The sequence below is a fragment of the Rhipicephalus microplus genome, chromosome 8 (genome assembly GCF_043290135.1).
Source record: "Rhipicephalus microplus isolate Deutch F79 chromosome 8, USDA_Rmic, whole genome shotgun sequence".
Taxonomy (NCBI): Eukaryota; Metazoa; Arthropoda; class Arachnida; order Ixodida; family Ixodidae; genus Rhipicephalus; species Rhipicephalus microplus.
The window spans coordinates 3713124-3817056 of record NC_134707.1 but is presented as its reverse complement, the minus strand read 5'-3'; the positions used below and the strand labels follow the sequence as shown (position 1 = coordinate 3817056).

The 103933-nt window shown below is 43.5% G+C and overlaps 3 protein-coding genes across 7 annotated transcripts; 2 read left to right on the top strand and 1 right to left on the bottom strand.

Annotated features, from left to right (window-relative positions):
* Window positions 1-2765: 2765 nt before the first annotated feature.
* On the top strand, window positions 2766-3393 carry pen-2 (presenilin enhancer, gamma-secretase subunit). Its single transcript, XM_037416047.2, has one exon. It carries the CDS (start codon window positions 2922-2924, stop codon window positions 3225-3227), a length of 306 nt encoding a protein of 101 aa, XP_037271944.1. The 5' UTR covers window positions 2766-2921; the 3' UTR covers window positions 3228-3393.
* Window positions 3394-5135: 1742 nt separating this feature from the next.
* On the bottom strand, window positions 5136-16673 carry Fibp (acidic fibroblast growth factor intracellular-binding protein). Of its 2 annotated transcripts, none has more exons than XM_037416045.2 (9): window positions 16480-16673; window positions 15025-15223; window positions 13192-13318; window positions 12238-12338; window positions 9517-9650; window positions 8340-8515; window positions 5950-6036; window positions 5387-5484; window positions 5136-5306 (listed from the first exon to the last, which is right to left on the bottom strand). In XM_037416045.2, the coding sequence occupies exons 1-9, from the start codon at window positions 16562-16564 to the stop codon at window positions 5228-5230; spliced, it is 1086 nt and encodes a 361-aa protein (XP_037271942.2). In that variant the 5' UTR covers window positions 16565-16673; the 3' UTR covers window positions 5136-5227. The 2 variants fall into 2 exon arrangements, with proteins under 2 accessions (XP_037271942.2, XP_075726904.1); XM_075870789.1 differs by having other exon boundaries at window positions 14985-15223; window positions 16480-16620.
* A 354-nt stretch (window positions 16674-17027) lies between these two features.
* On the top strand, window positions 17028-99199 carry LOC119163955 (uncharacterized). Of its 4 annotated transcripts, none has more exons than XM_075870788.1 (15): window positions 17028-17530; window positions 23360-23607; window positions 32500-32571; window positions 36811-36882; window positions 42661-42732; window positions 48306-50372; window positions 53727-53898; window positions 59556-59699; window positions 61725-61821; window positions 64187-64305; window positions 67242-67899; window positions 85763-86203; window positions 88721-91689; window positions 94006-94081; window positions 98822-99199. In XM_075870788.1, the coding sequence occupies exons 1-15, from the start codon at window positions 17177-17179 to the stop codon at window positions 98923-98925; spliced, it is 7665 nt and encodes a 2554-aa protein (XP_075726903.1). In that variant the 5' UTR covers window positions 17028-17176; the 3' UTR covers window positions 98926-99199. The 4 variants fall into 4 exon arrangements, with proteins under 4 accessions (XP_075726903.1, XP_037271941.2, XP_075726901.1 ...); XM_037416044.2 differs by having other exon boundaries at window positions 88619-91689; XM_075870786.1 differs by lacking the exon at window positions 32500-32571 and having other exon boundaries at window positions 88619-91689.
* Window positions 99200-103933: the final 4734 nt, after the last annotated feature.

Sequence of the window (103933 nt, the reverse complement as noted above, 5' to 3'; positions counted from 1 at the left end):
TTTTCACCAAATAAGAACCACATGATCATGTGGAGATGCTGTCGCAGCTATTAACACGAGAACTCCAAGATGGCACCACCACCTGCCCTGCTTCATCTTTTTGCTAATTTTCTCACTTGTCGGACATCATCTCTTGGCAAAAGGGGCTATTTTGGTATTGTGAAAGGGCTATTCACTAACACGAGAAAATTCTGTTTTCTCTTTACTGTCCCTTTAAGTACTTTCATTTTCTGTACCTGGCTTGTATTATAGTGAAAATTTGTTGAGAAGTTGGGCTTGCCACTGCTTTTCTTTTGCTTAAACATATTTGGCAAGATAGTAGTTTGTGGTCTTGATCTTTGCATTTCTACATAACCGCAGACTGGTTTTTAAAGTATTTAAGGCCTCCCTTATTCCCTTATTATTATTTATTAATAATAATGATAATTATTATTCTCTTATTATTATTTAAGGACATCTTTTATTTAACCACGATTTTACCACTTCAAGTACCTCTTTTCCTTAAACATTCGTTATCTTTTGATCGGCACAGCTTTCGCATCGCATGTTCATAGAAATCTGCAATTGCAACATTTTGAGACTTGCCTGAGAGAGCTGACAAGTGGTCATATGGCAGCATTAGTGAGGTTTTGTTGCATATTCAAGCGTGCTTTTTTAGCTGTCACTCAGTGCAAGGGAGCATTGCTTAGAGAGAAAATTGTAGGTTCAAACGACTCATCTGTTTGCAGATTAGGCCAATAAAATATGCAGTGCAATGTCTGTAGCCCTGGGCTTTTTCTTTCTCTTGAATATTGTATCGTGCAAATTTGGGCATTTGTCGTAAAAGAGGCGTGCTTTTGTGTGTGCAATTCTATGTGCTTCCGAGCAGTGATTCATAAGCGTGCTTTACAAGTAGCATGCTGAAGAATCTGTTTTAGAGCTGTGGGCTTGACAGCATTTTTTGTGTTAATGCAAATATATTAGCACTTTGACTGCGCCAACCGGCTGGTGTGTGGAGACTGCATTTATGGAAGAGTTGCAGTTGAAACGGCTTGTACACAACAAATAAAGACATTGCCAAGCAAAGAGAAGGGGATAATGCTGTTGCATTTCACCATGCAGTAGTTGGGCATGAAAATTTCAGTCTCTTCATGGCCTATAGTATGCATTTTACTACACACATGCACATTAGAAATGTATGAAGGTGATTTTTCTTAAATTTATATAGAAACCTATGATATAAATTTTTTGCCTGACAAGAAATTTATTTCATCATCATCATTTATTTTACCCTTAAGGGCCTCTCTCGGGGCATTACATAAGGGGGGGGAACAATCCAAGTACAAATTTCAATGAAAATGCAGTTCATGGTTACAGTTTTTGAATTACTAAAACATACAGGTAGCAACAAAAAACAAAAAGAAAACAGAGCATGTCAAACGAAATATTCAACAGTCAATTCGCGGTCCAAAATATACAGGCGGCAGAGAACAAACAACAAAGAAAGACAAACAGCGATTAAGAGTCAAGGGTAGCTAGTAATAAATCTCTAAATTTAAAAGCAACTTTTTCGCTGACAATAGCATCCGTCAAACCTTTCCACTCATCGATAGCCGTAGCAAGAAATGATTTATTAAAAGCGTTAGTAGAACCAAACAGACGTTGGATACTCAGGGAATTAAATAGGCGACGAGATGTTCGGACAGGCGGAAGTAAAAGTGAGCCATGTAGGTGAGGAAAGCTGTAGTAAAGTTTGTGAAAGAGACAGAGACGTGAAATTTTGCGTCGAGCTGACAAAACAGGGAGACCGAGGGATGATTTGATTTGACTGATGCTTGCTCGTTTGTCGTAATTTGCGGAGATGAATCTGGCGGCACGATTTTGGACGGATTCAAGAATGTTAATTAGGTATATCTGATGTGATAGTGCAAAAGAAACCTTTCAGGTATTCTCTGCATCATGTGCGTCTGTGTTGTTTTATACGAGAAGTAAGAACTGTAGCCTAAAAAGACAACACAAGACAGTTTAGAAGAGGAGTTATTGCATTAATGGTGCAACTGGCTTACACATGAATGGCTGAGTTGCCAATCTAGAGTGCAGCATTTATTGCTGTTCCTATGCTCTTGCAGCATTGTTCTGTTAGGGGGTCTTCTATTCAAACCAGCCCTAACTAATGCATTTCTGCTTACTCAGTGTAGTTACAACTGAATCGTGCAATTAAGATGACTGTGTAATTTGTGAGCATTGTGATAAAACCCTTACGTTGCCTTACAAATAGTTTGTTTAACTGTGTTAGCATCAACGGTCTGGCAGCAACATAAGTGGCAACAAGGGCAGTAGTTCTGTGGTACCTGGTGTTAGTTTTTAATTCTAAACTGTGCACAATCTCGATGAGCTGCACTAGTCAAGTACATTAAATAGTTCAGTTGAGTTGCGTGGCTAGCTTCTTACAGCAGAAAGTCCTAAAGTGTTGGGGAAACTGTCGCAGCACTCCAATGATTACCTGAAAAGAGTTTTTGAGAAAATGCAGTGCGAGTATGTGGCAATGTGAAAAATGATGAATAAGCTTGATTGTTAATAAAATCAATATGCAACCTGATAGCCTTACTGAGAATTTAGAAAAAAAAATGACGTGAAAATAAAAAAATGACTTGCAGGAGAATAATAATAAAGCGTTGTAGGAGTTCTGAAATAGAAACGAAACTGCACGCTTCTACGTTGTCGACATAGCTATGGACATCATTACGAACCAATTTCTGCTGTACCAGCCAGTACGAGCCGCAGAATCGGCCCCCACTATCCAGCGGGAGTTCTCTGGTACGCCGTCGTACGCGATCAAATAATCATTGTTCGACTTAACTGCACAATCTGCCGAATTTCAAAGGCCCCCAGCGTGCGCGTGAGGAACGCTTCCTGACGCTTCCGCGTCGTCCACAAAAGCCATGGATCTGCGCAAAGTGAAGGACGACGAAAAGCTGCGACTGTGTCGGTGGTACTACCGGGGCGGCTTCTTCGCGCTGCCCTTCCTGTGGCTGGTGAATGCGGTGTGGTTCTTTCGAGAGGCCTTCATCCGGCAGCCGTTCGAGGAGCAGAAGATGATCAAGGCGTACGTGATCAGGTCGGCTATCGGCGCCTCGCTGTGGACCGTCGTGCTGGTCGCCTGGGTGACGTACTTCCAGCTCAACCGCGTCCAGTGGGGAGCATTCGGCGATGCCATATCGTTCATCACTCCCACCGGAATACCCTGATGTCCGCCGACAAGACTGCGCGTCGTTCCCTCCAGAAAAGATCGCAGGAGTCGCGCTCGCAGTTTATTTTCCTTTCCTTTTGCGACGTTGCGTTCTGTGCGGACAAAATAACATCGCCGTGAACGTAGGCACTGTAGGCGGTTCCATTAAAAAAGTTGCTCATGGCCGTGCTATTCTTTGAACACTGTTAGATTGGAATCTACTTTCTAGTGCACTCTAGTTGCGTGCACGACGATGTTGGATAAGCATCGCTACTTTGTAAATGTCACTCGATGGTCAGTAACAAACGCGGTGCCGCTTAGAGGTTCTTTCTATTCTGCCAGCAACAATATCCGTAGTGACGTGCCGCAATATGGCTCTACTAATGACGTTATACAGAATGTTTCTACTGCCCCGCCGTGTCATCGAATCCCAGCTGCGGCGGCTGCATTTTCGATGGAGGTGAAAATGCTGTAGGCCCGTAGGCTCAGATTTGGGTGCACGTTGAAGAACCCCCGGTGGTCGAAATTTCCGGAGCTCTCCACTACGGCGTCTCTCATATTCATGTGGTAGTTTTGGGACGTTAAACCCCACAAATCAATCATGATGTTTTTATTCACGTCACATAATGCCAATCTGTTCCGTAACGGCGAGGAGATAGGGTTGCTTGAATGCGAAACTTTATAGGGACCCTGCATAAATTACTACGCCTCTCCCCCTCCTAAGTCGAATGGTCTATCCCTGGCACAGGCAAAGTAGTGATGCTTTTGCAACCTAGCTAAATGTCAGGCATACAACCCCTTCTTGTTTCGGTGCACTCCGTAATAGATTAAACATTGCTACCTAAATTACCAAATTTCTTAAATTGACCAACATTAAGTGCACCAACCTGTGTTGGTGCACTCCTAGAGCCTTGTTATTCTTTGAATTACCAAAGACAGTAAATGGGCCTAGTTTGGAGGGGTGTTTACATTGATGAAAAAAAATCTATCTACATATTTAATGTTTTTGCTTTGTTTGTGGCTGCTTTTATGCACTTCACAGGTGTAGCGGTGGTCGTGGGTACAACACCCACTGATTTTAGAACAGGGTGCATGAATGATACCCATTAATTCTTAAAAATAAACCGTATAATGTAATGCAATGCTTGTACATTCAATTCTAAAACTTCTTTGATTCTTTTCAAATATAAACTCCTTAACTAGCTATCTTTTTCATTTCATGTAATAAATATTTATACTGATAATGCTTGTACAGGCTTTGTCTTGCATAGAGGCTTTCTTTTAGTGGCATACGCTGCACCACTCCCCACAAGGACCCTAACACCTCCAAATTTTCATTGCCTTGAAAAAGTTTTATATACATGTGTAGTGTTCTTCTGACCCTAACCACTACATTTATTCGTACTTTATGCCGTTATGAAAAAACAAGGAGTCTGCCTACAGAAGCAGCACTGTATCTGTGTACATACATAATAAAATAAGGACAAGAAGTTTACTCTAGTCGTATAAAGCTTAAACGGCAAAGCTGGTTGATCTTAGGGGCTTGACGTGGCTTTCTTGGCTGATGCTTTCCTAGGCGCAGGCAGAGTAGAGTCAAACCACAGCCTTCCACAGACCATGCAAAAATGTTCACACTCCAGCGCGGGTAACTAAAGTGCAAAGCTAGCCGTGGCACCCTCAGTAGACACGCAGGCGTTTTGTCACTCGTACTCGGCTAGCACCACGCTGCGAAACCCAGCGTGGCGGCTGCATGTGCCATCTCCGTCAGTGAGTGTGGGAGATAAGCAACCATATGGATGGTATTTTAGGACACCTGACGTTTAACCTAGAGCTTGGAAGAGCTTGATTCTTAATAGTTATTTAATCTGCTGATTTTTACTGTGCATTGTAGTCAAAGAAATCAAAGTGTAGAACACACAGCCGTGAATTAGCTTGTGACAAATTTATTACATAGTTTCAAAGTCGCTCGATGCCTCGTAGTGAATGCCGTGCTGATGTAACACGCATATTCAGCAGCGTCTACGCTGAGTACAGCTTGTACACGCACTTGGCCATCGTCTCCGCGTAGCGGACCCAGACTTCGTGGAGATGGATGTCACTGCAAAAAACAAGCAACGTTCATGTGAAATTCATTCAAGGAGGCAAACAATCGGAGACAAGAAGGAAATGTTTCCCTACTGTGCAAAAGTTACACTTTGGGGGCTCTTCACAAACGCATCCATGACTAATTGCAACTCATCCACCGTCCAGTGGGCAGCCCTACAGGGTTCTATAATCTGCAAAAGAAGAGGTTCAGAATGCTAGAATGCTTATAGATTAAGAGCTTGTTATATAAATGGTTACAAGAAAGCGATAAGTCTTAGTTTACCGGCACATAGGCCTGCTCTAAGTCTTTACCAGCAGATATGATCTTTATAACTACGCAGGTGATTAACTAGATACTGAGCGAGTGTGTTGTAACTATTCACACCTGAATCCTGGCACAGACACGCTGCCTGGTAGAGTGGTATATATTGGTGCAGCTAAAAATGGAAGGAGTTGATTTCATACATTTACATCACTACCCTGCTACCAATCATGCTAGTGCCCATGATAGTTAATTGTGGCTGTTTATTACAATGGGGTTCTGTGAAAAAAAGCACAAGTAATATAATTACTGACATGTTTGCTTGCAGTAATTGCAATTTTAGCATATGTCAAGCTTTGAGTAAGAAAGTTCTGCTTAATTTGCATGTACATACCTTCTCGACAATGTCGATGAAGAAATCTCTCAAATCTTTACTGTGGTTCAATCCATACGCAATATTGACAAGTGTTCGTGTGAGAGACTGAAAAGTCAGTTTAAAAAAACATGAATTAACAGACAAGTTGCAGCAGTAACATCTCAGCCACTAAGTAAACATAGGACAACATGCCTCTAATGCTAAGGCACGTTGCCGGGCTAGTTGGTTGGGATTCATCATTTTCACTGGTATAGCGCACCACGACAAGGACACACACAAAGGAGAGATTCACACACACACAGCGCTATGTGTGTAGCGCTGTGTGTGTGTGAATCTATCCTTTGTGTGTGTCCTTGTCGTGGTGCGCTATACCAGTGAAAATGATGAATGCCTCTAATATTTTATGAAAGGTTTTCATGAAAATTCTACAAGCTTATACTACACAACAAAAACACATGATTATGTGTGTGCTTAATCCATTCTATGCCATAACTATTGGTTGGATTTCATTGAAAGTTTGCACATTTATCAAAATACAGTAGACAACAACAGCTGCTCATTTTCACAGAGCTACATTTATTTCTTCAAAAGGGAAAAGGAAGGACGACAACCACCTGCTTGTAGCAAGAAGCCACAAGGAAATCCGTACGGATTTCTCTGAAAAAAAGCTTCTCAGATGCCGAAAAATTCATCCTGGTCCGGGGTTTGAATTCGGGACTAACGCCTTTCCGGGGAAGTCGCGGTCGCTCTACCAACTAAGCTAACCGAAATGCTAGCAATTGGCAGGGAGAGGGCTAATTTATTGACAACTCGAAGCACATGGACACAAGTAATGCGAATGAGTAGATGACGATCTGTTCCATCAATACAGTGGCTCAACCATTGTTCAGTTTGTGGTCATAGCAACTATGCTATTGTCATTGCCTTTTACGAAAAGATGTTCATTTCTTGGAGAGAAGCAGTATATGCGAGTTTATCGTTCCACCTTGTTTATCACTGGCAGAGGGCATCTACTATTATGCTGTCGTCATCCCCCTCCTTCTAATTAGTTTCTAAGTTGGGGTCAGGAGTCACAATGACAATGCAAATGGGCTCTCATATATTCACACCGACATCTGTTGCAGCCTCGAGAGCCTCAGACAACTGTCCAAAACGACATTTTTTTGAAGAAAATACCCGGGCCGATCTCTGAGGCAGTCTGCAACCTAAGGCTCGTGTAAGCACTCACAAAGGTCCAGTGTTCTGTGAAAAGTACACCAACATTTGGTTGCCCTTCAGAGCGAAACTGTGTGATTCTTGCACTTTGCAGCGATAATTTTGTCCTTTCTGAAGCACAATCACTTAGTTTTTTCAATATATAAACTGCAGAACTTCAAATTAGTTTATAAAATGCAGTGCGCATCACATGCATTCAATGTGCACTCTATTTATGAAAAGTTTGATGACTTGTAGCACAGGAAATATGGACCCTAGTTAGTATGTGTATCTTACTGAAACCTCTCGCTTCAAAAATTCTCATCAGCAAAATCAGAAAGTTGAATGGTGCATTTGATATTCGTGAAAAGTGAAGTGTAATTTGTAAATATATAGTTGGTTGCTATTGAGTCGAGATATTCAATAGTAAACAGCACGTTCATTGTGAGCTATAAGCAGTAGAATATGTAACATCTTAAAATTGAGTACACATACTTAGTGCACTTAAGCTTGTAGAACAAGCCTTTAAACTTCATTTTTGATTTCTTGTTTACAGCTGCACGTAGCTACTTATTCCCTACCAAACATAAGGGCTACATTTCATTCCTGAGATTTACTGCTGAAGTGAAACATGTACAGTTAAGCTTATAAAGCTTGATCAAAACAATAACAAACTTATTTTATGTGCCTGCTTCAATACAAAGGTAGCTCTGCTTATCTTCCAAGCCCGTAATTTTTCTTGTCTTCATCAAAGCAGACCCTACCTAGATAAATACAAGTCCATTTATCAAAACACTGGCTTAAGTGAACCTCTTCAACCACCTTTCACCTCTGCCCCGCCGCGGTGGTTTAATGGCTAAGGTACTCGGCTGCAGACCCGCAAGTCACGGGATTGAATTCTGGCCACAGTGGCTGCATTTTTGATGGAGGCGAAAATGCTGTAGGCCCGTGCGCTTAGATTTGAGTGCACGTTAAAGAACCACAGATGGTCAAAATTACTGGAGCCCTCCAATACGGCATCTCTCATAATCATATGGTGATTTTGGGATGTTAAACCCTACATATCATCATCTTTCATCTCTACTATGCCTAGTAAGAAAAATCGGATGACATCTGATTACAGAGACAAATGTGTACCCTATCTGTGTATCAAAATTACCATGTCAAATTAAAGTGCAACATATTTCAACACAAGCCAATCAAGCGAAACATACCTTAAAATTGGATTCAACGTCCTGCAAGGTGTGCTTGGAGATTTGACTGCGCAGTGAGAATAGAACAGAATCCCTGAGCCGGTCTATGTGGTCCTTGTCCAGAAGCAACTTCATCTCGCGCAGATGCTGAAGAAACTCGCGATCCATCTCCATGCCTGATTCTTCATACTTGCAGTCTGCAATACATGTTGTCAAGTGAACGATCATCTATGATACAGTCATGAGGCTTTGATAGGTGAACCTGTGACGGCTCAGAAACTGAGCCTGATGTGTGTGGTTAAACGTTCGTTAAACTGGTTAGAAATTATTAGTACCATAGGCACTATTAAAACAACTTCGCCATTATTTCACTGTCACTCATTTTATGAAGCATAGTGTATAGAAATAGGCATATAGTAAATTTGAGGTCTGAAGTCAAATTAAAGCTAGTAGTGAAATAATTTCGAATCAAGCAGTTCGAATAGTTTATATCGCATTTTATAAAGAGCAGTGAGCATTTTTGTCAACTTGCACAATATTTTTAAGAATAGGAACTAGGTATGTGTGAATGTCAATCAATTTTCGTTTGTAGCAAAGTTTAAATATTAGCAGGATTTGAACAGCAGTAGAGTGTGAGCTATAACCAGTAGAATACGTAACATTTTAAAATTAAGTACATATACTTAGTGCACTTAAGCTCGTAGAACAAGCTTTTAAACTTAGGCAACTTGTAGAATGTGTGGCTTTGTGGCAGGCATATTGCCCCTGCATAGGTGGTTTTACGAAACGAAAGTTGCACAATGCAGTGAAGCCACCTTTAGGAAAAAGTTACATGAGGTGAAGTACACGTTAATTCATTTTGGGACATTAAACCCCAATAATTATTCTACATCCCTTCAGTTCATATACTTTTAAATTTCAATAAATATAAATTCTTGTCAAAGCGAATTGGAATACTGTGATATAAATTCAAATATTCGCCCATATGGTGTGGCTTTTTGCAGTGACAAGGAACATTTTCATACACAAATTTCGTGTTGCGGCACGGCTCCACCACAAGACAAATGTTTCCCTTTAGATTCAGCTTTTTTGCATTTTTTCCTGCTGGTAACAAGAGTGAAATATGACGTTTGCTTGATGAAACCATTAAAATTTCTTGCAAGCTTAGATGTGGTAAAAAGAAAGAAGCACAAATTACTTGGGTTTCTGCAGCTCCATGATTGGATCATGTGGTCAGCGCAGAAGATGAAGTCCTCCAGATGCAGGTAACCCAGCTTCTTTTTGCCAGTTTCGAATCGGTTGTGCGTTATGTACACAATGGCTGCATACTTTCTGCAAAAAGGAATACCAAAAAAAGGTACATGATTTTTGTCGGACGCTGTCGAATCGCATCTCAAGGAATGCCAAGTCATTCATCGCACCACCACCGCGTATCATCCTCAAACTAATGGCATTACAGAACGATTCAACCATACATTAGGAGATATGCTGTCAATGTACGTCGCAACCGATCACACCAATTGGGACAGTATTCTCCCTTTTGTCACATACGCGCATAATATTGCTGTCCAGACAACCACTGGTTTCTCTCCATACTTCCTCCTTTATGGTCGCGAGCCCTCTTGCATGCTAGACATCGTCCTTCCTTACCACCCGGATGTTGCTGAGTCGACGACGATGTCACAAGCTGCTAAATACGCGGAAGAGTGTCGTCAGCTTACCCGCTCCTTCACAAGTGCTGAACAGCAACGCCAGAAACACCACCGCGATAGCCCGACGCCTCCGGCTTCTTAAGCATCAGATGACCTTGTCTGGCTTCGCATCCCTTCAACCAGCCCTAGTCTCTCAACGAAACTGACGTACAAGTATGACGGCCCTTACCCTGTGGTTAAGCAAACTTCACCCGTCAATTACATCGTCGAGCCACTAGAGCAGCCCCATGATCAACGACGCCGTGGACGTGAGACCGTCCACATAGACCGCCTAAAACCGTATTACGATCCCTCTATTGTCTCCTGCCTATGAGTTGCCAGGATGGCTCTTTTCCGGAGGGGAGGAAAATGTAGTGAAGAAGTTGAGTGCTACTCAGAAAGGCAGGGGGTATGACTCAGTCGGTGAAGAAGACGACGTTTTGGTTGGCTGGATACTCAGGCTAGTTCCGCCATTACCGCTTGACGTGTCATGACCGCTCTCCTGTTTTATAAAAGAGTGCCACTCTAAAACGCTCCATTATAATTCATTAAACTTGTGCATTGCACTAGAAATACACATATGCAACAACACACCACAAAAGAAAATAAGTGACGCTGGTCAGATGATTCATGACCATGTCCAGCTACTTCTGTCTTGTAAATCTGCACATCTCAATGCCTGCAGCATGACGAAGAAAGGTATCTTACCCTGTTAGAATAGTTGTTTAACAGTTAATAAAATCAATCATTGCTATACTGGAATCGCATCAAGCCTGGAAATGCCATCGTATAGCAATATTTGTTGTAAATGAATATCTGTTACTTGCTGATATATGTGAGAAAAACATTAGATTTGCTTTGTTACAATGAAGTTCAACTGGATATGTTGCCATTTTATTTGTAAGAAAGAATAATATCTTTGCACTGATTGCTCTTCTGTCATCATGTTTGTTGTGTTTTCTGGCATGTCAGTGCAATATGAGGTGAAAAAGACATCTGTATTTTCATCATTCTTCTACTGACACACATATTTATGCATTTCATTAACAACAGGCTCAACTGTCATACTATAAAACATTGCTCGTAAGCATGCCTAAGAGACCACTCACTAGGCCTCATTGCGAATTTCAGCCACACGCTGAAAGTTGTAAGGTGCATTTTGGTGAAACGATTCTTTGAAATTGCTTTGTTGTCAGAGAAAGAGAACTGACAGAGTTTCATTGGGAACTCATGCTGAATTACAAAGAATGCACTAGAAATCTGACTTCCCACGTATATACATATAGAAATTAGTATTACATGAATATATTTGAGCTTTGAATTCAAATCAAATAAATCCAAGCTCTATTTGACTTTCAGACTGTTATTATTCAGAATTTCAAATGATTCGACAGCATAAATATTTGTAATGTGACACAGGCCAATTTTGAAACTTGGTGAGGGTGAGTTGTCTGAAACTAACGGTAACGACGTTACAGTAGGCCTTCGCCAATATTCTGGTTCAAAAGCAAGCGAATGTTTATTTTGAAGGAGATTATGTCACTTATGCACATCATGGCTCCAGCAAAGAAGGCCAGGAAATAGTCTGGGAGACTGTCATAAGATAACCAGTACACTGAGCTTGCACCTATTAGTTGAGAGGCTCAAAAATAGTTCAGTGAGTCCCTGGTCTGAAAAAAGGATATTGTTTTGACACATCGAAAAAAATTATGGAACCGAATTTCGTCCAGGCATCACCAAAAAGGCTTAGTGATCCCCACTACTGAGGTGTCCAGTGAGTGCATGCTTTCAAATGCAGGAAACATCCCAGCATCTTGGTGAGTGGGCATGAAGCCATACCATGTGCTCATTAGGAGAGCTCAGCAAGTTGGTTGTAAGTATTCATTCTAAGAGACAGGCCGTGCAAAAACAAAAGAGCAGTCGAGACACCTCAAGTGCCGACTAACAACTCAGCATCTTTCAGAATAATGAACAGCTTACGTTTCCACATAACAATCTGCAGTCTTTCAGTATCAGTCACTCACAGCATTATGTGCTTGAGGACACGAACAGATTTCACTTCTTTGTTCTTCGATTTGCCATGAAAATTTTTTTCTATTCGATATTTCTAGCCACCATTCGGTGCTACTGGGTTCGAATTAGAGATGAAATTTCACTATTCGAGCACCCCTAATAGAAAGGATACTTGGTACAATGTGAGGAGGGTTTTCAAATGCGCAAGCAGTCACCTTGCCAGTTCCTCAGGAAGGAGAAAATGGGTCTGTATGTTCTTGGAGAGGGGCCCCGGTAGTTCTTCAACTGCCTTATAGACGCGCTTGATGTTGTCAAACTGAAAGCACAGCAAGCACACCATAGCTCAGGCGTGGCGTCAGGATTTTGTGTGAGCGTGTACAGTATCAGTGACTCACATTTATGCAACAGGGCAAATTATGCTACAAACGTATAAGCAGAGAGCATGTGCTCACACTTTAGCGGAACTGAAAGGAGTACTGTCAAGCTATATTGAACTTTCGATTAAGTACTTTGCACTTTGCAAACAATACTGGAAAACACCGGGGTGCCCTGTGTGATAGGTTACAATTATGCTTGCTTTTACAAACCAGCTTCAGTTTAGTAGCCAGCACATAGATAACCCTTGCATGCGGATAATATAATAATTGTTGAGGTTTAATGTCCCAAAACTATTCGCACGTAGATGGCTGAGTGCAAAGTGTTAGCAGTGTTTTCCAACAAAGACCTCTTCTTATTTTCTTTTCAATGGTTGTGGTTTTTTTTTTTCAAGCGTGACAGCATTTAAGCGAAGTAAACTGGTGCTGTGTAACTTTCTTAACTGGTTGCACAACTACCATGAGTAAGTGGTGCGAATGCCTGTGTGATAACCTAGCATTCAAAGTCACCCGGCAGGTACCTTGGCACGTATAGTTACATTAAAACTCCAGGTGGTCAAAGTTTATCTGGAGTCCTCCACTACACCTAGCCTCATAAAACCCCAGAATTTATTATTATTATTATTATTATTATTAGCTTTATAAGAATAAGGCTTCACGATTCATTCACAACTAACTTTAGTGACTTGACAACAATGTAGAAAAATGCATTTCCTGTTAAGATTACTTGCACTCTTGTTTTCTCTAATATTCCTTTTTGCATCTTTAATCACACGATTCCAACACATCACAGACCTGACGTCTGCAGCTTTTTATATCAACGCCAGTCTTTTCGCTGACTTCGTCCAGGTCCTTACGATTTCGTGAGGATAGTTTCTTTCCTAGGAACTCTCTCACAACATTTTGGTCGAAGTCATAGTACCTGCAATGTAACTCTGCATCAGTGGTACCCCAACATTCACTAAATGCACAAGAAATGCACCTAAAAAAACTCTGATGACATACACATGTGACATATTGTGCTACAATGATCGGTCAAGAAGAATATGTGGTGCAATAACGAGAACCGCATAAATTGAAAATTTGATCCATACATCTAAATTCTCAAAAACAAGCAATATATCGAGTATTCTATCGAAACAACCAGAGTCGCAATGTAAAAGAGGTAGACAATGCTAGATTCTCTGGCAACTTATAACATCTTAATCCTAGAAGCAAACATATGGTATGTCTGTTAATACTAAGCCCAGGATGGCTGGTGCTTACGTCAGTGAAACTACCACATTTGATCACAGTTGAACCTTCTTATAATGAACACTGATATAGTGAATTATTGGTAATAGCAAGCAAATATAAAATCTGTTTGAACTCCAACATGTTTGCCATCATGTTGGTGAAGTGGTACTAAGTTTAATAAGTTGCATCTACAAAGTCAAGTGCAATCTTTCATATTGATAACTTGCATCTGACATCATCCAAGCTCCTTCTTAAAATACTGGTTTGTAACATACTTATAAAAGCTGGTTCACCAGCCAAAGCGTCAAGTAAAATATTTGCTGATGTACTTAGTTATCCTTTGTTAATGCTATGCCAATTTATGAAACTTCTTTTTTTCCAAATTACTATATAAATATACACAAAGGACAGCCCATAACTCATGGCCTTTTCATCACTTCAAGATTCAATCGTCCCTGAAATTTAACCTTGTACAGATACATGCGTTTTGCTGTCGTTTAACCTGGAAAGTTTGTTGAATATATTGCTACTTTTTATTTAACTGGTTGCACTCCCATTTACAGTAAAAGCCTAGCTGATTCGTACTCGAAGAGGACCATGAAATTATTTGAAATAAATGGAGTTGAAATTAGCGAGCGGTCACTAGAATGAATGGACATCATGTCTCATTGCGCATGCAAAACCAAAGAAGCCACCTCTGGACTCATTATCACAATCTAGGCACTACTACACATTTGGGGCAGGTGATTTTGTAAACTAAGTTCATGGAGTTCTAACAGCAAACAGAATTGATTGATCTGTCATCGTTATGCCTGACACAAGCACCGGCATGCCTTCATATCAATGAGCATTAATACGAAATATATTGTGCTAGTTATGCTCCAAAGCATGTTTTACGTGGCAGAGTTAATGAACTCATTATTAAAAGTCATCAGTATTTCATATTCGATTGCGTTTCTTCTGTCACGACTCGGTTAGCATCATTTGCAGCTTGCCTAACAGCTCCAGTGCAGTGTCTAAATTCTCGTCAAATGAGAAATGCTGCTGTGTCGTTGTTACACATTAGTAGTAAATTTGGTTTGGTTTGTTTTTGCAACACACTTTGTTTACTTTGGGCCAGATTCTGTGAGGAGCAATGAAAACAATGGGCTCCCAGTTTAGTAACCGTTGTGGATACTGATGCGTTCGAATTATTGGGAGTTTTTTCCATAGAAATAGACAGGGCTGTTCTGGGACCTGGGCGTCAGTTTGAATTACCTGTAAAAAGTTTGAATTGATGTGATCTTACTGTATTAGTCTCTCTTTTTGTTAAGCAACAAATTTATGCTAGCCTCCAGCAAAAAAAAAATTACGTCATTCTGTTGAATGGCCAGTTCGTGCCAGGTGATGTACCTGGCAATGAGCATTCTCTGCGTCTGTGGCGCCAGTTGAAATGTCCACTGCTCAGCGAGGTGAACAGGACTGTGCAGGAGTCGTTCAAGCATTTGAAGTGTCCGGTAGTGGTCCAAGACATCGCTCTTGAGCAGATCCAAAGGTATGTCAGTTTCCTTCATGCGTTCATTATGGTGCAGTGTGACTGCCGCGTCTTGAGCTGAAACCACAAGGTGCAATCACTCAGTGAATCACTGCTACACTTTTTATGTGAAAGCATTAAATATCTCATGTATTGGTGTGACACTATGCACTACAATTGCGGCACAGCCCTATGCTGACCATAGTGCTCAACAACGAAATGGCTCCTTGCTGCAGCTTGCATAAATGCTCCAAACACAACCTAGAAATTCCATCCGAATCAGGCCTAATGGTGATAAAAAGTGACTGCTTGATACCGGTTACAGTCAAACTTTTTGTTGGGCAAATTGATTTTTGACTGTTGAAAAAAAGAAAAAAGTGCAAAAGGAACAAGAGCAACCTATCCTGTGTTGTCGTTGTTCCTCATAATGCATACAGGACAATTGTTGAATCTTTGCACATGTGCATCATTGTTGTTCATTGCTTTTACATGTTATTCTGTCCATATATAAGATGGTCATTTACCCACGATAAGCAGTTGGAATTAATTGCTGTGTGTGGTGTGTGTTTCTTGAGTGGAAAAGTGTGTGAATGTGGGAGTGTTTCAATGGAGTACCAAGTTGTGCTAAGTGCTTACAATATGATGAGTTACCAGCTAGTCTAGCCATAAGTTTTAATAATGTTCTTTTTCCTTTTGCAATACAGTCTTGCTTCAAAAGTTCAGTGTCTTGTTGAGCCGCCTGTTCGGTGAAGTATGGCAAGCGAATGAAGGGGGACAAATTATCAAGTGACCTTCGTCATGATGCAACACTCCCTAGTTTCCTAAGCCCTTTAAAGCCAATGGTTGCGTAACGTCACCCCATGTGTCCGCGCGGGCGCTGCGTTCCGGTGTTTGCATCTTCGCTTGGTCAAAGGTGCGCAGACCCTGAGGTAACATGTCACGATGTGAAGGGTATCAGGGAGTACGAACAATGAATTCGACTAAAACCTCGAGGCAATGGGACGCATGTCTTTCACATTGCTGCTTGTTAGTCTTGCAAGGAGTCTGGTCGCAGAAAATTTCTTCAGATGCTACGTAGTGCGTAACATGCCACGGATACTTTTTTTTTTTTTCACTTGCAGCTTTTAACTAGAAAAAACAAGAGAGACCTGTAAACACGTTGTGTGATTTTAGAGAATCTTAGGCGTAATTTATCGGCGTTCCAGAAGTTCTACAGCACATTTTGAATAGTTTTTTTGGTGAAAATAAGTTCTGCGCAAGTGCCCGGTAATAATGCTATAACTGAGAGGTTACGAATGGCACAAAGGCATTGATTATAACAAGTGGGATCTCACCTGAATATCCTTGCAACCATAGTTGGAATACTTCCGGATCGATCAGCGTGTTGTTCCCCACAAAGACGTCGACCTCGGCCAACATGTATTAGCTGTGGTGAACTGTAATTCTAATTCAACGTCGTATTGATGCAGACAAACACACGACCAGACGCAAAACCGACAACCACACGCTTAAGCGAAAGCGAAACCAAAATACGCCAATGTTGCTGTGCTTGCTTTTATGTCGTCTGCCTAATCTGGCGCGCTTTTCGCAGAAAAAAATCTAATCACAATATTCATTTTCTTTTCTTTAGTGCATTGCTTTTCTAATTCACGTTTTTATGGACACTTTTACATTTATTGTGTATGTGTAGTTCAGGGTGCCGTTGCATTGCAATGGTTTAAGTGTTTTCTATGTTGACTTTCAGTGCGAGAGCTCACGCTGCAGCTGCGGTACACCCATTGCTTTCTCCTCTTAAGCCGCAAACATTGTGCCTTGATGCGGACGCCATTGTTGATGTGCGTGGTGCGATATTTTCTGTCGGATTACAGCAACGCTTTGAGAAGAAAGAACTGTGGTGTGCAATGCGCCTGATGCAGCGGTTCCCTATGTAGCTCGTATCCGAGCTCACGCCGGACTCGACGCGGTCCTTACGGACCCCGTCACAGAACTGTCTGAAAGGAAAAAGAACAGAGGGCTCCCCGCGATAGACGGATGTCTGGGCGCCCATTTCGTGGTGGCCGGCGCGGCGGCGGATTCTATCCCAGAGCACCGTACCGGGGCCGTGGCCGGGGTTTTCGGGGAGGTGGATCGTACGAGGGACGGGGTCGGGGTCGTGGTAGAGGTGGCTATGGGTACAACAAACGCTACGACGACGATCGAGACCGGGACAGGTATAGCCGGGACCGCTACTACTCCAGGTCGCGCTCCCGTTCTCGATCACGCTCTCGTTCTCGCTCGAGGTCCTACTCCAGGTCGCGGTCCCGCTCCCGGTCTCGCTCCAGGACTCCGCAGACCCAGAGGGAGTCCAGGGCGCGAAAAGTTCCGACTAGGGAGCAGCTGCAAGAAGTGAGTGACCCGTCCATGTTTTTCTTTTTTTTGCATCCTCTTTGCTTTATTGTCATGCTTATCTGTTGCTAAGAGCAACACTTGCTTTTGATTGATTGCTCGCGCGCTGGAAATGCCATTTAGGTGAATGTGTTTCCGTCGCTACAGACGTCTCGTGCGGCAGTCCACTGCGTACGATGCAAGCACGGAGCTCTAGTCTAAATGGTCATTGTAACTGCGAAATTTGCTACGTGTACGGATTACTGCGATGTGATCCGCTTCGTTTGCTGCATGGCACAATTAACTACGTAAACAGGCATTTGTGCTACAAGTGGGTTGTAAAGCACTCGTTTAAGTGCCGCTATTATAACTGCTTCCTAAAAACATTCATTGGTGAGAGATTGCTAGCAGGTGTTACGTCGTTTTGTTACAAAGGCGAGGTTCTAGGTTATTGTGGCAACGAGTAATGTCAAGTTTTGTCCCCACCAGTAACATTCAATGCAGTTGTCTTACATATGAAACTATATAATTCAGTTATGAAACTCTATAACTGAACTCCTACATCGTGCCAATGAGCCTTCAGTTACCGAAAGAAATCGTTTAATACGACTATAATTTCTTTACCAAATAATTAAAGGGCATTATAAGCTTGATGTTTCCAACATCATTTCCTTTTTTTCTGGGTACGCCACCCGCCAAAGGCATCAACTTACAATAACCCCTTTCCGGTCCCGAAATAACTGCTTCAAATATTCCTTTTTTCCTCGTACAGTAACTCAGTGGAATGGATTAACTAATAACCAAGTGATGGAGCCGTCCTTAGAGTTGTTTGCAGCAAATTTGACCTGATTGTTTACATCATGCTGTTCTATTTTTTTTGTTTGTTTGTTTGGTTTATGCAATCTTGAGTGCCAACATTGTGAAAATTATATCTGTAACCACCCTGCTAAAATCTCTGTAATAGGGATTGCAGTATGAATAAATAAATAAATAATATTTTTGCAACCTGCCGAAGCATAGAGGCTTCCGTAAATCTGATGCGCAATGAAAGGGGCCATCTCTCTTGACCAGCTGCAAACCTGCGTCGTGCGAACGCGAAAAAACACGCAGTTCTTGCCTTCGTGTTGTTACGTAGTTGGGGTGCATTTCAGCTTCTGCGAATGTCTTTCTACCCGTAGAAAGTGTGTGTATATGACGCAGTTCGCATTTAGCGAACTCTGCTTTTGTGATGAGGCTACGCATTAGTCTCCCCGACTGGAAGCCCAGACGTTTTCAAGGCGGCAGATTTTGAGGAAAGTGCTGAGCGACACGTTCACAAATGCTAAGGTGTTTCTTGTGATATTATTGACTTGTAATTAAGCATGTGGCAAGGTTCTTTAACTTATTCCGTGTTTTACTAGTCGTTCGAGAGCAATACCGTGTGACTTGACACGATTGTTAGCTTTTTTTATAGAAGTACGGTTGTTGTGCAGAAGTTGGTTCATTTGGTACACAACCCTTAGAAGCTTTGTAGGAGTGCTCTGAGAGAGCCTTTGAAATTCACGAATAATGCTGATTGTCGAGACTTGCAACCGTTCCTGTATTGTGCTGCCTAAAGTTCTGAAAATGTTCATGTATGATAGATTACAGGATGTGAAGTCTCAAAGGGTAAAGTGCAGATCACTTCAAAAAGATAGTTTTTTTTTGTATCCTCTGTACTGTAGGCCAGTTGGCTAAAGTTTACAATCGGTATTTCGAGCGTCCCCTCAAGGAGCACAAGGAGCATTACAGTAAGGGTCATTCCGCGCCAAACGTCCCAGCCATTTTGGCGACCATCTCAAATCAATTCGAAAAGGTCATGCTCATTTACTGCATTGAAAATAGTGAACTGTTAGAATATTTTAGAGAGAAAAATATTTTTGGTCACGTGGCTGCCTTCTGAACTTCCCGGAATGTCGGTTGGGTGTTGTTTGTGGAAAAATTAATTTTAAAAGTACCGCTGCTTCTTTCTTTACCAAATTTATTCTACATGGTAAATAAAGGAGCTTGTGTAAGGTGTTTGTAGCTCATAATTATTAGTGCAATTTTTGTGGCACATACACCTCTACAAATTTATCCAAAATGTGTTATGTTTACATTTTTTGTATTGCAATACTGCACTTTGTATGAATATCTGAGTAGCGAATACTTACCTCACAGAAAGTATATTTTGAGGGGGAAAAAAAAAAGATTTTAGACCTCCCAAGCTGCTTAACTTAACGGGAAAAAATTACAAATTTAGCAAAATCAATATTTTTGTCCCTATTGAGATACAATTTGCACCATATGATGGTCCAATTAAAAGTTGCCTTTTTGCCTAAATCAAAAGCAAATAAACACTTTTTGTTATGTCACAAATCTTATCATTACATTTTTTTTTTTTTGTTTTAAGGAAGAAAATAATTTTTGAACTTTCCCATTGGTGTCTATCTTCCCAATAGTATTCATAAATAAAATAAACGATTTTGGTCATACAGCAGCTGCCGCCTTGAAATTTCCCATTGCCGTCAATGGGAAAGCTTAAAAATGATTTTCCTTAAAACAAAAAATGTAATGATGAAATTTTCACTAAATTTCCAATATGAAAAGAGCCATTTATTTGTTTTCAATTTAAGTATAAAAGTGATTTTTAATTTTACCACCACATGGTGAAAATTGCATCTCAATATAGACAAAACTGACGACTTCGGGAAAGTAGTTAAATTTTTCTCAGAAAGTTAAGCAGCTTGAGAGGTGTAAAAATATTTTTCTTCAAAATATATCTTCTGTGGAGCATTTACTACTCACATATTCATACAAAGTGCAGTATTGCAATAAAAAAATGCAAACATAACACATTTTGGCTAAATTTGTGGAGGCATATGTGCCAGAAAAATTTCACTAATATTACTGAGCTTCAAACACTTTACACAGGAATTTTTACTTAACACATAGACCAACTTTGGCATAGAAGGAATGATCGATACTTTTAAAATAAAATTTTCTACAAACACCCAACCGACATTCCAGGAAGTTCATAAGGCAGCCACGTGACCAAAAAGTTTTTTTCTCTCGGTAATATTCTACCGTTTCACTGTTTTCAGTGCATTAATTGAGCACGATTTTTTCAAAATGCATTTGAGATGGTCGCTAAAACGGCTGGGACGTTTGGCATGGAGTTAGTGAATTTTCTCAGTCCGTTTTTCGGGATGGTTGAATCTTATTAATGTTTAAATCTTACCAGCAGTTTTTTTTTAATTAATTAATGAATGTTACTAATTGCGACTACTTGAAGATACAATTTCTGACACTATTGTAATGGCTATTTCTGCTGTGCCCCAATCACTGGTACAACAGTTTAGTGGTGCCCCGCCGCTGTGGTCTAGTGGCTAAGGCACTCGGCTGCTGACCCGCATAGCCTGGGTTCGAATCCCGGCTGCGGCGGCTGCATTTCCGATGGAGGCGGAAATGTTGTAGGCCCGTGTGCTCAGATTTGGGTGCATGTTAAAGAACCGCAGGTGGTCTAAATTTCCGGAGCCCTCCACTACGGCGTCTCTCATAATCATGAAGTGGTTTTGGGACGTTAAACCCCACATATCAATCAATCAACAGTTTAGTGGTGTCTGGGGCAAACGAGCTGTTTTCTGTGTCATGCATAGGTGCAAAGACACTTTATGAAGTGATTTAATTGCTGCATTTGTTTTGTACAGAATTATTTTTTGTACACTGGGTAACTTTATTAAACCATGCATTATTTCACCAATATAACTTTTAACAGCTTTGCATTAGAGAAATCAGAGTTATCAGAGAAAAAAAAAAACAGCGCAAAATTTATACAGACACAAGGTGAAAAAAGCGCAACACGAGTGCTGACTTATAAGCATGAACTCATAAGCATGAACCCACTTGCCCTAGCTCCAACCCTAGCATAGTTATCAGTTCTGCTTACAATAAGTGGATTTAGGTCTATTTTCTGACTGATTTGCTTGTAAAGTTTTCTAGTCACGTTTTTGGGGCTTTTTGAATTTTTTCAGCAAATATAGTTATTTCAGTAATCATCACTGGCATTTCTAGTGCATTTGTCAATGACTTTTCGTAGTGATGTGCATTCATCCTATTAGAAACTATACTAGAGACAATCTTAAAGAGTAGATTTAGCTACCAGGTCACAAACTGCACTTTCGTTCAAGTTGCGTTTATATTCACTGCCCAAAATAATTAGTAAACTTTCCAACTCTACTTCTTATTTGAGTGACATTTTTAGTGTAGTTAGAAATATTTTTGAGAAAGAAAATTCATTAAATTCAGGCTTTTCTTCGTCTTCTGTGAAAGTCACGCTTTTATTTTTTTGGGGTGCTGCATTCATGATGATTATGTGCTTGTTAGCTCGGTAGTGTCTGAGAACTCTGAAGCAGGTGCACTCAAAGATGCTTTACAATATTTCGATTGGTAAAGCCAAGTAAACCATTACAATCTGCAAACTATGCTATCATGTATAGCACAGTTTCATGCATGGTGGTGAGCTTACAGTCCGGCAAAAATGGCTGCTCACTTATCGCTGTGGCTTTTTAAACCCTGTGGCTTTTGAGAGTATGCAAGTGTGCAAACTCTCAAATGAGTACTGACGCAGGATTGGAGACAGCACACAAAGGGCGTATCACGTTTTTTTGGTACAAAGTGTGATGCTCTCTTGACGCCAGAGTTGTGCAACGCGTATAAAATATTCTACTTTGATTTTGAAGTTTTATCACTGAGCATTGGCAAGCTAGCCCCTCTGCAGTGGTCATATCCGATGAGTCAAGAAGGTTCTTCTGAATTCGGCACGCTGCATACAGTGAAAATTGGGAAAATCACTGTTGGAGTCAGTGAAGGACAATTGCGCACCAGAAGCGGATGACAGATCTGCCATTAGTACGTGGCAAGTCACATAAGTCAACCACCAATAAATAAATGTGGGCGTGCAAGCGTATCGCTATACTAGCAAGTGTTTATCAAGAAAACATCTGACCCACAGGTCGCGGGATCGAATCCCGGCTGCGGCGGCTGCATTTTCGATGGAGGCAAAAATTCTGTAGGCCCAAGTGTGCTCAGATTTGGGTGAACATTAAAGAACCCCAGGTGGTCTAAATTTCCGGAGCCCTCCACTACGGCATCTCTCATAATTCTATGGTGCTTTTGTAACGTTACTCCCCACATACTAAGAAAACATATTCATAACTTGAATTTTGTTGAAGCTAACCGAAAAGCAGATAGACAGAAGAGACTAACAATAAGAGCGGTTAAACGAAATTCCAATTATGAACATAATTCAACTGGCCCATATTGCCATCTTGCTGGAAGAAAACATCTCTCCTGAATAGTCAAATCTGAGTGACACCGCACTGGTGAACTTCTCTAGATATATTAAGCTTCCATGATTTTTCTCTCCTCTCTCTTTTTTTTTATTTTCGAAAGTTCAAAAATCTAGTGTTCCTGAACTTGGTTGTGCACATTCAATTTATTCATTTAAAAGCTAGGTGACTGCCATATTCATTTTTAGAGCGCAGCTCTTAGGCTCCGATTCCTGCATTGAGTGGCATTGACGTTTCCATCGTTGTTGGTGGCATAACTGATAGACTTGAAAAAATTAAAAGTTGTTGCCCACTTCCTCCCATTTTCGATGTATTCATGCAGGAAACAAGAACTGTGAATAATTACAAACACACATGTAAGGACATGATCTCATAAGAGAGAAGGTTATTTACTGTGGCTTGCAGATTTTTATGATTTTGTTGAGCTGTTGCCTAACATGGCGATGGTTGTGGCACGGTTTGCTTATGTCTGTGTTTGGCTGTGGTTCTTTCATGCTTGCAGATTGCTGCAGCTGTGACGAAGTCGATAGTGCAAGAAAAAGAACAGCGGCTAAGGGCAAAGACGCCCGTCCGGACCCGATCTGGCTTTGCGGATTCGCCACCGGCATTGGCCAGCACTCGCCGCAGCTTGAGCCCCGTCCGTGGAGATGGCGGGAGCAGCCCGTTCTCCTCTTCAAGGGACTACCCTGTGTCTAGACCCAAGACCCCATCGCTCAAGCAGAAGGACTTATCAGGGGATGGAGGCTTCAGGTTGGTATAGGTGTCTGGCTGTTTAAAGCTTCTAAATGATAAGGAAAGTGTAGGGTAAAATATAAGTCGCTTTAAAGGGAGATACCGCTTTTTAAAACTTGTTTTTAAAGTGTTACTGACACAAGCTTTAAAAATTTTCAGGTTGTCACTCCAAGTAGAAGCATGAGTGTCGATAACTAAATATAGTGTCGTAGGGCTTGGGAATGCATAGAATATATTTTAAGATTTTCTACCTGAAAACAGCAATTTTGGTTTTCGGTGTCGGACATCAACGAAAGTCTGACATCATGGGAAGACTGCAACAAGACATACCAGCAACACCCGTCAGTTTGCTGTCATTTGCACGTGGTTTACGTAAACGACAAGGGAAGTTCGAGACTCTTGGCTGCCTGGAGAATGCACCTTTGACAAAGCCAGTGAACTGTGTGCTTCACGTGATAATGTCCATTGCAGTGGGGCCGGCTTGCAGATGCTAGGCTATAAAAACATTAGAATCTAGTGTTGTTTGGCTCTGGTATGTGGAGAGCATTGATAGTGCTTTTCATGGAAATGAAAAGCATTTTTTTTTTTGATGTGCCGCAACATTGTCATTACTCCTTTAATGCTTCAGAAAACCAAGGAAAGTATAAGGCAACTATTTATCACTTAGGGGTACTGACAGGAATTTTTTCACTTATTGTTCTTTTTTTGTGCCAAATGATGGGCCAAGTACCTGAGAACGTAGAAAACGCACTGGTAAGCTTGAGTACGCCCTGAAAAATTAATTACAGCATGTTAGCTTCTGTTCATACTGTACACTGTAGTGACACGTATCGCGAAGGAGTACGGCTACTAGCGTGGGTGTGGTCTTAGCGAGCCGCAGGGCACGTGTTAACCGTCGCCGTGGCGAGAACACGATACTGCTCTAAGTCGCAACACTTTATTGTGGCAACACTCAACGCAGTACAGCCCGTTGCAAAAGGCGCGGCGGGAAAGCAAATAGGCTTATCCACACCACGGGCACAAAGTACTACACAGGGTACCACGAGCTCGTCTCCGTGGTAAAAGTGATTCACGGAGACACTGGGGCCTAGGTCCTGTTGCTCGAGCGAGGGCAAAGGCACTCGCGTTGGCTTCAGAAAGAGATGGGTCGGCGTAACTTGGCCACGCACTAGGACACCGTACTGCCCTTCAGCCGAGCGTACGCAAAGGGGCAACAAAAGGTGAGCGTTCGCCTCGGGCGCGAGGCGCCGTCACCGAAGTCCGACGAGCCCCAAACAACAGGAGTTGACGAACAGAAAAGGGAATGCGTGCTCACCGTAAGCTGTCCCAAGGAATCCCTGACTCACTCCCCAAGCACGCGCGCAAAAGCTCTCGGGAGACCGCGCGCGGCGCCACAGTTGACATCTGTACCGGGTGAGAGGGGTTAAACGTTACTCCTATCTCTCCCAGCACGGCAGACAGCGGAGAAAGGGATTCATGTCGGGACATGGGAAGGGCGCGGCAAAGCTCGTGCAAAGGCAGCGGGCTAGCCTCAATTCCTACAACCCTGACGTCACGGCATGGTATGAGCAGTGCCATCCAGCAGTAGTATGTGCACGCACAAGTTTTCGTGAGGTATCTTCATCAGCACGTCGCTTCTTCGATCGTATGCTTCGTATGCTGCACGCCGCACGCGTGGCAGCTGTCGCAGCAGGGAGGCTTTGCCGTGGTATTTTCGGATATCGCCATTGCCTGTAGCATGAAAAACATTAGATAAACTGTTTATGATGCGAAATAACTTATTGTTGAATAAAGTTGTAATGATATACAGTTGCACTAGGCTGGGGTGTCAGCCATCTTCTTTATATTTAACACCTTCTTCACACCTTCCTCTTCGTCTCCCTCCAACCCTACCTAACGTCCACGTACAAAAGTGATTCTTGAAGTGTGCTATTTCTGCAAGGCAACGTCCATTTCCGAACCCCCAACGAGGTATCAAGCCGTGATGGCAGGACAATTCGCAGGTAAACAAACAGTGGCACCGACCGTCTTGGCGAACTGGCCCGTCTCGTTCCCACCTTTGCTCTTTGCATCGAGGCGGTCGAGAAAATCAGTTGCACATGTAAAATAGTCGTATAAGTGTACAAGCTTTTATCATGTTGGCAAAAAGAAGTGCTCAATAATGAGCTCACGTTGGAAAGCGACCGGAGCTACCGAGAACGTTGGCCTTGCTAGGCCTATGCTCGGAGTCTGGAATGAATATGGCCTGTTGGGATGTGTAGCTTTCTTGGCAATGTTATAAGACGACAAAGAATGGATGTGTGAGTTTGTTTATTTTGTGCTTAATAAAGAGGATATGATGTCTTCTGACCGTGCAAGCGGAGGTGTCATATGTGGGCGGAGACCAAGTGCTCATGGCTTGTTCTGCCCATGTGTCGTGAATCGACGTACGCTGCTTGCGCCGTCGCACGCTGAGTTGGATGCCAAATCGCACCATGTTTCCAGCGCTTTTTAAGGCGCAGGTTCTGTCGACAATCCGAATTTGGCCAGAAACTGCACAATGCGCGCCTGAACAGAGTAAACTCTGCTTGGTTGGGGTCCAGTCTCTGCCACGGCGCACGAGGTAGACCCACGCTTGCCTCAGCGCTGGATAGGACTGGAATCGGTGCAACTTGCACATATTGTCCTCCGTTTCACCAGTGCAAGCCAATTCGCAGGGCTAAGTATTGAAGCCATGATGACAAATTCAAAATCAAATGATTCCTTTGCCTTCTGATAAGCGTATATATTGTGTTCGAGTGCATGTACACTATATTCCATACTTTGCCAGCTTGCTTCACAGGTCTGGCAGCTTGCCAGACTGCTGTGTAAAGTCACCAGGATTAGTACTGTAGCTTGACGTCAAGTTAGTGTCGATGTCGGTGGGTGTGCCGCGAGAAATTTGACTTTAATATCAAAATAAGATATCTTATCGGCATTTGCTCAGCGTCATACTTGTTTGGAGCCATCTCTGCGTACGTACAAAAGATTTGTATGGCAGAGTAAATTCGCCTCAGCAAAAAGGCATCAGTACACCTTTCGGGGAAGGGGGGAGGTGTTTTTCAAGATTTTTCTGGTCTTACCACTGGCACTTGTCTTGTGGTTGTGATGCTTGACTGCTGACTAATCCGCAGGTCGTGGGCTTTAACCCTAGCCACAGCCTCTGCGTTTTGATGGAAGTCAAATGCTAGAGTCTCATGCGATTAGGTTTAGGTGTACATCAAAGAACTACAGGTGGTCGAAATTTTCAAAGAACTCCATTACGTTGTCTTGTGTAATCATGCAGTGGTTTTGCAGTTGTTTCAATTCTTCTCAATATTATTATTATATCTATTTATAATCTTGATATTTATGCAGTCATTTTTGATATGCAATATTATTATTATATCTATATAGAATATTGTTATTTGTGCAGTCCTTTCTGATATGCAATTACTTTTGTTGTATGGCGTGTGGTTTTAAAATGTCAAGCACTTCGTATGCCTCGTTGAAAGTTTACCTACATTGAGAGAATCGCAAAGTAAATGAACGTATCGTGATAATGTGGGATGAGAAATGTATCCAATAAAACAAGAATGGATGTTGTAAGCCTATTTGAACCAACATTGTTGGAGGCTGAACATTCACAAGTGCCATATTTACTCGTATATATTGCACACTTTCTTTCTCAATTACGGAACTTCAGGAAGGGGTTGCGTAAACTACGTGGATATTTGGCAAATGCATGCTGTGCAAAAGTCCTAATGCGCATCATATATGCGTTAAAAAAAAGAAAGGAAATAAATAATGGGAGCACTACAAAGTATGCTTGTTTATTTAAAAGAATTAGCCTGTACTTTAAGCAGCCAGATCTGGTCACACACAGTCTAGTCGTAATCACTGGCCGAGAGACCCGTTTGTGAATTGTCATGGCCGTCGCCGCTGCCCCAACTGCCTTCCCTAATGTCCCACTCACATTCGGTGGCAATATCGGCGTGAAAGCCGTTTCGGCTGCAGTGAGATTCGCCAAAACAGCCCTTTCAACACTGATACTGATTTTTGCGACAAGTGCCACTGAATCCCCTCAACGCACAGCAATAAGGGCGGGAGTAAAAAATTCGGAGAACATTGGTGCACTTATCACAGTCGCCGAAAACTGGACCAACAGTGAAGCCCTCCTTAAGCACTTCTTTATTTTCGACAAATGCCAAGGGGCTGTTCTCATGAGTAGCAATGAATTTCGACCTACCCATTCCCGTATATGTCATGTTAGGACCTAGTTGAATTGATAACATTATTGCGGCACGGCCAAGCTTCTCGTATTTTGCAAACCAGGACCAGCCAACCACCGCGTCCTGCCTCCTTTCTTCTGTGGTGAATTCCAGTTTTCCCATAATTGAAAAGGTCTTCTTCAACGCCAGGAAACTTGTATTAGCACTCTTTCATTTTCTCCTGTACCAAACATCACACATTGGGAAACTCAAGTCCTGAAGGGCTTGGTGACGGCTTGCTTCCCATTTTCTTATGCAAGCTTTATAACCATGTACTTGAATTTCGCCATAGATAAAACGGATTTAACCCATTGTAAAGCCCATTTAACGTTAGCCCATCGCAAATTTCAGTGCGTATGGCCTGCTGAAGTGTCGAAGGCAGGCTTGTGGTGGGCGCGTCGCTATGCCGCAGCAGGGAGAGCTGTCGGGCAACTTCCTCTCTGATGAAGTCTTTGATCTGGTTGGACAGACTTTCTTGGCGAACGTTGGCATTTGCGAGTGCGACGGCCGAGATCGAATCTGGTGGTGGGACACTCTGTCGGGCTATAGAACGCTGACGGCGCAATTCATCGAAGCTCTGGCACAGGCTTACGAGGATTGCCACCGTGGTCAGACTTTTTGCTAGCAACATCTGGAATGCGCCATCCTCGATGCCCTTGAGAATCTGCCGAATTTTCTCTTTTTCAGGCACAGATGGGTTAACACGCCTGCAGAGGTCGAGCACATCCTCAATGTAACTAGTAAACGTCTCGCCAGGCTCTGGGCTCGGTGGCGTTGACGCTGGTCAGCGTGGAGCTTGCAAACGGCCGAACGCTTCAGTCACGAGGGTCTTGAAGGAGGACCTGTTGGCGATGGCGGTTTCGCAGTTGGTAAACCAAAGCTTAGCTACGTCTGCCAAGTAAAAGATAACGTGGGCGAGCTTAGAATCGTCGTCCCACTTGTTGCTGGCACTTACGCGTTCGTACAAGGAAAGCCAGTCTTCGAAATCTTGTTCACCACTGCCCCTGAAGATTGGCGGGTAGCACCGGGGCAGGTAGACGGGGCAGCCGATGGTGCTGGCTGGGCAGGGATGGGCTGGTTGGCGACTGCGTCAGTCATGTTTTGAGGTGGTCTCTCGGCCAACTTGCGAGAGCGGAGCTCCAGGTCTGCTTGGGGATCTCAGCAGCCTCCACCAAATGTGACGATGTTTATTCAAGCAGAGAAGTCGCATTGAGGTTGCAACAAAAAATGGCCAAACGACAAGTCTGGCAAAGGCGGCACAGGCTCTTGCACAATCAGAGCGCGGGGCTTTTTCGTTATCTTTTGAAGGCGCATATGCGTTGGTGCGTATGCTCCACTACATAGTAAAAATGCAACGGACGGGTGGGAAAACCTAAACTTCCCTAATTTACCAAACGTGTGTTGCAGCGCAGACACAGAAAACGAAAGGAACAGTTGTCACAGCAGGCCGTCACTCACTTCCGATGCAGAAATTTGTCTGTGCTGTGTCATGCACATGCGTTTCGATGGAAAAGATAGGGAGATAAAGAGGCAAATGCTCAAGCAGTTCTGACGAGCTTTCAACAAGTTTAGGTGTCCAGGTATGGTATTCTAAATGACCGTAGTTAGGGGGAATGTCCCCGGAAGACGAGACTTAGTACTTGCAGCCCAATTTATATATGGCTGCACTCGCCTGCTTGGCAAGGGGCGTACCCGTCCAAAGTATCTAAAGGTGATCTCTTGGTGCGTACGCCCGTGAGCTGGTGTGAGCGGATTCGGAAGAGCAGAATATGTGAGAATTTTTTTTTTCAGTTGAGCAGGCTGAATATTAGGGGCGTGCAAATTATTTGAGTAAATATGGCAGGTTCATGTCAAGCTAGGATTTTTTTCAGTCAGAAATGTTCAAAATATTCTAACTTTTGCTCAAATTAATCTAGAACATTCATTTTTGTCTCCTTGGATGCAGTTATGCAGAGGTGCAACAGCTGCACCAAGGAGAGATGCCAAGGAGGGATGCTCATTTCGCGCAATCTATTCGCAATAAGAACGTGGGACGTAGAAGTGTGTATGATAAATGTCCAAATGCACTCCCCAAGCCAATAGACATGCATCATTATTGCTTTATCTGGTTGAACGCTCATTGCAAGTGAGCGAAAAAGTTGTGTGCTCTAACCCCACCGTGAAAAAAAAGGGGGGGGGGGGGGAGTGGCATAGGAAAGGGAATTTGAAAATTCTTGTCTTTGTCTATCAATACTCCGTGTTATCGTGATATGCTGATCTATTTCATAAAAGTTTGTTGGACAGAGGAAAACGCTGTTTTATACAGATTTTTTTCCTCTGTTCCAGCCACTTGCTGTACAACTGTACGTGGTAAAATAAACTAAACTCAAACTCATATACCTTGCCTGGCAAGAGGCGCATGAAATGTTGATATTTAAAAAATTAAATTTTGTTCTGCATAAGTCATTGCATATTTGTGACCAATACAAATAAAGTCAGCAAGTTTCAACAGTACTGATCAAGAACAAAAATTAAATAACAGCTTTCTTTCCTTGAAAGGCTACATGAAGAGAACACAAAAACAAGTCAAATAAAATATTTAAGTGCATATTTCTAGCTTTAAGGGAGACGTGAGTTGTGAGAATACATTTCTCTATTTTGTTTCGAATACAGATTAACTTGTCTAGTGTATTCATGGTGCTTGAACATGTGCAATAATTTTTCTTGGGGATCAAGTAGTTCATGAGATACACAAAACTGCCTATATATTGTTACCGCAAGTGATAGAAAAGGCAATTAAGCACAAAGTGAATATTGTCTGAGAGCAAATTACTATTTCGTGCAATGAGTACAATGCTCTTAACATTTCCCAAATCAGATCGTAAATAGTGATTCGGTTGTGGATCGAAATTGAGTGTTTGCATAGGAACTATCATAAAGAAAACGAAAAAATTAAAATTAAAAAAACATATGGACCATTTCTCTGAACGGAAGCCTGATGGGATGCGAAGCAGCAGTGGTGCACACGGCATTGACCCGGTTGAAACGGGGGTCGACGTGGGCACTGGAAGAACGGTTTGAAGCAAAACTTGGTGTAGGCTTTACTCAAGTAAACGTTTGTTTGAAACACAGACAGGGGACGCCGGATGCATTGAAGATGCTTGCGCTCGGCTTCTTTGGCTCGCGTCTCATCGGTGTTACCCGTGCGCCGTCTGTATTCTCGAACGCGATCGGTGTTCTTGACTCGCACCTCGTTGGTGTCCTAAGTCTTCCACTGCTGACGCTTGCGTTCAGCTTCTTTAGCTCGCGCCTCGTTGGTGTTGATGTCGCCATTCGCGAACGCGATCGACTTCGCTAACCCTTGCAACGCCGGCGACAGCCGGTAAAGGTACGCGCACACTGCAATGGCGTCCCGCCCGACGGTGTGATCACGCGGCAAGCAGCAGCGCACTGTTCACATTTTCGGCGCCGCAAGCTTCCTGAGGTGCGCGCGTCAGGTCACGGGTTTTTCTCGCTGACAGATGAAGAGAGGTGGCGCGGGTGAGATGATGCCCACGTGAGTAGTGGGCTCGGGCGTTGCGGCAGTGGAGAGGGTGACGCGAGAGAGGGCAGACACGCGGCGAGCACGTGGCAGGCAAGGGAGAGAGATGTCACCGTGCACTGCGAGGAGGGCGCGAGCTACTTGGCACCGCTCCAACACCTGCAACGAGTGGAGCGGTGCAGATGGAGGGACAGTTTTACACAGGCTAGTCAAAAAGCAGCTTCCCATCTATAATTTCTGTGCAGAACATTATGACCCTGTTATTAATCCTTTGTGACGCATGGTTTGGGCATTTAATTAAAAAATAATTATAGCTCTAGTTTTTATAGATATCGAGATACTTTGACATGGGGAGCAACTCTTGCCGTGTCCAATCCTTGTTCATGTCCGATTCGTCGGAACAACTTCAGTTACGCAAAGAGAAAACAAAAACAAAAATGATGAGTCGTGACGTCATGGTGCGCTTGACCGCGTCGCTGCACCGAACCCACCATCATATTCCCAGTGTAAAAAGAAAATAAGTAGGTGAAGTGTAGAGTAACAGGACTCGTAAACAAACTTGACAAGTCTGCACGTGGGTATGAGGGTGTTAAGTTGTTTGAAGAGTGCTGCACGGAATGCATACCGGCCTTTCAAGGGCGTCAGGCAGGCGGTCGCGTTAAACTAATTCAAGGGCTAACATGATTACTGTCTATGCACGACCTCAGTGATGTGCATTTAAAAGATCCCGGCTGGCAGCATTAGTTAAGGCACAACGCAAATAGTCTTTCTCATTTGTGTCGAGAGTTGTGAAAGCTGCGTGGGGTCAAAATGACATTGCGGGAGAAAGACCAGAAACATGCAGTTCCAGCCAATCAGCGGAGGCTGAATTGGACATGTCCATGGATTGGACACCGCGAGAATAGCTCCCATAATTAAGACATAATTAAGACCCAGCTTGTACTCATCGTAATGATCTAAACTACAGCTGAGATGTAGATGTTATAAGAATTTAATCAGGACTTACACGTAATTTCAATTACAATAAAGATTTCAGTAACATAATAACAAGACTTTTTTATAATGTTTGTTTTATATTACCCTGATCTGTAGAAATCAAAAAGCTCTCTTCTCTTCTTCAAGGGACTACCCGGTGACCAGGCCAAAGACTCCATCACTTAAACAAAAGGATTCTTCAGGGGATGGAGGGTTCAGGTTGGTGCTGGTGCCCCTTTCTTTAAAAGCATTGAAGCAGTGTGTAGTTTTGATTCATGTGTAGAAATTACAACCCAAATGGAAATGAATATGAACAAACAACTTGTTGCTGATTTGTGCTCAGCCCACAACTTCCAAGTTATTTGTGTGTTCAGGGCAGGGGCTACTTGCCTATCCACCTTCCTTGGTTTGTATTGTCGACATCAAATGAAGCACTGATAGCGGAACATGTGGCCCAAGTATTAGCAATAGTATAGTGCACTCCGTCCTGTCATCACCACTGACAGGTGCGCACATCCGGTTGAGTAGCACTGCACGATGTTTCTGAAATGCAATATTTTTGCTTGATAGTTCTGATGCAATAGGAACCAGAGTGGCCATGCCAGGCAGTTTTGGTGTTTTTACTTCTAATTTTTTTTATTTTTGCCACCTTTATTTCGAATAACAGAATTGAAACAGGCGAAAATATCGGACTTCAGGGCAATCGCGCAGTGGTGCCAGACGAGATGTGCAGAGCGGACCTGTCTAGCAGCACTGGAGGATGCACATTATCGTTTTTGTAATGCTTGCAGCACACGCTTCGCTGTTCGTGTTTCATTTGACAGTAATTGTAAATGGTGTGTGCGGAATATTTCACCCTGAAAGCATTTGCCAGCGTCCCTGGCAGCACATTTAGAACATCTTACTTGATACTCTTCAGCCTAATGACATTTTCTGTGCCATCGTGACAAAGATGCACAATTTCCCTCCTAAGTGAGCCAAACTGTTGTCTCCAAAATGGAGTGCACAGCCTGATCTTGAAAGTTGTGGCAACAATTGGCGACAATGGAAAACATGCGTGGCAGTAGTATTTTCCAGACATGTGTAATGTGCCTAACAAGGAGGCCTAATAGTTGTACTCGCCAATATCAATATGTATTTGTGAGCTACTTTAGACATTTTAAAACAGCACGGCCTGTGTGCCTGTTTGCTCCACTGTGCTGTGGGTGCAGCATGCCATGAAAAAAAAAAAAAAGAAAACTATGTACCATCTCCGTGAAGGGAACCCTCATGTGTTGCGAAACAGCAGCGGTGCGCATGGCGTTGACCCGGTTGTAACGGGCGTTGACGCGGGTGCTGTAAAAACGGCTTGAAGCGAAACTCCGTGTATTATTTATTATTTAGAAAATACAGCAGGCTAGGAATAGCCCACGCAGGAGTGGGGGTGGTACAGTATGAGGATATGACCAAAAAAAAAAAAAGGATTAATACAGAAGGTACAAACAAAGAGGTAAATATACAACACATTATGGTACAAGATCTAAGTTACTTCAAAAAAGTTTTCAGTACACCTTAACACGCTTCCAGATTCAAAAATGTGATGTGGTAGTTCGTTCGATTCTGTTAATGTGCGAGGAAAGAAAGAGTATTTGAAATTGTTAGTTCGAGCAAAGATAAGACGAAAAGATAGGTAGAGTTTACCCGAGTAAAGGTCTGTTTGAAACGCAAAGACACAGGAGGCTGGACGGATTGAAGACACTTGTGTACGACTTCCTTGGCTCGTGTCTCATCGGTGTTACCCGCGCGCTGTCTGTATTCTCGAACGCGATCGGCGTTCTTGACTCGCACCTCATCAGTGTTCTAGGTCTTCCACTGCCGACGCTTGCGTTCAGCTTTTCTGGCTCGCTCCTAATTGGTGTTGACGTCGCCATTCGTGAAGTGATTGCCTTCGCTAACCCTTCCAACGCCGGGGACAGCCGAGAAAGGTACTCGCACACTGCCAGGAAGCATGCCGCGACAGTGTCTCGCGCGATGGCGCGATCATGGCAAACAGCAGCTCACTGTCCACATTTTCGGCGCCACAAGGTTCTTGAGGTGCACGCGCCAGCTCGCAGGTTTTTCTCGTTGACAAATGTAGAGAGGTGGCGCGGGTGAGATGATGCCCACGTGAGGAGTGGGCTCGTGCGTTGCCGCAGTGGAGAGGGTGAAGTAACAGAAAGCTGGCACGCAGCGAGCACGCCGCAGGCGAGGGAGAGAGATGTCACGGCGCTTTGCTAAAAGGGCGTGAGCTACTTGGCACCGCTCCAACACCTGCGACGAGTGGAGCGATGCGGTTGGAGGGACAGCGTTACACAAGCTAGTCAAAGAGCTGCTTCCCATACAAAATTTTTGTGTAGAACATTATGACCCTTTTATTAATTCTTTGTGATGCACAGTTTGGGCATTTTGGTCAAAAATAATTAGAGCTCTAGTTTTTATAGAAATCGAGATACTTCAACATGGGGAGCTATTCTCGTGGTGTCCAATCCGTGTATATGTCCGATTTGTTGGAACGCATTCATTTACACGAAAAAACAACAACAAAGAACAAGAACGGTGAGTGGTGACCTCATAGTGTGTTTGACGATGTCGGTGCACCGAACCCGCATCACATTCCCAGCGTAAAGAGAAAATAAGTAGATAAAATGTAGAGTAACAGGACTCTTAAACAAACTTGACAAGTCTGCTGTCACAGGTACCGTTAATTAGGGAGGCGATCGCCGGGCCAATTCCAAGGACTGAAATATCGGCCCCCCGAACTGCACGACGAAAGCGTGGACAATTTAGAAGTGGTCCTATTTGGCGCGCCAGCGGACGCCGGCTGTGGCCCGAAGAACAAGTCAGAGCCGAGAGTTGATAAACAAAACAAAATTATATTCTCAATTATGGCAGATCAAATCGATACGTAGATATGCATACTCGACCATAGTTGAATACGTTATGTCACTAATCAAACAACGTACTACACAGTACAATCAGCCACACTCGAAACAACGGACACGAACAACAATACGCACTACAATGCAGTCGCACGCATTGAACAACCAAGACACCTAAAGACTAAAGAGTTCGAAAACTTACTTAGTCCAAAGTCCTTGGAACAAAAGTCTGAATGATACTCTTCCGAGAATCACTCACTCAAAGTCCAGCGCTGTTGTCGGTCCGCTGCCCCCGAAGTTTGTCTTCCAGGAAACCTTGCGTCTTCAATTGGCCGCTCTCCAAGCACCAAACTTCTTCGCCGGTAACACGTCGGCTTCCCACACGCAGCTGTTGCCACGCATCTTCGCTCGCTGGCGGTAGACACACACTCCTGCCTGTAGCACGAGTCTTCACCCCTCAGGTGGAAATCCTCTTCTTCTCCTCCTTTGTCACTGAGGACAAAAGGCTTCGCCCACACGGCGGACGCACACTAGTGCAACATTCCTTTTCCTCTGTCACTGAGGACAAAAGGCTTCGCCGACGAGGCGGAACACCCTACGCACACTGGCGTAAAATTCCTTCTTCTCCTGATCTCCCATCTCTGCTGCTTGGTTAAATACCTTCCGTGCTAGATTCCAGAAAATTCTCGTTTCGTCGGCGAAGGCTGGGGAAATCGCGAGACGGTTCGAGGGCCATCCGCGACAGATGACGCAACTCTGCATCACCACGCCCCTTTTCCTCGAGAACCTTCCAGAACTTGCTCGGCCGCCGATGTGAGGAGGTTAGTCGGCGAGACTACGCTTCCTAGGGGGAGAGGGACGGCACACCCGGGGAGCCTTTGGATGATTATTTTCTTCTTTATCGTTGACTTTGAGGTGCCTCTCTGCGCTTATATCGTTACTGTCGCTATAATTCGGTGGCACACGCTTTTTCGGAGCTCTCGTTTGTGACATCTGCACGTGGGTATGAGGGTGTTGAGGTATTTGAAGAGTGCTGCAGGGAATGCATACCGACCTTTCAGGTGCATCAGGCGGGCGCCCGTGTTAAACCTAATTTAAGAGCTAACATGATTACTGTCTATGCATGGCCTCAGTGATGTGCATTTAAAAGAAGATTCCTTGGGGCAGCATTCGTCAAGGCAAAACGCATCTTGTCTTTCTCATTTGCGTCGAGAGTTGTGAAAGCTGTGTGGGGTCAAAATGACATTGTGGGAGAAAGACCAGAAACGTGCAGCTCCAGCCAATCAGCGGAGGCTGAATTGGACGTGTTCATGGATTGGACACTGCGAGAATAGCTCTCATGCTTTATAGTGACCCTGACATAATTAAGACCCAGCTTGTACTCATCGTAATGATCTAAACTACAGCTGAGATGTAGATGTTATAAGAATTTAATCAGGACTTACACGTAATTTCAATTACAATAACGATTTCAGTAACGTAATAACAAGAATTATTTATGATGTTTGGTTTATATTACCCTGGTCTTTAGAAATCAAAAAGCTCTCTTCTCTTCTTCAAGGGACTACCCGGTGACCAGGCCAAAGACTCCATCACTTAAACAAAAGGATTCTTCAGGGGATGGAGGGTTCAGGTTGGTGCTGGTGCCCCTCTCTTTAAAAGCATTGAAGCTGTGTGTAGTTTTGATTCATGTGTAGAAATTACAACCCAAATGGAAATGAATATGAACAAACAGCTTGTCGCTGATTTGTGCTCAGCCCACAACTTCAAAGTTATTTGTGTGTTCAGGGCAGGGGCTACTTGCCTATCCACCTTCCTTGGTTTGTATTGTCGACATCAAATAAAGCACTAATAGCTGAACATGTGGCCCAAGCATTAGCAATGGTATAGTGCACTCCCTCCTGTCATCACCACTGACAGGTGCACACATCCGGTTGGGCAGCACTGCACGATGTTTCTGCAATGCAATATTTTTGCTTGATAGTTCTGATGCAATGGGAACCAGAGTGGCCATGCCGGGCAGTTTTGGTGTTTTGACTTCTAATTTCTTTTATTTTTGCCACCTTTATTTCCAATACCAGAATTGAAACAGAGGCCAAAATATCGGACTTCAGGGCAACCGTGCAGTGGTGCCAGACTAGATGTGCAGAGCGGACCTGTCTAGCAGCACTGGAGGATGCACATAACCGTTTTTGTAATGCTTGCAGCACACGCTTCGCTGTTCGTGTTTCATTTGACAGTAATTGTAAATGGTGTGTGCGGAATATTTCACCCTGAAAGCATTAGCCAGCGTCCCTGGCAGCACATTTAGAACATCTTACTTGATACTCTTCAGCCTAATGACATTTTCTGTGCCATCGTGACAAAGATGCACAATTTCCCTCCTAAGTGAGCCAAAATGTTGTCTCCAAAATGGAGTGCACAGCCTGATCTTGAAAGTTGTGGCAACAATTGGCGACAATGGAAAACATGCGTGGCAGTAGTATTTTCCAGACATGTGTAATGTGCCTAACAAGGAGGCCTAATAGTTGTACTCGACAATATCAATATGTATTTGTGAGCTACTTTAGACATTTTAAAACAGCACGGCCTGTGTGCCTGTTTGCTCCACTGTGCTGTGGGTGCAGCATGCCATGAAAAAAAACTATGGGAGATAATTTGAACTCCAACCAAAAGTTGTGAATAAATAGACGTTTCGAAACCGACTTGGTTCCTTCCTCAGGGGTGACTGCGGAGACTACCTAGCAGCGGCATCTTCAAAGCACTCACGGCGCGGATAATGACCCCCCCCTCTCTCTCGTTTTGCCGTGGAGTGCAGTCTATGTGTATACACTGGAAGAAGGGTTCCAAGAGAGTGGTTGATGTTATGGGCTGTCCTCTGTATGTGCCACGACTCAAGTAATAACCTTCCCTTCCAGTTCGGCTCGCTTTCATGGATGGCCGTCGCTTCGAAATTTATCTGGTGATTCAACGTCTCAGAATGTTCAACGACTGCGCTGAGCTCTTTGTAGAACTTCCGCACATCGTTGGCCTGTTGCTTCAGTCGTTCCGTTAGGTTTTTCGCCTCGCCGATATACGAAAAGGGGCACTCGGCGCACGGAATTTTGTAAAGGACACCAGGGGTCCTGTCTATTGTTGGCCGGTCTTTCGGGCGAGGGAGGAGGCGGCCCAGCCTACACGAAGGCACGTGCGCGATGCGAACCTCTTCCTTCTTGAAGATACGCGCCAACATCTCGCTGGTTCTTTGAACGTATGGAGTCGGTACACATTTGAGCGGGGCTGCTAATTAAGGTTGATTGGGGTTTTCATATCCTCTGTTGCTCTGCGCAGTGGGTGGCAGCTGAAATGAAGTTTTTTGTGTATCCGTTTTTTCCGGGGTCCGCAATTATGCTGGCCTCTTCTTTCTTCCACTCTGTGTCATTGAAGCATAAGTTCTTAGCTCTCTTGAGTAGCGTGGTCGCAACTGAAGCCTTGTGGCAGGCGGAGGGGGGAAGAATCGAAAAGCGCCGGAGCACTCAGGATGAGAAACTCTCCTACCTGCTGGATTGGAGTTCCACTCAAAGCATCCAAACTTCTAGGTTTGTCACCATTCTTTCATCTCGTCCACTCACTGATCGGGAAACTTCTGTTCTGGCAAAGGGACATGGCTATAATATCTCAACGACGCCTCGTCTGCCCAAACTTGTCACGGCTGTAGAGGAAGCCGTCCAGAGCGTGAGGCCGGGCGCCAGAGAAGAAATTAGGCTGAAATCAATTGGGATCTTTTCGAAATTATCATCACAAAGGAAAAAGAACTTCTCCACAGAGGAGAACCAGGCACTTCGGGAACTCCGACGGGATCGGAGCATTGTCATCTTGCCCGCTGAGTAGGGCAATTCGACAGCGGTGTTGGACGGCAGGGACTACGATCGGAAGGTTTCAGCTCTTTTAGAAGGGAACGCATACACGCAGCTAGTAAAGGACCCAATGAAGCAAACCCAGACACAGCTAAACAAGCCGCTTACGGAAATTTTCAAGCATTACCCGGATCTCAAAACACTTTACCTGCAACTAATCTGCCGCAACGGATGCGAACCGATTTTCTATGGACTACCAAAAATTCACAAGCCTGACGTCCCCTTCCGACCGATTGTAGACTTCACTTCCTCCCCATGCCGAGCCCTTTCAAATTTTCTACACCGAATCTTCGCCCCACTAACCCGGAAGACACCAACTCATGTCCGTGACTCCAGCCACTTCGTGCAGCTAGCGTCAGATGTGAGCATCGACGATGACGAGAGCCTTGTCTTATTTGACATAGTTTCATTGTTCACCAACGTGCCAGTTTCCTTAGCTGTCTCCTCTGCCCGTTCTGTGCTTGAGGGGGACGCAAGCCTGAGTGAAAGGACTCCTTTTGCTGTTGACGAGCTCTGCCGTCTACTGGAGTTCTGCCTGTTCAGTACGTGCTTCTCCTACAACAAAACTATTTTCAGGCAGAGCAGTGGAATCGCGATGGGAGCTTCTATCTCCGTCACAATGGCAAACCTGACCGTGGAGTACATAGAAGAGAAAGCACTCAGCTCCTTCTCGCCGCGACCCAAGCTTTTTCTGCATTATATGGACGATTGCTTTTGTGTCATGAAGGCGTCTGAAGTTGAAAACTTCAGACAACACCTAAATTCTTTGCACTCAGCCATACAATTCACGACCGAGTGTGAAGGCAACTACTGCCTGCCCTTTGTCGACGTCCAGGTGTCAAGAAAGCGCAACAGCCTGGAGCGTGCATAGGAAGCCAACGCGCACTGGTCGCTACCTTCGATTTGATTCTCCCCACCCGGCCTGCCACAAGGACTCGGTTGTGACCACGCTACTCGAGAGAGCTAAGAACTTATGCTCTAATGACACAGAGCGGAAAAAAGAAGAGGCCAGTGGAATTGCAGACCTCAGAAAAAAACCGATACCTAAAAAACTACATTCGAGCCGCCACCCGCCACGCAGAGCAACAGAGTATACGAAAACCCCAATCAACCTTAATTGACAGCCCCCCGAAACGCGTACCGGTTCCATACATTCAGGGAACCAGCGAGATGTTGGCACGGATCTTCAATAAGGAAGAGGTTCGTATCGCGCACATGCTTTCGTGTACGCTGGGCCGCCTCCTCCCCTGCCCGAAAGACCGGCCATCACTGGACAGGACCCCTGGTGTTGTTTACAAAATTCCGTGCGCTGAATGCCCCTCTTCGTATATCGGCGAGACGAAAAACCTAACGGAACGACTGAAGCAACAGGCCAACGATGTGCGGAAGTTCTACAAAGAGCTCAGCGCAGTCGTTGAACATGCTGAGACGTTGGATCACCAGATAAATTTCGAAGCGACGGCCATCCATGAAAGCGAGACGAACTGGAAGAGAAGGTTATTACTCGAGTCGTGACACATGCAGAGGATAGCCCATATCATCAACCGCTCTCTCGGAACCCTTCCCCCAGTGTATACACATAGACTGCGTTTCACGACAAAACTAGAGAGAGAGAGGGGTCATTATCCGCCCCACGAGTGCTTTGAAGACGCCGCTGCTACGTAGTCTCCGCAGTCAGCCCTGAGGAAGGAACCAAGTCGGTTTCAAAACGTTGAGTTTCTTCAAAACTTTTGGTTGGAGTCTAAATCATGTCCCAGTTTCATTCCCAACCAGACAGACTTCTTTCGAATGTTTATATTCAAGAAAACTATGGACCATCTCTGTGAAGGGAACGCTCATGTGCTGTGAAGCAGCAGCAGTGCACACGGCGTTCACCCAGTTGAAAAGGGCGTCGACGCGGGTGCTGTAAAAAGGGCTTCAAGCCAAACTCGGTGTAGAGTTTACCCGAGTAAAGGTCTGTTTGAAACGCAAAGACACGGGAGGCTGGACGCGTTGAAGACACTTGCACACGACTTCCTTGGCTCGCGTCTTATCGGTGTTCCCTGCGTCCCGTCTGTATTCTCGAACGTGATCGGTGTTGTTGACTCGCACCTCATCAGTATCCTAGGTCTTCCACTGCCGACGCTTGCATTCAGCTTCTCTGGCTCGCGCCTCATTGGTGTTGACGTCGCCATTCGCGAAGCGATTGCCTTCGCTAACCCTTCCAACGCCGGGGACAGCCGAGAAAGGTACTCGCGCACTGCCAGGAAGCATGGCGCGACAGTGTCCCGCCCGATGGTGCGATCGCGCGATCGTGGCAAGCAGCAGCGCACTGTCCCCATTTTCGGCGCCACAATATTCTTAGGTGCGCGCGCCAGCTCGCAGGTTTTTCTCGTTGACAAATGTAGAGAGGTGGCACGGGTGAGATGATGCCCACGTGAGGAGTGGGCTCGTGCGTTGCAGCAGTGGAGAGGGTGAAGTAACAGAGCTGGCACGCAGCGAGCACGCTGCGGGAGAGAGAGAGGTCACCGCGCACTGCTAGGAGGGCGTGAGCTACTTGGCACTGCTCCAACGCTTGCGCCGAGTGGAGTGGTGCGGTTGGAGGGACAGCATTACACAGGCTAGTCAAAGAGCTGCTTCCCATCTAAAATTTTTGTGCAGAACATTATGACCCAGTTATTAATTCTTTGTGATGCACAGTTTGGGCGTTTTGTTCAAAAATTATTGCAGCTCTAGTTTTTATAGATATCGAGATACTTTGTCATGGGAAGCTATTCTCCCGGTGTCCAATTCTTGTACATGTTTGATTAGCGAGGACACGTTCAGTTGGGCAAAAAAGGGTGAGTCGTGACGTCATGGCATGCTTGGCCATGTCAGCGCACCGAACTTGCCATCACATTTCCAGCGTAAAAAGAAACTAAGTAGATGAAATGTAGAGTAACAGGACCTTCGGACAAACTTGACAAGTCCGCACGTGCGTGTGAGCGTGTTGAAGTGTTTGAAGAGCGATGCAGGGAATGCGTATTGAACTATCAGAGGCGTCGGGCAGCCGTGTTAAACCTAATTCAAGAGCTAACATGATTACAGTCTATGCACGGCCTCTGTGATGTGCGTTTAAAAGCGGATTCCTGGGGGCAGCATTCGTTAAGGCAAAACGCATTCTGTCTTTCTCATTTGTGTCGAGAGTTGTGAAAGCTGCGTGGGGTCAAAATGACATTGTGGGAGAAAGACCAGAAACAGGCAGCACACTGCAATGAATCAGGGGATGTTGAATTGGACATGTTCATGGATTGGGCTTTGCGAGAATAGCTCTCATAATTAATAGTGACCCTGACATAATTAAGACTCAGCTCGTACTCATCGTAATGATCTAAACTACAGCTGAGATGTAGATGTTATAAGAATTTAATCAGGACTTACACGTAATTTCAATTACAATAACGATTTCAGTGACGTAGTAACAAGAATTTTTTATGATGTTTGGTTTATATTACCCTGATCTTTAGAAATCAAAGAGCTCTCTTCTCTTCTTCAAGGGACTATCCGGTGACCAGGCCAAAGACTCCATCACTTAAACAAAAGGATTCTTCAGGGGATGGAGGCTTCAGGTTAGTGCTAGTGCCTCTTTTTTTAAAGGGTTGCAACTATGTGTAGTTTTTATTCGTCTGTAGAAATTACAACTGAAATTGAAATGAAAATGAAAGAACAACTTGTCCCTGATGTGTGCTCAGCCCACAACTTCCAAGTTATTTGCATGTTGATTACCACCTTTAATAAGAGCAGTGGCTGCTTGCCCATCCACCTTGCTAGGTATGTACTATCGTGATCAAATGAAACACGAACAGTGGAACGCGTGGCCCAAGCATTAGCAACAGTATTGTACACTACGTCCAGTCATCACCACTGACGCCCGGCTGACCGCAAGAGAACATCTTTTGCCCAAATGCAGGTACTCACTCAGCTAGCTGCTTGTTACACCACAGCCTGTAAGTTTGCCACTGTTGCCTGACTCTCAAGCCGCTCGTGCTGTGTTAAAAATATTCTATTGCTTAATGAAATGTGCGAAAATTTCACCAGCTTACTGTGAACGCACAAGGATTTACCCACGTAACACAGTATATGATGAAATTTGGGCATCATGCCCCTTTAAGAGAATTTAAAGAGAGTCTCTGGCCCAACCTTTTTGAATTTATTGGAAGCAAAAAAAAAGGCCGCGTATGGGCATGCTTTGCAGCAAATGTCGTCAAAAGGCGATCCTTTGTTGCCCGTACTACATGAGTGCTGGTCTCATCCGCGGCCACCCATGATTCTGTTCTCGTACGATTTCTGTCTTGCCAGGTACAGCACCATATTATCGGCAGAGGGCTTTTTCATGCATAGCGACGTATTTTTAGTTCAGTGTGAGATAGAGTCTTTAGAATTACATATCTATGTATTTTCTACTAAATGAACACACCACCTAATACTTGCGTATTTATTTTCCATCTAAGATATGTGTAATATTTGCTTTTTGATCGACAATGTTCACAAGTATGGACGCAGCCACCTGTTTAAGATGGCTGGGAGGTTGAATCATGCGACAGACAAAGATATACAGACCAAAATTTCTGTGTTCAAGTATCTCGAGAAATACTATCATCTGTGAAAACAAGATACGAACAGCCACAGCAGGTCTTTTCTCTACATTTTCTATGGAGTAAGTGCACATCAAGCACTTGTAGGTGGTGCCAGTTGCCACAGAGACTGAGAGATTTGTCGAGTTCACTTTTTTCACTGATTCGAAGCACAGATGCGATCGTTCAGGTAGATTGCAAGTATGTGGCACCTTTTTTGTGGTTGCAGCTTGCGAAGGGGCGGTTGTTTTTTAATAAGATTTATTTATTTATTCAAATACCTACGGCACCCAAGGGGCATTATTGTATGGTGGAAAAAAAAAATAATACATTACAGGTGGTGCACAACATCAAGAGCTAACATGACAAGATCAGCAATGTGTTAAGATTACGGATTACTTGGTACATGTACGTTCTAAACAAATCACTCGAAAAATATACGGCGTCAAGCCTAGAACAGTACATTACCACAAAACTGCAAAAAAGTAAAAAAGGACAAAAAAACACACAGACAAACTTATTCATTGCCTTACAGAGGTGACGTGATACCTAGTGGAGCAAAACTTCAGCGTGGGCACTGTCGAAGGAACTAATTGGCTACGAGATAACCTCCTTCAGTAGGCTCGAATGTTCTTGGAAAAAAAGGAATGCTTAGATATGCTAATGCGACAGCTATATTCTCTCACCTTCAGAGAATGATAACACCGGGCTGAACTATATGTAGGATTGAAATCACATGTTTCCTTCCTAATTCCTGTAGCTCCAATGTAAATTTTTTGAAAGCGCTTTAGGCGTATGTATTTTCGTCTATTTTGCAAAGTCGGCCGTCCAAGATCAGCTCCTATATCAGTGGAGCTTATTAAAAAGCCGTAGTTTGAGAAAACAAACTGTGCTGCACGCTTCTGAGTGTGTTCTCATTCGGCAATGCAAGTCTTTGTACCTGGGTCCCTTGAGGAACATCCGTATTCTACAGTAGTGCGCACGCTTGAAACGTAAAGAGTTTCTCTCAACTTAGGAGGAGCATTCTCGAAGTTTCGCTTTAAGAAGTTGACAATTCGGCCAGCCTTGGCTGCTACATAGTTAATGTGGTCCTTCTATAAAAAATCATACTTATACGAAACACCTAAATATTTGTCATTTGAATCATCGACAGGTTTTCACCGTCAAGACAATACATACTATAAAAAATGTGACGTTTGTTAGTAAACTGGACAGCTTTGCACTTAGCAAAATTCAGCCTCATATTCCATCAAAGTCACTTTGTTACTGGACACTGTCACTCGGGAAAATAATTTCGCGGTAAAGACAAAAGTTGTCGGCATACAACCGGAGATGACTTGACACCTGTTCACCTATATCATTAATAAATATTAGAAAAAGAAGCAATGCCAGAACGGATCCTTGGGGGACACCTGATAAGACTGTTCTATAGGATGAACTCATCCAGTGAAGAACAGTACACTGTTTTCGGTCAGCAAGATAAGCCTCAATCCAATGCAAAAGAACCATAGGAATATTTAGTGCAGACAGTTTTGTCAGCAACAGATTATGTGTTACAGAGTCAAAAACCTTTTGAAAATCTAAAAGGATACAGTCAACCTGTTTACCGTTATTAAATGATAAGGCTATAGCATGAGAAAACTCAACCAATTGCTTGTCAGAAGATAGTCCCCTCCTGAAACCATGCTGTGCTGAAAAAATTTTCTTCAAGATGAGCCATCAAGTTGGAATCATGTGCTCTAATGTCTCACACGACACAATAGTAAGTGAAATGGGTCTGTAGTTTCTGGTTTTTGTGTTATCACCGCTTTTGAAAACAGGAATACATTTTCAATATGCTACATTTGCAATTGTGTTTGATTTTACAGTTTTTGTATATGCCAGCTGTGAAGAGAACTTTCAGTATGCTCTTGGGTGCGTCTGTTCTTTCAATGGGATTCGATAGCAACTCTGTCTGGTGCAATGGGTATGTGGTGTATGTAAATGACAATGAGCAAATGGTCATCCAGCGACTCTTGACAGCTGTTTAGACAATTAGGGCTTTGTGCAGGATGCAAGAGCTTGTAAATCCAGCAAACTCTTTTTACTCATCATTATAGTGCTTATTGCAAGGAGGCTGTTTTGCAGATGATAGGTGATGGGTCTGAAAAACCTGACTCTAATACCTTTATATGTTTCCTGGCTTCAGTATAAGAAGAGCTTAAACACTTTATGCCAAAGGAATAAAAAATGGCAGATCCCACATGCAGTGGAAATCGATTATATGCGAAGTACGAATGAGGAAGGTTTATACCGGACTCATTGTATAATTGGCACACTTTTTCTCGCGATTCAAGGGCCCAGAGAAGGGGGTGTGCAAATTACGCAGGGATTTTGCTAGTGCTTATACGAAATATTGTGTCACAGTCCTAATGCGCGCAGTATATACATAAAAAAAAGTAAACTGGAGCACAAACGAAGCATACTTGTTAATTTAAAAGAATTAGCTGGTACTTTAACCAGTCAAATCTGACCACGCGGGACTTTGTGTGAATCGCTGATTGCGAAGTTCGATTGGAAATTAATCATCGTTGCGGCTGCTGTCACCGCGCTCCCAAAGCGCATTGTCCTCGGTTCCGTCGAGTGCATTCAAATGCCCATTTTCTTGAAGCTCTTCTCAACAATGCTGGGAGAAACTAGGTCCCATGACATGGTGAACTGGAAGACCTAAGCATCAGAACACGATTGAACAGGCCTTGTTCAATGGCAGAAAACTTGCATTAGCAAGCGCGCACATTTTCTGCTTTCTCACGTACCGATCACGCCGATCGTCACACGTTGAAGTACTTCACCTTCAAGTGCTTGACTTCGCCATGATTGCCGCTTCCTTCGACATAGCAGGGGAGCCATAAAAACGCGTCAGCCGGATGGTGAAACCTAAACTTCCGATATCAACCAAGCGTGCGGTGTAGCTCGGAAGCAGAGAACGACGGGGGACAGTCAGCTCGGCAGGCCCTCGCACACCCCTGATGCTGAAATTTGTCCGTGCCGTGGCAAGAGCGTAAATTCTCGTGGTGAAAGAATGGGCAGAAGCAAGCGCTCGAGCAGTTACGGCGACCCCTTTTTGTACGGCATTCTAGGGACTTTGGTTCGGGGAAAGTCCTCGGAAGGGACTTCGCACACGCAGCCCGTTTGATTGTGCTTGATTGCTCGGAGAGGCGCACGCCCGTCCGAGGCGTCAAAAGATCCTAATTGTCTTCGCGTGCGCGCCGGTCAGCTGGCATGGGCGAGTTGGGGAGCGCAAAATATGCGGCTAAATATTTATTTTTAACAAAGCTGGCTAAATATTAGGGGTGTGCAAGTTATGCGAGGGCGCAAATTATGCAAGTAAATGTGGTATCTTACTTTAAAATGAGAATAACATTACGAGGGGGACGTAAATTATGCTGTACATGACTTCGATGTCATGATTATCATGTTTGCACCTGGTGTTTTTGTTCGTCGTCCATTCACGTCGCGTAATACCAAATGCGGTATATATGAAGCTAGCTAAATGGCTGGGAGCGGGCTATGAGAGTAGCTTGCAGTCATGTTTTGCATGACATGCATATCATGATTATTTTGTTTGGACGTTTCATTTACCTTCTTCGTCCATTCACGCCATGTAATACCAAATTTGGTGTATAAGAACCTAGCGAAACGGCCACAAGCGCACTATGAGCATAGCATGTGGTCTTGTTTTACATGACGTGCATGTCATGATTATTATGTTTGGACATTAATCATATGGTGGTTTTGGGACATTAAACCCAACATATCAATTGTCATGTTTGGAGGTGTCATATACCTTCATTGTTCGTTCGCGTCACGTAATACCACATTTGTTTATCTGAAGCTAGTGAAACGGCTGTGAGTGCATCATAAGCGTGGTATGTAATTTTGTTCTTACCTGACACGCATGTCATGATTATCACGTTTGCACCAGTCATATATCCTCATCATCCATTCACGTGACGTAATACCGAATTTGGTGTATGTGAAGCTAGCGAAACGACCACGAATGCATCATAAGCGTGGCATGTAGTCATGTTCTTACATGACATGCATGTCATGATTTCGACGTAAGGGCCTGTCACTTGTGTTTGCCATGCAGTCATGTCATACCATAGGTACCAGTTTTGCGATATGTCATGTGTACGAAACCATCGCACGAGCAGCAAGGTCATGACATACATGTCATAATTTTCATATTATGTCTAGTCCCTTGTGCTAGTCGTACAGTCATGTTATGCCATACCAATTTTGATATATATCCCACTTTCGAAACGGCCAAGAGAGCTAAAAGTCGTAGGCGGCTAGATAGATAGATATGTTCAAAGTCGCCAAAGTTCGCTAAGAGATGCTTTGCATTCAAAAAGTTGCTCTTTGGCAATGGCTGAAAATTGTGTTTGTATGTCTTTTATAGTTTATTCGTATTCAGTGAAATAAGGTATTGGATCTTGGGCAATTTTCACTTGAGGTGCCAATGAGCAGAGACAAAATAGTGTAAACCATGAGTTTAACATTTATTTGTTCTGTGACTGTTACAGGGCTCAGTTGCTGGAGCTGGCATTGAAGGAGAAACAGAAGCTAGGCCTTGATAAGTTGGATTCACCCCGAAGCTCTAGTTCTGCACTGAAGGCGATTCAAGGATACTCGGGGACACGGTCACCAGAGGAGTCTGACCATGAAGAGGAGCCAATTGCACTCGACCTGTACGATGACTTGCCAAAGCCATTGTTTCCTATATCCACCAAAGGCAGCGCGGAATCTATGTGGGAGAATGCAGGAAGCAAGCAAGGATCCTCCTTGAATGCACGGAAGAAGCCCATCGACGACATCTTTGACGATGTTGATGAATATCACCCACGCCATGATGACTGGGATGACCGTAAGGACGACCGCAGAGATGACCGCAGGGACAATCGCAGGGATGGGAAAGGTGGGGGCCAACATTTTGATAACCGCCCCGATTCACATCCAAACATGCATCGCTCTGACTCACGCATCGACTTATATGAAGACTTGCTGTCGGAGGGCCGCCCTAGTTCACGGACCGAATCGAGGCGTCACCCGGAAGACAGCAAAAGCAAACGGCAGTCATCCTCATTCATTCCAGGTCTGGGTATCGATGAGAACATTGACGATGAAGATGCATTTCTTTACGGTGACGAGGCCCTGACCTCTGGACGTACACCATCTAGGCCAGAGAAGCGTCCTACACAGGAGAAGCAGCCTTTCGTGGAGGAGAGAAAGAAATCTGCTTCGCAGGATTCATGGATGCAAGCACCACAGCGATTTGGGGGAGGCCTTCCTTCACCGGAGGATTCGGACCTGACCATCGATTTAAAACTTCCATTCGACCGCCGCAAGACTGTCGAGTCACTACGACCCGGAAAGGAATTTCCAGACAGTAGGGCGCAACACCAGGAGCAACCTGCTCCTCAACGAGGTGGCCGACGGGGTGTGGATCGTGTTGCAGACGAACCATCGCCAATGGACTCGTGGAAGGCGTCGCAGCGGCACAGGACTCCATCACCCGAACAGAGCTCGCCACCGGTGTCGAGAACAACAAAGCAGTCAACGAAAGAGCCGATGCTGGGATACAGTTCCATTGAGTCCATGAAGCAGGAGCTTCGCGAGCTTAAGATGATGCTGAGTAGAGAGAAGGAAGCCAAGGAGGAAAGTTACGAGCGCAAGAGGCCGAGGACGCCGTCCGACGCGGGCTCTTACAGTCGCGGAGGGCGCAGTCCGAGTCCAATCAAGCGCCGCCGAGAGAGCTACTCCCCGGTCCATCGGCGACGTGGGCGGAGTCCCATTGACAGCTACCGACGGCCGTCGCCCCCTTCGTACCGCCGAGAACGGCGCGAGAGCCCCTATTATCGTGGTGCCGCGACGCCATCTGCCCGCCGATACTCTCCATCTCCGGGCCGCAGTCTCTCGCCGTCTTCGGACAGGTCCATGGGGAAGCGCTGGTCGCCGAGCCCACCACCTCGCACACCACGGCACCGAAGGCCAGAGGCGCGAACTCCGGGTCGTCGGTGGAGTCCCGAGAGCCCACCACCTCGACCACGGAGGAGCAGCATGGAGCGAACACCCAAGCATTCGTCGTCGCAGGCAGCCTACTACCAGGGCTCTTCGCAGTCTGGCCAGCAGCCCTCGTATTACGACAGCAGCCAGCCTTCGGGGCCACCATTAGTGCCACCACCAAACTTGTCCGTACCTCCGCCTAACTATCCCATGAATGCAGCTCCTCCGCAGGCTCCATACTTCGCAGGTTATCCTCCCCCTGCGCAAGCTCCACCAGACTTCTCTTACCCACCTCCATCAGCGCAGCAACAACAGACGGGACACCGCTCCAACCTTCGTGTCGTGCCACTTCAGAGCGTAGACAATGCTGTCAAAGAAGAAAGATCCTTTTCGCCGGTAAACATCAAGCAGGAGGAGAAAGTCATTCCGAAGAAGCTGCAGCCGGTGGCCCAAGAGGAGATTGACAACTACCTGAGTCTAGTGGAGGCAAAGGACAGCCACCGAGAAAAGCTGAGCCTTCTGAAGCAGGAACTGGTCCGCATCAGCAAGATCCAGAATGAGTTGATGCGACGGCGGCAGCACAAACGGTGAGTCCGGCTTTTGCCTCTTTGAATGTGAGATGTACTTGCAGAGCTGCCGCTTCTGAGCAGCTTGAGCTGTGTTAGCAGAATGGCTACACTGTAATGTGCTTGGTATGATTTTATAAGTATTGTTAAGGCTGTCTGGTTAGTACCAATTGGCGCATTGACGGCTGAAAGCCAGACGACAAGACACACATGTCAGTCCTCTTCATGCCTCATCTGTTTTGACCTTGCTGAACAATTCTGTCACACAAACGCAAGGGTAATGAGCTTCAAAATAAGCTTTTGGTTAGGCTGATCATGCATTTTCCTTGTGTCTATTTTGGTGAGCCTTGATGTGCTGCTGTTATCAACTGCAGTAAAACCTCTTCAATTCGAACTCAGTTATCTCGAAACCCCACTTCATTCGAAATATTTCTATTTCGCAATGTAAGTCAGAACGAATAGTTTGAAGCGGCGGTCAGCACCAGTCTGTTTAAATGTGAAAACTTTGGGTGTCATGTGCTAATTCCTGATCCCGATTTCGCCACAAATTTGCGTAAACGACGACCCTTAGAGGTCACAAGGCCGCACAACGCAGTGATGCTAGTGAGTGGCAGCTTAAGCACCCCACCCTTGCCACTTCCAGCTCAAAAAAAGAAGAAAATTATAAAAAAAAAAACAGTGTCATAGTCAACTGAAATATGCGCCTCATGAGCTCAAACAAGGTTAGCACACGTGAAATAAGGTTTGGGTTTGCAGTCGGGAGAACATATAGCCTTGACAACTATGCCTGCCAAGCTTGCAAGTCCTCCTGCTGGTGTCAAACACATTCATCGCAAAGTGTTTACATTTGCGGAACAGCGTAATCATTGATAGTGGAATAGAGATTGCACATGCGATACTTGAACTTTGCGACAACGTAAGTATTTTTTAGACAAAAAGCCGAACAGAGGTATCGTGCACTTGACATTGGACGCGGGTGCCTGTTTGGTGAAGATCGCACGCATAGAACATGTGGCAGGCGGTCAGAGAAAAAGCTTGTTGGTGCCTGAACAACCCTTCGTCGTGCCGTGGGCCTGCCACACCACGACGCTTCTTCCCCCCGCTTTCCTCTCCGCATCCCCTCATTCTTCGTTATGTTTTCGTTGCTGTCCCTCCACAGCCTGCATATTATCATTGAGAGGCACAGTCTGAGCCACGTAACAACTGGTCTTTTATCTTGGGGGTCAGGGGGGTGGGGCTGGGCTGGGTGCTGCACAATAACCAATGTGCTGCGTATGCATTGAGTTTCATGGCAGGATAAGCAGTTGTAAGAAGGGACTGCTTCGTACCCAGTTGTGCTCCATAAGTGGCTACGCATAGGTAGTCCAAGCTTTACGTTCCTAAAATTTTGAAGAATGCTGCTTTGCTCCACTTTATTCAACTCTTAAAAGAACTGTATGAAGTCACAAGTTCAATATTCCTATTTGGTAATGAGCCTTGGAGTGTTTTGGCCGCTCCAAGAACCTGCTTTAAAATTGGTTCAGCCAATCACGTCACTGAATGCGTTATGCGAGCATTGAGGTGCACCATGCGAGATTTTCTTTTGGCTTTGCGCTATAAGATGGTATAAAACGATTTAATACTCTCAATTTTATTTCAACAACCAGTATGTGTGGTCTAATAGTTTGCACAGGCACAGAACGGTGGGTTATCACAATGTTGTGGCAACTGCACTTTAGTGGGGGCAAATGCATGAACACGTGCACAGATTAAGGTGTACAGTAATTAATACTAGATGGTCAGAATTATCCTTAGTGACGGAGATTACTTAGAGTATAGTTGTTTCATCTGAGACACTGGAATTTATTATATAAAGTGTGTGTTTTCTATGATCAGTTGCACGGGTGCAAATTATCCTTTTAGTGGCATGACAACGCACCACTCACTAATGTGTTTTCCAACGTCACTTGCCATGGCCTATATAATTTTGCATTTAGCCAGGCCTACTCGCACTTTGAGCATTAACAGGCGGCAAGATATTGCCGAATTTTTGGCGCATAATTTGCCCAATTAGAACTGACGAAGCCTGCCAGCGAACAAGGCATTGTTTAATTGAAAACAGGGGCAATTACACGAGTGGGCCTATGCTCTAATCTGAACTGCCCACTTCTTGCTTGCTTTTATTTTTTTATCCAGGAAATTTTTATAATTTGGGGAAGTTTACAATTAACTTTCTTGAGAGTGCAGAAAATATAAAATTAATTTGAGTAACCTGAAGGAAACTAGTATTTCAGCACAATATCCAGTACAGACCCATTGTAAGAGTTGTTCGCACAATTTATTATTTGTTTAAAACAAATTTTCAACGAAATGACACCCACTGGACAAATTTGTTTGCCAGTCGCTTCGGCTCACTTGGGTTCCCTTGGCACGTGTTGTGCAGTTCATGGAAAAGTTACTGTGAAGAGATTTCATATAACATGGACTTAAAATGCTAGGGATGGAATAAATTATGGCATGGCCTGTGAATGTGTTTCTAAACTGAGAGCGTAAACATTGGATCAGGGAGAGCATAGACTAATAGCAAAGCATAATGAATGAGTAGAGTATTAGAAGAAGGATAAAATTTGCTTTTGTTGGGGTGGGTAAGCATGGATTATTATGATGTATTTTGCAGTTGTAGTTAGAAAACTAGTATTATTGTGAGATTAAAACAGCCTACTTCTTTGGTTAGGTTTTTGCTATGAAGGGTTGCTGCACTGTAGGAATTCCCTTTCTCTTTTATGTCGCACGCATCAGTTGTCACTGTAGTAACATGGGCTAGACATGTACCTTCAATAACATAGTGTAGAAATACTGCTACAGCCTTGGTGGCCACTGCGGCAGTTTCGCAGAGATCAATGTCTGGCGTAAGACTTTGTCAGATCAATGTCTGGCATAAGACTTTGTCACCTCCATTGCAGCAAACACATCACTTGATGTGAAGACATGTGACGCTGTAAAAAGGCACCTATGTCGAATAAAGCTCAGTTGGTAGCTCAGCAGTTCAGCACTGGTCTTGTTGTTTTTTTTTTGTCTGTCCTGTTTTTTTTTTGTTTTTTTTTGTGCTGGTGAACGTGGCAAACATCACTTGCTCGTTAACGGAGTGTACGCTGCAGTAGAATGATCTGATTATTATAATTAGCAGTTTTCGGCCTGTTCATACAGTGTTTGACTGTACTTAGAGTCACTCAGAAATGACGCCTTTACACGAGTCTGTGCTATTTGGGTGTTTCGGCAGTTGGTTTAGCACCCATGCTTCACCAAAGTTCACCCTGATATGTCAAAGCTGGTGGCAGGGTTCGTAGCCTCGCTACAATTTTCGGGGTGTGGTGGTTTGTTGGTGCTCTGTTGAAGGGATGGCCACAGGGATCCTGCGCTGCTGGAGAGCAGCAGCATGTACGAAGACGTAAAGAAGCAGGTGATAGAGGTCAATGGCCAAATGGAAGAGGTGGCACGAAAGATCTTCAAGGTTTCACAGCGTGTCAAGATGGAAGCCATTGCCTACAAGAAACAGCAGGAGGAAGAGGTGAGCTCATTGTGCCAGTGTTCTTTCACTTTCAAAACTTTTCTCGTATCTCAGGCAAAGGGTAACTAATGTGAAACAAGGAATTGGTTTTCATTGATACCCTGAGAACTCTGTCATTAACTAAAGAAACAAAACGCTTTTTCATGTACGAGTTAAGTACAATTTTGCAATCTCGAAAACACCACTTTTACCGGGACATGACACTTGGCAAGTGAAAAAACGTGCGAAAATGTGCTAGTGGCAACGCCACCTTGAAATTCTCGCACCAAGCACCGGGACTTTGGAAATTTTAAAGGCATCTACTGGGGTCCTACGTAGCTTCCAATCGATAAAAATGATGTACATTATAATCTGTGGGTGCCACAGACACAAATTTCAGAATATTTCATCGAGCCAATGCCACAAAGATACCAAACAATTCTATTGAAATTTAAAAATGAAACTTCAAATTTTACTTTTTTTTAATAATAAACTTATGACAGTGAAACATGTGGCATTGCAGCTCTCACAGTACAGTTTGTAAATTTAAATCAAGTCATTGTTTTTCTTTAGTGTCCCTTTAAACAAAATTTTCAGACCCCTTTTATGACAAACTGTCGATAGTTGCGTCAAGTTGTTCCATCATTACTTTGAGCACATGCATGGGCACGGGGAAGGTTGGAGGGGGGGTCAAATCTCATTCAACCATTGACCAATAGGGGAGAAAAAAGGCTGGAATGACCCTCTTCCCCCGTCTCCTTCCCGAAGGGGATCCTTGCACGCACTTCAAGGTACTCCATATTCTATTGTAATAAAAGTAATGTTGTAATACACTCAGTTATATATATCATTATAATTATTCCCAATTAAACTATATATAAATATATGTATTCTAAAGTCATTCGTGCGTTTTATTCATAATTAGAAGCAATGGAGCTAGAAATATAGTGCAAATCTTTTTTTCTTTTTTTTTCTTTTTTAGTAATTTTGACCAAAGAAAAATTATACTTTTCACGGGGCTTTCGGGAAGGGTACTTCAAAGGCCTCATTGAACTTGGTATTGCCTTCATGAAAGTGATCGTATATAACAGTGCACTGAAAAATGAAGCTATACGAGGACGCATTTATTACACAGGAGGTTCAATTAACCTAAGCGTCAATGTGTCTGACTCTCTCTTGCCCACTAGTCAATACAACTAACATAAGGAAGTAGTGTGCACAATTGTGTACATAGCATCTTGAAAAGTTAATGTAACTGTCATAGCTTTATAATAGAGGAGAAAATTGAGGTTAATGTTTCATTTTTGAATTTCGCATCGAGGTATCGGTACAGGGCGTGGCGATTTCAAAAGTTTTTTTTCATTTTGGCAACATACTGGCTGAAATGAAATTTTCCAAAACTTTATATGTCGTTTTTTTTGGCCCCTCAGATAATGTATTTCATTATGTGCACAAAACACCTCTTAAAGGGGAATGACTATTGCTGTAGCTTAGTTAGTAGAGCATTTGACGGTCCAGTTTTGGTCCATAGCAGCAAGTAAATCCACTTCGCTTTCTTCCCATTTACTACAAATAACATCCTCTACTATAATATCCTCTACGTAACATCCTCTGCGCGATATAGCCACCAGCGGCAACAGTGAATAGCCCCGCTGCGGTGGTCTATTGGCTAAGCTATACTTGGCTGCTGACCCACAGGCCACGAGATCGAATCCCGGCTGCGGCAGCTATATTTCTGATCGAGGCGGAAATGTTCTAAGCCCGTGTGCTCAGATTTGGGTGCATGTTAAGGAACCCCAGGCGGTCAAAATTTCCGGAGCCCTCCACTACGGTGTCTCTCGTAATCATATGGTGGTTTTGGGGCGTTAAACCTCACATATCAATTAATCAATCTACTTTTTCCTTGGCTTTCTTGTCTGTTAGCTCTAATTAGTGCTGTGTCTAAATAGATAAAGGAAGCATAGAAGACGTGAACACAAAAAGTTTTAGCATTACCAACGTGCCCCTCTGGAATCTGCATACGTCAAAGCCGCCATCAGATCTTCGTTTTTCACCCGTTGCTCATATAATCATGACATCAAATGTCTTTCACCTACTTCCTGTTATTTGGTACTATGTCCACAGTGTCGGTAGTTAAACTTGACCGTACTTATGCATTGCTAGGCCAGAATCAGAAGTGAGGGGACAACGGGTGAAAAGTTATCTCCAACAACAGTAGCCATGGTTACAAAGAAACATTGTCCCAAAGCATCTTTGTGCCTTTTGACTAAGCTGAGGGTTACAAGTAGCTATGCTTTAGATGAGTTATAATGGGGAACCTGTTTGCGCTATTGTTACTGTCACATTGTGGTCATGTTCTGGCACAAAGAAATGTAGGAACAATGAAGTAAGACATATTTTTGAGCTAGTTGGTTCATAGATTTAGCAAAATTCTAAACTTCATTGGAAGACAGGGCGAAGGCAGGAACACAAATACTCCTTACGTACACGCGTGTGCTTCATTTGTGCGCCTGTGTGCCTATTTTGTCATACATTTTTTGTCTAGTTTAGAATTTTGCTCACGTCAGGAACATAATTTTCTAAAATGGAAAGGCTTGTGCTAAACTGTGTAGTGGCTGAAAGTGGGCTCATTAGGTGCAAGGCAACACACCAGCTTTTGTTTTCTTGGACTCTTTTGCAATGTGCGCAAGAGATTTTTTTTTTTGCACTTGTCTTGTTTGTATCTAACTAGAATTTCATATATTCTTTATTTCACCAAGCATACTTTACACTGGCATGGCAACTTGTGGGTTGGTAACATTTACAAAACGGAAGAGCTGACAGTGATATAGCTTGCTGTCGAAGGGCTAAGATTTGCAAAGCTTTTGCAACGACAACCGAAGTCGCATGTACAGCCAAACCTGCATATATTAAACCCCCATATATTGAATTGTTGTGCATATTGAACACTTTTAAAATCCTCTTGAAATAATTTTCTTACATAAATTAGTTTGTATATTGAATTATTTTTATATACAGGGTGTTTTTTATAGACAATACAGTTTTTTTTTTAATAAAGATTTTATAGCAGTAAGGCTCCTGTAATTTTTGCTCACAAACTCCCGTTGTGGCAAAAATACTTCACTGCAGTTATAATGATGCTGCTGTACCTAATTAATCACAGCACATTAACCTTTTAATCATTAACTTGAGGGCAGGTCTCTACATTGCATAGTTTCTGCTTGCCAATTAATAGCATACACATTTTTTTTAAACATAAGTCGCACGTCCTTTGAGATATTCGTCATTGAATTTTTAAGGCGACAATGAAACTGATCACGCTTGACAGGCACGAAGCAGGACCATTTTGTTACGTCATATGAGAAATACCCGGGACAAGGGAGTGACATAATTTGAATGAAGGCATTCTCATGAATGTCCTTTTGAAAAGCTGCAATTATCTCACTTGTGCCGGCACATCATCTACTTTTGTACGTAGTGTTTGGTGCTTATCCGTTTCTTTCAAACTGATCACAAGAAAACCGCAAAATCAACCTTTTCGTTATCTAGGATGTGTAAAACTGGGCGACCACCACTACACCATTTCTTGCAGACATGCAGAGTAGCTTTCGCCATGGCTTGCAAGACTAAGTTGTTTACTTGTATTGAACCCTTATATGCCTGAATTGTGAGACTGCCAAACAAAATTAAAAAAATATTTTCATTTTGCAGCTCTAAACACCAACCCTTTAATGATTTCGCAGTTAAATTATCTAAAAAAAGTCACAGCTTTGCTACAAAGGCGAAGCTATGAACGCGATAGCAACCAATTGGAAGGTCACACGCAGAACGGCAAGCAGATCGAAGCGTGCCCTGGGTTTCTCACGCACAAATGACGCACGGAACGTACTCACAGGTGCAAATGAACGCGAATAAGGATCTCAGCTGTTACTTCGCTTTGTCTGAAAAGCGTGCCTTTTTTGCAAAGGGAGGCTGTGCGACGATTGCATTGACCTTTTTTGCGCCCCGTAACCACAACAGAATCGTTCCAGTCAAGCACAACGCCATCCAAAGCGTAAGATTCTCCCCACCAGGAGATAAGGCCAAAGTACACGAGAGAGATAAGAGGTGCCTGGCGGTCATTGCGACATCTTGCTGATAATGATGAAAACAGGATAGTTCCCCCCCTCCCTTAGATGCCCGCAAACAGCGGTAAGTGGTAGATATAAATATCTTGCCGTTTGAACCTTAAAGGAGGTGCCCCTCGGTGGCTCAGTGGTTAACGCCTCGCATTTACGACGCTGAGGTCCCACGTTCGATTCCGTGCGCTGGAGTCTTTCTCTAGATTTTTTCTTTGTTGCATTTTCATATATTAGATACATATACATGTACGGTGAGTGACGGCTGCAAAATCCAGCTGAGTGTGTCCATATAATTGCTATCACAATAAAATGCACCTTTAATGCATACTTTATTGTATGTCATAAATTCTCCACGTGCCACAGAAGCGACCACTTTGCTACAAAAAACGTTCTTCAATACTATGTAACATGTCTCATTCCTCCTCTTGGGTGCGTGCACATCAAATGAACAAAATTATTGAAGATAAAGCTTACGTAACCCAGGTGAGAAAAAACAAAAAAATAAAAGCTGTTGCATGCGCTTCGCACTCTTTGCCACTAGCTACAAAATTGGTTTTAGCGTAAAATACCTTAGATGAGATGCTAGCTTTTTCATGCTGAAAGCTACATTTCTTATTAGTGCTTGACAGCTGGCACTAAAGGCATTTCCTGACTTGCTCGAAGTTTTTTCGGTATGTCAGGAATTTGTGACACTCGGCAGTAAAGGGTTAAGAATGCTTGCAGATATTTCGAACTAGCTTCTGCTTCAGTGGCTTCATTCAAATTTGATCACTTCTCTGTCATCGGTTGTTCCAGTGTTCCGCTGCACTTTGTGCGCACTAGGTATGATCAGTTTTGACTGATTATGCCCTTGAAATTCTATGATGAATATCTCGGAAGTACATGCTACTTCTGTGATTTCTGAAAAATAGGTATGCCATGAATTATCATGCACTACGACTTTCTAACATAGATAACTGAAGTCAACATAATAATTGAAAAGGTTATTAATGAGCACTTGTTAATTAGTTTTGTCAATGTTCTTTTAACTGTGAGAAAGTATTTCTGCCTCGACATAGACTTAATGTGTGAAAACAATAGGAGCCCTACTATGACAGATTTGTAAAAAATCTGTGTTGTCTGGAGGAAAAAAAAGCGCCCTGTGTAACTTATTTGTCATCCCCTACAGTTTTGATATGTCCAGGTTCAACTGTATTAAATTGTGAATAAATGTTTTTAAAGGTCGATGCAACAATCATGCTCCTTACCAAAATTAGTTATACTGAGTAGTACTTGTAATATTAAAAATATCCTGGGGAAAACTACAGAGGTGGCAAGCATCTTTCTTTATCTCCTTTTGTCAACACCGACATGCTCGTGTTGATAAAAGAAGGGAGAAAGTGCATTGAAAGTGTTGCTGCAACAGGAGGTTCTATAGGCAGTAAAGGCCAGTACTAAGGTCATTCTGTGTTGACCTAACAAGGTGTTGTTGGGCCCCCTTTTAATTGACTCCAAAGAATCTGTTGCATATATTGTAATACTTACGTTGGCGACCATCATCGAATGGATCTCTCACAGGCGCTGGCTGCTGAGAGCCCCGACACAGCTGGCATCAAGTTTGTGTATGAGGACCCACGAGACCATTGGTGCCAACAGTGTAACGTGGTGATGCCAACAATGAATGAAATGTTTCGTCATCTGCACTCACCCAAGCACAAAGAGGTAAGGAGGCATTGAAGAATCTCTATGAGTTATTGCAGAAAACTTTTCAGCACGAAGTCACTGGTGTACAAGGTGGTTCAGTGCAAACCGAATTGTTCATATTGTTGATATTTGAACAGACTCTTTGTTATACCCCCAAACAAGGTCGCCAATTCGTACAGTAGACTGCAGCGATCACATTTTTCAAATATTACAGTGCTGCGTGCCGCACAGACTCTCCATTTTGAAAAACAGTCACGTGTTGGGTTCTTTCACCTCACCAATCTTCCTCGTATGCACACGGTGACAAAAGCTTGCCTAGTGGGCAACTTTACATGGCAGTGAGCTCATCAATCAGTCCTTTGCCTTACAAACTGGCGTATTGGCCCTGCGCTGATGCAGTTTCGGTCGCACAGTCCGTACTTTTATTTTCCTGTGCTGCCTTCTGCAGTTTTGTAGAGCCGCGACGCTACCAGAAAAAGAGGTATTACCAGAACGAAAGCCTTCGAGACAAAGAGCCATCTCGCTACTTTACTGCTAAGGAAGGGGTGGTCCTTGAACTGCATTTTTTCACCGCACAGCTGTGACACGTGCTCATGTCAGAGATGCAGTGCTCGGTCATTGGCTGCTCGCCGATGATATATCGCTAATGCTGTGCGATGTTGCCGAAGAGGGCATAGTCAAGACGATGGGCTACAGCAGAGAAAGGTGGCGAGGTCGCGCAAAACTTTGAAACCCACCGACACGATTGTGCTAACCCCTGTAACTTCCTTACTATGGCATGCATTCGCAAAATTTTTGCTGCAGCATGTCAAGAGCAAGTCAAGAGCAATTGGCCAATATCCAACTTGAATTAGGTGCGGTGTTTGGATAACATACGCTTTTTTGCCACGAGATGCCACCATGTGCTGGCACTGCACTCTATAGTCTGCAAACATAACACAATGAGCCATACTCATGTACAAAAATGACAATGTGAGAAAGTGCTCACGTTTATTCACACTTGCTCTCTCCCAGAATCACAGGCACGTCATGCTCCAGTAAAGTCGCTTGTTCTTGACAAGTTCAGTAACTTAAGGCAGCAATTGATTCGTGAGGCAATTAACTTCAATACAAAGGTCATTCGATTATCTTTGGAAATGTTGTTCATAAACACCTTTTGCAGGAAATGCCATTTCGTCAGTTTTGTTTAAAAGGTTGTGAGAGTGGTGTTAAAAGGTTATGGGATTGAGCGTGTTGGTATGGCTTTCGGACTGCAAAACAGTGCAAAAAATATACAGAAGGAACAGACAGGACTAAGTGCTCACTACTAATAACACATTTATCAAGAGCAAAGTTCTTGGAGCTCGAAGTAATACATCAGGTGTCTGCAAGAAACCCGCTGTACTGTTGCTTATCATGCATCGCTGCTTATGAGCCATGCCCACCGACCGAGACGGTCTGCACAGTCACTGCACCGAGTTTCCCAGTGTGGCACGAGCCTATTATGAGTGACAAAAAGCCCACGGTTCCACCAAGGCTGCCACAGCCAGCTGTACTTGTGGCGCTGGAGTTTCAACATTCTTGCGGGGTTTGTGAGAGGCTGTGGTTCGACTCGTCTAGGCGATGGAAAAACCTATAGCATTAACCAAAAAGGCTACACTGAGCCCCCAAAATCAACCAGCTTTCCTATGGCTAGTGTAAACTTCTTTTTTTGTGTGAACATAAATACATACGCTTTCCACATGAGAGGAAAGGAGGGGGTTTTTGAAGGCATGCATGCCTCCTATTCTATCTGGAACATGAGCTTTGTGGCGTGGATGCGCTAACCGACAAAGAGATAGACCAAAGCAGAGCGTTGCTAGTTGGGGGTGGTTGACGCTTTCTTGTTGCACTGCGGATGACGAGACGAGGGCGATAGAGGGATTATAGTACTGGTGGTGAGCACCGCCTGTTTTGTTACAAGAAATCATTGGCCATGTGCACATATTCTAAATACATTGCATTTTTAAATTCTTTTTTGATGTGAGAAGTGTTGACAGAAGTTGTTGTGACACTGTACTTCAGGCTACACCATCTCATGAACGTCCATGGGCTGACCTAGAGAAGCCGGCACCTCCTGCAAACCAAAAATTCCACCGTACAATTGTCTCGAACGTCAAGGGTGAGCTCCCTCACGTTTGTGTCTACACACACAGTGCCATGGAATCTTCATTTCATTTTTTGTTTAGAATTATGTGGTTATGTTCAATTGTGTAATGCAATTGGAAGAGCAAGGCAGTAAGCACCAGCATTGCAAGGCCATTGACAAAGCAGTCATTGGCTTTGCTTGCAATGTACTGGCCTATTGGTAAACAAGGTCGCAGTTTCCATGCTTGGAAGAGTTGATTTGGCAGTCTGAAGCAATGCTATAGCACCACTTGTAACGTAGCTGGTTATAGTGCAGAATCAGCTATGATGCGATCTGTTGTATTGTTTTAAAATACAAGCCACTCCAGGCACTAAATGTGAAGTTATAAACCATGCTGTTGAACACTGCAAAAAAGAGTACCATTGAAAGTGGACTGATATTGTTCTTGGTCATATTATCTGTCAACAGGAAGCTGTTATTGGAAATTATTGTCACAGGAAATTGTTCGCTATATGAGAGCCACAGAATGTTTTTACAGAAATAAACCTTTTTCTTTTTTTTAAGGAAGTAACTTCGTGTTTGTTCACATGAAAATTCGACCAGCAAAGCAAACATATGTTAAAACATGTTTTCTGGTGGGAAAAGCTGCAAGTGCTAATGAGTGTAAAAGGCTGGGTTGCTGGGCTTTTTGTTCTTGAGGCAAAGGATCACAGTGACACATTTTACAATGATTTCTATTATTTTTTAATAGTTCATAACTCATTTCGTGCATGCTTTGTCAAAACTAGTGGTGCTTATATTCTGTGATTTTCGAAAATAAACAATTGAGAGATACATGCTCATGTGTGCCCTCAACGCTCTCCTGGTCTTTTGTGCGTTCTGAAATTTTGTAATGAAAGTGTGTCTACAGGGCACCGTGTAAACTTTACCACCAGAACTACACGGTACCCTGTAGTATTTTTGCTAGTTGTGAATAAGTTATTTTCCTTTTGTAGTAGTCGTGTGCATAAATGGTATGTGCTGCTATTCGCATGCAGTTACTAGTGACAACGCGTAGCAGTGCGTATAGTTCGTGAGTGGAATTTTCAAAGCACTGTACCTAGTAGCAGTGGTTCTACGAAATTTTCTTAAATTTTTTATGTTAACACTTTAGGTTCTTTTAGAACAAAATCAGAGTCATTTTTAGCAGCACCTAGCACACACTATGAATATATACGTCAGTCACGGCGAGATGGTAGAGGAATCTCTGGGTGGCATCGCCACTTGGTATCTTTTGCATGTTTGCTCGCTTTCCAAGCATCTCCTTGTGGAAACGGTGGTTCTTTGTGTTCCAATTAACGTAGAATTTTAAGGGAAACTGAATATTACAGCGATAAAAAAACCTTGGAACTTACGTTGCCCCTGGAGCCAATGTGTCGACAAACGGACTATTTTTTTTCAAGGATGCGATGCGCTACGGAGACAGTTGCTGCCTTTGAAAAAGAAGACATATCTGCTTGTTGAATTGTCGACTCCAGCGACACCGGTTGTTCCAAGGATTTTTCGTCCTTTAGTATTATGGAATTGTTTTTCTCATTAGCATCCCTTTAAGGGGACCAATATGTCAAACAGCAGGAAACGGCAGAGAGAATGAAAAGTGTTAGAAGACATAATTTTTAGATTAGTTTAAGGTCAGCAACTTGTGAAATAAGGAAACTACGAATCTTACATGAGAAAACAGGGTTGATAAGAAATCAGCGCAAATATGACGCACAGCACAGGCTCTGAACTTCAACTGGTTGAACTAGTTGGTAGCCATCGTGAGCCATTTTGTTCAAACCTTGTCTCCCTTCAATTTGTGCACATATCTTATGGATCATGTATGACCAACCGGCCCTTCAGTTTTCGCTAAGCAAACATGGTATTTGTAGGCATAGAGTTTCTCATAAATACTCTAGAGGGAACTCTGGTGCTAGTGTCTATGGGAGCTGCAACGTGTGGCACTTCAGCGATCATGGGTATAATGGATAGCACTTGGATTTGTCTAGTCTTTGCACTTTCAGTTTTGTTTGTGTTCGCCTGGCTTGGAGCTGTTTTGTCACAAAACAAAAATCAGCAAATGCTAAGCGGTTGCACTTCACCACCTTAACCTTTTAGATTTACCATTTCGAATCGGGTCGCAAAGTTAAAAAGGATTCGTTGTTTCCTTCGAAGTAAAATCGGTACGCAGGAACAAACAAAGCCACAAGTGCGATTCGAAGTCCGCAAGTACGAACACTAGGCAGATCCGTGCACTACCCATCATTTGCACGGTCGCTGAACGATCGCAATGCCAGAGTGCCTTCCAGTTAATTTTAGGGGACTATGTTTGCAGGCAACTCTTCCCAGTTTTGTTAAGCACTGTTTCTGCTCATTGCAGGTGTCCAGTTCCTAGTTGGCATCTCTGGCTATTACTGCAAGCTCTGCAAGGTCATGAGTGGAGATTCAGCCATGGCCCGCAATCACTTGCACAGCCTTGAGCACAACCAGAACTACACGGTGCGTGGCCATGGTTCTGCTCTGGCTGTTTGCTGTCGTGAACCGTTGAATGCATTTACTAGGATGTACTCAAACCTCGATATAAGTAACGTGGATATAATGAAATATTGATTATAACAAAGTAAATGAAAAATAGCCTAACAATAGACACAGTGTTAGGGATATATGAATTTTTGGCTATAGATAGGGATATATGAATATATATAGTTAGGGATATATGAATTTTGGCTATAGACACAGTGTTAGGGAATGAATTTTTGGCTATATTGAATCTATTTTTGCATAAGATGCAATTATGGTATAACAAGGTTTGAGTGTAGTATGCTTCGAGATTGCTGCTAATTTTCTTATCACAGGCTCATTAACAGAAGAGAAAATTAAACAGGAAGCATTTGGACTTGTACAACAGCATAAAATTAGGAACTTTCTCATATTTTGGGTGCACTGGAAACGTGTCATGTCAGGTTAAAGCGACTGGTGCCGGATTTTTTTTTTTTTGGCCCAGTTTTTTTACAGTGCAACGAAAATCTTTTCTCTCTTAATAGTGGCTAAATATACAGCAGTTGATTGCAAAAGTGTGTGGACACTTTATAAGCAGAATTCTGCAACCTGAGAAGCTGCTTACCGTAAAATGCCATGTATGCACCCCCCTACGATAAAGAATAATTCAACCATATTTTGGAAGGGGGCGCCAGACCGTTCATTGGTGCTTATTTCAGATCTCCCAAAAAGGGTGGTGGGGGGTGGGGGGGGAGTGCTAGCTTGGGTGGCAGTGCTTCTGCAGCATTTTATAATAAATAAGTACAAGTCCCTTCTCCAGAAATGCTGAAAAGTTAGCAATTCAGGTCCTTTATAACTGTGTGTTATCCTCAACCTCTTACTTTCAGAGTGGCAAGTGCAACTGTGGTTAACCACTACCATTTTGACATTTTCAACCATCTTTTTTTTTTAATATAAGAAGCCACTAGAATTAACTTTTCGAAATGCTCAGTGTTGTGTGAAATGCATTTGCAATCTCACGAGCCAGGCGCTTCTGGTATTCTACAACTCGGCTACAGATGCCAGCACGATGCTGGAGATTGTCACAAAGACCACATGCTGCTGCTCATGAGCAAGTGAAGGAGGTGCCACTGTTGGGCTCACTAAAGAAACAAGCGCATGGACACAAGTTAGAAAATATTATGAGAACAAATGTGCAATACGTATCTCAATACTGGCACCATTGACTGTTCAGACCATGAAAAAATCGTGTTATTGGGATCATATGCATCTTTGCTTTTTTTCTCCGCCACATGAAGTGTTAAAGTGGCGTATTGCACTAAAGATATAAATCCCCGTCTGATATATAAATACGTGTCTGATAAGAAAAACAAGGCTCATTTTAGCTAATATGATATAGTCTTTCCACTGATAGATTGTCTAAACTTAAGTTTTGAGCAGTTGACTGTCCCTTTAAATTGTTGGCTTCATTATAATACAATAATTTTTATGGATTAGGTGCATTTTATTACACTATCAAAAAGTGACATCGTAGTTAGTGCAGGAGCGTTTAAAGCTATGTAATCAGCTGTACGACTTTTTTCCTTTTACTCGCAAACCAACCATTTGCTCATGGCAATAATTGTAGAACGATAATTCATGAATAGAAAAAAATGATTTTTCTCTTTAGTACTTCTTTGTTATATCTAGATGTTGTTTTTCTGAGGTACTTACAAAAGAAAGTCTTGTGGAATAGTTTTTTATACTTAGCCTTGAGTAATCTCAGTCTCTCTCTCACTGGCTCATAAGGTAGTGAAGGCTCTCTTGTACTTTTTGGGGATGCTGGGATTGTGCGAATTCCTGTGACTTGTGGTGCCATCCTGCATGCTACAATGAATTCAGTGGTTTGTTTTTTCCCTGTCCTATCTCGTCTTTCTTTCTTCTTTTCTCTGTCATTTTTGAATTCCCCTTTTCTAACCCTTCGATTGTGAAGTAGCCAACCTGAAGTTTTCCTGGTCAACATTTCTGCCTTTTTGCTTTGGATTCTTCCTTCCTAGTCTGAAGTACATGAAGGTACTTATCCATAAGCAGAGGTTCTGTGTTTGAGCCGATATTTTGACAATTGGACTTTTCTTCTTCAAGGCTAGAACTGATTTTCTTAGCACTGGCACGTGTAGGCTTCATGCCCTTTCCTGCTATCCAAACAAAGGAGGATGAGAGGGCAAGTGTGGGTGATGCTGTACCAAAGGGGGCGAGGCTCCGAGATGGCACTGCCACCCCGTAAACCAAGGGCACTATGAGAAAAAAAGTGTTAGGTTTAAGGGAAGATGTAAACATGAAAAAATGAAAAATTTGTCAACATGGGGTGTCACTGGAGCCAACTTTATGACTAGCAGTCTTGTCTATAAGCCTGCAACTTCAAGGCGGTTGGGACCTTAAAGACAAGACTGCTTGTGAAAACGTCAGCTCGCGCAACACCCTGTGTTCACGAATTTTTCCTCTCTTCGTGCCATGTTCCAGCAGGCCTTTTTCAACTAATCCCAAAAGGCCACGGGAACACGTGGAGCTCTATGGGAAAAATGTGTACACCAAGCGAGCTGTCTGTCCACTTGACGGCTGTTCATTGGCATTGTAAAAGCATTAACTGAAAAACTCAGGCCGTCACTTGTTGACTTTTTTTAAATAGTAAATAATGCACTTATCTGCATGCACCTGCACATATTTCTACACATGACAACATACGCATACAATGCAAGAAGAATTTCAAAGTTTGATACCCACGCGCTTGTCACGGCGGCTGCCGCAGCATACACGCTTTTCCCATGAACGCTTGCGAACCCATTGGTGGCGCTCACGTGCTTGAAAAAGGTCTATTTGTTGGTATCGCATTCATTGCTTTGCTTTTGCAGTGACAGTGTAGGCTTTCTTTTTTCATTTGGAGCTTTTCCTTTTTGCAGAAGTACATTCTGCTCAATCCATTCTATGAGCGTCGGTGGAAAATGGAAAAGGACATAGCCCTGGTCTCAGCCATCAAGGAGGAAAAGGAAAAACAGGAAAAGGAGAAGGAAAAGCAAGAAAAAGATCGTGAGAAGGACAAGTCAAGGTCACGGTCACGCTCTCCATCCGACCGCAGTTTCTCAAAACGGCACAAGTCAAGCCGCAAAGAGGAGCAAGAGAAGATACGGCGAAAGAACGAAGAGCTTCAAAAGCAGGAGCGTGAAAACAGCGCTTCGGTAAAAGAATTAGACGACTCCGAAACGAGTCCAAAGAAGGGCGCAATGTCCACGTCACCTCCACCTTCCAGGGCACTTTCTGGAGGCAGCGCAATCAAGCTTAAGCTTCTAAAGGGCCAGAAACTCCAGAAGCAACCCCCCAAACCGACTCCTGTTGTGATTATTGGCAAAGCACCTTGTTTCCGGCCGTCATTCCTGTCTGGAAAGTCCAAGGTGGGAGGAGCTTCGAACGCGGCAACAAAGCAAGAGGAGAGCAAGCCGTACGGTCCGGCACTTCCGCCAAACTTGGCATCGGCTTCGGATGCGAACCTCGTGGAGGAGGCCAAGAAGAACGAAGCCGCCATGGAGATCCCGCTTCCCGACCCTGCTTCAGAATCGCAGGGTCAGTTGAAACTCGACAAATCTTTTAATAAGGTCTTTTTTTGATGTTTCTGTGAGGAGCGTGTTAGGTTCTGTTCGCTGGCATTACTGAGGAAGAAATTTTGTCTTTGTTTTGTCCATTTCAAAGTAGCCTTGCGACTGGCCCATCTCATTTCAGTTTGTATTCCATTCTTCATATGGCTTAGGAATAAAAGCTGCTCATTTTGTACATAAATTAAAGCACACCTGGTTTTTTGTCTTTTTGCCCACAACTCGGCCGTTCAGCCTCTTGTCGTGCTGCATACAGCCTACGCAATCACCAACACACAAAATTATTGCATTCAGAAGTGTGGCATCGTGTATTTATGAAGCTACCAGGTAGGCACTGTAATAGCATACGAAAGCTTATTGGCACTATTTTAGTGCCTCTAAATGTCCCCTCTTCTAAACTGTGCCTTCATTGTTCTCTCCAGCTTACTTAGGCTTTCGCAAATGCGACCTTTTTCGTCTCAGTGCTGTTACGAGGTTTGTGCAATGTTTGGCATAATAGTGCTCTATACATGGTGTTTTATTGTTTTGTTGTAGTTTAGCAACGTGTGCTTTGCAATGGTTTTGAATGCAGTGGTCCTCTTTTGTAAAAATCTGAAGCTGCTTCATGACATTGCAGTTATTATAATAATTAGGGTTGTTGCCACTCTTGGTTGGGATAAATTAATTACAACAGTGCTTAAATCTGCTCTCTTACCAGTACAACGTTTTCAAGACACCCAAATGCATTCTTTTTTGAAGGATACCAGCTATTTCTTGCTATGCCCAGACATGTTTAAGCTGCTTTACTTATGGGGCCTGTACGTGACTGATCTCGTATGTTATGATCTATGAGGACATTTTTATGTGCATGTACTGAATGTTGCTCGTTTAAGAATGCCAGGTAAACATGAGTTCTCCACCAAGACAGCTGATTTCGCATGTAGTTAAAGTTTGGAACGATTAATTTGATATATGGGCTTTAACGTCCCAAAACCACCATATGATTATGAGAGACGCCGTAGTGGAGAGCTCCGGAAATTTCGACCACCTGGGGTTCTCTAACGTGCACCCAAATCTGAGCACACCGGCCTACAACATTTCTGCCTCCATCGAAAATGCAGCCGCCGCAGCCGAGATTCCAACCCGCGACTTGCCGGTCAGCAGCCGAGTGCCTTAGCCACTATGGCGGGGCTAGTTTGGAACGATTCTAAACAACTGGAGGGGTAATCATTCATGGCGATTCCACTAAATTAATGGTTATTTTTGCCTAGGCAAAGTTTAACTGTAGCAGCAACAGAAAGTGCCATTGTTTGTTACAACGCTATATCTTTCGTCGCATGTCGGCCCTTGATGTACACTATTGTTTATCGCTAAGCTTGCCTAGTAGAACCAAATGTTGATATGTCCCTCAAACATTCAGAGAGTTGCATCAACATTGTGGCAAGATATCATGCTTCAAGGGTTGTATTAACCTGAACCCACTGCAAAATTCTACTATGTGAAGCACGAGTTTAAGGTGCTTAGATAGAAAAATCATCTATATGTGACACTTGCGTAGCATTTGGGGCATGCACTGTGAATCTCATCATACGAGCAGTGTTACACGTTTCACCAGAAGCAATCCCTGAAAATTTTTTTGTACATTTCAACAAGCTGCCACTGCAAGGAAAACAAACAAACATCATATGACGGCAGCTTGATTGCGTAGGCTGTGTGCAGCCTTAAAATAGGCCATGTCCAACACATTTGCAAATTATTTCATTAAGTGGAACTCCGGCAAAAAGTCAAAAAACAAGGTAATTAGCTGGCACCATATGGCCGCTTCTCGTGTTCTGCTTTGCAAAAGTGCTTACAGCCAGTGCACTAATTGGTGAATCTTTTAAAACAGTTCCTGAAGGGGCCTGGAACACCTTTTCGAGTAATCATTAAATGACTTCATTAAAGGAGTCTATAGCCTCGAAACCTGGAGAATAACAGAGAGGGTTCAACTTGGGTTGAGGACAACGCAGCGACCAATAGAAAGGAATATGATAGGTGTTACCCTAAAATTGAAAAAGAGAGCAGAGTGTATCAAGGAACAAACGAATCTTAAGGGCACCATAGTCGAAAAATAGTCATGGGCAGGGTATGTAGTGCGAAAGCAAGATAACCGCTTATCATCAAGGGTCACTCACTAAATTCCAAGAGAAGGCAAGCAGGTGAGGGGGAGGCAGAAAGTTAGGTAGGCAGATGAGATAAGGAAGTTTGCGGGTATGAAGGGGCAGCAGCAAGCACAGGACCGAGTTGACTGGCGGAACATGGACGAGGCCTTCGTTCTGCAGTGGGCGCAGTCAGGCTGGTGACGATGAATGTGTCCCAAGTGGTCTGCTGCAAAAAGAATTGTCTGTAAAGCACGAGCTTAGTTACAGGGATTTGTTGCACACCTTACGTGCTTTCTTTCTCCTTTCATACCAGCAAGCGTGCTGACAGCTATGCAGGAAAAGGGATGAGAACGGGGGCCAGAAGATTCATCCATTTATTGGTGCATATCATGACCTCTAGCACTTACTGTTTTTTCTTAGAACACACAGCTTTCTCCCAGTGGGATCGCGAGATAGCGTGCAGGCGCACATTGCTGTGGTAAACACACAGCTCCCAATGCTCAACTCAGCCAATGGCCGTGAGTATGTGGCATCATTATTCTAGAGAAGAGTGGGCAATTTCTAGACTAAATTTTAAATTTCGGTCTGTGTGCTGCGCTAGTATAATGTATGGCTCAGATGTTCTCAGAAGCCTCGACTACCAATCGGCTGCGTTTTCGGACCCTGCTGAAGACGTGTGGCAGGGCCCCTTTAAGGACAGTATGGTTGCATGCAATTTAAGTTGATTTAGCAATGAAAAAAATGCTTTTGAGTAGTAGCTCCTTGAGTTGCAATTTCATCAACATCATCATCATTTATTTTTCCCTTAAAGGCCCCTCTCGGGGTATTACATAAGGGGGGGGGGGGGGGGGGAGGTTACATAAAGAGTTACAAAACATATCGGATCACAATACTGAAACATAGCACATAGAAATGCAGACTTATTTAAAAACACACAAAAAAATGTTACAATTAGAATCAGGCATATAAAGGCGAAAAGAAAGAACAGTGTAAAAGAATTTTACAGCGTAAGATGATCAGTGAGCAACTGCTTAAATGCAATAGGGTTTCGCTCAACGACAACACAGTCTGGCAAAGTGTTCCATTCTGCAATGGCTGTTGGCAAAAAAGATTGATTAAAAGAAGACGTAGAACCGTGCAAACGCTGGACGCTGCAAGAGTTAAAAAGGCGACGAGATGTACGGCTTGGCGGGATAAAGAGTTTACCGTGAAGATGTGGGAAGTTATAGTAAAGCCCATGGAACAAGCACAGCCCTGCAATCTTCCGACGGAACGACAATGACTCGAGTCCCAATGATGACTTTATGGCACTGATGCTTTCATCACGGCCGTACCTAGAAGAGATGAGTCTGGCCGCACGGTGCTGTATAGATTCTAAAGTGTTAATGAGGTATGCTTGATGAGGGCTCCAAATAGCTGAGGCATATTCAAGCTTACTTCGTATAAATGTTTCATAAGCCAGTTTTCGCGTGGATGAGGGACACAAGGAAAGGGAACGTCTGATGTAACCAAGTGATTTAGTAGTGTCGGCTGCTAATTTGGTGATATGATCGGACCATGTCAATTTTTTGTTTATTGTGACACCAAGATAACGATAAGATTCGACGAGGGACAAAGCTATCGAGTTTAAGGAATACGTGTAATTACTGTTGGAGCGCTTACGGGATATCTGCATAACTTTGCATTTCGAAATATTGAGTTTCATTAATAAATTGGAACACCAGGATTCGATTTGATGTAAGTCGCTTTGAATGATTTCATAGTCAGTTCGGTGTGCGATGCGACGATAAAGAACGCAGTCATCTGCAAAAAGTCGAATAGAAGATGAAATGCCATTAGGAAGGTCGTTTATGAAGATGAGAAAGAGCAGAGGACCAAGAACGGATCCCTGTGGTACTCCAGAAATCACGTTAGTAGTGGCTGAACAGTGATTACCGACAACCGTGTATTGGAGACGATTGGTCAGGAAGCATCGGATCCATGACAACGCTAGGGGGTCCAGCTGTAGGTATGAGAGCTTGGCCAGAAGTCGCTGGTGGGGGACACAGTCAAAAGCTTTCGCAAAATCAAGATAAATGACGTCAGTTTGAAAGGATGAGTCTTAAGTTTAAGTGAAGCTCAGTAACAAATTCAAAGAGCTGAGTATCACATGATAGGTTAGGCCGAAAACCATGTCGATTGGAGAAAAAGAAGGAATGATTACCTAGATGACATGCTATTTGTGAGTATATTATATGTTCTAGGAGTTTGCAGGCAATGCTTGTAAGCGAAATGGGACGATAGTTGGAGGGATCCGAGCGGCTGCCAGACTTGTATACAGGTACTACTTTATTAATTTTCCAGTCCGTCGGAAGTGAACTGTCAGTGATTGACTGCGTGAAAATTATTTCTAATATAGAACTGGAGAACACTTTCGTGCCTTTTAGTATTTTGGCTGTAATACCATCATGTCCTGGGGCACTAGAAATCTTCATTTTTTCAATGAGCTTCAAGATTCCTTGAGAAGTAATGATTATAGGAGGCATATCGGAAAGAGAAAGGTTGGGTGGATCAAAGTCGTTTAGCGTGGGTTCATTAGTGAAAACAGATGAAAAGTACGAGTTGATTACATCTGATCGCTCATCAATTGGTACATTGGAACCATCAGGGTAACTCAAAGAAATGTTATTGGAGCTTTTACTAGGTGTGAGGATTTTCCAGAATTTTTTAGGGTTGACACGCATAATGGTCTGCAAGTCGTGGTGGAAGAACTTCTTTTTGGATTGCCTCAAAGCAGAAGTATATTGACGCAGACTCGTAAAATACTTTTCCCACTTTGAGGAAGTTACCGATTGCTTCGCATCGCGGAAAAGACGCTTTTTTTTCTCTAACAACCTCTTTAGTGTGTTCGAAAACCAGGGTTTTCCCAGGTCACCGCGAATGCGTACAAGGGGTACATGCAACTCTACAAGCGATGTTAACTTATTCTTAAATAACAGCCAATTATCGTCTACTGAAAGAAGTGAAGCAGACCGACGGAAGTAATCAAGGAACTCACTTAATTCTGAGTTTATTTTTGTGAAATTGGCTTTGTTGTAATCCCTGATGTGTTTTATTGAGCGCTGTCGTACAGGACGTGGGATGCTTAGGTTAAATAGCACTAAATTGTGGTCACTTAGACCTTCAACGGATGATACCGATTTAACTGTATCAGGGTTGGAAACAAGTACGAGGTCTAAGATATTTGCCCCACGGGTTGGTGTATTAACCATCTGAGTAAGGTTAAACGTCAGGGTCATTTCAAGAAAATCTTTGGACTGGCGGTTATCTGACTCAAAATTTGTCCAGTTAATATCTGGAAAATTAAAGTCACCACAGAGCATGAAATTAGCAAAAGGAAAACGAGAGTAAAGATGTACTAGAACTGTATTTAGTTCATAAATGAAGGAGGCATCACAATTAGGAGCGCGGTAACAAGCAATAATCACAGTCATTTTCGAAGCTAGTGAAATGTTCACACAGAAAATTTCGTGTTGACAGTTCATTTTGATGACATAAGAAGGAACACTTTCTTTAACAAAAATCAATATTCCGCCCCCACTCCGCCCCACCCTGTCAAGCCGGTGAACAGCGTACGCTTGGCCGTCTTGTAATAGCTCGTGGTCAGCAATGTGCGGCTGAAGCCAAGATTCCGTAAATATTGCAACGTCAGTGTTGTTGTCATTTAGAAGGGATTCAACAGCGTCTTTCTTAGGCAGGTAACTACGCACATTAGCGATTAAGACTGCCATACATTGACAAACGGGATCATTCATAGGGGCGAGGCAAGGTTGGGGGGGAAGTGGGCGACGCGCATGCCTGAGATATAGAAATGACTGCTACGACTGCAATTCAACAACGCTATCAGATTCTGCATGGTACGAAAATTGCTTGTTTTCAAGTAGTAACTTGTCAAAGCGTAGCTTGAAGGGTTTGCCGCTCAGCATGCTATGGTCATATAGTTTCCTTCGTGCCTGTCGAACTCTAGCTGAGTAGTCTTCGCGAATTGAAAAAGTCGTGCCCTTGAGCTTGGACGCAACTGCAAGAATTTTTGATTTATCTTTAAATCTTGCATATTTTACTATGATAGGTCTACTTTTGTTTTTCTGGTATCGACCAAGCCGATGTGCACGCTCCAAGTCGTCTTCTGGTATGGAGATACCGAGATTTTCAGAGCAAAATTTTATCACTTTTGCCTGGGACTGAATCCAAGACTCGCCTTTTGTGTCTGGGATACCACAAAAAAGCAGGTTAGAACGACGTAGGCGATTTTCAGCATCATCACACTTATCTGTAAGAACCCTGATTTCCGCAGAAAGTTTGGCAAAACTGTCCTTCACGTCTGCCTTTAGACCTGTTTCGTTAGACTGAGGCGACTGCACAATTTTTTCTAGGGTGTCAACACGAGACGAGAGGGTGGTCACGAGCGCCTCAATGCTAGACTGGGATGTTCGGATTAGTGAAAGTTCTGTCAGGACCGAGGTTTGAGATGCTTCTATGCGGGATATTGCATTTGCAATGGTTTCCATTGTCGGTGGTGAAACAGGTCCTGGGTTTAGTTCGACGTCACCCGACAACAATAGGAGCATAATTACCGCCTGAGCATTGTTACAAAGAGACCACAACATTTCACACAGTAACCTACATGTACCAATAACACAAGTGGGGCACGACACTGCAAGAAGACAGCGATTTCCAGAACGCACGCAGGCCGCGTTTGGAAGGTAACTGACCTGCATTAAGAAGGGCATTTTCGTGACCACTGTCGTTGCGGTGGCGTGCCCCAAGGCGCTCGAGTCTGGTGCCGCTATTTGTAGGCGATGTTGACGCCCCTCACTTGTAGTAGCCCGGTGTTGCCAGACACAGAAGCGAGCGGCCGACGGGAACGGCATCCTCGGGGTTTCTTGTGAAAAGGCATTCCAGGCCAGCGACTGAATCGTGACGGGCGCGCTTTGGCAATAGTCGAGGAACGGGTGGTTACCCAGGAAGCCAAGGCGGAGCAACGGTGCGAACAACAGGACGAAAACCTGCATTAAGAAGGGCATTTTCGTGACCACTGTCGTTGCGGTGGCGTGCCCCAAGGCGCTCGAGTCTGGTGCCGCTATTTGTAGGCGATGTTGACGCCCCTCACTTGTAGTAGCCCGGTGTTGCCAGACGCAGAAGTGAGCGGCCGACGGAAACGGCATCCTCGGGGTTTCTTGTGAAAAGGCATTCCAGGCCAGCGACTGAATCGTGACGGGCGCGCTTTGGCAATAGTCGAGGAACGGGTGGTTACCCAGGAAGCCAAGGCGGAGTAACGGTGCGAACAACAGGACGAAAACCTGCATTAAGAAGGGCATTTTCGTGACCACTGTCGTTGCGGTGGCGTGCCCCAAGGCGCTCGAGTCTGGTGCCGCTATTTGTAGGCGATGTTGACGCCCCTCACTTGTAGTAGCCCGGTGTTGCCAGACGCAGAAGCGAGCGGCCGACGGAAACGGCATCCTCGGGGTTTCTTGTGAAAAGGCATTCCAGGCCAGCGACTGAATCGTGACGGGCGCGCTTTGGCAATAGTCGAGGAACGGGTGGTTACCCAGGAAGCCAAGGCGGAGCAACGGTGCGAACAACAGGACGAAAACCTGCATTAAGAAGGGCATTTTCGTGACCACTGTCGTTGCGGTGGCGTGCCCCAAGGCGCTCGAGTCTGGTGCCGCTATTTGTAGGCGATGTTGACGCCCCTCACTTGTAGTAGCCCGGTGTTGCCAGACGCAGAAGCGAGCGGCCGACGGAAACGGCATCCTCGGGGTTTCTTGTGAAAAGGCATTCCAGGCCAGCGACTGAATCGTGACGGGCGCGCTTTGGCAATAGTCGAGGAACGGGTGGTTACCCAGGAAGCCAAGGCGGAGCAACGGTGCGAACAACAGGACGAAAACCTGCATTAGAAGGGCATTTTCGTGACCACTGTCGTTGCGGTGGCGTGCCCCCTTTCTTGTGTGACTTAGTGCAATATTGAGAGACCTTATGTGTATTTGTGGCAGGCATAGATTTTTATCGCTGTTCCTGTTGTGGGGTCTCTACGAGGCGAGTGCCTCGCCATGCTCTGGGAGTGAACAGGCACAGCAGCCGGGGTCGGTACAAACCAAACATACATTTATTTAACTAATTTACAACAATGATATCATCCGCCGAATGACACATCAGTCGTTATCAACACACTAAGACATCCTTACACACAAATTTCATACACTCCAAAACATGGCGAACACACAATAACACACCCAAGGCAGCATAGCCAACGCTTGACTTACCACGAGCGCCCCCGACGCGCAGGCCCGCAGTGCCCCGCGTCGAGGACCCACGCTAGAGACAACCGTTCGCGGCAACCGCCACGCGCAAAATAGACTCTCTCAACTCTCGCCCGCCACCAAGGCTCGCTTCCGCCAGGGGTCACTGCCGGCGCTACCACTCTACCAAAAGTGGTACTCAACGTGAACACAATGCCACCTATCGCCCGGCGGTCGTCACCCAAAATGCGGCTTTGGGGCGAGACACGTGCGCCACACGGCGCAAACAACTTTACAGGGGTTGTCAGCACCCCCACAACGTACCCCAGCTCATTTTACAGTACATAATTATACAGTACAAAACAAAAGACAGCAAGCAAAACACTGCAGCACATTTATAACAAAAAAGAACATTCACACTTCTGGGTTCGAGTAGCCATTCACACCTTCACATCATACAGAGTTGTGCGTTCTTTTAAAAGACACCTTAACAGTAGTCATGCCAGTGTAATCTCATTTCCTCTGTCTTGTTTAAAAAAGAGTGCTGTGGGCACATGACTCATGCTGCTAAACTCATGGATAAATTGCAAGGCATATTTTTTCATAAGTAGCATATTCTCTGTTTGAAACCATATTTGTAAACATTACTGGTCTTATTCACGCAGAGTAAAGGTGACTTTAAATGTCGGTCTTTCTGTGACGTCATGGTATGGTGGATTGCTCCTTTTATTATAGTAGTGACATATTCCACCACACTCTCATCGCAGTGATATGAACATAATAAAAAATTGTCACCACAGTTTATGTGCATATTTGCTTTATGTGATTGAAGCAATGTTCGCAAATGTGGTTTTATACAGTCTCAAGTTATAATTGGTTTAAAACGGAGGCCCCTGCAAAGTACAAGTGCTCTGCAATGTATGAGCAGATATGAGTCGGTGTTTAGCTGCAAGGTCCTTGAGTACCTGGCACTGCTATTTTACTTGAGTCGTAATTTGGGCATGTGATGTAAAGGCATACTTAATGAAATGGTCAACCTAAGAAGGAACAACACCACAGTTGTCGCCTACATATAGAGCTACCTACCTTTGCAAAGGTGAGCACTGTTTTAACACTGCATGTCTTGTATTTTAATCTGGGCTTGCTGATTTAATAATTATCATGCATATGTTGACCTAGAAGAACGTGTTTGCACTTGCAAAGACACTTTCCGGAGATTATTTCTGTCCTTCAGGAATTGCTGTCATTTGTCATCGGAATTCATTCAGCTATTTCACAAAGATTTTTTTGTAAATAATATTTTTTTTTACTGCATGTATCATAACAGCTACTTGGAAGACATCAAAAGTTAATTTCTCAACACAATGAAAAGCTTGTTTCGCAGAAATTCCGGTGTTGACATCACTGGCTTTGAGGGAAAAATTGGGATAGATGCAAATAAATAAATGAACATCTTCAATTTGAGTGAGAATCGAAGCCAGGCCGTCTGCAAGGCAAGCATCTGTCCTACGACAGAGTCATGCCAGCGCTTGAAATTGTTTTAAAAATAAAAGTCATAGGAAATGTTGCGTATTGTGAGGATTCTTTTCAGTGAATGTAATATTGTAAAGCAGAAGCTTGGATTCGCACCAGGCGTCGCACCGTGTGAGGTGCTCATGTGAGTGGTTTAAAGGCCCAGCTATTACAAAGTGCTCTGTAACGTAGAAAGTTGGGCGAGCTGTGGATAGTTCGTGTTTACTTGTGAAGCAGAGCACGGAGACAAGGCACAAAAGGAATGAAGCAGCGGTGTCCCTTTCGTTTCTTTTGTGCCTTGTCTCGGTACATGAAACAAAGGGCTCTGCCTATCATCAACATCCACAAAGTGTGCAGCTTCACAAGTGCACATGTAGCCTTACACATGCGCACATGCCGATTTAAGGACGTGTAGGGGGTACTTCAATTGACAAAAGAAAGAATAATGGCACAGTGGGCGCTTTGCAATTGTACTTGCAGTAGGCATTCTAGGATAACTTGAAAAGGCTAATGTTGAATGCATGGATGCTCATTTCCCGACGGCTCAGTACAGGTGTTTATCGTGAAGCAAAGCCAGGATAGCAATTGATAAGAGAATGCGAATGGGGTTCAATTACACTTTTGCATTTTGGCATTCTACTCTTGATGGTGGAGCTGAAGCGCCTTCCTTTACGTGTGGCTGGTTTGTATGAAGAATGTTAGCAGAAATGGAATGGTTGCTAGTGCAAGCTTCTGGGACCACTCGATATTCATGTTTCTTCAAAAGGTGGTGTTACCAAAATTTTAGACTATTAAAAGCCTGCTGTATGCTTCCTCAGTACACAAGTTTTTGACACAGGAAACATTCAATATATATCCTAATTTGGTTCCAAAGTTCATCAGAATCATTATTCTCATGATCTAAGAGACCTCTCGTAATCAAGACAGGCATTGACATCACCGTAAGAAGTGCAATGACCGCTTTAGTGATGCTAGACTACTTTAGACTGATGTGCAACTAGCGGTGCCTTGCTGCACTGCTGCATCGGGCAAGCCAAGATAGCATCGTCTGGAAATTATGTTGCCTTAGGGGCCAAACTTGCCTCATTAAGTATTTTGCATAGTCACACGAACCTGCAAAAGTGACATTCGGGAAGTTAAGTTTATTCGCCCACTGCTTTGCATTAGCATACTGGGTTGTGGGGATATGTAGGGCCTTCTGGTGGTGTTTAGATAAACCAGACAAGCACAAAGTTGCTGTGTCAGATACCTATTCTATTCGACTTCTCTGCTTTTACAAATTCTTGGCAGTTGCACAGTTCTGAATGCATTTTACTTTTCAAAACATTTTTTTTGTCACAGTCACCCCTGAAAATCAAACGCACCTCTAGTTACGGTTGCACAAAGCATCACAAGATGTCGATGCCATTGTACGGTAAGCTGCCAACCATCTCTAATACTGCACATGCTAATATTTTTTTAGAGCATTTTAGCAAGTTTTGAAGGCATCTGGACGCTTGATCGCCTGTGTGTAACGACGATGCTACACCTCTTGCGTCCCAGATTTGTAACCTCACGTGTCCAAGCTTCCTACACAGTGGCGTCAGGGTCCAACTTCGCACCCTGAAGCTGAAATGAAATGTCGTTCACATAAATAAGTCAATATTAAATTATTTAGCAAGAATACACAACTCTTGGAGCATGTTCCTAGGGCAATAAATGTTTGCAAGAGAGACCACGCGACGCACAAATTGATCACTCCTCCTCTTAAAAAACTTATGACCATTTCGTGTCACTTAGGGTCATAGAATATAAAGCATTGGAGGGAGTCCACTCAGCTTTGAACAATGCAGACCCTAGAATCTCTTACATTGGCATTGTCACAATGGTAAATTTAATGGCTATGAACGAGAATGCCAGTGGTGTGGTTTGTGGTTGACCCTTTCACATGCCACCGATTAAGAACTGTCTGTAGATATGTCAAATAAATATGCTACTTCAAAGCATTCAATACTTATTGCAACAAAAAATGTCAAAATATGTTAATGTATGTTTTAGTAAGTAATCCTTATTAAGTTGTAATTAAAAATGTGTGTTTTCCTGAAGCCACTGGTACTCTATTTTTACATTAATAAATGAAATCTCAGGCTAGAAATGTAGGGCAAATTTTTTTTAGGTTATGTCCATTTTGAGCAAAGAAAAATTTGTACTTTCTACATGTCTTGCAGGAAGTGGCATGTATTGCCTTCAGCAAAAAGTGATCATATGTATTAGTACACTGTTAAATGAAGCCAAATTATGCAGCAGGCTGAATTGGTCCAAAGCTCGATATCTATCTCGCTCTATCTTAGCCCCTAGTTGATGCAAATGGCAAAAACAAGTAGTGTACGCAATCGTGCATCTGAAGAGGTAAAGATGCCCGTCTGCTGACTCAAAAGATGCAGGTTAAATGTTGGCCATGGCAGTCACATTTTGATGTCGGCACAATGCTCTTGTATTGTTTGATCTCATTGCATCGTAACCTCAGTTACCAAACTATGGCACCTCGCGCAGTGTGAATCACTTTGGGGCCTTAAACTCAAGTAATCGACCTAAGTGAGAATATTGTTAATGTTCAGTGTTATACCTTTTCACAATTTTCTGCCAAGAGCGAAGTTTGGGGAAAAGTACCAGCCTGTCTAATTTGACCATAAAGTGAAATCGCTATGAATTTGGTGAAGGAGAAGGGCATAAATTGGAGGACGCTTGAACTTGGCCTTCTATAGTGAATCACTATAGCATAACCGGTCATCGTGTGCATTGTCTTCTGATCGGCTTCAGTCCTCGGTACATGCCTCAACCATGCTGTAAGAGAACAAATGGCTGTGCGAGTAACATTAGCTGCTTCAAAGTATCATGGAATGCCAATTGAAAGCACCGTTTTTAAGTGCCCACTATTTCATAATTTGCGTTCGTTCGAACCAATGCAGCTGTTCACTTCGTTGATGATTCTGGTGCTCATAATGATTAAATATGTCCGAATGCTTTGTCATGGGTGGGCCTTTAAAACACCCTCTCGTTGCTCAACACCTTTTGAAGCCTGGCACAATGCTATACTTCTGCCATGCAATGTGTGATGCGTTAATGAGACTCTTTCGACTAAATACATTCACTTAGTGGTGTTTTTTTTTTTCCTCCTCCCTGAAAGTAGTTTCAACAAATCTCGTGGTTCTGGCGGCCTGGGATCGATTTTCGGGTGAAGGATGCAATGAGAATTTTTCACTGACAACCAACGACGCTGACGGCGAAGTTTTTGCGGAAGAAGATATAACTCTATCGCGTTAAAATGCAAGTATGAACCTTCAAACGGTTCATTCTTGCATAGTTAGTTGAACTGAATGCACAGATTTATAAATTAATAATGCTTAAATGCTTAAAAGTTGAGCATAGAGGTACGGTCTTGCAATGGGCACACGAGGCCAGTCACTATAAAACTGGAGTTAAGTTATGCCAATGCAACGTTTTAACAAGACGCACTGTCGAGTAGGGTTTGCCAGTTTTGACTGTGCAGCTGTCTATAACATTAAGCTCAGCACCCAAGTATAGGCCTCCTGCTACTCCGTTCATGCTTAAGATAATTCAGCAGCTTGACACATTCATAGATTTATTTACCGTCTGCTCAAAAGTAGGCTAAACAGAAGTTTTACGATAGCCTTTTAAAAGCTTTTTTTTTACGATGCATGCTGCAACAAAGCCTGTAAATTAGATGCTGGTGCTTTTGTACTATTGTACTTCCATAATTAGACGAAAAACGTTTGTGTCAGAATGATGGAGTTGTTCAAGATCTTCAAAACTTTCATTGAAAGAGCTTGAACATTGATTGTCATTCAAGTTGCATAGCAGAAAGAAAATTCATCAACTGATGTCAACATATAGAACTTCAATAATTCAATAAGCCTTTACTTCGAAAAATAAATTTTGAAACAAAACACACTTTTAAAAGCTTAGCCACCACAAGCCCGAGTTCAGACGGGACAGCAGCCACAAACCGTGTCGATTGGTTGTTTCGTTGGCTGTGCAATAGAGAATTAAAGTGTGCAATGCATTGTTTGAACACATACCATATTTTCTCACGTATAACCTGTACTATAAAACGGAAAAATGTTCTTGAAAAGGGGCAGTGTGGGTTATATATGAGGGTTGTATGAGGAAATATAATACTGGTGTTTAGCTCTGTTATTTATGTGTGTCACATGTATATTTCCGGCATCATTGTTTTATGAAGTAAAATGAGTATATAATGCTACCTTGCTTTTACAATTGAAGGTATGTAGCTGCCCAAAAGACCTCAGATTTAAAGGGCTGAATAACTTTTTTGAAAATGCCATTCACCTGCAGCACAATAAAAAAATGAGATTTAGCAAATGTGCAAATTATAAAACATGTATAAAGGGCAGAGCCCCTAAATTACCTCTGATATTCTTTGTTACATTTAAAGTTACCGTGTACATTGTGTGCAGAATGCCGTCACAATCAACAATGCCACACGTGGCAATGCTACAATCTTTGGGCACGCCTCAAATTCCTGCTGAAAAATTCCTTCTCTCCTGACGTTTCCGGCTTTGTCGGGGATGTGTGCACCATCAACTGGTTGCCTTTGTGACATTATTATCAGTCAATGCTGCGATTGGATAAGCCTACAACTTTTGGTTAGTCTTCAACTAGAGACTCGTGCATGAGTCTCTAGAACCACACACAGCGCATGCAGCGCTGTGTGTGGTTCTCTTCTTCGTCTCCGTCTTTTTGTGCGCCGCTTTTCTTTTAATATGAATATACACCAACTTGCCCAACTTTCTATTCTGTTACTCGCGCATGAGCGGAGGTGCTCTAGCATGGCATGTCGCTGTATGGGTCCATCATGTTGGCGATCCTTTGAATAAGACGGGTTCTCTGCCAGCACAATTCGTAGAAGCACAGGTCTGCATGGCAACAACAGTCGTTAGCCGAGAAACACGGAGTTGACATTCGAGGCAACCAGAAGTGGATGTTGTTTTAAAGGGCGCTTTGAAGGACGTACATCATGTGAGATTGATAGGGGCACTCAGTGACAAAGGTAAGCGGGCTTTGGTAGAGGAGACCAGCCGACAAACGAAGGGTGGTAAAGAAACGAGCGATGGCTGCACTTTGATTATGAAACGCGCGTTACTGCACTATTATGGCACTATTTCAAAAAACTTTTTCACTCCTACGTGTTTGTTGTAGACTTGTGCAACTCTTACACACCTCAACTGAATTTGACATCTAAGTGGTTTAGTGGCCCTTTTAACTATGACGCTAAAATGCATAGCTGTTTCGTGTTGCATTTTACACCTACAAATAGATGGTGATATGAATGAAGTCAGGTAAGGGCTAAACTTCGGAACAGCTTCCATCTAGCATTTTTTGTTGCATAGTTTGCCAATGTTGCATACCAACATGGTTCGGTTCTGTAATGTTGTGTATAAAAGTGTTTTAGTCCTTCCTGACAGGGAAAGGACTGATAAAAATATGCATGTATTCTCTAGCCACAGGACAAGGTTTGTAGTTTTGTTGGCCATGTGCATGTTTAAGTAAGCATTCACTTAGTGGCTTAGTTACCAACCCAGACGTCGGGCACATTCTGGCAAAGGCCCCTCGCTCAATATTGACAAATGCTCATTATCATAACAATGGTATAATAAACAACCCAGCTGCAAATGGACATGTACAGCTTTCACATGGGCACTTAAAATTATTCTTAGTGAGAAGACCTGTGCCTTAAAAGAGTTTCGCCTGCAGACGCACGGCAGTGGACGATCTCTTTTTCAGAAGCAGCCTTTTCTGGAAACACCGTTCATTTATCTTTTTTACAGCTGTAAAAAAAAAAGTAGCTTCGAAACCATTAGGCACCAGCAATTATGAATCAGTGAAGAAACAGGGAAAAAATTAACAAATGTTCATTCTGTCATTTTGGACTTATTCCGACTTATTCCAAGCAGGTGATTTGTGATGCATTGTCCTGATTGTTGTCACACTCCTGACTTTTGCGTCTGTTTGGTAGTCGTTAAAAGCCATGATAAATCAGTAATACTGAGGCTAATGAAATCTTAGAATCAGGCGATAGGTGCAGTTGCATAGCCTCAATTTAACAATCATCTAAGGAGTTCCTTGAATGCAACTGCGCATTCCAGACTTAGGACAACACATGTTGTGAATATGTACTGTGTTTATTTCGAGATAAACATTGGGGGAAGTGGTGCTCTGTGTCGGTGTTCTCTCCCTCTGACAGCGCAGATCGTCGCTCCTTACACTTCAAATTTGATTTTTCAGTTACATGAATGCTGTCGAAAACCTTTGGAGCAATCAGATGAGCAGGAACAGTTACTTGGCTTATTTTGCGAGGCAATTGCAGTGTGAGCAAACGTGAATTTGGTGTTGCAATGCGTATAGACCACAATTTCAGGTGTGATCAGCTTTGTGTCACTTTTTGTTCATCACAAGCAATTGGTCATGCGACTGATGCTGGTAACAAGTGGGAATGAGCCTTAGCAGATTGCACTTGTTGGTACATTATGGCTTCTGGTGAGAGCCGTTGCACCGCATTGAAGTGGACATGCAGAGTGACTAAGAGAAGAGTGCATCGCTTTGTCATCTTCAGCTTAGTGCTCTAAAATGTTGTTGTTGTTGTTAGTAAACAAAGTAGTACTTAGTATTGTTAGCACACCCTCTGTAGTCTGTCAGCCGTAGAAATTTATTTATTTATTTATTTACGTACATACTGCAGTCTGAAGACCAAGCAGGTCGGGCAATGAAAAGGAAACAGTGAAAGAAGTGGGCAAGCTACATGGCAGCTTAGAATGAGCACTATTACTGAAAGACAAGCATCTAGTGACAAAAATTACTAAATGTTCACTTCTAGAAAAAGCTGCACAAATTTGTAGAAACAGTTTTATGTACACAAAGGCATTGCAACACAACTGAGATAATGAGTTGTTATAATGTAGTATGGTAATATTAACTATGTAGTTTACATGAAGAGATGCATGTATTTTTCAGTTCAGGAATTCTACACCTCCAGTAGTGTACTCTGTTGCATAAAAGTAAAAGTCTGCATTATTTCAGGCTTTTCTTTGTCTAGTTATTTATGCCGCTCTCGTGCTTGCAGTGTAGTTGATGTTTATTGCTGAGGAAAAAGATCAAATTCAAATTAGGCAATTTTTTGTTGCAGTTTTTAGTGACTTTAGTAGCAGCCAGCTAAAGCCAGAAATTCTAAAGGTTTATCGTAATTGGTTCTTGTATTGTCTAAAGGGGCCCCTTCTTAAGACTGTATAAAGTGACATTTGTGAGAGTAAAAGAGTCTTACTTGCATTGGTGTTGCTTTGTTTTGATAGAATGAGGACTGTAGAAATGTTATATATCATTGAAATGTTCTTTCCATCTATTTACTGGTGTTTACAATGCATGGCAGTGAGGTTATCACATGTCTTCTAAAAAGCATAGCGCTGAAGCTTCATCACTACAAATAATAATTTAATGAAGTAGGATTAAAATGTGTCCCCCTATTACTGGCACGTAAATAAATGTGCTTGTCATGAATGGCGGTTACCAGGAATGTTTGTTATCATTAATGTTGTATCTAACAAAGTAAATAACCGCTGAAATTTACACTTTCCTTCAGTTCACTCAAGGCATTTGAAGTTTGGAGCATGTGGCTGCAGTTATTGGCTGCTCACCAGAAAGATTCAGGTTCAATCTTGGCCACAATGTATTGATGGAGGCATACAGGTAGAAGTTCGTGTACTGTCACTGCACTTCCCCAGATGGTCAAAATTAGGTGGAGCCCTCCGGTAAAGCGGGCCTCATAATTTTGGTTTTAAGGTATAAAATCCAGAAGTTTCTGCTAATATTACCGTGGTAAGATGGTATGTCTTTCTGTCCTGCTGAACAGCTCCAGCACAATCACCAGTTACAACCATCGAAGAGAACACAGCCACAACCACTGCGGCCACGGTGAATACAGCAACAACCGCTGTTGCCCCGGCTCCAGCCGTGTCTGTCACGCAAGCTCCACGCAAGCAGGCCCTGAAGTCTGGAGTTGTGGCCAAGGTTACATTGCTTCCCGGTGTGCCTAAAGCCACCATGACAGAGGAAGACATGGACCTGAAGCTTCTGGGCATAGAGCGTGATGACATTCAACCGATCGCTCCGGTGAAGCCGCCGCCTGCGTACGGCCCAGTACCGCCCTCTGCTGTGCAGCTGCCGAATCTGTCCGTGCCACCACCAATGTTCCCGGTGCCTCCACCAAAACGGACCTTGTTGCCACTACCGCAGTACCTGGCTTCGGTGCCACCACCAACTCTGGCATCGTTGAACGTGCCACCACCAACAGGTGCGACTGTCTTTGTATTGTACATATTGGCTGCCATGCTCAGTTCATCTCGGGAAAATTCTTGCTGCATTATTATGCACGTGATACTAATAACAAAAAGAAAAGAAAAATCCTCAAGCATAATTTGTCACTCAAGCCAACGTTTTGACAAGTAGTCATGTCTTCTTCGATGCCGCAACTGCCTACCTTAGCACATTTGTATGCTTCGTGTCCTCAAAGCCAACTAAAACAAAAGTGGATGGGAGCGCGAAAAGGGGGGTCAGGTGAGTCGGAAAGCAGAGCCGGCATAGCCAGTTGGCCCTTTTTTATGGCACTGTCACTCCCCTCTTCTGTTTTCGTTGGTAAAGAGGATACAAAGCATACAGATGTGCAAGGGTAGGCAGCTGCTGCTTCGCAAAAAACATGACCACTTGTCAAAACGTTGGCTGGAGTGACAGCTCAATTTGAGAGATTTTTCATCTTTTCAAGCTTCTCTGAACTTCTGCCTCATGTCAATAACTAACAGGCTGCATGGACAGACTAGTGCTAGAGCACTGAGACGCTGCACTTTGCTTCAGATTGTCCTCTAGGTTAGGACAAGCGATGGATGTGTGTGGGCGTTGTAATGTGCAGGACAGCCAACTCGAGGTCATTTAGTGTGTTGGAGGCTCAAAATGCCGGCGAGATCGGCCGGAAGACAAGTGAAATGAGGAAATCAGGACATTTGCAGGCATATAATGGTTCAAAACATGATCAGTTGGTGTAGAATAAAGGTTTCTTTGCCGGTAGAGTGGAGCAAAACAAAGGTTTAATAAATCAAAGAGATAAAAAGCTTCGGTCATGTCAGGCAAACATTCGTTTCAGCACATCCTGTGCAAGCTCTTCTCTCATGCCTACACTTCGTTCTCTTCTTTCTTGAATGAATATTCAACAGTTGGAGATGTTTTATGAGAGTCCTTTGTCCTGCATAATAATGATTCTCAAGATAACACAACTACCAGAGAGGGACACTGAAGGAAAGCACTTCATTTTTCAAAATTATATTCTGTTTTGTTGTAGTAATATGTCTGCCACTCAAAGCAAGAATGCACAAACTCTTTTTAAATTAAGTTTTGCTCCTGATCTTTGTTGCTAGTGCATGTAAGTCTGATGTGATGAATGTTGAGGTGCAGGGGGGGTGTTATGTTCTTCATCTGCATACTCTGGCTTTTATTTCAACCACACATGTGGAGATAAAATATATAAAAAGAAAATCTGTACTAGGAGTAAGTATGGAAGCTAGTTTCACTGATAGTAAAACTCTGTATGAGTACTATAAATTGTACAAAAACCATCAAAAAGTTAAACTGCAATGTATACCGCAGTATAACTCCATCAATAATTGAAATGACATTAGTGGTACTTCACCCAAGTTCGGTAATGCCCCATGAGTTTGGGCTTGAGCTTACAACCCCCGTTTTCAGATATTTTCATAGCTTTGTTTTACACACAGGCTGTTATATTGGGCGAACAAGTTGACCAGGAAATTGGACAACTCTTAATCCACTCGTTTCAAACAACTTCCTCACTTCCTTTCTCACAGTGTCGCCTCAGCTACACAAATTGACAAATAATACTAAGTTCAGTTATATAACGATGTGTGCAGAAACAAATTTCAGTCACTTCATTATTTGCATTTTTTAATGAATTCTTCAAGTTTAAGCAGACCTTACTGGCACCTTTTTATTTCTTCATCTTGTGATTCGAAGCGCAATGTTCGGCTCCTTTAGAATTTATATTAGCCGGCCTTAGCAACAAAATATATAACAGCTTGTCAAGGCGTCGAAATCCATGATACGTGGTGAGCTGTCATGCCGATTTCAAAGGGTGGGTGCCGCATATTTTTGTAAAGTTTTCTCTCTTAGCAAGCCTTCTTCCACAGTAAGCCTACATGCACACTTTCGAAGTGGCAGGAGGGCAAAAAAGACAAAGCAGGTAGGAAGTGTTTTTCGTGCTTGTTCAGCATATTAACATTTTTCTGCCATGACTTTCAACACATCTGTCGCCACTGGACATGAGCCATTCTTGCCAAAGTGCAGTCCAGTGACTCCTGAAACAAGGTGCAGCGTAGTCACATAAAGCATCAAGCCTCTCAAAGTTGAGTGCACTTTGTTTTTTATCAGAATAGGAAGCCAGTGGCATGTAAAAACTGCGAGTTTTTTTACGTTCACTGCCTTTATTCTTGGTGTCCTTGCGAGGCGTTGATCTCAAACACCCTGTAAATGGTAGCTCTCAGCTTTTAAAGTGAACCGAAACGCATCACATCATCGAGACAAATTATTCAAGACTAACACAGTGTGCCGCTGAAGTGCTTATCTGTGCATGACTACTCAGTGGCATTTTTCATTTCATTAGTTCTTTCAGTGGCCTAATAGGGGCCTCTAAAACTCATTTCAGCTACCTTGCATGTGAGGCCTCAATTACTAACCCATGGCAGACCGTTTGTGGCAAATGCTGACTACGTCAAGCCAAACAACAACAGGGTTACATGTAACACAGTGGTGCCCCTGCAAGTGTTGCGGCTGCCGCCTCCACCCCCACCTGACGAGCCGGAGCCACCAGCGCCACCAGTGACAAGAGCAAGACTTGCAACTGTTCAGAGGCCGCCCCCAACCCTTACTCCCATACAAAGGGCTATGCCGACCGCTAGTGCATCTCCGACTACTGAACTCCAAGAACCAACGCGAGCTACCGAACCTTTTATAAACACAGCTGGTGGGAAAGATGCAAGTGCTGTGACTACTGGAGCAGCTCCGAACTTAAGCGAAGCCACTGCAGGTGATGCTAAGCCTGCAGTTACTATGGCTAATGCAGAAGCCACTGAAGGTGGAAAACCGGAAGTACAAGATGCGGACGCGACGGTTGCTGCGGCTGCTACTGTAGGTGTGAAACCCGTCGTACAACATGCGGACGTGACGGTTGGTATGACTACTACTGTAGCTGGGAAACTGGAAGTAAAAGATGCGGATGTGAAGGTTGCTACGGCCGCTACTGTAGATGTGAAATCAGAAGTACAAGATGCGGATGTGAAGATTGCTATGACGGCTAATGTCGCTTCGAAGTGTGCTGTTCAGTCTATTACAGAGCCTGTATCTGAAACTGTAGCGGCGAAGCCATCACAGCCAACAACACAAGCTGAGACTTTGCAGTCTCGTGAACCTCACAAAGTGGCAGTGCCTGAAGGTATTGCTTCAATAGCTTCTAGCGATTCGTCTGCCGTTGCTTTGAAGAGTGATGCTGAGTCAGTTACAGAGCCAAACAATAAAGCTGTAGAAGCAGAGGTAACGGAACTAACAGCACAGGGTGAAACCTTGTGCCGGTTGCATGAATCCGATAATGTGGCACTGGCTGATGATAATGCTCCGATAGCGTCTGGCCTTCCACTCGCCATAAGCAGCACTACCGTTGCTTTAGAGGGGGCTCTTGAGATTGTCCCAGAATCGGTCACTGAAGTTGCAGCAGCGAAGGTGCCAGAACCAATCACGCAAGCCTTGCAGTCTGATGAACCTCACGAAGTGGCAGTGGCTGATATTGTTCAGGTGGCTGCTGGCAGCTCGCTGGCGGTAAGCAGTGCTGATGTTGCTTTGGAGAGCTCTGCTCAGCCAGTTACAGAGCAAAGCAGTGAAACTGTAACTGGAAAGTCACCAAAACCAACAACACAATATGGAGCTTTGCAGTCGCAGGAACCTCAGGAAGTGACAGTGCCTGAAGGTGTCTCCCCATTAGTCACTGGCAGTTCACACGCTACAAGCAGTACTTATGTTGCCTTGGAGAACAACGCTACTGAGCCTGTCACAGAACTAGGCAGTGAAGCTGTAACAGTTAAGCCATCAGAGCCAACCGCTCAAGGTGAAGCATTGCAGTCAAACGAGTTTCGTGATACAGCAGAGCCTGGAAGGGTTCCATCAATAGCTGACGACATTTCACTTGCCATTAGTGAAAGCTTTGTGGGCACAACCAAGGCTGCTATGCCCAGCTGTGCCACAGAGAGTGAAGAAAAGACTGAAGAAACATTGAATGCTTGTGTGAGCATTCAACAGCAGGTGTCTGTATATGCATCTCCAAGTCATGAGAGGGAGGTAGCACCATACCCTTCATTCCCAACACAAGCTAATGCTGAACATGCCACTGCAAGCTCTGTCAGTGAAAAGGTCTCAGGATCGTATATGAGCACTCAAGAGCTGCATAGAAAAGAAATGGGTGATCTAGTGGACTCAGAAGTGATGGAGCAATGTGAGCCTGGCAGTTCTGCTGTGCAAGAGCAGCATGTATCTGCCGCAGCCATTGAAGCTAACAAAGTGGACATATCGATTGAAGGCAGCAATACAAGCACTTCAGGTATGGTGGGAGATGAACTGTACCATACAGCACCCTCTTTTGACTCTGCAAAAATTGCCATGTGTTTGTCGGATAGTGCTCCGTTAAGCAGTTATTTTAACTTGCGGGTTGGTCCCACGTCGATAGAAGCAAGCCAAGAAAGAGTATCTGCTAAAACTCAACGCACTTGTTTTCAACCTGAGGATTTTTCGGCAGGGAAGAACGTGACTGCAAATCTCAGCTTGACCAGCAAGACTAATACTGTTGAAGGTGTGTCCAGCGCTGCTGAGAAGAACGTGCAAATTTCAGGTATTTCGGAAAGTGAAACATCGATTCCGGCACACCTCAATGTCAAGAGAGATTCTTGTTCGAGTGGTGCCACTGAAATTGAGGAAGATGTTTCTGGCAGAATGGAAGTCAACTATGGGGACAGTCAGGAACCTTTCATTAGAGAGGACGAGACAATTCAGGAAGAGACAGCAAAGTTGGGCATGATCACTGAAGGGCTCACTGCTGCAGATAAGGATGGCTTGAGTAAAAAGTTTTCTTATGGAGAATGTGTAGGGGAAAGTGGAGATGGGGTAAATGTGCCAGCTGTCAACGCTGAGGACAGTAAAGAATTTCTTCATAATATGATGGAAACGGCGAGTACCACCGGATGTGCACAGCTCACCATGAAAGGTGCCGCCGTGGTAAAGTTTGTAAACTGCGCTCAAGAACAGGCAATCGCTGCAATGGAAGATGGCGAATCACTGGGCTGCGCAGCCCTGCAACACAGAGAAGGGATGGCTGACACAAGCAAAAGCTGTGTGCGATTCGGTCAAGGCGATGCAGAAGTCCCTTTTGCGTCCTTCGATAAGCAATCCTCCGCAAGAGATTGCTCCGTGCCCGTTGTGACAACGCTGGGCCTGGACAGCCTTCTGGACGAATGCCCTGATTGGAACACAGCCATTGTAGACGCTGCCATTGTAGACGCTGCCATCAACCATGACAACAGCATGCCTGGAGAGGGCCTCTTTCCCAGCTCCTCTGTTTTAGCAGAGCCGCTGGCCGACATGACAGCTGCAGGGGGCGTAGCTCAAGGCAGTGCAGGATCAGAAGAGCAGTTCAGCGATCGTGATCCAAGCAGGCAGCTTCTGCAGCCAGATTCGGTGAGTCCCAGCAGGACTGCGCCATTTTGGCATTCTAACTTTTCCTAAACTTCCACCTCTGTTAAACATTTTTTGTAAGTGCATTAAAGTTTTAAAACTAAATTCTGGAGTATTGTTGGCTAAAACCACATTGTAATTGTAAGGCATGGTCTAGTGGTGGACTCCAGATCAATTTTTACTACAAGGGTGGGCTTCCTCAACATGCAGCTTAATCTGATACGCGTTGACAGCTCTATTTGACCTTATTTTATTATAGAGAGAATTGTCTAGACATATGCCAGTCGTTCATTGTCGGCAGTGTGCCCGAGACTAGTCATCATGCAGCTGACCTTTAAGTTGTGCAAGACAGAAACTGACTACAGCCACAAGATAGGATTGCTGTAGGTCATATCACTACAAATAAATGTTGTGGACTTTTACCATCGTCTCTCACAATCTAAGAAAAATGTATGTACAGCCAACACTTTACCACCAAAGGGGAGTTTGCACGGGAACTCCATCCAATTGTGTTTAGAAGGCACTGAATGCTTTTCCTGTGTACTTTGTTCGTCTTACGTGTCTGTCACGCTTACAGAAGTTATGGATCAATTTTATTTACTCATCTTCGGGGAGTCAAACACTTCTTGTTGATTCTACCTTGCAAATGAATGTTTGTGTCACTGCTTGTAGGTTAAAAACCTGAAGACGCTGCAAAATTTTGTCGAAAAGTCTTACATCACTACTCAGACAAACATAATATTTTAGATAGAAACAACAAACTTATTTTGTAGTAAGGTCTTGTATTGTAATTTTGTAATGTGTCTTGTTTTTATACATAGCAGAGAGTATATGATTTGGACATAAATCAGGTGGCACTGCTTTCTTGCAATGGTGAATAGCAGTATAGATCTGTAAGTGGGGCTGACTTTTTTTTTGTATATTAGGTAACTGAATCTGATATTAGTCTATAAGATCACTCACAATTCCAAGGAAAATGCTTTCTTGTTTGTAATGTACCTGCTCACGTAGGTGGCAATATCTTATTTTGAGTTATGTTCTCATCTGTGGTATATTATTGTCTATTAAAATAATTTAATCATGTTGACACGAGTGATTGTTTGTCGAGTGTTCAAATGATGCGATCTCAGCTCAAGTGAGTTTCTGTAACGTAAGTTGTTGCAGGTCACGCAAGCTTGTAGAAAATATTTATGTGCTTCTCAAATTTTATATAAGTCTCCTTGTTTCAAAGCCACTAGTATAATTTCGTGTAAATAACTGACCTGTCTAGTTGCACTGGTGTGTCGCTTTATAAATTTAGCCCTTGAATGTGTCTTGCTATAAGTGTCTCGGCATTGTTGCATAACCTTTGTTTTCCTTTCAGCAAATTTTGGACTTTTCGATATATGTACGCGCCAAAAAGGCTCGCATTCAGTATCGCGTTGCTGTCTTGGTGCCTGCTCGACCTGAATGAAGTCTCCAGCACCCGATTGCACTAATTGTTGTTCTTGTAACCATAGCGCACTCACTTATCCCCTGCCGTCGGCATTTCACCGTTTGTCTAGCTCTATGTGCTACTAAAAGGTAACAATGCTGTCGAGGAAAACAGTTGTGAGCATCGCTTGAGAAGATGGGGCAAGGTCTCCTCGGCTGAAACATATTGGCCGGTGGGTTCCGCGTGAGGTGTGGCAACGTCATGGGAGAAAACTACGCACGCAGCGATCGAAACTGTTGGTCACCTGAGCTGAGGCGTTTTTGTGCAAAGCACCAATGGATGGTTAAGACAGCCGTTGCCATCAAAGCAGTACTGGTGAATCGGGAAGTAGCTGTTTCACACTAAATGTTTCGATGTGATGGCCCACCGTAAGTATCTTCTTCGGTCACTTGCTGTTTTGATTGACACTTGGCGATTATCGCCTAGTGTAGTGCTCTACGATCCCTCTTGAGGGAACAGTTTGTGCATTTGATTCTCAACACCAACTTGTCAGGGCATTGTGATGTGTACAACCTGATATATTTATTATATCAGTTATTTGTTATACACATGTATTTATTGCCCTGTAATTTTGACAAGAAAATCTTTAATTTGCTATGCTATGTCAAATAATTTCTTATAGTTGTGTTTATTATGTAGGCATTTGGCTGTAACATTTCAGCAATAAACGCATTCCGTTCCCTCAAGTTGATGCTTCTCATGCTCCTTGCAAAATGCAGTGTGTTTGCTGTGGAATGCTGTAATATTTTTTTTTGCTTGTACTTATTTTTAGCTTTGATCAAATGCATCTTTGTTGCTTTCTTTCTTTCATCCCATGTCCCTGCAAAACCATTTGGGACGATCAGGGTGAAGTGCTGCTCGAAGATGCGTCACTCGGTGCTGCTCCGCCAGCGCTTGAGGGCGCCAAAGTCTCAACAGAAGGTACATCACCGAGCGCATTTTTCTTTGTCATTGGCAGATATCTGCTAATTCATAAATTGTTTAGCTTTGATTAAACAGTCCTGGCCTGTTGTGTTTTTGTTCAGAAAGTGGAGTTCATCTGATGAAATTAAGTATCTGACTGGGCTAGTTGATTGTGCTTACTCAAGGTTAACAGCATGAAAAAAACATGGCACGAACACGAAACTTCTCTCGTGTATTTCCTGTTCATGGTCGTTTCTTTATCTTTTCTGCTGTTAAGTATTCATCTTATGAGTGAAACTTCTAGCTATTGGGATTTCTGTGACTTCTTTAAGTGAACTGCCAGAAGCTTTCTTTTGTCATAATATAGATGACTTGTGCAAGCTGTCCAGCAGTTGAAGTATTATTTGACATCCAATTTTCATGCTAGCGCTCTAGTGGCCCCATTTCAAAGTGTAGCTACAGTAGGTGTTATCAGATATAACTAAAATCTCGACATGTGGTTTTCGATTTTCAGCATAGCATGAGTGTTGCCCTATTGTAGGATGCGTGCCTACCATGCTGGTTTTTGTCATTTTGGTTTGGTGTAAATTCGAGCAACAGTAGTGTTCTCAATTTTAAAATTTTCAAGGTTTCTTTGCTTTCAGTCTCGGAACCACTCCTTCCTGCTAGCTGTTTAGGAAAAATTAACTTATTTTAATGAAAGCTTTTGAGTATCTATGTTTGAACTAATCTGTCACATGGTCCAAAATCTTGCGGGTGTTGGCCTACATTGTTAGTTGTAGTACAAGAAATGACTGTAGGAATTTGCAGGTGACTGCTCAAGGTTGTAATTATTACATTGACATCTTAAAAAGTTTAAGATGCGACTCGAAAATCTTTTTCCAAAACACATTTTTTTTTTTAATTGCTTTCACAAGTTTAGTTTCTGGGGCCCCGCCGCGGGGGTCTAGTGGCTAAGGTACTCGGCTGCTGACCCGCAGGTCGCGGGTTCGAATACCGGCTGCGGCGGCTGCATTTCCGATGGAGGCGGAAATGTTTTAGGCCCAGGTGCTCAGATTTGGGTGCACGTTAAAGAACCCCAGGTGGTCGAAATTTCCGGAGCCCTCCTCTACGGCGTCTCTCATAGTCATATGGTGGTTTTGGGACATTAAACCCCACATATCAATCAATCAATCAATCAAGTTTAGTTTCTCTACCTTCATGACAAAAAAATCATGGTTGTAGGTAAACATTAAGTAGGCTCAAATTGCCTTCAAAGAGCAAAAAGGGATATAAGAAGCTAAAAAGATTTCATTGTCTAGGGTCCCCTGGAAATTGTCCCCCGCTGCTTGCCATTGCATTTTACATTAGGAGTTTGCGAAAGTCACATGCTCAAAGTAACCATGATTCTCAAGTTCTCATGATAGAAGAAATTGTCTTTAAAAACATGCCTTGTTCGCATAGATGAGCTTTCATTTCTGCGTTTAAAGTGTGCTTTTTCTGAAGATACAATTTTGGGCAACTTTGTTAGTTTTGATATCATGTTTTTGGTAATTCTCAAGGCCAGATGAAGATGAAATTTTTGCCACATATTCGTTCACATGTGAAGAGTGCAATTATCACCTTTGAAGCATGATATCATGTATATAGTTATTATGATCTTAAAGTAAGTAATTAGTATGGGCTGGGCATTTAGCACTTCTCACGTTACAATTTTTCTTGTTCATTTAAAGTGGCCCTGCAACACTTTTTGAGCATGGCAAGAAAGTGCTGCCGATCAGTAGCCTAGGCTCCTGATAACGGGCATGTCAAATAGTATAGCGCAGGAATTTTCAGTAAATTCTCAAAGTCATCTAAAATTTGCTTTCTCTTCTCTCGACAAATGACATAACAGGCTCAAAATCACTACGTCCCAGACTAGTACCGGCCATTGGCTGAATTGAGCATGGCATGCTCGGTTACTGGGGCTGTCGCGGGAGGCCGCAACTTGCCCACACGTGTGTGTGCGCAATTGCACTGAAAAGCACCGTATTTGAAAAAAAAAAAGGGGGGGGGGGAGAAAGAAGTGCTCAAGATCACATGGTATGCATGGTGCATTTTCTTCCCCCATGTCATCCCTCCCTGCTTAGCTTCTAGCGCTTTCATCGGGATGACAAAAGAAAGTATGTGGTTGAAATGTGCACCGAATCTTTGTAACTCCGCTAGTACTAGACGGATTTTGAATATTCCTGCGGCAGCGAATTTGTGACGCAATGAGCTCCTTTAGTGAATCCATTCTTTGGTGACTTGTAAAAATGTTGTAGGGCCCCTTTAACTGTATTATACACACTTTCTTAGTAGTTATTTGCATTCTACAGTTAATGTGGAGCAATATGAGTCATGTCTGACTTGTAGTCAGTAGAAGCATACAGATGGAAGTTGACTGTGTTGTATTTTTTATATTGAGGGAAACATCAGGAATTGGCTCTAAAGATATGTACAAATGCATGCAGAGACTTAAGTTAAAAGGCCGCATTTGCTTATATAATCAGTTGTCTACTGTTGCGTAATGATGCAACATAGATAATAGCGACACCAGAAGCGGTAAGCCGATAGGAAGCGCTGGCACTCGTGAGGATGTTAGCCCTGGACACTGCTACATAAATCAACTTCAGCGAAATGGCTGTATCTTAGGAGTACATATGTAATGTTTATGAAATTGGATAGCGAGCACTTCAACCACAATTGTCATTTCACGAACATTAGGGACTATTTGAAAAGTACTTCAAAGACTTGGCATGACTCTGTGGTAGAATACTTGATTGCCACGCAGAATGCTAGGGTTCGATTCCTGCTGGGACCCTGACATTTTTTTCTCTGCATTCGTCGAGTCAACGCTGCCAATGTCAGCTTTTTCTTAATGCTCACGTGTTAAAATTAGCCATGTCTGTTCTTGCCATTCCTGGGTAGATATAAACTGTCAGTCACCTGCTGCACATATCCACATACCATGCATGATGGCTTTCGTGACGAAAAAGAAAACGACCCAGCTCGGATGGCTTTGCGCGAGCTTCTTGCTCATCAGCGACGCACGCGGCAGAAATATGGCGCCCCCCACAAATCTCTTAAAGGAGAAGACGCCATAGGCCTTCGTAAAATTCAAACGAGGGTTCATCCAAATTTTTTACGACTGCACAAAATTCATCCAACTTTGTAAGGGCGTGATAGTCGGTGGTGTCGCGACTCGTCACCGACTCTTTACCATATCTCGTGGAGTTGTGCTAAACGGCCAAATGAACTCGATCGCTTACAGCTTATGTATAGAATAGAAAATTCTTAGGAGCAGTGGGAGGCACTCCTCACTAGCTCGGACCTGGAGGTGCACCTAGTACTCCTGAACCATGTCCGACTGGCAGCGCAAGCCAGTGGAGCCTTGGATATGGGGCCCCACCCATCTAGCTCCTAAATCCTTTATTATTATTTTTTCTACCCAATAAAGTTATTTCTCTCTCTCTAGTACCTGCCCGTGGGTATGTGCCGCATATCTAGCGAAAAGGGTTTGACCATGAACGCGACGGGACTGTGACATTATTCATGTCATGACCAGCGAGTCATATTCATCAAACATCTTACCCACCCATACTAATTTTGGTTCACCTATTTAATGGGGTGATTACTTGAGCATCCAGACATGGGCGGATAGGTAGGCAAGTTAGGTAAAGTAAGGTATGGACACACGCACGCTCGAAGGGCCTACAGTTCACAAAGAAATGCTTCGGATTTGAAAGTTAAGTTGCAGGAAAGGCTGTCCAGAAAGAGCTATATTTTATGCATTGTCATAGTACGGAATGGAAACTATGGAACTTACTGCAAAACAAATTACAAATTTGAAATCAGCATAAAATTTTATGTAAACAGCAGAAATTTCATTGCTTTAGACTTCAGATTAAAACAAAAGTTTTTCTTCCCCCCCCCCCCCCCAAATCACAGCTCCCCTTAAGCAAGCATCCTTTTGGCTTGTCAGGGGCAGAGTTGTGTTATATGTGTGGGCCTGTGATTTATTTGTCAAATGGAACTGGTATTTTTCAAGTAATTTGAATCTCGATATCAACTGAAAGTCTATGGCAAGCTTGTGTTGTGTTGTGCATTTTGCTGGTAATATTGTCTCATTTTCTTGCCTATTCTGCAAAAAAAAATATTAACTTAAACATTGGCCACTGCTATGGCAGTGAGGTATGCTGTTAAATCTCCATAATGGTTTCAGTTAACTGGGCCTGCCTCTTACCAAATTAGAGTTTACGTATGTTGTCTCTTCTATAAAAAAAACTACATAATGCTTACAAAATTTGGATAGTTTACTGTCAACAAGTGTGGTGTAAGAAGTTATATAAATATCTCAGGTAGCCATTTTATTTCAAAATGCTTTTTGTGGAAAGTATGGTAGACGCATATGGTAATAACTGGGCCACTCTGTCACATTGATAAATTAATTGGCTGGAAATTAGTTTACTTAATTTTCACTGTACATGGCATTGTCATCAATTTATTGATAAAGATAGATGATAAATATGGGAAACCTCAAACTCCGTTGTTGAAGATGAATTGGTAAGACTGGTGCACTGTTTTTGTGTTTGCTGCTATATGGGCTGTATTCTCAACTGTTGTATATGCTGCACTAGTGCATATATGTGTATAGTCTGAAACAAAAATTGAGTCACAAGCGTGAACCTTTGCAGTTCTTTCCATTGGTTTTGATGTATGCTTAACAAATGTCATTCCTTTATAAATTAACAATTGCAGATGAATGTGTCTTGGAGGGAGACTTTGCGGTGGTGGATGAATGCTCCGACAACGTGGTGCAAACTGAAGACGACGATTGCATGGTTGTCACGGATGAAGCATGAAAAGTGGTGAACAGACATGTCCGGCTGTTCTTTGTTGCTTTTTCTTTCGTTGTTTTTCAAGCATTTCTTTCATTTATTTTGTTATGCCATTTGTTACTATACATGAAATATTTGTTTTAATCCTTGTGGTAAACACATTGGAAATTGCTCCTTGTCTTGAGTTAGCTGTGCGTGATAGTGACTCTGTACAACCAGGACACCCCTTTGTGATCCCCCTCCTGATCGTGTAACATGCTTTTCACGCATTCAATAAAGATATTCTATCCTGACCGTATTTGAAGCATCAGATTGGAAACCTTATTGTAGTAGTTTGGCAAGGCTCTATTTGATTGCTGAGCACAATCACGACAGTGGGCCACTGCAAGTGAGAACCTCTGTAGGATCTGAATAGCGGGATAGCCGTGCACAAAGAAGCCAATGTGTATCAAGAGCATAACACGAGTGGAAGATAATGCGTGTAAGTCTCATAACCTTCATCTGTTCTGTGACCTAGTTCTGATTTGTATTTGGCTTGTGAAAATCTTGCAAGTGCATATTTTCAGCATATGTTTTTCTTTTCTTGTTTACACTTTATAGCAGAGTAGCAGGCTGACTGTCCTTTAGAAACAAAATGGTGTCACCTAGTAGGTCAGCATCACTGCAGAGAAGCTCATTATCCTCTTCTTTAAGACCCGGAAAGGAGCACCGGCACCTTCAAGATGTCATCTCTCCAGATTTTTTTAGGGGATTTTGAATGTGATGAGTTCTACGAAGTAACCATGAAGCCCAGTTCAATTAAATATTTTTATGTAAAACTTGTTTAGTTCTCAAAATTCGGCTGCCAAAAACAACAGTTACTGTAGAAAACCGTTTCCTGCTCATGGTGTACACAGCGAATGTTTGAGATGGAGCAGGAAGTTTGAATATCAAGGGTGTGGTGCTAGAAGGAGTAAAAGTTGTGGTTGTTTTGTAGGGTTAACTGGGTATTGAAGCTCAAGATGAAAGTTAAAACTTTACAGTTTGTTGCACTGCTCCTATTGTGTATTGGATCTGTCGCAGCAGTTTGTGTGCAGCTTAAGCGTGCTAACGCTGTCTTAGGCAGGTCACAAAATTACTTTGGCATTGAATGTTAGCAGACTTACGTCAGAAATCAATTTAGCCCCCTGCATGCAGCATGCTCTGTCCAGTCTGTTCAGGAACGTGGTGCATACGCCTCAATATTGATGCTAAGATCGCTTATGTGTTATTATAGCATGCACTTTTGGACCCTGCTCTGTGCGTTCGTAGTGGCATTGGCTTATGAAGTTTCAGTTCCGTTTGCTCATTTTGGCAGTTGTGAAACTTCCACTGTCTATCTTAAAGGGACACAGAAGGCAAATTACAATTTATGTCAGAGTGAAAGTTCAATGTATGACAACATCTAAAACAGCAATATTATCAACAGCAGTGCTCCACTTACTGAGAAATCGAGCTAAATGTATCCTGAAACCTGTGCCACGAGTGAAGCACTTTGCAAATGATCCCGATGACGTGAGAGGGTCTGACTGCAATTCATCACGAGTAATCAAACTAGCTGCTATGAAGAGGGAAACTTCCGTGCGTCAAGAGATGTAATAAAATGCTGATCGTCCGTTTCTGTTTTATTTATAGAAATAACTGCCTGGCATTAATGTAAGGAATGGCACAAGTGGTTCGAAACTTGAGTTTTCGCCTGGTTAAGTTGGACAGGGGGTGTCTTCTAGCAGATGTCAAGTTGAACCTAACAAGCAGAAAATTGTTCGATGGCCATTGTTGCTGCTGTGGCTTCCACTACTCTTGCTCTGCTGCTGCTAGTGTCGGCGGTCGCGCAATAAAGGCAGGCAATTTACGGCATGGCAATGGTGAAGTCGGAAAGGCCGCTTTCAGGCGGGTAATTTAAAGTGCGCTACTCGATGTGGACCACTAAAAGAGGCTCTTATTTCAAAATAAGTCCTACCTTGGCATAAAAGGGAGCACTGCGAGGTTTCTGGACTGCTCTTTATACAATCAATGTTGACATTTAGTGTACCTTTAAGATAGGACTCCTGTAAAGCTGGAGCTCACAGCCCTAAAGAATGAAAAATTTTCACCATTGCCCTCTTTTTCTATTAGATCGTTAATGGTAAAGCTGCTTCCTGCTCCCTGAATGAAAATATTCTTGGTCATGAAAATGTTTGGTTGCACAAGTTGTAAACCCAGCACAAGCTAGTAAGTTTTTTCTTTTTTTTTTCATGCTCTTAATGGAAAGTGTAGTAGAAATAGGCGGTAAAAGCTAAAGTGCACCGTCGCACTGTCATTTCGCATTGCATAGACTAGAACTTCCTTTGCTTGAACAGAAATCATGGAACGCTTGTGGTCTTTCGAACATTCTGAACATCTTTCGAAAGATAGTTGCGTACATTGGCTGCATACACTTATAAATCAGACTTCGCGCAGAAAACACTCGGGTGTACAAATTTATTCGTGTGTATTTTCAAAACGATTGTTATCAGTGCTTTATGAACCGTGTTGCAAATTGTGAAAGCTTCCTTCACATACGAGACATTCTCTGCGAGGATCGAAGGCCAAACCGAGTGTGGTCGTTGGTTTCTATGTGTCGCTGTCGCACTCAATCTCCGGCGTGAGCGCGTTGTGCCGTCTCTGTGGTTTCTCGCAGTGATTTAACTTGTGCGCCCCGGTTTTGCATATATTATGTGACGTCGTGTGCAGCAGTACCACGGCACTACGCCGACGCAGGCGTCGTCGTGGTCACTGCAGCACCCACGCGATCTACCGCAAGCGCTGTTGTAGCCGCGCCGTAGCGTTGTCTTCACGGTTTTTACCCGCACTGTGGTCCCTAGAACATTCTAGGGACCACACCCGCACTTCCCGTTGTGCCTTTCCCGGTTAGGTAGTCTGCGCGTGCGTGCCGGCTTCGAGGAGGTTTGGTGGCCGAAACGTGACGACACTTGCGGTACGGCCTGCGGACCGAATGACATCTGGTGCGACAACCAAGCAAATGTTTACCCAAAGAGAGGCGCGAACGCAGGTTTCCGAGATGCCTACCGGCATGCGGCAGACAATTTCGGAGTCCAAGGGCCACCAGTTTCGATTTCGGCAATGTCCACATCAGGTACTGTTCGGACAGGGAAAATATACCGTACAGGAAAACGCCCAGACCAACCGCCTACGTGCTGCGATCCGACCACCCCGACGTGGACGCAGACAAACAGCTGTGCTGTAAAAAAAAATAGTAAAGAAAAATACAAAAAAGAGAAAAGAATTCGCTTCGTCAGCTCGCGGGAAGTTGACGACAGCAGTTGGAAATCACAGTAATTGTTTGCAAATGATCTTATACATTTTTTTTTCTTTCTCGTTAACTGCATTTTCCCGCAGCTTGGGGGATGATGGGCAGGCACCGACATGTCCTACCTGCGTGGTGATGACTGCTGGATGGATTGTCGGCACAAGGTTTCATTTCCATTTTGCTGTCATTAGCGAATGCTGCAGTGACAACTAAAACCTAGTTTGGAAGTGTGTGCGGCGAATGCTGTGACTATTAACTTGTGTTTCAGTGTTTATGCAGGTGACCATTGCGGTTTACTTTTTGTCCGTGGGACCCTGCAACGTAGTATCTACCTTCGGACCACAGTGTGCATGGACCGTTCGATTCAGTTTGATTTGCCCAAAAAGAGTTTTTTTTTTTTTTTTTTTTTTTTGTAAATCTGGTAACTTTCTCCAGCCCAGCAGTATTGGCAATATATACAGGGTGGATTTGAGGGTGGAATGGAAAGAGGACGCGAGCAGCACAACGAACTGTTTTCTTCGAAGTGTGGCAGCTTGGGCTGGTTGGTATGACATAACGATAGTTTTAGCGCGAGAACAGAACGACAACACAGACGAAAAGGTCCTTCGTGTATTCCTTGTCTGTGCGTCATTCTGTTCTCGCGCTATAACTATCGGCAATGTTTTCATTGCGCCTTAGTATTTGGTGGCAATAAGACGATGCTAACTACTACTCGATTGTGTTATGGATCAATCTGGCGACTTTTTGTTACCATTCAGACCACGACCGATCGAAAAGAAATTCAATACAGCAAATCATTCAGATGCCACACTATTCGCATCTCTTCATGTCCCAAGTTTCTTCTGTCTGGTAGCTCGGTCAAAATGTATGTATGCAGGGAGAGAGGGACATCAGGGTCAGTGTTGAGGAAGCAATGTTGTATTGGTTTTCCCGGTCCTTGATGTGTGGGAAGACGTGACGTAAAAACATCGTTGGGAGGGACGTGCAATATGTGGTATTTCAGTTGTGTGCTTCCTATGCGCGCCCTAAAGCTGTGATGCCATTAACCTTCTTTTTCTTGTTGTCTTTTTTTTTTCCGTAGTCGGGGTTGAACAGGCGCTCCAGGAACCAACGGACGCATTAGACGCCGTAGTGCAACGCAACAGACGTGCATATATTAACCGCTTTTACAATGGCAAGCTTGCCACCGAACCTAACTATAGTAGCGCGGCAAGCTAATACAATACCGATAAAAACACAGAGACCGTAATACACACAAGTACGCACAGTGTACCGCGACTCTCCTCGTGGAGCCCGAGCCGGGGAATGTGGAAACCCTGTCAGCCTCGATGCGCGCGCGTGATCGGCAGCGCTAAAGTCGAGATTCGTGGTGGGGGGGAGGGGGGGTGATAGCAAGTCGGCAAACTGAGGTATCATTATTGTTGTATCATCCAGACGCAAATTTGTTCTCTTGAATCACTTCAGCTGGCTGCGTATTGTTCGCTGCACTGCTGCATAATGTACTCGTAACTTCACGCAGAAGTTCAGCTGAAGTGGCGCCTCTCGTGGCCATCGCTAGCCACCACAACATCGCTTTGTGCGTGTGATTTGTGCCAAGTTCGTGTTTCTTAGCGTGAGGCGCGTTGCTGAGCGTGTGTGAACTGGATCTGGTCTGGAACAGATCTGGGACTCGTAGCTGTCCTTACAAGGACGGCGCGGTACTTGCGACAGTCCCGCATAATCCGG

Bases quoted from the DNA above. Each gene is read 5' to 3' on its own strand.
- LOC119163955 (XM_037416044.2), top strand. From the start codon at position 17,177: ATGTCTGGGCGCCCATTTCGTGGTGGCCGGCGCGGCGGCGGATTCTAT. The intron at 17,531-23,359 runs GTGAGTGACCCG...TCATGCTTGCAG, and splicing joins CTAGGGAGCAGCTGCAAGAA to ATTGCTGCAGCTGTGACGAA. The intron at 61,822-64,186 runs GTGAGCTCCCTC...TGCTCATTGCAG, and splicing joins AATTGTCTCGAACGTCAAGG to GTGTCCAGTTCCTAGTTGGC.
- Fibp (XM_037416045.2), bottom strand. From the start codon at position 16,564: ATGTTGGCCGAGGTCGACGTCTTTGTGGGGAACAACACGCTGATCGAT. The intron at 12,339-13,191 runs GTCTGTGATGTG...CTGTGCTTTCAG, and splicing joins TAAAAAGCTGCAGACGTCAG to TTTGACAACATCAAGCGCGT. The intron at 8,516-9,516 runs GTAATTTGTGCT...CATGTATTGCAG, and splicing joins ATGGAGCTGCAGAAACCCAA to ACTGCAAGTATGAAGAATCA.
- pen-2 (XM_037416047.2), top strand. From the start codon at position 2,922: ATGGATCTGCGCAAAGTGAAGGACGACGAAAAGCTGCGACTGTGTCGG.